This window comes from Lepidochelys kempii, chromosome 3 (assembly GCF_965140285.1).
Source record: "Lepidochelys kempii isolate rLepKem1 chromosome 3, rLepKem1.hap1, whole genome shotgun sequence".
Lineage (NCBI taxonomy): Eukaryota > Metazoa > Chordata > Testudines > Cheloniidae > Lepidochelys > Lepidochelys kempii.
The window spans coordinates 163563824-163675764 of NC_136382.1; the positions used below are offsets into that span (position 1 = coordinate 163563824).

General features: G+C 42.3%; 1 protein-coding gene across 1 annotated transcript; it reads right to left on the minus strand.

Moving 5' to 3' along the window:
* Positions 1 to 29491: 29491 nt before the first annotated feature.
* On the minus strand, positions 29492 to 103781 carry TGFB2 (transforming growth factor beta 2). Its single transcript, XM_073338869.2, has 7 exons — positions 102204 to 103781; positions 57196 to 57359; positions 39292 to 39424; positions 39065 to 39175; positions 37002 to 37179; positions 35825 to 35978; positions 29492 to 33294 (listed from the first exon to the last, which is right to left on the minus strand). The coding sequence occupies exons 1-7, from the start codon at positions 102544 to 102546 to the stop codon at positions 33136 to 33138; spliced, it is 1242 nt and encodes a 413-aa protein (XP_073194970.1). The 5' UTR covers positions 102547 to 103781; the 3' UTR covers positions 29492 to 33135.
* Positions 103782 to 111941: the final 8160 nt, after the last annotated feature.

Here is a 111941-nt window from a genome sequence, read left to right on the forward strand (position 1 = left end):
TCTGTCATCTTTCTAGCCCTCTTTAGAGCCTGACATTGTATACCTCCTCCAGTCACATTTTTTTAGTTCTGGTCTCATGTAGCATCTGAACATATATAAACACTTGCTGTGTCTCTAGTCTATATGGTCCTTTTCCTCTTTTTTTTTTTTTAATTTAGTTCAATTTCAACCAAATTTTGATCTAAAATTTTAGGAAACTTATTTTTCCCCCTCGTTTTCCATCTCATTTCAGACCTGAGTGGTGATCCTTATTAATGAGGTGCCTTTTTATAGCACAAATATTTTTTCAGTGTATCATTCAAAACAAAGTCAAGAATAACTTCCAGCGCTGGCCTGGTTGCAGAGGAACAGGACAGTATGTCTGTCAATCATGTTAGGGATCCAAGCTCTGGTTCAGAGGGACTTCTTTGCTCACCAGGGGCCCACTCCTATAAGGCAATTGTTCTCAACCAGGGGTAACACATTCCAGGGGGCACATCAGCTCATCTCGATATTTGCCGAGTTTTATAACAGGCTACATAAAAAGCACTAGTGAAGTCAGCACAAACTAAAAGTTCATACAGACAATGACTTGTTTATCCTGCTCTATATACGATACACTTAAATATAAGTATAATATTAAATTCCAATTTATTTATTTTATAATTACACAGTAAAAATGAGAAAGTCAGCAATGTTTCAGTCATAGCATGCTGTGACACTTTTGTATTTTTATGTCTGATTTTGCAAGCAAGTAGTTTTTACATGAGGTGAAACTTGGGATCCGCAAGACAGATTCCTGAAAGGGGTACAGTAGTCTGGAAAGGTTGAGAGCCACTGCTATAAGGGACTAAACAGGAGCTGGGGGTGCTTGGCAGCACATCATAGGTTCAGGATCCAGGTTATTACAGGTCTAGGAGTACTACAAAGGCAGCATACTCAGCCCCTGATGGTATCTTATTGGTCTCAGTTCAGATCACAGTGGAGAAGTGACCACATCACAAAAACCAAAACTTTGCAACTATGGCAGCACAGCAGCTAAGCAATGAATAGGCCTTGAAGTGAACAACTCTCTGACCCCTGAGGTGCGGACTCAGGTTTCAGCACATTGGTAGGTCAGTGTAAAAGTAGTTTGCTGTCTGTGTTTGATAGAAAAAAGAGAGAGGAGAGACAGCTCTAGAGCTCTAAGTTCACACACAAAAGATTTTTCAAAATGATATAAACAGAAATACTTTTCATTTGTTTAAACATCTCATTTTTCTTTTTAACAGCCTCTTAGGGGATTTGTGAAAATGTTTAGATGAAATATTGGGCGACAATTACTAGGTGGAGTAACCATCAAGTAGGAACAGGCAGCAGCTATTACAGCTTCTCTCTGCAACCCTAACTCATGTTGAATAATACTTACTCTCATGAGAGTCAGTCTCTTTGAAGCCAATGTGAATCCAAAGTACACTGAATATACTGAGGGCCAAGACGATGTGTTGTGTATAAGCATTGTGGAATCAGCATCCAGCACATGCACTCAAATGTACCTTCAATTTAAAGCCCCAAACAAATATAATTGGTTCACTTTAAACATCATTTGTGATGTTTGCAGACTTTGTTTGCCCGTCCTTTCTTAATGCACAGAAATTGTAAACATTTTCATAGATTTCAGGGGTGCTAATTAAAGCATTTAGCGCTTTACTGTTTGGGCAGTGTAAATCTGATGTAAAAGAAAATTAGAGCATTCACATACACAGATGCATGCTTGTTCATTGTAGCTATAAAATATAGCTGCAGGGACTGGCAAGACCACCAGCCTCTTACTCTTCAATACAAGCTATTCAACAAAAAAATTAGACAACGAATTCTAGTTTGGAAGGCTTTTTAATGGGGTTCATTTGTTTTCTCCTTCCAACACCACATTCGGCTACCTTTTCCCTGGTTTGTGATACTGGTCATTCAAAGGAGCTGCTGAAATGGATTAAAAGCTGATTTGAAACAAAATCTTTTTCTCAGTCTCCCTGGGTCACAGTCCACACACATTGCCTCCCCCCCCCCCATATCAGCACCTGTTGTGTGGTGAGCCAGGGTCTCTCTGTTACAGAATGAATCCATTTAAATATCAGTGACAAGGCTGTGGCCAGAAAGGAGATGGCATGTGGGGATATTTTATTTTCCAGCGTGGGCTGGTGTTCCAGTCTGAGATTTTAAAGAATACATAGTGGCTTATTATTTTTACTCCAGAGAAAGGAGCTTTTTGATCAGGGGAAGCTGAGTCACCCCTTGTTTAGTTTTATCATTTTGCTGGCAGTGAATGTTGACTCTTGATCTTTTACTGTCCTCTTATTTTGATTTTCTATTGAGGCCCATCCCAATGTATTTCCTTTAATCATGTCTCTTTGATATGCAGGGGAACTGAATACTTCTTCATTTGGCTTTACATGACGACATAGGCAAAAAGCAATACAAATCCCACGAGGTTCCCCTCCATTTGAAGTGGTTCACTTAGAGGATGCGAGTCAGTCCTAGAGCTTTTTCCAGGTTCTGAGTTAATTTTCAAGTTTTTTTTCCCACAGCCATCATAAGACAAATAGACCATGGGGTCAGGTAACGTAAGCAGCAGACGACAAAACTGTTGCCAAAAAAATGTAACCACCCAATAGCCTCGAAAGGAAAAAATTCATTAAAGTGACACTTGTTAATAGTATTGAATTCAAAACACTTGTTTTGACATCCAGATGTTGGAAAGTGCCATATCCTGATTAACAAAAATATTCTCTGGTCTTTCAGTTCTTCCTTCCTTATTTTGATTACAAGTCAAGTTTTGGAGAAATTCTTTCCCACTACTGTCCACTGATCACATCCCCAAAGTATTTCAAAATTTTAACTTGGTTCCTATAAGGAAAAAATGGAAAGCAGAACCACAAATATTTATGTTAATGTCACTGTTTATTATTGGAAGCTTAGTTCAGTGCTACAGCAGCATACCAGCAGATATGCAATCCAATTCCTCAAGGCATTCAACAACACACACACACACACAACTGTTATAACATGGAAATAAAGTGACAGTGTGCCAAACATAAAAAAATCTTCAAATACAATTTGTTTAAATGGAGAGTTTTGAAAAAGAATATAAATATTACAGTCTGAAAGAAAAAAAAAACAAGTCAGACATGCATCCAGTTCAGCCTTATAGGTCAACCATTCATTGGGAAAACAAATTAAAAAATGAAACCTGCAAGTTCTTAACAATGAAGCCTCAAAATGCCCCTATACAGTAGAAACATATTCTTCTTATTCCTCTTTTACAACTGGGTAATTATTTGTAACATGGGGGATAATCGCACTGATTTCCCTTGTAAAGCACTTTGAGATCAGCAGATGAAAGACACTACATGAGAACTAGCTATTAAAACAGCAACAGTAATAAGTAAATATAGCCATTATGTGCCTTATCCAAGGTCACACAGGAAATTTGTGGCAGTGTCAAGAATAGAACTCAAATCTCTTGAGTCCAGTTTTGTGCCTTAACCACTTCCCTATTTAATGGATGGTTACAATATACATATCCTGTATCACCAAAGCTGCTCAGTTTGCCAGCATCTGAATGTTTATTGCCTACTTCTGTGTCTTATTTTGTTCAATGGGAAACAGATCTAATCAACCATATTACAGATACTGGGCAAAATTATGCCCTGACCTAACTTGGCTGTGCGATGTGAGAGGAGGAAGCAATGACTTTCCCCTGCCCTGCAAACCAATATAAAGGCAGAAAGAATCACGGTCTCTTCGCTTGAAAGAGCACAGGGGCAGCTCTTCAGAGGGGAGACAGCAGGAGCTGAGAGTAGGCAGGGCTCTGGCTCTACCCCATCCTGGGCTCCATTCAGCAGAGGAGAACACTATTTAAAAGGAAGTAGTAAATTCCTCCCCAATCTTTCCCCCAGCAGGCACTGTGCCTCTGGAGGGTGCCTCAGTGGCAGAATGCCTGCTGGTCCCCTTTCTGGGATGGGATGCATCTGCTGTGCCCCCAACACAGAGCAGTGTATAAAATGCCAGGCTCAGTCCATCTGGAAAAGGGAACCGTTTTCCTGTGTGGGAAGGAAGACAGAGCTCTTCTACTAGGATGGAGTTTCAAAACATAACAAAAATAAAATATAACATTGTTCCAGAACTTCTAGATTCTCATTCTAAAGACTGGTTATAAAAATTCTTCCTGATCGGAACCTCTGCTCTGGTTACAGCTCACATCCCTTTTAAGACGTCTTGCTCTGCCATGAACTATTTGTATAAGAAAGCTTATGTTTGAACTGAATTGGCACAAATACTCACCCATTGGATATTCCTTTTCTGCAGTAATCTGATCTCTTTCAGTGCTTCACAAATCACACTATCCACTGAGGACAGAAGCCTGTGTTTTCTTATTCTCCAAAGAGAATAAAAAATCGTCAATAACCCTGACAGCTTCCTGTAGTGCAGCTCCCACAGCTTATTCCAGATGAGCTGAGCAGTAAATTTGCCATAAAAATGTTATGATGTATGTATCTCCCACAGTATTCAGAGATTAGTTAGTGAGTTATATACCTTCATCACTAACCGTCTGCAATTAGCTCACAGTCAGCTGGCCTACACCACTTTGAGACGTGATAATGGTAAAGGTAAACTGAAGAAATCAGACCAATAGTAGCAAAGCCCATGAAAATTTCTGTGTGAATGGCTATTTTGTAGTATCTTTCCAAAATAATCTTTAGGATCACATGACCTTGCACTTTTCTCTACCTAACTGAGCATGTCATGACTTATACTGGCACCTGTTTACACGGTTTCAGCCAGTTCCACATTGAAACTGAATTTACCTGGTGGAAAGGCGGGGGGGAGGGGGTCATTGAGTGGTTATAACAGGAGGCTGGAAGCCTCAGTTCTATTCCTAGCTATGCTACTGTGTGACCTTAAGTACTCAATTAACCCCTCTACATCACCCCTGCTTCCTCATCCTGGAAAATGGACACTAATCCTCTGCCCACAGCACCCCAATTACTATAATGGAATAATTATTGAAATGTACCATTATTATTGACCAGGGGGCTGCTGCTCCCTAGCTGTTGTAAATAGTCCTAACTCTATTGATTTGGGCAGTTGACACCAGCTGAAATTCTTCTCACTGAGTAGCTGCTGCTGGGGGTTTTTTTGTGGGTTTTTTTTTTGTTGTTGTTGTTTTTTTTTAGTCTATTATGTCATTGCTAGTTTTTAGACCTAGGGAAAAGAGAATTTCTCAAGAGTTCTGGAATTTCTCAAAAAATGGATGTTTCTCAACCCTCCCTCTCCTTCCCCTTCTGAAAAGGTTTTAGAAATGTGGAATGTTGTGGGAAATTACTCAAAATGTAATAAAAATGTACATGAAAAAAACCCTTCTCTAACTTACAATTTCCTTGGCTGGAGTGATGTCCCAGGGTTGGATCCAGCTCAGCAATGCTCTTTGGCCTTTCTCTAGCTTTCTCTTTCCAGGACCACGTCTCTCATTCATTCTTTGCTTCCAGAATCCTATCTTTCACCCACACACAGCACATAAATATACAGACACATTCAGTACACACACACCCTTTCAGTGGAGCAGGATGAACCCAAAGCCTCTCTTTTCCTTCTCTGTTTTAAAAGGCCCAGGCTGCCCTTAATCACAGCACCTTCATTCTCCCATCTTTGTTCTTCAGACAAGCATTGATAGATCAACACACAGTTTATTTGCTGGATCTGGCGCTCTTTTCCCTGGCATCCCTATCCTATGAATAGCAAGAAGGACACTGCCTGAAAGGAACTGTTGTTACAATTGTGTGGTATTTTACAAAGCTGCTTTGCAGTGAGTTCTCCCCTACCTGCCACACTATTAGAGCTGATCACCAAAACAAAACAACAGCTGATCACCAAAACAACCCTTGCCTTTTACAAAGTATGTCATTTTTCATAAATTTGTTGGCAACTTTATTTATCAAAATGTTCATTGAAAACATCATCATCACCACTGTTTCTCTTTTTTGTTTGTTTGCTTGATTACCAAAATCATTTTTCAGTAAACATTTACTGGAAATCCACTTTTTCCACAAGTGAAAAATGTCGGTAATCACTTTGAAAGTGGTCTTGATCATGTTTTCGATAAACATTTCTACTAAATAATATTGTGAATATATTCCAAGAAAAATAAAATATGCATCTGTTTCAAATCCCTTTGTAAGGAAAACAACTGCCACATTTCAAACTCTAGCCACTATCTAATCAAGGAGTCTCAAATGTACAGCGCTAGATTTAGCTACATCAGAGAGCAACTCTCTCTCCACTTTTCCCATCTCTCCCTCCCATTATCCCCTTTTGACACTGAATTATTATTTTCTCTTGCCTTCTCCACAGACAAGAGGAATCATTAGGAATTAACAGGTAAAGTGCAATGATTAATAAGAGCAGGATCAGGGGTAGAACACTCGTGTGTACTAGAAATAAAGTCAGTGGCATAACTCACATTGAGTTCAATGTACAGGCCTTGCAAGAGTATGTACACAAGCATCAGTTCAGCAGAGCATTTACTCAGCTTTAAGGATGTAAGTAGTTTCACTGAAGCTGATTAGACTACTTGCATGCTTCAAGTGCTTTGGTGGGCTAAGCCATAAATCAGGATACCTTAGGTAGTTACATACATTAAAAGAAAACACTGTGTACACCGAAAATAACTTTCCAAGCTTTCGAAATACTTGTTTCAGTTGCTCCTGAGCCAAATGGTGCACCCCTCACTGGGTGAAAGTCACCCTGCCTATAAGAACTATGCACCACTGAAGACCCTGCTGAACCCTAGTTTTGACAGTTTATGTGGGACTTAAGTAATGCACCGGTCCCATGCTGGCCTTTTGCACAGGAATGAATTTCACCCAGGGAGAGCTTCTGCTTTGCCAATACAGTGTTTCAAGGTGCAAATTCCACTCTGATGTTGTCTGAGTCCCAGGAAACAGAGCTCACTATCTGAGAAAGGCAAAAGGCACTCGAATGATAAGATATGGTACGTTCTATTGTTTATATTGATTAGCATTTTGGAAGATTGAAACACTGTGTCAATGAGCACAATCATTGCTAGAACCCCTCACAATGACTTTGAAAATCTCCAGCCTTCGTGAGAACAGAAAGGCGGCCCTAACAGCTCAGAACTAGAATAGTTTTTTTCCAGGTTGACAGCCAGCGCTGACCTATCCTGTTTTCCAGGACAGTTGTTCTTTGGATGAACGGCAGTGCCCCAGTGACAGTGGGGAGGATACAAGCAGCAGCACGGAGAGCGGGCTGTAGCATGTCTATTCTCTTCATCCATATCACGGCTCGGATGTATTTATAAAGGTATAACACTACAGTTTAAGAGCAAGACCAAAACACAACCAATCACACTGCTAGGCTGGAGCAAGCTGTCGCCAGACAAGCGGGAGCCAGCGAGAGCTTAGCTGAACATGGTGTGGGGAGAAAGCCCAGTTCTCAATACATGGGATCTGGCTAGAGTTCAGACAATTGGGTATAGCGTGCAGGCTTTGAGGGTCAAGGGTCACTTCCTCTGCTGCCTCCAGTATTCTTTGCAATGTTTTTAAATGGATGAATCCATCATAAAGGGACATGTGAATGGGGAAAAGCCATCCATCAGCACATAGTGTACAGTCAACAGCTTCTACAAGGGTTTATTTTTCACATGAAATGTGACAAAGAGACCAGGAAGAGACTGTATTCAGAGCTCATCAATACTGGGAGGGGGGTGTTTTGTTTTTTTCCCCCTCCTACTCTAAATCTGTGTGGAAATGCCCCATTGAATTAAATGTTCAGTTGGACGGGGTAGATTCCTAGATGGAGACTCACAGGAGGTATATTTTTCACTCTGGGACTGGATTGTCAATATAAGGGCCTGCCCCTAGGAGGAACTGAGTGCCCTCCATTCACACTAGACAAAAGTGTTCTCTCACTTACACTGGAGTAAACCCAGAGTAACTACATTAGCCAAGACGATTGACTATGGCTTAGGAACATTTGGCATAGCCGAGCCATGAAGGCGCCCTTTGCACTCCCCAATCCCAGGGCTTCTCTACATTAGCCTAATTCCTGGGCACAGGTTACAACAGCTGGGTATCAGTGCAGTGTAGGGGAAGCCCTTACTGTGGCAGCTTCATATCCAACGCTCTTCCTGTTTACAAGGAAGATCCAGTCAGGGCCAGATTCACCTGGTTTAGGGCCACTGTGTCCTGGTGCCAACGTGCAAAGCAACTGGAGTGTAGTTCAGGAGCATATGCATTGACTTCAGGGGAGTTAGTCCAGATTTACATGTGTAATTGAGAGCAGAAGTTAGCCCATGGACTTCAGGGGCATGGTAGGTGCTTGGACCCTGGCGGTAAACAGCACCTTACAAGGTCAGAACCCAAAAGCCCTGTGTCTACCTGTAACAGAATGAGGCTAGGATTTTGAAATAAGCTTAAGGCATCCAAATCCTATCACTTTCCAGCAGTTGCTGGAAGCCCTAAGGCACCTTTGAAATCCCAGCCTGGAGGAACATATGCAGACATTGTGGTGCAGTTCAACAGGTTGTCCTCAGAGTATGGAAATGAAACAAGACTGCTGCTTGGTATCATGCTACCATTGCTATGTTACGTTGCTTCTTATGTGCTGTGGTGCTCACATATTGTGCAAACACCACTTCTCAGAAATCCCTGGTTGGTAGCTCATGGAACTAAAATGCTTTTTTAAAATTCTTGTTGAGGTGAGGGGGCATCTATGAGATTTTTTTTCTCCTTAGCTTCGTTACAGCTCAGTCTACATGACCAAGGGTTTGCTGGTTTACTCTGATCCTGCCTGGGGTGTGATGAAGGTTCATCAAAGGCAAGGTATTACCACAGAACATTTCAGGTTTGACAAATCTTTTCTGACAAAACTCTCTTTCATTGGAAGATTCCCAACCAGCTCTAGTCAATAGGATATTTTCCTATGGGTCAAATCCCTGAAGCCCTAGAAAGAGCTGATGAATGTCCTGAATGCAGTCGTTCTAGCATGCATGCGAAGCAACAGGATTTGGGAAGGTCACACAGGGAGTGTGCAGCCCCTCCATGTCACAAAGCACTGTTCTTTAAGGACTTCCTGCATCTCAGAGTGCAGCAGGAAGGTTTGGGAGGCAATGGCTACATGAATCCACTGGACATTTCCCCACTGTGGAAGGGGAAAAGAATACATTCAGCAGCCAAAGGGGTCACTCCAGTTCTAAATGTGCAGCAGTGGCTGTGGGGTTGTTCCATGGCTGGAGGAGGATTCTATTCCCTCCTTCGCCAGAGACCCATGGCCAGTTTATCTGGACTTGCCCCTGGAGACGACCTTAGAGAATAGTTTGGTGGAGCTAAGCTGCTCATTGTTGACTGTGCTACCATGATGCTAATAATAAATAATAAACACAGAAGCCCCAGTCAGGGATCAGGGCTCAATTGTGCTAGGTGCTGTACATACATATAAAACAAACAAACAATCCCTGTCCCAAAGCCTTGGCAATCTAAGGATGGATTGGAAAGCATATTTACATTGACATGCTTTCATATTTGTGTAAACAGATGACTGCCCAGGAAGGTGTGATGCTTGCGCAAAGCTCCAAACCCTTTGCCCATGGAAGGACTGATCACATCCGATAATCTAATCACAGTTGAAATGTATGCAGGATCCTGATAAGCTGAACATGATCTGACATTGTAGTATGGGACAAGACACGAAGATATACTCAGAAATACTCCTGTACCCTGTACACAAGGGTGGCAACTCTCAAATGCTTGGCAAATCTAAAAAGATAGGTAAAACATATCTGATTATACAGGCATATTTTGGAAAAAGCAACTAACGGAATTGCTAAAATAGTCTGAGTGCCAATATTTAAAGTATACCCAGATTATTTTGCTTTCAACATTAATGACATTAGAGAAGCCAGCAACACCAATTAGCATTCATACCATAGCCTGACCAATCAGTGAACACTTTCCCTGCATGAAAAACAATGTTCTGTATGCAATAAAATGACTTTTAAAGTAAATGTAGGCAAAAATTACATTAATCTATTTGCATGTTCAAGATACTTGCTCCACGTGACACAACCAACTTAACAGTACAGGTTATTAGTACACTGGCACTTGAATTTTACAGAGGTTAGCAGGCAATCCCAAGAATAATTAACCAAAGATCTATTCTTCCACTCAGCTTTAAATTGTGACTATATTCCAAAGCTGAAAGTGTGGAAAAGCATTTAGATACGATCTGCAGAAAGAATTACAAGAAATCTCACTGCACACATAAGGAATATGTTGACAAGGAAGAATAGCTGACCATTAGTCTGAGTAAACTATTACATAACAGCTAAGCTATAATAAAACCCCCATTCCAAATCAAATAAGTCTCCCAGACTGCTTAAAAATGAGTCACCAACACCTTTATAAACATACAAAATACTTGACAAGGAAGTCTCTGATAATTTTTTAGTAATTATGTCTGTGAATTGTTCTCTGTTGACATCACTATTAGAAATAGTTTCCCATAAGTTTGCATTGCCTGTTAACATCTGCTCATTAATCACTAAATCTTTGAATATTTCCTTCATTACAAATTTATTAGAGAGTTTACATGATTCTGAAACTGGCTGTTCAGAGATTTTTAATTAGCACAAACAATGGTACAGGACAATATTTAGTATTTTCATGTTCTTTAGAGAGGGATGGGGTTTTTTGAGTAGATTCTACATGGTTTGAATAGCTTCATATCAGAACATGATTTCATAAAACAAACAAAGATGACAACTTCTGTTTGTCTCAGATATATGTAGGAAACAAAAAGCTATTGGATTTTTACTTTTTTTTGTTGAAAAACATTTTAAAGCCATATGTATAATTTATCTGTGTCTTGGATGAGATTTTCAAAGTTTTGCCCTAGTGTATGATTCAGAAGGAAATCCAGAGCCAAACTTGAACGTCGAACAGTGGTTTCTTAATATGGTCTGGCCAAACTGATGAAACTGATAAAGAAGTAAAATGAGCCAGACAATGAGTGCAATAAAGAGAATAATCAGGGCCTGAGAAAATCTCCTCATCATCGGAGATGTAGATTTGAAGAACGTGTGGCCTGTTACAGCACAATGTCTGGGAAGCAGGAAGGTCCTGCGTTCAAATGAAGACTCAAGTATCACCTCAGGCAAGTCACTTGACCTTTTGTGCCTCAGTCAGTCCAGCTGTAAGACTGGATTCCATTGAAAACCAGATGTTGCCTCTGAATTAAGCTATGCTGAATAAATAAGTCACAAGAAAAACAGTGTATTTGAAAAATGTTTTAGCCAGGGATTACCATAGGCTGCTACTAGCGACAGACCAATCAGGGTGGTTAGAGGCTGTGGTGGTTGTAGATATTTCAGCCACAGATGAAATATGTAAATTATTTTGCTTCCTATGTAAATATTAGAAGGGAAATAAATAATGAATTGCATGGTAATTTGAAGTAAAAAAAAAAGATGTATTGAAAAAATGCAAAGTAACACATGATGCAAGGTAGAAATAGAATAGGCCTTTAAATTAAGAAATTATTACAGTGACACTAGTCAGTTGCATTGACTAAGAGCTCTTCCAATACATAAGTAAATGAAACACTGTATAGTCTGTCCACAATATGCAGGACTAGAGTGACTCATTAACAATATAAATAAATTTTTTCAACACCCACCCACTGAAGACTCACACTGCACTGACCTGTCTGTAAAGAGGCAGATGCCAGCCTGTTCAGAAAGATCAAAAGGAATCACTGGAAAGAATCTGTGAGGAGCCATATGCAAAACAATACTAACCGTGCCAAGTGCTAGGACCACACCCTGGTGTGCCTTAATGCAATTAGAGTACATTGAAATCTCTGTAAAAGGCAGCTTGTATTATATGCTGATATTCCACTTGGCTTTGCATTTCATTGTCCAACTTCAGAGTTCACCTTAAAAGTTATGGGATGACAGCAGCCATTTTATGACTTTTTCTGCAGAGAAATGCAATAGGAGAATTTTGCTTTCCTGCAGGTAGGACTTTGGGTCTTTACACTTCAGTTTATGTTCTTTCTTTCTGTACAATCTGCTCAATCTCCCTGTGGTTCTAAACTCCACTGGTGGTATCATGGCGGAGTCACGGCCATCCTCATTACCACAATTCAGTTTGGCACTGAAATAGACACTCAAAATGATGCAGCAGCTACAAGTCAGTAACAAACTCTTGTAGAAAGATTTCAATCCATGACTTTATAGGTAAACTATTTAGATGAACAAATTGTACTATGAAGAGCCAGAGAGAATACCAAATATGTAACCATCAGGGTTTTAAAATAATGAGTGAAATCCTGGCCCTATAAAATCAAGGGCAAAACTACCATTGGCTTCAATAGGGCTAGAATTTTACCCCAATGTGTTATGTTGGCTACATAGTCCTCTGCTATAATGCAGCCTCATTGGGGGGGGGGGAAAGAGGGGGAGTGAGGGGGCAGGGTCAAGGACCTCCCTCCCTTTCCCCAACAAACTCCTTAGATAGACATGCTAGGAACACAGTACCAGGTTGGGGTAGGAGAAAGGATAGGGAAGGGGAAGGGTCACCTGACTGGTGCTTCTTCTGGGGAGCAATTTTGCAGGAAGGGATGGGAATAGATGGTACTGGCTGGCTGTAAGGTGGAGGGGGCATGCTGTGCCCTTTAAATAGCTCTAGAAGTTTATGCCCACCCTCTCCAGAGCAAGAGGCAATCTCCTCGAGAACTGAACCTCAGAAGAGTGGCTGTGAGGCACAGTAGGTGCCTGGCGCAGGGATGCTTATGCACCATCTTTTGCTGAGGGCTATGCCTCAGGGCTCAATCTTGCCCTGTGGATGGAACTCAGATAGAACACTTCCAGAAGGGACAAACTGCAGAGAGAAGAAAAAGCACTTAATGCCTGCTTCCGCTCCCCCTGAACTCAATGGGAGTTTTGTCACAAAGCAAAGGGGAACAGAATTGTACTTTTCAAGCACTGGCATTTACTCAAGACGAGATTCTGCCTCCCGAGCTCATGCTGAATAATACCTTACCCTTAGAGTAGCCCCTCTGAGTGCCCTTTATTCTCAGTCAGCTACTGCTTAATGTGAATCTGGCCTATGCAGTTTTCACCTTTCTTCCCCCCACCCCCACTTCACCTCTCCTTACTTTCAGAGAGGTTTTGGCACAGTGAGCAAAATAGCTGTGGCTCCATCCAGGATAGGTTGCTACCCCTTGGCTTAGGGCTGACTCTACTCTTTGCACCTCTTTTACACAAGCAGGTTTGGTTTGAAAGCCTTCTGTCAAAATGAAGAGGGCGGTTTGCCCCTTTTTATTTCCTGCAAAATGCTAGGAATGTTTGAAAGCTACAGTAACCAACGAAACAGAATAGGAAATGAGAGACATTCATCCCCTTAGAAACAGCTTTATTCCCCTCAGATTTCCAAAGAAGCATAGACATATTCTGCCTGTTTTGGCACCAAAAGATATTAAAACAACTTCTTCAAACATCAGGATTTTTTTCTGCCTTTTATAAGGGTTGCACACACTGGACATCAGAGCAAGAACACAGAGTTCAGCTTTAAAGATTCCAGCTATCAGCAGGAAACTAACACATGTAAAGTTCTCTCAGACTACACGGATTAATCAGAAAGAATATAAAGCCACATCTCCCTCCAAAACCTATTCTCTCAGGGTTAAAAAAAAAAAAAACACACCACACAAAGTCCACAATTCATAATAGCCTGTCTTCTAATAGCCACCTTCAAAGCTGTTGAAAACTACAGAGGAGCTCTAAGATGAGCATAAAGGCCACCTGTGCTCCCTTTTGTCAGGGATATTTACTTTTCAGCTTTGGAAAACAGAACTTTCATTATGACAGTGGTTTAGCAGATTAATTAAAGCAGTCACTAGGAGTCTGGTTCAAAGCCCTCTGAGGTCAATGGGCTTTGGATAGGGCCTAGCTCAGGGATAGTCAATAGGCAGACTGGGGGTCAAAGCCAGACCACCAGATGCTTTTGAACAGATTGCAAAATCTAGGAGCCGTATCTGGGGATTAGCGCTCAACCAGTCTGATGCCCCCTCCTTCAGTTCCTTGCCCATCTCTCTCCCTTTAGACTTGTCTGCTCCCTCTCCAAGGACTTTTAAGTCCTCCAGCCAAGTCATGGTAGTGCCCCTTTCTAGAGAAGCAAAGTCCCACTGAATGAACTGTTTCAGGCAGCCCTCTGATCCACTGCCCAGACTGCACTGTTTCCCCAGTGGAAGATAGGGGAACCCAGACCCACCTGCTACTCCAGGTTCCAGCCCAGGGACCCTATACCTCAGCAATCAGTCTACCCAATCCTAGACCCTACCACTGTTTCCCTAAATTCTTTCCTACCCTCCTTTCTCTGTCTTCTGGCCAAGCCCTGTAACTGCCTTTGTTCCCTGTGGCTACTTCATTCTTTCTCAGCTTCTTGCTATTCCAAGGTAACATCCCAGAATTTACTTCCCCGCCTCCTAACACCTCTTTATCCCTCCCCTCTAGGAAGTGACTGTAGAGGTCCACCCTCTAGACTTTTCTTCTGTGACACTTCATGGTTTTATACCAACTCAGCCTGCCCCCGGCCCAGCTGGGCTTCATCTTCAGTTAGAGCTTATCAGCCCTGATTCTCCTCCAGGTGTAGCCTGTCTTGGGGCTAATTGGCTCTTTCTACCTACTCAGGCTTTGTGTAAGGGTGGACACCTTATCACAGGGATGGATAACCTTGTGAGCAGCAGTAACAACTGTAATTACAATTTAGGCCCAAAACCTGTGTAAAATTAAGCCCAAGTTTTTGCAGCATCAGAGTTTTAGATTACAAACTCCTTGGGACAGGAACATGTATTTATAATTATCTGTAAAGCATCATGCACATGGTGCTAGAGAAATATAATAAAGATATTGTGTTAATGCCCTCAGCCAGGGGTTCTCAAACTTCATTGCACCGCGACCCCCTTCTGACAACAAAACTTACTTCACAATCCCAGAAGGGGAGACCGAAGCCTGAGCCTGCCCAAACCCCACTGCCCTGGGTGGGAGAGACCAAAGCCCAAGCCCCACCACTCTGGGAAGGGGGACTGAATCAGAAGCTCAAGGGCTTGAGCCCCAGGCAAGGGGCCTGCAACCTGAGCCCTGCCACGCAGGGCTGCAGCCCTCAGGCTTTGGTTTCGGCCCTTAGCAGTGGGGCTCAGGCTTCAGCCCTGGGCTCCAGCAAGTCTAAGCCAGCCCTGGCAACCGCATTCAAAGGGGGTCGTGATCCACTTTGGAGTCCTGACCTACAGTTTGAGAATCGCTGCTCTCAGCAAAAGTTAAAGCCCCAAGGGAGGGTGGCAGTGGTCGACACCATTTTCCAGCATCAGGGTGAATCCCTCTCCTAGAGCATGGGGGGTTTCAGCTTGTGAAAAAAGATGTACTTTACCCCACCCTCTGGCACTTTTTCTTAATTTAGCCCAATGTGGAGAATTTAGAACCAGTACTCAAGGTGAACAAAGCACAGTACTATCATCTGAGGTTGGAGGTTTAATGCAGTTTCACTTCTTTATATGTCGAAGAAGGTGGGCAACCATTTCCTGTACCTTGTGGAATGTGAAGAGATGGGATGAGGGTTTCTGTACAGAAGTGTGATGCAATACAAACTGGGACCGAATCCATAGCCCGCTGAAGCTGATGGAAAGACTCCCAATGAGTTTTGGATCTGGTCCTTGATGACTTGTAACTGAGCTCCCTGGAGAAGAAAGAACCTATCTTCAGCAGCCGAAAATGTAAAATAGTCTTGAGGTAAGTGCTGGCCTAAACAATGCTGAGACTTTGTTATTATTATTATTATTTATTATTATTGAAAGGGCCATTTTCACAGCAGCTAAGGCCAGCTACAAGTGATGACTCACTTGCACCACTGATCTACACAAATAGCATGTGCTAAGGTTACCATCTGGTATAACAATCTACATCACAAGGCTCCACATTTCCTGTTACCCAGGGTAAGTAAATTTCAAGCGTGAGGGAAAATTTTAGCAAGTACTGTACCTTTGCAGAGAGAATAATGTGTCTTACACAGAGGAGGGGAAAGAAAGGGAAATTATGAGGTAAATGTTATTCCCCTCCTTCTGCCCCCTCACCGCATAAGAAGAAAAACATATTAAGTTTGCAGTTCTCATTTCTATCGTATTTAAAAAGTCAAATCTATGTAATGAATACCTGCCTGGAGGGATTCCAACAGGATGCTGACAGGCTTTCTGGACACTGTTTGAAATGGATGATGAACATTTTATTCTCCCTTTTTAACGGTGGGATCGTATCATATACAACAATGATATAAGGAGCTTTAGACCCTGAAAAAATGTAATTATGTTCTACTCTCGCTCACGAGACTAGACGATGCCTCTCAGGCACAGCCTGCCCCCAGGGTGCTGAGGAGCCCCTCTGTAGCTGGGCCATCCTTTAAATGGGTGCAGCGTCTGCTCCTTGCACCACCCAAACACCTTGCACATCCTCAGTCTGACTCTGTATGTACATATCGGACGGCAGCTCTAGATGTGGGTGATAGACAGAGAGTTCTAAGTACATAGATGTAGCTATAGATGATACAGATAGGACATAATTCAGCATACCTCCATTCTCTTTAATAGCTCTGTGCTGATTAATAGTAGCAGAGGACCTGGGCCTATCTAGATCTGTGTCGCCAATATTACACACATCCAAGTAAACCGGTGCAGCTATAGATATAAAAGGCATAGTTTATAATTAAAGCCAACATGCAGGGCACTTTTGGGGTCACCCTGAATTCTGGCAAAGCGTGTCAATGTCCCACAAAACTGTCCTTTTGTTTCCTTCTGTGATACATTCCCCACTACCTCCCCTTTTGGGGTACAGAATCAGGGGCCACCAGTGGGTGGAGAGCTTTGAGTAGGCAGCTTTATGGGCTGTCTAGAAGTTACACCATTAAACCTCTCCCCACTCTCACCAAGGAACACTTCTGCATGTTAGGCCCAGCACTTGCCACCTCTAGCAGGAGCACCCGTGGTATCTGGCCAGCTTCTTTCAGCTAAAAGACAGGAACCAGCTCCTCACCTAATCAAACCAGTGTTTTCTACTGGAACAGTGCTTTGACATTTGGCAGGAGCTGGAGAGAAGACCTGGATTTGTGAAGAGAAGCAGAGAAAAGCCTCCCAGACAAAAGAGAGGTAAATAATAAAAATAAAAAAGAACAAGTTACTGAGTGCCAGACAAGGGACTCGGTGGTCTCAGGAGGTCAATGACATATTCCACTGTGTTGCAACAAGGGAGATAGCACAGCTCAATATAGACAAGCCTCTGCTGAGACCATAGAGGCTTCATCCTCCATTCACACCTTACCCAGGATCTGATGTTAAAAGAGAACTGTTGTTTGTTGATCTAAGGGCTTCCATGGCTGCTTCTGAAGTCTGGTGTGCATGATGGAAACAGCAGAATGAGGCCAGCAGCTGTGAGAAAGCAGCATTTCATCACAATCAGAGGTCTCTCATCTTAGCGCATTCTTCCGCGCTGTCCTTGGTATCTGAAACTGCACTTCGTCCTAGAGTGCTAGTTGCCTAGATGCTCCTCCTTCAAATTCCTCCTCCTCCAAACTCATTTCTGCATGCAGTCCCAAACCATTAGCCCGCCTCAGCAAAAATGCTGGCACCCAACCATGCTGTAAAGAGAGAAAATGAATGTATATAGGCAGATCCACAGTTGGTGTAAATTGTCATAGCTCCATTGAAGTTTCAATACTCCAAGGCGATTTCATTCCTGAAGTCAGTGGACAGTTTGCACCAGCCGGCATCTGCCCATTCCCAAGTTAGAAACTTGCTCTTAGTTTCCTCATGCAGTTTATTCTGTCCATCTATTTTGAAGTGAAAACTTCTTAAGGCGAGGAGCCTATCTTCCTCTGTGCTTTGTATAGTGCCAAGTACTTTGTCAATGCTTAGCAAATAATAAATAACTAATAGCCTCAGTGTGCCTCATGGGCTGATATTTAGAAGGTCATGGAATTGAAATCCTGTCTAACCTACTTGCTGGCCACTTTAATCAACTCTGTTGTAGAGTGCGTCTAACAATGTTAGGATCAGTCTGAAAATGTTATATATACATACACAGAGACAAACACAGCTGCTCTGTAACACTGGGGAGAGATTTCTCTCACTACCTACTACCTCACTACTCTCACTTCCCAGCTACTCAGGCCAGATGCTAGGTGCAAGATGTGGGCCTTAAAGAAAATAGTAAATCAGTGAGTGAATGTGGGAAAAGAATAGGCTAGTTCACTGATGGGCAACCTGCAGCCTATGGGCAGCACACAGCCTGTCAGGGTAATCCGCTGGCAGGCCGCAAGACAGTTTGTTTACCTTGACCATCCGCAGGCACGGCCGCCCCCAGCTCCCAGCGGCTGCAGTTCACCGTTCCCAGCCACTGGAAGCTGTGGGCGGTTATGCCTGCGGATAGTCAATGTAAACAAACTGTCTTGCAGCCTGTCAGTGGATTACCTTGATGGGCCGCAGGTTGCCCACCACTGGGCTAAATTGTAGAGGGCCAAACTATTTCCACCCTCTGAGTTAAGACAATTTTTAAGAAGATTTAAATGGGCTAGACCCAAGTACAGTAATCCCAGGAAGCAGCAAGATATGCAGAACGTTACACTGTTTTCCTGTGATATTTATCAGCTACTAACTTTATGCTGAAATACGAGAACAAGAGTATTGACCCAGAAGTTAACGTGGCCTGAAGCTAAGCCAAGGTCATTCTTATTTCTTGTGCTGCCTCAGTAAGGCCTAAATCAGCATTCATTTAGGTGATGGTGCAAATCAAGAGTTACTCCTTTGACATCACTGGAGTTACACTGGTTTAACTGATGGAGAAGCAGGCCCAAATCCTAGTTCCCAAAACATTTTGACATATCTTGTCCATTTTGAAAGTTCTTTACTTTTTGAGCTTTTGCTTTAAGTCACCGATACCCAAACTTTTATTTTTCAAGCATAACTTTAAAGGATGAGGCATTGGATGTGACAGCTTCCAAGAAGTTCATATTGTGTTTACCTATAGGAATACTACCAATGTTAGACCCAGATTTTGATCTTCTTTTGTCTTATATCTTTGTAACAGCCACATAATTCATTGTATGTGTTTCTTATTTCTTTATTGTATGTGTTTCTGATTTCTTTATTCCCTGCTGATTTTTCCTAAATTCTCCTCAGAACACAAGAACCATCTGAATGCCAGGAGCCCAGCACTTCTTAGCAGCCCTACAATAACAACACACCCTGCCTGAGCTCAACGCTCATAAGTCACTCTACAACAAACCCGCCATTGTGCAGAGCCCAAGAACCCATGAGCAACCTGATGACAAACCACCAGTGATAGAATGAAAAAAAACCCACTGAATTAAACAAAATTCAGTTTCAAACTTCTAAGCAATTATTTTATATTTAAAAACCAGGGTGTGGGGGGGAAGGGAATGCTCTGAAATTCTGTACATAAGTTCCGAAATATAATATTTCCCTGGCACATTTTTTATTATTTCTTAGCAAAATAAATAAATAAAATGAAATATACAACCGCCCCCAACTGTCTCACCATCTTCCAGGCTATGGCAAGACAAAGTATGACCAGACTCTCAGCACTGCTCCCAAATTCTATATATCACCAGTACATCAAGCACTTTTTTATTGTATATGTTCATGTAATATTTCAGTCAAGAGCCTTTGGGATGGAGGGGGCAAAGATCGTGTTCTTGTTTATTTTTGCTAAACTATCTTTCTGACTTGATTCATCCAGGTTTAGGGCCACAAAATTATTATTGTAGGGTCTGATCCTGTACCATGGGAGTTCACAGGAGTCTTATCACTCCCATTAGTAGGAGCATACCCATGGACCAAGATTTTCAAAGGTGACCAGTGATTTTGGGTGCCTCAGTTTTGGGTATTAAGTTTCTGCCGTTTCAAAGGCACCTGATTTTCAGAAAATGTTGACCTTCTCCCCCTGAAAAATCAGACTTTTTGAAAGTGTTTCAAGTTGGGTGCCCCAGAATCATGCATCAGTTTTGGAAATGTGAGCTTTAGGTCTTCAGGTCTTGCTAGACACTCTGACAGGTATGCTGGGAACCTCTAGATATTGAGTTGGTAAAAAACAGCATCACCAACACAGCTTTAGCATTTAAAATGCTTGTATAGACCGAATAAATATGCTACTGCTATCAATGTCATTTTGAATGAGAAAAAACAGGAGATTTTTCACATACAAATATACATTCCTAGATGGGAAAAATGGTAAAGCTCTCAAGTTGGCTTGTGAATAACCAGAATTATCCACAAATACACTCGACTAAAAAACAAATGAAGGAACAGAATCCTACAATTCTGCCAGTTATCTTATTCCTTTATGGTCACCAGTCCTATCTGTGATTCCAGACCCCTCCGTTTTCCGAGGTTTCTTGAAAAACACATCAGTCGCAATATGAAATCTTTGATTCCCACAGAGAATTACATTTCAGAATGATGCTCCATGCTAGTAATTTTTTTCCTGGCCTTCCACATATGGCACTATTTATCTTCAAAGTTTTCCTCTTTGGCTCGTAGGCTGGTTTGTAAACCAGATGATCTTGTGTGGCCTAATTGTAAAATGATTTGTTGTGTGATTCAGTAGCATTGTTTATTTGTACAGTGGTTTGATGGAATTTGTAAACTGCATAATATTGTTTTACAGTGTTTTCTGTTATGAAGGAGTCACATTTTGGTCTAGTATTTGCAGAGGCAATTATAATTAGATGTAGTTCTCAAGATATTTTGATCTCTTTTCTCTTCCTATATAAGATAGTGAGATTAAAGCAGAAAAGTTATTGTTTAAGCAGGGCACTGACACTGAGTTTGAAGACTGAGTGACAATAATACACCAGGTTTTATATTACAAAAATATTTATGATCAGACAAATAAGATGTAAAGCTGAATGGTGGAAATTTGATGGGTGTTCAGCATTCCTAACAGTCTCCATGTTTTACTATGTTTTGGAATAGAATTTTAGCTCCCCTTTCCACAAATATCTTTTGTATTATGACTTCAGAGATGTGTTATTTGCCATTCAGGGCAATGGTAGCTTTGTTCTATTTGTCCATTGAATATTGTTTCGTTATGAGTATAGCTGCCAGGCCTATAAAATGTTCTAAGGGCTTTCTGACCTTCCCACTTAGTTTCTGTCGTTAAAGATGCCTTCAGGAGTCTGTTTGGTGTTCTAATGGGCAGATTTCTGAAGGGGTGTCATGAATGTAAATCCATGAAAACTTGGATTCCAAAGCCTTGCTCAGGAGATTTGGTAATGGGCCTTTCACTTCTAGGCCACTGATTTGAATCTAATCCACTCCACTCAAAGTCATTGGATCTTATGGCTGTTTGCTGGTCTGTGTGAAGAAGTGGTGGTCTCAGTCCAATTCCTTGTGGACAAACGTCCACATCAAACACAGAATTTCCATCATTACAATTGGCAAGCTTGTGGACAATCGCAGCATATCAGCCATCAATTGAATAGACATAAGGTCTGGGTTACCCTCTTAGCCTTTGAAGTTTTCTCCCTGACGAGGATTCAGCCACATTGACAAAGTGTTGCATATGGGAGCTGGCTCTGCTGCTGACCACATGGTATGATTTCATTGGATGAAAGAGTGACATCTGTTTCCAGGACTGTTGGCTTTTTTGCTTTCACCCTCACTTCATTTTTCATATGAAAAAGGTAAAGCACTGTTAGCCACTGGACCCCACCAGCAGTATGTGGGATCCAGGGAATTCTCCACTGAAGATTAGTGTTGATCACAGAGCACACTGTCCCCTTTGAAATGTTATCCTTCTTGTGTATTCCTTTGCTGTGAAGTGTTTGTGGCGAGAGAAGGGTAGTGATAAAGGGCCAGACTAAGTGTACAGATGGGGAATTGCCACTGTGTGTGATACATGAACCTCCAGTGTCTGATGAGTGTATTATAACATAATTGGGTACAAGCAGTAGAATCACTGTCTCCCAGATTCATTCACTAATGATTCCAGCAGGAAATACAGATGTACTAGTGATTCATACAGAAAGGCTGCTAAAGAGTTTGGCTGACCTTTCATTTTTATTTAGGCATTAGCTGTTTTTCATCTCAGTGTACAAGCAGGTACTGTGAGAGATTATCTCTGGCAGAGTTTCAAAGGGATATATCAAGACGAAGAGATAGGAGTGCATTGTAACAGAGGAGAGTAACCCAAATTTATACTGTAGTTTTACCCAGACTATTCAATTAAGTTATTTCTCCACAACTCTCTGCCAGGTTATCCTAGCAGAAACAGGTCTTGTCATCCTTTACTGCCTTGACAAAAATATTTCTTGTTCTACATTTCTCTACAAATATGTTGTTTTAAAACATGGCATTTTTTATTCCTTGGCAATCTTTATAATGAAACTCATTTCATTAACAACAATCTGGCCCGATTTGGGATTCAAGAGACCTTGGTTCTATTCCTAGCTCTGCCACTCACCTACTGTGTGGAAGCGACTCTTTTCTGTGTCTCAGGTACCCCATCTGTAAAAGGGGGGAAGTAATCATAGAATCATAGAATACCAGGGTTGGAAGGGACCTCAGGAGGTCATCTAGTCCAACCCCCTGCTCAAAGCAGGACCAATTCCCAGTTAAATCATCCCAGCCAGGGCTTTGTCAAGCCTGACCTTAAAAACCTCTAAGGAAGGAGATTCTACCACCTCCCTAGGTAACGCATTCCAGTGTTTCACCACCCTCTTAGTGAAAAAGTTTTTCCTAATATCCAATCTAAACCTCCCCCACTGCAACTTGAGACCATTACTCCTCGTTCTGTCATCTGCTACCATTGAGAACAGTCTAGAGCCATCCTCTTTGGAACCCCCTTTCAGGTAGTTGAAAGCAGCTATCAAATCCCCCCTCATTCTTCTCTTCTGCAGGCTAAACAATCCCAGCTCCCTCAGCCTCTCCTCATAAGTCATGTGTTCCAGACCCCTAATCATTTTTGTTGCCCTTCGCTGGACTCTCTCCAATTTATCCACATCCTTCTTGTAGTGCGGGGCCCAAAACTGGACACAGTACTCCAGATGAGGCCTCACCAATGTCAAATAGAGGGGAACGATCACGTCCCTCGATCTGCTCGCTATGCCCCTACTTATACATCCCAAAATGCCATTGGCCTTCTTGGCAACAAGGGCACACTGCTGACTCATATCCAGCTTCTCGTCCACTGTCACCCCTAGGTCCTTTTCCGCAGAATGACCTTTGCAAAGCACTTTCAGAGCTAGAGATGAGAAAATGCTCCATAAGAGCTACTTATTGTTATTAGGAGCGGTCAGAGAGATGGGCCCAAGCCACAGAGTTTGGGTCCAGAGTTAGATCCAAACTTTCCTAAAGTTCAAGGTATGTTCGATTCTGAGGTTTTGATCTGGTGCAGGAGTGTTGTAAAACACTGGGCTTTATTTCCTGGCCTCACTCACGTGACATGGGTCAGAGTTAAAGTGCTTGCCCCTGTCACCGGCAGAAGCCAATGTCCACTGTTCTTTTTTGTTTTTTAAATCACATGCAGATAAAACAGGAACACATCCCAATCCCCACAAACTAACACAGCCAGTGACTAAAACATGCCATTAGAGAAGTCTAGGATGCAGGTCAGGGTAGATGCCCAGGACCCTCCTGACGGATGAGAGGATTATGCTTCCTGGTGTGGCTCAGCTAGTGGCAATGATTATCTCTGAGCCCCAAGAGCTTCTGATCGCATGGCAGCTTCTCAGAGCTATGCACACAAATGAAATGCACTAAGGAAATCAATGTCACTCCACTCCCGCAAAGCTTGCTGACTCAAACCCATTGTTAAGGAAAAGGTGATCATCTTCATGTGAGAGCTGAGCCCGAGCCAGAACGTTTCCCGAGAGTTCGGGGTGCTCCCATCTGGAGTCTGAGTTTGCCCACTAAGGAGTTATGGATCAACTGCTAAATTCACTTCCCCAAAGTTTGAGTCTGGGGGAGTCCCCATCCCACATGGCGGCAGCAGCAGTGCGGTAAAGAGGCTGGCCCTACCCCCTGAGCCTTATTTGGTTTGGGGGGGGGAGACAGAAGGAAGGAGCTGGCCTCTGCGCATCCCAGAGCCCTGATCAGTTGCCAGCCCATCTGCTGTTGGGTGATGGGGATGCCACTGCAGAGGAGGAGCTCAGCCTTGCACAAGAGAGCATAGGCCACTGGCCGCCTGATCGGCTCTGGGCCTGATGCTGCTGAAAAGGGGCTTGCAGGACAGGGCTGGGAGGAGACTGCATATTATGGCTTGCAGGCAGTGGGATACGTGGCTGCTGTGACAGTCTGAGCTCTTGGCAGAGCTAAGCCCAGAGAACAGCCTACACCAGGCCCACCCCAGTAGGTCTGGCTGCCTAAGAACAAATGGAGCCCATAGGTCAGGGTAATTAGGAGAAAGTACAATAATCTGGCCTGACACTGAAGGAGCCCTAGGGTGACTATATTTCCCAAAGGGAAAGCAGGACACCACGTGGGACTAACCTGAACCTTCCTCCCACCCCTGCGCAAGGTTGGTCTAAGCCACTCGCCCAAGCCCACCACCTACCACGCAGGGCTGGAGTCGCTACTCACCCAAGCCCTGCCTCCCCCCTGCACAGGGCTGGCATCGCTGCTCCCCCCCCCTCCATGTTCCGCCACACCCCACTTTTTGACAAAAATGGGCATTTGTCCCGTTTGCTCTTGCCAACTGATCAAGATGGCAAGAACAAATGGGACAAGTGCCCACTGTGGCCAAAAAAGTCAGGACGGCCGGGACAGGGCTTAAAAAAGAGACCTTCCCAGCCAAAACAGGACGTATGGTCATATTAAGCCCAGACACGATGAGCGCAGTTAGCTGGCAGCCAACACAGCTGCAGCGGTAATGCAGTGCAGCCAGCAGGGATGGGGTGACCGCAGGCAAGGGAAGCCTGTGTGTGAAGGGGGAACCAAAGACGATGGCATCACAACCAGTTCAGCCAATCGGGCTGAGATATCCAGCTCCCAAGAGGAAGCTCTGACCAGCATGTGGACTAAAAGGATAGGCCCCTGAACATGATGTGGAGACCAGGACCTGGCCTCTGTATACTTGTGCCAAATGCAAGTGTAATCCACTCATCAGTGTGTGTTACAAGTCCCCCTCTGTGCCCAGTCTGTAGAGGATATGAATCTGCTACAGCACCACTTAGAGAGCCCTGGCTGACCTGCTGAAGCTGTAGTAACTCATGCTTTTAGGTCTGAAGGTCCACAGGCCAATTCCCAGTGTGTTTGCCAAGCTGGCAGTACCATATAACCATTATCTGCTACCCCAAAGAGAAGAAGGTGCTCCTAATCTGGGGCTAAAAGAGACTGAGGCTGGAAGAGCAATTTAGTTGCTGGCGAAGCTCCTTTGTTACCTGTCTGGGATTTTGTGCTTAGTATATAGTGTATAATTGCTGTGGTTAATTAACCACATGTGAGTCTTGTTAATTGTTCCTTTTAATTACCCTCGGATTCTGTCCATGCACTAAGTGGCTGATAAAGATATTGAAATATTTCTGTGATTGCAGTTATTGCTAGGTAAATTCCTAGCTGCTGAAAGGTTTCTCTATGCCAAGACAAAGGAGTAGGAATTTAGGAATAGTAGGAACCAGTTGCAAGTTTGATAAATACTATAACAAAGACCAAAGCAAAAACAAATACAATTTACTTGTGTCTCTGTTCATCTTACAGTGCTTTATGTTCACACGATCCATCCTGTATCCACATACTCCTTGCACACATTCAGTGCTCTTGATTTATGTGCACCTGTCTCCTCATACGTGAATTGGCTTTAGTTCAGACCAGACATCTGCAATGATTAATCTCGTACATTGCACATATAGTACTTTGGGTTTGTTAAAAAATGCTCATTTATTATATTTTGAAAACTTATTTAACTTTTCTCACCAAACTGAGGGAAGCACCATATTTTATAACATATCTGTACACAGATACACAGATTTAAGAAGATTTGGGAGCTGAGTTACAGCTCCCAAATCTTCTTAAATTGATCCAGACCACCTCTAAGATAGCAGGTTACACACTGCAAATGGAATGCATAACTTGACCGTGAACTGCTGCATATTTTGTACTTCATATTTACATTTTTCCAAATGGGTGGGGGGGGGGGGTGGCGGGAGCCATTGTCTTCCAGATAAAGACACTTTCTGCTTTTGCTGGATGAGATAAATCTGTATATCCTTGGACTCTCTGCTGAGATTGGCAACAAGTTTACACCAGGCCACCAATTCATGTCACACAGGTTCCATCAGCTGGCAATGACATCGTCAGATCAGTACCATACTGCTGGAATTTTAGTCACTAGGTGACACAGAGTTCCCTGGAGGCCATCTTGATTTGTAGAGATTCAGTCCTGTAACTACTATTTTAGCAAATGGCAATTCAGATAATTAGATCCCTAAGTGAGATTTGGAGCTGGAGTGCTGGCAGTTATCCAAGCATTAAGAACTCATGGCACTATGGCCAAAGAGTCTAGGGGCTAAATTCACTCTAGTCACTCACTTAAGTGAGTGCGTAGGCCTTGGGTGAGTGTGAACCCTCTCCACAGGGGAAAATTTCATCCTGCTAATGTAAGTGGGTTCAACTAAAGTCGATGGAGCTGTCCTTGCATACTCCAGTAGTGAATTTGGCCATAAAAACTCTCGTTATAGATCAGCCTCAGAACCAAATTCCCCAAACTTTGGTAAGGTGTGGATCCAGATTTGAACATTATAGCTCAGCTCTAGGTCCCTGACCTCAGAATTTGAAAAAATTTGGACCCTCCTCTGAACTTTCTGGCCTGCACCCACCTCCAATTAGCTGCATGAAAATAGTATATAAGAACTATCTTCTGAATCCCACAGTGTGTTTCAAAACATAAAAAGCACATAAAGTTCTATTTGCCACTTGCATGTAGTTCCCTTTCTTATGACTAAACAATCCATCCAACTCACACCTAAAAAGTTTTATTGGGCTCAGCCTATAGCATGTGCAAACATTACAGAAACCCAGTGATCACTGACCCCTTCCCCACTCCTGCCAACATTTTGGTTTGGATTAAAACAACAAAAAAGGCAATGTTAGTTTCTTGGACCACCACAATATGTTTTAAGAAGGCTTTATGCCCATGGGGCTCAGTATTAGATTCCAGCAGGTTACTTCATTAAACGAGCATATCAAATTTGATTGGGAATTCTCATCAGCTTTCTGTTCCGTTTAATTTTATTTTTATACAGATGAAGAAATTACTGTTACACCCATACCCACTGACAAGCCAACTACATTACTTCACATCTACTTTATAACCACATATAATTACATAACCTCTTGGTTTATTTTCTCCCAGAACTCATGGCTCCTCATAGAATCTATTCTGTCTGATCTAAGAGGCAGATTTTGGCCTAAAAACTGGTTTTCAAGACAGTTACATGGTTTGGAGTTTTATTCCTATATTGAATATTCTATGTTTATTAACCACATTTTGATTCAAGCACTGTAGGACGAGTGTCTCTGATCAAGTCTGGGTAAGCTGTATTAGTAAAGGGAAAAGACAAGCCCAACACACAGAAATATTCTGCACAAATAGCCTACCTTTAATTATGCATAGCTGTTTGATTACATCTCTTTATGATGGGGCAGTTCTCATTTTTCAACCCCACATCATAAAATCTTTTCTCAGGACATTCTGTTCTATTTTGTTTCTTTCTAATTATACCCACCATAATTATTTTTCTAACTAAAAATCCCCATCAACCCTCCCCCATGAAACATTCTTCACTTGTAGAAATAGAGAAACCAGGACTTCAAAGTGTTTTGACAAACAGGTGCTCTGTAAGAATGTGTAAGGATTACTTTTGGTAAGAATGTGATTGGAAAGTCCTATCATTGGCACTTTTACATCAAAAGCAGCATCTTTCAGCAGACCTTCATATAAATGGAAATTAAAGGCCTAATAATTTTACATTACTGCAGTTTTATGCTAGTGTAACACCACTGAAATTAATGAAGATCAACCAGTGTAAAACTAGACTAACCCTGGTGAACTGGGCCCTAAGATTATTTTAATGTTCATTCCAAACCTAATTGTTTAAGAAGATATTGACAGTCCTCGGGGTCCTTTTGTTGTTATTAGCAAAATATGCTAAATAACCAGGTACAAACAGATGGGTCTTTTCTTCAGCACCAAGGCATGCATAGTATTTCTTGGATAGCCTCTTAACTCCCACTGAAATCAACAGGAATTGCACTTGCTTTGCACTCCTTGCGATCAGCTTCTATGTTTGAAAACACTTTTTAATATATAGTATTAATAAATTCATCTTAAAACATTGTGGTCTAGCCCTGTGACCATCCCTCATTTGAGTTACGTTTACTCATGTGACTAAGGCTACTGATGGTCCAGGGAGTAAAAGTTGTGGTATTGGGCCCCTTGATTCTTAATTGCTCAGATGACGTGACTGTAAATTGCAGAATGGGGTGGGAAAGACTCTTCTCATAACAAACTGTGGAATCAAATTACTTGTTGAGAGAAATAGAACCATGTAACTATTTCTCTGCTATGAACAAACCACTATAAACACAGTGGTTTGCAAGTAGAGTATAACACACACACTTAGCCAACACATGACAGAACAAAGAGCAGGCAGGATTGTGACCTCTTATGAGACTGTGTGGGAAAACTGCACGAGACAAGACCTCACAGTGACTATGTAGCTCATCAATGTCAATACTGTACAATTTCAATGAGTTCTATCTCGAGGTCTGAGCTGGGCAAGAGCCTTTGTTATGTGGATCAAGAACTGGACTCAGATCACCCACTCACTTCACCTAGCACAACTGAACAGACAGAAGTCAAAATTACTTTGTCACCACCAGGTTGACCTGGTCTGGATTCAAACCCCAGATCTAGCAGCGAAAGCCCGCCACGCAATTGGTAAGAGACTGAAGGCAGTCTCTGTAGAGAGGTTCTAGACTGATTATGCGTTGTACAGATCAGGGTCTGGCACCAGCGATGAGGAGGTGTAACAGAGGTTTACAATACCACTGCCTATGTTGTAACTATGAATACAGAAGACTTTAGTCTCCATGACTGTCAATCCAGAACACCTTTTGCTGGCACTATATTCAACTGGAACAATTTTCTGTCAATCAATATGCCTGTATTTATCCTGCAATGAAAGGGAAAAAAGCACTGCATGGATTATGTAATCTTTGCACTAAAACAGAGCAAAGAAGAGATCCATCCATACAGAGAACAGTTTTTGTTAGATTCAGGCCCCAGAATACAATCTGAAGAGCAAGTATGCAAAAATTACTTCCCACATTAGGCTGAGACATACAGTACTGAACTGAGGGATTTCTTATGTCAGAAGAAGACTGCCATACGAATGCGACATAAGCATATAATTGAAATAATTTATTTACCACTAGAGCACCACAAAAACAGACATACACTGTGTTAAAATACAAGGTAATGGGTCATCAAAATACAACACAGCTGTTCTTATGTTCCTTTTTTTTTTTTTTAAACCATGCTGTCCATACAACTGTATTGCTGCTAAACACACAAAAAATGCTGTCCTAACCCAACCAGCCAAGTGCTGAGATGTGTTCCTCAGCCCCACCCCTTCCCTTTGAGTCTGATCCTGTGAGGTCCTGAGTATCTCCTGCCCAGTGCTGAGTATCCTTAATTCCTCACTATCTTCACTGCAAGCTGAGAAGATCAGCACCTCACAGAGGGGCCCCATAGTATGCGCCTCTGCGCCTCTTTATTTCCACTTACACCTCTTTCTAAGGCTTTACACTGAACTTAAATGGTGCCAGGGCCTCCCTCTCCACAGGGGTGAGTTTCACCCCAAAGGAGCTCTGTCTGCCCTTTGTAGGATCAGGCCCAATATCCTTATTCACTAACGGGAACTATATGTCTAAAAATAAACCAAAAAAGAAAAGATTTAGGAGCTGTAAAATAGAACATTTCAAATACTATCAGTGCATTTCTGAGGAAAAGATACAAAACAAAACTTCATCCAATTTGGGAGAAATGACCTAATGCAATTATAAGGCATTATTCTCAGATTTTTTAAAACATACCCATCTCCCTGGCCCAAACTTTTGCCTGCATCCAGCACATAGTGAGTGTAGTTGTACACTAATAGCATCTCAGATTCCGCTATTTCAAATCATCAAGCTTCAATACCAGGTTTTTGCCACATTTCAATTGTGAATGGCAAGTTGGGTTTTTTTAAAATTGTCCAACCCTTGTCCCCTCCTCCCCACCCATAGAATTCAGATATTGAAGCTAATAAAACAGATGAGGGCTAAATGCTGCAAACGCCAGCAGTCACGGTGCTTTCTACCTCAAAGAGTTTTGTTTATTTCCACGGGTCTCTTCGGGATAGTAAACATGGCTCCTGCAAGTGTTTGTAGGATTGGACCCTTCATTTGTTAATTTCAATTTGCTAAATAAATAATAAATAATAATAATAAGAGAAGAACCACACACACATACAAACCCTCATATACCTCCTCTGCACTGAGACAATAGGCAGGGTCAGATTATTCACAGGGCTACATTTTGATCTCGGCAATGAGCGCAGGCTCCCAGTGAAGTTAATGGGAACTGTCTGTGCAAATCAAAGGAGCAGAATCCAGACCTTGAGCCTGATTCTCCACTATATTACTTCAGTTTTACAGCAGTGTTGCTCGGCTAAAGTCAATGGAGTTACACTATCCTAAATTCAAGTTAATACAGTGGAGGATCAGGCCCCTAATGTTTTGTTTTAAAGCTTCAGGGGTAAAATCTCAACCCCATTTCAGTCAATGGCAAAACTCCCATTAACTTAAATGGAGCCAGGATCTCACCCTAGGTCCTGTTCCTGTATTGTATTTGAGGGAATGTGCCCTTTACATCCAGTTGTCATATTTCCTTGCACAGTCTTCAAGCTTTGCCATTCAGAACAATTTATAATGTAAAATCAATTGAACTGTTCCTTTTCATGTTTTTACACCTCTTGGTTCTAGGTTAGGGATCTGTTGCTATTCATTTTTTTTTAAACAACGTGTACGATGTAGATCTTTTTTTACTCTCTCTAGAGTACTCTGCAGATTGTTAGGGCCCAAAGGAGTTTCCTAGAAGACTTATGTTCCTTTTTTTTAGAAAGAGGAAAAAGAAAAGGTGTTATCTGAAGAAAAAAAAAGATTAAACAAAGACACAGAGCCCGATCCTCCAAATCCTTCCACATGCAAACACTCTCACTAGGCCTCATCTGCTGCCACAGAAGTCAGTGGCAAAACTTCTGCTGACCTCTGTGGGAGAAGGATCACTCCCATAGACTAACTGCAGGTGAAAAATCATTGCTGTGACAAAGGCCAACACAAGGCCTCTAAAGTGATTAAGTCCCACTCAAGCCTTGTTTTTAGGGCTTCAGTGATACATGTGCTTTGTCTTGGCCCTCTGCACAGTAGTGAATTTCACTGTGTGTAAGGGTTTGTAGGACTGGGCCCTAGCCTCATATCACTTAGGCTGTAAAATCTTTTCTTGAAAATCTTGCTCTTTTATCCATCCGTTTGACTGTCTTTAGCCGAGAAAACGAAACAAAACTGGGTTTAAAACGCTAAGTCGCGTTGCGATTCACTGCTACAAACGTGGATGAACTAGGATGTGGGGGAGGGGAGGAGGAGACCATTTTAATCCATCCTTTTTGTAAAACAAAAAACAAATGGAGTCAGGTAGCTTATGTCATAATGATGAACAATATACAAAGCATATGTATAGCAAATTATTATAAAACATGTATTTGTAGTGCAAGTCAAAATATAGGGACTCTACTCATACTGGCCAGCTAGAGGGAAACACATGACTGAGTGATCAAAAAGAGCCCCAAATTCAAATTCAAACTCATGAGAGTTGACAGTATTACAAAATACAAAAATATGGTGAAAATTTACACATTACACATAAAGTACTTAATTTTTTTAATAGTTTACAATAGAGATCTACAGATATGTTTCCAATTAAGCTGGCTTTTACTACCCACCTATTGTAATACTATAGGTATGGTTACATATACCAAAAGAACAAAACATCCCATAGCATAGCTATACAGCAACATATTAAGGTCTGAAGATTAGACCAGTACATGTTAAATATTTCACTGGTTTACTAAACTGACATTTTAATCATTTACAGTAAAAAAAAAAAATCTTATAGACTTGTCTTTGAGACTGAAACAGAGCGTCCTTTATTAGTAAGTTTTTCAGTATTTAAAACAAGGGTTTGAGACTTTAAAAGAAGCCTCCCTAGGCTGCTGGCATGTAAAATAAGGCATTTTTAAGGCAGATTTTCTCAATAATGTAATAACTGACTTCTGTTTTAATTGAACTAAACTAACCATTATTTTCAGGATCGTTTGAGCTTGAGTTCCCCTAAGCATTCAACATATTTCTGGCAGTTTATTTGGTCTCCACTTTGTCCACATTTGTTTCTTTTTTTCCAATGGCGAAGAAATGTTCATGTGATAGTTTTTACATACAAATAAATAATGCACTGTTAACACTAAAACTAAAAAGAATGGGTAGGATGTCTATCGCATAACAATACAGAGAGATCAAGTAAGGCATGGGACAGATACAGCAACTCCACTTAATGGGATTTTCCTGTTTTTTCCTTTCACATAGTAACACTAACACATTCTTCCAGTGTTTATTTTTTAAAAGGTGTGGTTCTTTTTGTTTTTGTTTTTGTTGTTGTTTTTGTTTTTTGTTTGCTTCTTGTCTATCTCACTAACTGAGTAGGAGAAGTGTAGGATAAAGGCCTTCAATGTTTTGTTTCAGATGCCAGTTTTAAAAAAAACAAAACACACAAACTTTCAAACAGTTCGGACTAGTACCGCTTTTCTTCTTCTTTTTAGGTTTTTTTTTTATTATTTTTGTATTTTTTAACACTGATGAACTTAGATTTTCTTTTTTCTTTCTTAATCTCTTTTTCTTTCTTCCTTGGTTATTTTTACATATTTGTTTATTGCTGTTTCAGGGATATCTTTAGCTGCATTTGCAAGATTTTACAATCATGTTGGAAAGTTGTTCAATTTTGGGTGTTTTGCCAATGTAGTACAGGATGGTGAGGGGTTCTAAATCCTGGGACACGCAGCACGGAGAGGCAGATGCTTCTGGATTTATGGTGTTATACAAACTGAGTACCTTGAAGAAGAAAGAAAAAAAACTGGGATGAAAACATTTATCACTGTGTCCACAAATCAATGCCTATCTCCATCTCTAGCATCACTTGCTCCTATAGACTTTGAGCCAAAGTCCAGTGAAGTCAGTGGAAAGGCTCCCATTGACTTCTATACTCTTTGGATTAGGCCTATAGCCCTGGTCACACTTTACACTTTAACAATACATCTCATCCCATTTGTCTTCCTTGCCAAATACAACTTCATGCCTTCTACATCACTCACCCTGTGCCTATCATCAACAGATGCCAGTATACAGCAAGACAGCCTTTCCTGCTACAACAGACTTCTAAAAACCTGTTCCATAGCACTTTCCATCTAGAAATATCATTCCAAACTCTGTTCAGTTTTGTACTGTGTTGTGCCAGCTTGTAAACCATCAGGGGTATGTATGGCTTCTGGCACAGATAATTCACTGTACAACACTGTGTGTGACTGCAGGCTTCACAAATAACACATTTGGTGCTGATGTTCAGCATTCTTTTGCTTTGAGGCTCTCTTATACCCTTGAGGTGCTGTCCCGTTTATTTAGATTGTTAGCTTTTTGGGACAGAGGCCTTGTCCTCTTACTTGGCTGCAAAACACTAGGCAAAAAAATGATATAAGTAAATCATAATGTGTGTGCAAAACTTCCATTAATGGTAAATAAGCTTAGTCAGAGTTGAACGGAAAGGTTTTTTATCTGCCAAGAACTGAGCTGAGTTCACGCTCTACAATGTTTTAAAGTGACAGTGATACACAGTAATCAATTGCTGGAGGAGAAAGGCACAACACTAAACTTAGGTCTTGGCAGGTGAGTAAGAGAGGAAATTCTTTTAAAACTATTTTATTTGCACATACATTGACCTGATTTGTGCACAGATATGGGGGCTCGAGGGCACAATGGACTTATGGGTATTTTTCTAAGGCGACTACCTTGGAAATTCAGCCCTTTAAATCCAGATGTATTAGATGTACATTACATTCTGTTAACGGGGTAGGCACTGAAAGAGCCATATTTATGCTTTCAGATTTTAGTTGACTGTTAACTGATGTTGGTTTTGCAAGTGCATCAAAGGGAAAAGTGAACCCTTCATTGAGTTAGGCATCGCTTGGTTTTTCTCCCATGCTGCTATGTCCATTATTGCTGCTATGGATTAACTGTGACTTTGATCGCAAAACTCTTGCCTGGAACCAACTACGGCCAAGTTAGCCGCTTTCATGCCATAGGAGATGCACATGCAGAATGGTTTTCTCTAAGGGAAGTATGTAGGTTACCCACTCATGATACACAGGTATTTCCGAGGATGCCATTAATGTGTTAGTTAAACACTAAGTGACCTTTCCCCAGAGCTTCAGCACAGGGTTCGCAGCTGAGACAGAAGTCCCGTTCAGTGCAGCAACACTAACTACTTTATTAAGCAACCTCTGCCTTGTTGGGTACCTGTCCAAACCACATATTTGTGACCATGACAGTTATTCTTCCTTAAAAAACAAGTGCTGCTCCAAACTTTGCATACTACTGCTGTGTATCAGAGGGAATTTAGACTTCTCTCTTGCATCTGAGCCTGCTGACCCCACTGGACTACACTGATGCAGCCAGCCAGCCACGTATATGCAGTGAATTGTTTATATGCAGTGCATTGTTTATATTCAATATCAACACAGGCCTGGACTATAAGATTTTCTCATACTAGAGAAAACAAGATTACTGTTCAGTGTACTGAAATCCAATTGCTTGCTAATGCTAATCTCATATTTTAAAGAAGGCTTGAGGAATGGGAGCCATCATTCTTGGTTTGAATCCAGCTGCAGATTCCATGGCACAATGCTGAAGAGTCACTCATCTGGAGACAAGTTTAACTTTTCACATTTACTGAATCTTAACAGTAGACCAAAAGCTAGGGAATAAATCACATCTATTCAGTTTTTAGGAAACTTGTGAAAGGTGGCAGATCAACAGTGGTAACCAAATCCCTCCAGTTATCCAAACAATAGCTAAGGTCCAACCAGTGGCAGCGAACGCTTCCCCATGCGGATACCATGCTTTTGCAACTTTGTAGGTGGAAGAAAGGGAATCCTTAGTGGGAGCTCCATTTTCTCAGGTAGTCTAGCAAAACTAGAACATGTTAACCTCCAGAGACAGCAAGGCAAGGCCCAACTTCTCAGCTGGGCCAGTGGTGAAACTCAGGCACTCTCTCCTTGATGTTTATAACATGTGTGATGTATCCGTATGTCACAGTGATGGGCTCATTATTAAGATGAAATTCACTCCTTTTGCAGAGGGCCAGCAAAAGGTCACATAAGTCCCACTTAATCTCTAAATGGAGGCCTTGTACTGGTCCCCTCTACAGGGCTGAAATTCACCCTAAGAAAATCATTAAAATAATACATGTTTTGCACTATGAAAGCTTTTGGCATTTGGGGGCAAGGATGATATAATTCAACCCAAGATTTTTACATAGATGTTCTAATACAAGTCACATGAATCAAAGTTCTCAAAAGCTAGGACTTACTCTGCTGTGCTGAGTATCTGAGCTCCATAAATATGGACAGGCTCCTGCACAAAAATTAGCATGATACCCTTTAGGTTCATGAATCCATTTCCAGCCAAGATCCCTCTTGAAGTCAATATAAAGTTGACGCAGGCAACAATTATCCTGCACATTTCTGGAAATAAAAATACAGACAAATGCATTGGTCAGAACCACAATGTGTGTGTGTGGGGGGGGGTGAATCCATTTAATTGCTTTCTGCATAATGCTTTACAGGTGAGCTCAACCCTGACTCTCATACTAATTCACACTGTAAGATTCCATACAGTGCCCAAGCAATGATTTCAATTCCAAGTACTAAGGACCAAATCTGCGGTCTCACTGAAGTTAGACCCATAGATGCCTCACTCCTGATGTTAAGATACAGTTTGACAGGTTATCCCATGTACAGGGGAAGCACTAATCAGTCACTAGTCTACCAATGTTGAAGCAGAGGCATATATTTGAAAAACTAATCTATAGTTGTCTCCTGTGTGGAAACAACAGTGCCTGGGAGACTTAAGATTTTGTGGCTCTGCAATGGGGAAACATGCAGGGCGACTGACCAACCCCTATGGAATTATGTGACTCAGCTGTAATTCTTTAAACCATGGCATACTGGCAGAAGCTACACTCCTGGGATTCAAGAAGAAAAAGAAACAATTACTTAGAAACCAATAGTAGCTCAGAGTATACTGGAATGCAATGCGTAGCCACAATTATTTTTGCTCACATATACAACTGTTTGCCAGATTTAAGTTAGGAAGGACTGTTTCCCCCAGCTCGTACAGGTACAGACTCTGCCAGGGTGAACTTCCTCTGAGGAGGTCAGCGTCCTCATATGAACTATTTCCCGTGATTACATGACTGGTGTGGTTGGGGACTAGTACTGGTGGATCTTGATTTCCTGTTTTCTAAAGGTCATGAGCACTCTCAAGTCTCATTAACTTCTATGGGAATTGCAGGTGATCATCTCCTGTTAGGTTCAGATCCCATATGAACATGTCGGTTTTACTACAGACTGACCTAACTTGTCTGAGAGTTCTATGTTAACACTCAATAAAAAGAAATTTATCAGATCATGTTAGAAACAACCCAAGTTACACCTTTAGGCATGTAGGAGTAAATATAAGTAAACTGACTTTATACATATACTTACCTAAAACAATAGGCAGCATCTAAAGCACGCTTCTTCCGCCGACTGGGCTGTTGCGACTCAAGTCTGTAGGAGGGTAATAACATTAGCAGAAGATGTGGGGTCTTCCCACTGTATTTTTTCCTACTGGACCTGAAAGCTTTCCCATCACCACTGGAATATATGTAGGAGTCATCAATACCTTCAAAAAATACATTTTGGTGATAAACATTGTGTTGCTTTTTCTTCACAAATTATATAAACCATCTCTTTAAAAAAAATCTGTCTCTTAGAAAACCGGTGGTGAGGACATCAGCTAGGTGTGTCATGGGGGCAGGGAATCACAACCTGAGATCTCTGCATTAAGGTATATATAGCATCATATACCCTCATGTTTGACATATTGGCCTTCCCCCAATTTTAGTCTATCTAAATGGCTTTTTGAAGGCAATTAATAGATCTATCAAAATTAATGATGAAATAGACTGATTGGATCACCTATCCATGTGGGAAAGTCCAGTTTCTAGTCTACTAGTCTATGCTAGTTTTAAATGACCCGCATTTGCCACTTTGTGTGAGAGACCAATCCAATGGAATCTCACTTTTTTCAGATTTATAGCTTTTAAGGCCAGAAAGCATCATTAGATCATCTCTTGACATTTCACCTATACTTTTCTTTGCTTAATTTCATTTCATTATTCCTATTTTACCCCATTATGCCATCTGAGCAATTCCTCTTCCTTCTTCATATCTACATCTTTCAAATGCTTGTACACTGTTCTCCAATCTTCCATATTACTAACCAGTACATATTATTTTGTCCTGCTAATCTTTCTTCATAAATCAATCCTTCCAGCCCCTTAATCTGGTACATACATGGCAGTGGGGACTTTAAAATAATTTTACTGGAACTAGAGATCACTGATATTGGGATTAATTAAATTTTTTGGAAGCCATTGACAATGATCTTAGATCACTACTAGTCTTATTCAGTAGGACAAAGGACTTCAACAGATACAACATTGTAGGTCATGTATACAAATTTGGCACATACTGTATAGTTCTTCCCCAAATGATCTATGCTACAGTTAAGAGTTAATGCATATTGAAATGTTACAGCAGAGATATAACCAAGTGAAAACACCCAGGTGCAACTGGAGCCATTAGCATCCCCCAAAGATTTGGGAGTCCATTTGCAGGTACTCACTAACAGCGGGGCCTGATATGATTTTACATCAGCCGCAAAACAATTACCCTTCCAAAAATGGTATCTTGTGATCGGCCAAACAGTGTCTGGCACCAGGACATTCTTCGTGTTATGTGAATGGCTCTTCTGCCCTCCAAATTCAAAATGACATTACTCATTTGTTTGGGGAAATGGAAAGCAAAACACCTGACTACTGCCTTGTCTATACTAGAGAAATTTACCATGTTAAGAACTGCTTAGTCCCTCTTGCACACTTGTAAAACACATCCTGTTCACAGACAAAAGTGCTGCAAACAGTTTGCATGTGCTCTAAACACTGTCTGGATTAGACCTGCCTACACCAGTGCTAATCGATGGTTTAGTCTGCACTATTGTGGCTCTGCACCATTTTAGTGCCAGCGTGGACAGCAATAAAATAGTTCAGACTGAAATATTGTGTCGGCTCAGTTATGTGCACCAGTGCACTGGTGACTTCAAAATCTCCCAGAATCCACTGTTTTGGGAGCTGTGCCTTGAATTGTGAGATAGATACTGATAGGGCATTGAAGCTAAACTGGTTTGGAACAGGCTAGCGTGGATGCACTGAACCATTTGTGCTTATGGCAGTGCAATCTCCTTGATTCAGTTGTGGAACAGTTACATTTTATAGTGTTGACATGGCTTTACCCATGTGTCCTCAATCATCCCATTCACTCCCACCCCCCAACAAAGAGTCACAGCTCTCTAGTTCATCATCCTCAGGCCCCCAAATCAGTTGTATTTTATATTTTAAAGAGACCATATAAAGTTTGTTATTTCTATCTTTTAATCAGCAAACATCACTGCCCTTCGTACACCCCTACCTCCCCCCCCACCCCGTTTTTTGTTGTTGTTTTGTTACCTGCAAATCTTGCTTCTAGCTCTTCACTTTTATTTGGGATAATATAATTATTTGAAGGCACGAAGGTGCAGCATGGACAATGTAAACTTATCTTAAATCCAAAGTTCCTCTCTGCAAAACATGAAAGTGGGGGGATCATTTTTACATTTGCAGTGACCCTGAAATAATTCAGGTTATGGAGGAGGAGTTGGGGTGGGAAGGCAAGAGAGAAGAGCACTACTCATCACCTTTGTGATGGAGCCATTCGTGTACAGCTTCAGTGACATCAAAAGACAGCCATTCCCCTTCAGCTCTTGTTTTAACTACCTTGCTATCAATGTAGCGCTGTCCTGGTGAAGGTAGTTCTTTGGATTTAACAACCTGAAAGAAACAGTGAACAAGTCAAGACTGTCTGTAGATTACAGTTTTTCAGACTTATCAAAATGGACACTCTATAAGAGCTTCTAATAACAGAGTGGTATGCTAATAAATAATGTTACAGAAATCTACACATACACACGGTAGATAGACATTCAGGCATTTTGACACAAAAATGCATACTAAGCCGTGATGCAGGATAAGGCTCGATCAATGGGAGACTTGCTGTTGACTTCAGAGAGCACAAGATCAGGGATTAAGTCATCTGCATATTGTGGTAAAAGTGACATGAAAGATACTGGCAAATTAAGTCTTTTCCATCTATTATTCTGTTCCAGAACCAGTAGTGCATATAGTCCACCGCCAGTTACTCTATAGTTCTGTGCAGTCATAGGGACACTGGAGTTGCCAAGTTGCAGTTCATAACTCTCCCTAGTGCAATATATCTTACCTCTAATATACCTGATGCTTCAAAAAGGGGTGAGGAATCCCCATATTTGCACCTAGACTTACAAAGTATTTTCCTGGGTAGACATAGAGTAACCACTTAAGTAATCAGCTTATATCCTGAAACAAAAGCACTGTCTTCCATGTAGTTCTCCAAGGGAAATCTGGAGAAATGACAGCAACAAAATGCTGCCCTGCACTACAATGCTGCAGAAGTGGTGGAGCAATGGGAATAAACTCCAACATTCAAGTTCGTGAGGCTAGTCCAACATTAGCCATAATATATATGTTGGGTAAATTAACACATGCACACCACAGGCTAAAAGAAAGCCTGTTTGTGCTTTGTACATTGATGATACTGTTATATTGTTTAAGAACAGTTCATCTGAACATAAGTATTACCTTGTTAGAGCTACTAATGTCTAATACTACTCTGACTCAGGGTTACTGGCCACATGAATGCTCATTGTATTACAGACAACTGCAAGAAGATGTAGCTTACGCAGTTGTTTGTAGAGGATACAGCAAAATAAAGCAGTGTAAATCCTAGTTGAATATAGCCTTTTATTCTATTTATTTTGTATTGTTTAGGATGCTTTTTTTAACCCAAATTTTCATTCCAACTTAGTTTGTATTTTATGCCAACAGGTTTATCACAACCTAGTACTGAGCACACACTTCATTAGCAAAACCCTATTTCTACCTCTATAAGATACTGCAGCACCTTTCCAGATTCTCAAGTGCAACAAATTCTTCCCCTTATTTCCAAACAACTAAGCAATCACCGCACTGCATGCAATCACAGATTCCTTCCATATCTAGGAAGAAAAACTTGGACTTATGGCGTCTGTGAACTGCCCAGTTCCCCGCCATTACTACACTGATGCTTTTCTTTTTTTTTTATTCAGGAAGCTGGAACGTCATGCCATGTTAAGTACATTTTAATCAAGACCTAATGATAACATCAGTTTGCACCCATTGGTATGCCAGTTCATGGTTTTTTTCCCCACAGTCTGAATCCATCTCTAAAATGAATGATAGACAGACATGTTCATTTTTCCATCCTGTGTTCTCAACCCAAGTCAGCATTTTGTTGGTACATAATCAGCAAATGAGATGGTAAAATTCACCTGAAAATATCATGGACAACAGGAACGAAAATAGGCCATGTGATTGAAATAGGTTTTTCATCATGAAACAAAGGGAATTAGTCTAGTCTCAGATACTGCCCCAGATGCAGTATTTCTCCACTGACTTCGTTGGAGCCTCTGCATGCCACGGATCAGAGAATTGTATTTGGATCTCTCCTCTCAGAAAGCAGCCCTGGATTTGTCTCTTGACAAGAACAACAGAATGGTAAGTTCTTACTCCAAGGAAGGAGCCTTTCTTCCTCCCACAGACTCCTACTGCAGGACTGGGAGAGAAGGGGTACACAAGATGCTATTGGTCCAATCCTACAAGCTGCTGAGTCCCTCCCAGAAATGGGTGAACTCCTTCAGTGGGCACTGCGGGCATTCGGCACCTTTCAGAACTGGAGCCAATTTTTTCACAATGCATTCTTCAAACTAAGTGTTCACAAAACTCTACAGCAAGCGAATGAAGGCAGCAAAAAGGTTCCCATTCCTCACCTGTGCCTGAGGGGGCTGAGGGAATCAGTATTTACAGCTGCGAAAATCCAATGGCAGCACAGATATAACTTTGGGTTCCCTTGGAATTATATTGGGTCACTTCAAGTGTTCCTAAGAAGACAACACAGCGGCCATGCTGCATGGATGGATGGATGGACGCATGCTTCTCAGGAGAGAGCTGAAGAGGACCCAGCACTTCTGCTCATCTCCGCCCTTCTGTGCAGTCACACCTCACAGCAGGTTTGACTCTTCATATCATGATATGTCTCTAAAGTGCAAAACGTGCAAAAAGCCATTTGCTAATGCAAGTAGATTTGATATGGTTGGCCTGAGACAAGTTAAGAATCTTCAGGTGGGCCCTGAGAGAGTAGAGGGGACTGGCCAAGGGAGGGAACCAGTCCCCAAAGAGCATGTCTTCCTACCCCCTTTCTTCCCCTCTCCCCCATGACAGCCTGCTGGCAAGTGGAACACTATCTGTATTCACCAGGCATGAGAGACAGAGCGTATTTCACTCACCCTGCACATACGGTAGTGCATTGAAAGCCAGTCTTGCTATCAGAACTGAAAGTATTATGAGAAATGTGTAGAAACAGTAGAATGGGAATAATTCAGTGTGAAGGTTACGTGATCATCATTACATTATTGGATCGGGAGACTTATCTCCTCCTTCCATTCACAGCATCTGCAGGAAGAGCAGAAAGCTATGGCACCTCAGGCCGGGTTATTAATTCGCAAGCTAAGCAGTGCTCAGCTAACCTATGTTATCAGTATTGCTAGTTAAGCAGTCAGACTTGAGCAGTACTTGGATGGGAGGCCTCCAAGCACTATGGGTGCTGCTTTAAGTGATATTGGTGAATCAGCAGGAGTGTTTCTGTCTTCCCTCTAGGTTGAATCAGCACCCCCATATGGTGTTAGGAAGATACATAAAATCAGTGCCCTGACTGCTGCTGATCAAGAAAGACCCCATGACATTTTTCCCCCAGGGGTAAGGGCACACTAGCCCCACTGTGCCAGCCAAATACCAGTATGGATCGTTACAATCTACTGACCAAAATTCCTCCTGCACTTTCAGTCAGATAAAGTATTCTTCACTTCCTTTCCTACACTGCAGCATAGTATTGTTGTGCACTGTGAAGCAGCCACCCAGTAGGAGACAAAGTGACTCCTCTTTCTAGATAGTGCTTGGGAATCCTTACAGGAAAAAGGTGTTCTATAAATGAACAGAGATTATAACACTCCACATCCTCTCTCCTATCTTACCCTGTTGTCCTTCTCTCATACTTTTTGCTGTGCACTTTATTTCTGGTCATACCCCACAATGGCAACAACCTTTCCACTTCCCATACACTAGGACCTGCCATCTCTATCACATACTCTTTAAAGCCCATTCCTTTTGGGAAGCTTTTCTTTTTATGCCGCTCTCCCCTCTGACAATGTTTCAGCACCTTCTCTGACCTGAAATATTGTCTTGTGACTTTCATGTGCATGAGTTAGATCAGGGGTGGGCAAACTTTTGGGCCTGAGGGCCACATCTGGGTGGGGAAATTGCTTGCAGGGCTCGGGAAGGGGGTTGGGGTGCAGGGGCAGAGTGCGGGAGGGGGTGTGGTGTGCAGGAAGGGGCTCAGGGCAAGGGGTTGGGGCAGAGGAGGGCATGAGGGGGCTCACAGAAGGGGGTTAGGGTGCAGGAGGGGTGTGGAGTGCAGGACGGGGCTCAGGTCAGGGGTGCAGGCTAGGTGTGGGGTGCAGGAGGGGGCTCGGGCAGGGGGTTGGGGTGCGGAGGAGTGCGGGATGCGGCAAGGGGCTCAGGGCAAGGAGTTGGGGGGTGGGGGTGCAGGAGGGGTTCAGGCTCTGGCCTGGCACCGCTTACCTAGAGTGGCTCCGGGGCGGCAGCAGCAAGCACCGGGGCCAGGACAGGATCCCTGCCTGCCTGCCTTGGCCCCGCCACTCCGGGAAGCAGCTGGCACAACATCCCTGCGCGGCCCCGGGGGGGTGGGGGGGAGTGCAAAGGGCTCCACATGTTCCCCTCGCCTGTGGGTACCTCCCCCAAAGCGCCCATTGGCCACGGTAACCCGTTCCTGGCCAATGGGAGCTTTGGGAGACGTACCCACAGGCAAGAGCAGTATGCGGAGCTCTCTGCTGCCCCACCCCCAGGGGCTGCAGGGACGTGGCCTATTCCCAGAGTGGCGCGGCGAGGGGTCCAAAGCCCCGAGGGGCCGGATCTGGCCCACGGGCTGTAGTTTACCCACCCCTGAGTTAGACTATGGAGTCTTTGGGGCAGGGACCCTGCCTGTTTAAATTATCTGCAAAGCACCATGTACTTCCACATACGAATGGAGGATAGAAGAAAATAGTGGAGTAAGAAAGGAAAGACATCAATGACTCTGGAGGTGCGGAGAGGGGCACTAAGGTAAAATCCCCACTGGATAAATCAATCACTTCACATGTCCCTCTAGAATCTCCTCTAATCCCTCCCTTTGACCAGCTACAAAGAGTCTGATCTTCATTTGGATCCCAACCTGGCTTTTTGTGCAATATCACCTGCGTGTGAAGGTGACAGATTCAACCACGTGCAGGCTTAGGGGGCAGAATTTACATGTACCAAACCCCATCGCGCACATGTACCGGCGATATATGCACACAGGGGTCAGCGCCAATGTTCAAAAGCATCCATGCACCGGTCTGTGTACACACGGCTTTAGCGGTGTATGAGCGAAGCCGCCTTTGAAAATCAGGCCCCAGCTAGGCAAAAGGTGAGTGAAAGTTGTGTGAAATACCTGCAGCTTATAAAGATAAATGTGTGAATGATCTTGTGTGTGTTTAAAGTGCTTTTGTGGTCTAGCTTCCACGTGGGCTCGCACAATCATAATTTTAAAAAGGGTTACTGCACAGTAATACAGCATGCAAGTGCATATGGTCACGTGATGAAAAGATTACCCAGGTAAGAGGACTGTATCCAGTAAAGTTCTGGATAATTACACATAGTATCACTTTTATTTGGCAGTAATGCTTTGACGTCTGAGAGCAATTTCTTGTTTTTTCCCTGCTCTCCTATTGCGTACGGTACCCCTCTGTAAAGGCAATGGCTGGGAGAAATGTCTTCGTTAATCTCGCCAAGATCCCCATTACTGTTGTATCCGAGCGCCTTGTAATCTGTAATGTATTTATCCTTAAGGGATGGGATTATTCTAGACCAGAGGTTCCCAGACTTGGGCCATTCCTTCACGGGCTCGTTTTCTATGGCACTGCTAAAAAAAATGGCACTGCTAAATATTCTGGACCAAGTTTCTTTTTACAGACTCATAAATTGAAGGCACCTTAACAAAACTCCCAGGTGTCTCTTGCCCTGTTGCCTATGCTTTATATCAGGTATGATCATGTACTATCATGTACCCTGTGAAAGAAACACACACACTGTAGTTCATTTGGAGAAGCTAATGAAGCAGTGTAGACAGAAACATGCGTAAGACCTCGTCTACCTGCAAATGTTTAATGAACCCTAACTCACACTGATGAGCACTCGCAGGACTAGTCACAGGGATTTCAAAGGGGCTACTCACAGGAATAAATCCTCATGGATGCAAAAAAGGGTTCCACAGTCTCATAAACTCATAGCTATTAAGATCAGAAGGGACCATTATGATCATCTAGTCTGACCTCCTGCACAGTGCAGGCCACAGAATCTCACCCACCCACTCCTGTAACAAACCTCTAACCTATATCTGAGCTGTTGAAGTCCTCCAATCGTGGTTTAAAGACTTCAAGGTGCACAGAATCCTCCAGCAAGTGACCCGTGCCCCATGCTACAGAGGAAGGCGAAAAACCCCCAGGGCCTCTTCCAATCTTCCCTGGAGGAAAATTCCTTCCCGATTCCAAATATGGCGATCAGCTGAACCCTGAGCATGTGGGCAAGATTCACCAGCCAGATACCCAGGAAAGAATTCTCTGTAGTAACTCAGATCCCACCCCATCTAACATCCCATCACAGGCCAGTGGGCCTATTTACCATGAATAGTTAAAGATCAATTAATTGCCAAAATCATGTTATCTCATCATACCATCTCCTCCTTTGCAGATTACAGTAGGGCATCTTTGCAGAATACACCCAAGGCACTGTAAACAAATGGGGCATTCACAATTATGCTGCTTATTGCCTACAAGACCCCAAAGTATTATATCTTATGCTGAAATTTTATAGTGGTGGTAGCATAAGGACCAAAAACCCCTCTCTCTGCCATTCCCCATTCTGTTCTTGCTCTCACCAAACATGCTGCTCTTTACTAATTCTATAAAGGGACTCACTATAAAGTTTGAACAGTTATGAATTAACCCTGAAGCTCAAAGGGGTGCATTCACTGCTTAGCAAGGAGGGACATATGTAGGCATCTCCCCATCCATTGTGAAGACAGTAGGCTTTTCTGAGACTGGAATTACGAAGAGTAGGGTCACTATATTCAATGATGAAGAGGGTTCAAATTTCATCACAGGTAGATGTTAGAGGAAACTACAAATGCATTTCTAGTACAGGATGTAGTCTCAGTTGCTGTTGCCACTCGTTCCGCTTTGTTTTTAATAGACACTACAGTGCCTTAGCTTTTAAAAAGACATTTAAAAAAAAAAACTAGGAGAACAAGACAATTAGCTGAAATCATTAAAATCTTGGAAGATAAACCTGCTTAGTGCATGTATGAGTCTACTCACTCCCAAGAAAGTACTGCATTTTTTCAGTCAATAACTAGGCAAAACATATCAGCTGCCAGTGTAAAAACTGAAGACAAGGATTGTCTTATTCTGTGTTTTGTAAAGCACTGTGTACATTTACACTGCTATTTATACAATAATAAATAATAATGGAGAGTTTCTGAAACTAGTAGAAACACAGCTCTTTTTTCAAGATAGACCAGATCTTAAGATGGGGTAAAGCAGTGTGGCTCTGTTTCACTTCAGTGGAGTTATGCTGATTTCCACCAGCTGAGGATCTGAATGTCTAACTTTTTAAACAGTGCAAATACAGAAATGCTGTTTTAATCTTTTCATTGGCCTTTTCACACAACAAGTGGCGAAAACAGGGGATGAATGAATAACTTCTAAAACAATAACAAAATAATAAAACAGCATATTCCCTTCCCCACACACAGACAAAAGTAAGAATCCCACAGAGAGACAGATGGAACCTCTCTTCAAATAACTAGAAACTCTCTTCAAATAATTAGAAATTCTCTTCAAATAACTAGAACTCCAAAGCAACTTTCTTAGAGTAAATATAGTTCAGCTGCAAACTAGAACCTGATCCTGCAAACACTCACTCACCTGAATAACTGTACATACATAGATAACCCTATTAAATTCAGTTGGACTATTCAACTGCATAGTTATCCAGAGGCATAAGGGCTTCCAGAATCTGGTCTATAGTGTAATCCAGGTATGGTGGCTTGGCCAACAGCTGCTGGTACTCAGCTACTACATTAAAAAAATGAAAGAACAGAAAAAACTATAAACAAGTGTTCCAGGAACCTTGTAATTTATTACTAGGTAATTTTGGCTAATCCATCACCTCCTTAAAAAAAACAAACAAAAAACCCAACTGCGGTTTAGCAATGACTATATGCAAATGCAGACTGATACTGTGCTTTTGTACATCAATTAAAGCCTAGAAAACTCTGGTCACACATCAAAGGCCAAGCTTTAACAATAATGAGGGTATTTTATACCTGGGGCTGGGTATTACAGTCACTAAGTATTAGGAAAAATTTTGGGGAATTTACTCTTCCTTTAAAAAAATTGCTGAACAATTTTCAAAACACAAAAATCAAATGGCAACCTTAAAATAACTATCTTGTCTGCTATGTTAACACCTTAAATAGGGTTGCAACTATAATCAATTAAGATGGGTTTTAGCTCTTTTTTGAACTAGCAATGAGGGTATTCTCTTGAAAAAACCTGTCAATAATCTGTTTCCCCTCTCCTGATCTCCTCCTTCCAAATACTGTTGGCTCACTTATAAATTCCATCCTTTCATCCTCTCCTCTGCTGCTTCAGACATCTCAGACTGTTTTGTATGACAGCATCTCGGCAGACTCACTAATTCTTCCCTTACTCATCAGTCAATATCCTTTACTATATGGTCTTTTGTCAATAATGTAAATAACCTTCTTTCAAATATTTATCCCTTGTACTGTACAGCCCTAAACAATGACAAATTATGTACTGATATTGGTCAACAGAGGAGCATGAGAGATCAGATCACTGTGCATAATACCATGGCTGTAAATAGTCACTCAGGATAACTGCTTTTACAGTTTACACTGTGTCCCCAGGTAAGATGCCAACAGTCACCAGATGCTATCTCATCCTGTACAATATACGTGAAAAGGTTTCCAAGTTCTGACATATGCAGCTTTTGGTTCCTCTGAAGTGTGTGCCACTTGCTCTAGTGAGTAAGAGACTCATTCCCTGTCAGATCCCAGATTTCACTGATATTCTCAGACAGTCCTCTTTGACTTCACCCAGCTCTTTCTAAGGAGTAAGGTTGAGAAAACAACCTCCACGTTAGTCCTCAATTTCTCCTCACTCTACTGCCGAATTCAGGAACTGGGATCAAAATCTTGCACTCTAGCAAGAAAAATTTATATGTTTATTGCAAACCACTTTCATCTCTGATTGCTCTTCTCCTCTTCTTTAATGATTCTGTGTGAAAGTTCATGTGGTCAATTAGCTGTGAAAAGCTTTTGCAGCACATTTCACAAGATCCCCCCACTATCTGATAAAACTGATCGAAATGTATTTGCTTGTTTAGTGGTTCTCACCATCGGCACAAGAAATCAACCATTTATTTTCTATAAGATTTGCTGCATCAATTTTCAAGATTTTTCTGGAACAGGTTTTGCAAAATATTCAGAATCAGCATCTGCTCTCTGATCCATACAACCCTATGCAATATTATAGGCCTACAGGGGTCTATGGCCCTGATCCAAAACCTCACTTGAAGTCTACGAGGGTCTTTCCACTGACTTAGTGGGTGCTGGACAGGCTCTAACTGAGGGCAGAATCTGGTCCTTAGAAACTAACACACGAGGTGCAGAGTTCTTGCCAAAATCCAAAAGTACAAAGTACTTGCCAAAATGTTTTTTAAATCTATAGCGCTCTGATACATTTGCTTGGAACTTGCCAGACACGTTCTTCATGCAAGCTTCCAATAAAGAGAACATATTGCACACAGACCCAAATCCTGTTTATATCTACAGGCAATGCAGCTGCACTGAGCACAATAACTACCTAGCTACATCGGCCTGCTAGCTGCTTTGAAGGTATGGAGGAGGGATGGGGGAGTGTTAAAGCAGATCAAAAAGGAAGCTGACCACCAGTTCAGGTGGTCATCATGGACAGGTCTCTAAATGTGATGATACAGCACTGCATCATCTTGTGGTGATGGGATGGGCCATGCCGAAGGCATCCCTATCCTCCAAGGAAGGCCCTAGCCAGCCAAATGAACGTTATGCATGAGTGGGTACAATGTGTGGTGCTGGGGAGACATCCCTGGTTTTCCTCAACCTCTTTTCTACAAATGCATGTTTTATACTTAACCAGGAGGGAAGACTCTGCATTGTGTAAGCAACAAACAGGAAAGGATGACCGGGAATCCTTCTTCTGGAAGATTTTGAAATACTCAATGCAATTTCCTGCAGTTTAGAAGAAGATTTTAAGATAGCTCAGAAGCCAGATCAAAATGAAGCAAAACAAAAAAATCCTGTACATTTATCTAGCCATTTAACAGTAACTTGCCAGAGGCAAGTTATGTTTTATTCAAGTACCAACAACTAGGAGCCAAAGCCAACAAAGCGAGAATGGGTTTTCCACTCTCCTATCCCTACCCTCAGAGTTCTGTGCGATCATGTGCTCATCTCCCATCTAAAATTAGGTCTTTCCTGCTCCTCCTATAGTCATGTCCCCTGACATCTATAGCTCACATTCATGTACATTTTATTTCCATACTTTAGCACCATACTTACTATCCAATTTCAAATGTTTTGACTTACTACATCTCCCAAGATCCTGTCCGGCTCCATAAGTCACTCCTCTTTGTTCCTTTCCATCTCTCGGTTTGCCTTGTTTTCCTTAAACTCCAGTTTCCCCTTATGATTAACTTCCCTCCCATCCAAACCTTTACTCTGTCCCACTCCAGTTTTCTTTCAACTCTTCCTGCCAGGCACCAGCTCTTTCCACTGCAACTTCTTCAGATTTCCCTGCCTAGGGAGTTCTTATTTCATGGGAGAAGGGGATCTGTGTTCCTGCACACCAGCGAAAGAAGGGGGTACCTTTCTCTCTTCTTTTAGCAGAGAAGGGGTCCCTGTGCTCTGCTTCACTCTTCCCTTATTTTTGCTCATGCCTGGGTCCCTTTTTACAAATTATTCTAGCTCCCAAGACAGAGCTGTGTGGCAGAAGCCCTTTCTCTGTAGAGTGGCAAAGGAGTCCTGTATGAATAGTAATCAGAGCAAAGTGTCAGCTCCTTTTGCCAAGGGACCTCCACACTCTTGTCAGTGCCCAGAAGACACTGTAATACCATGGTGGTCATTCTTCTGACCCAGGATTTATTAAACTGTCTTTCTAACTCAGTCATCTCTGCTCCTTAATCAGCCAAAAGGATGACTTTCAACAGCTCAAGGTTCTTTATCACTCCTGAAATTCTGCCCAAAATGGAAGCTGAAGCTTCTCCCACCACCACACCCCCAGCTCCTGCTAGTTTGGGGGTAGGAACCCAGCCCAACCCTGTATCCTACAGGGTATTAACTGCTATATGCTATAAATACTAAATACTATACTGCACCCCTGTATTCAGTTGCTCTGACACTCTTTTGCTTTAATAAGGTATACTTGCCACTAACTGTAAATAATCTCTGTCAGTCAATGGTCTACATTTCCATGTGCAATGAAGTATAGCTGTGAATATGTATTCACCTGTGTGAATTTCTAATAGGATACAGATTGGTTCCCAGACCCTGTCCCCAACAGTTGCTGCAATCCAGCCAGGAGACAGCGGCACTTCAGTCGGTGAAGCAAGTTTCCAAAAGCACAATATATAAAGTTTTTAAAAAATTAGACTCTGCCTAATCAACTGATATGCATTATTAGCCAGAGGTACTCTATATAAGGACTGGTGTGTGCTAGGCTTCGCACGACAAGTTGTATTTGGAACAAAAGGGAATTATAGTACAAACAGAAAACAGTTAGGCAGAAATAGACCCTGACATACACTTTATACTGACCCGCCACGCCTCACCAATTCATTTTTTCCTTTTGCAGGGAACAAAACCGTTATGCCTACATATTCTACAAAGTTTACAGTTTCACAGCATACAGTGTATTTATAGTGAAGGCTAAATATCAGATTGCACAAGTATAATTTCTGGAAAATATCACATAAATTGTGATAACTATCAAAATAAGCTGCTTTATATACAGTCCATCGCAAAACCAGCCAAGTGAAGTCAAATGCCTCAGGTGAGGTTTATAATACAGATAGGTTGTCCTGCTTCAGATTCCCAAATCCAGTTTCTCTGACCAGCATTTCCCATAGCATGAAAAAAGCATTACTTTAGCAAGCCCATTGAATCAATTGGAATTCTCATTCAAAAGAGAAATGAGGCCCCCCAGTTCTGTTCTCAATTACAGTAGGGTTAATCTGGGGTTGCTCCACTGAAGTAAATGTAATTACTTCAAATTTACGTGAGTGTAACTTGGCCCAAGCTTTTAGTATCTCGTTCTAACTGTACTCCCTAACTGAAAACAAGACAAACCACTGTCTGAATTGTAAGTGTGGTATTTGGAACACTGGCTGTGGCTTACATTTAAATCTGACTTATAATGGGGTGATACATTCCATGGCCTCATCATTCTATACCTCAAAAGGGGGCCCTTAAAATATTTTAGGTAACTTTGTCTGAAGTGTAGACTCTACTGTTCAGCTTTTAGGGGCTTATCCAATGCCACTGGAGTCTTGGATTGGGCCCTGAGACACAAAGGGTAAAATGCTGCTCCCAGTTTCTTCAAATTCTTCATTGTAACCTGATGTCCCCCTTGGGCTCTACCCTGGTGCTGTGTGCTTATTTCAGCTTGACTATTTCTTCCTCTAATGTTTCATGTGGTGCATTCCTCTCTTCTACCAGCCTATCAGGTACCCATATATATAGCAGCCTTAGATAGCAGCCACAGTAAGACCAGCGTTTCAACTGCATGCTTCCCGATGCTTTATGATGTGTTACCAAAACATGGCGCCGGTTCCACGGGAAGTCATTTTAACATGTTATTGTTTGACAGTCTGTACCTAATAAAGCTACCTTAAAAACAATGCCTCTCAGAACAACTAGAGTGGATAGAGTCTGCCCTGCTGCGCTTTTCACTTCTCCAGCTTTGCTAAGATACCTATTTATTTTTGGAATGCTTATTCATAAAAGTTGGGCCTTTTCAGAAGAGTGCACAGGCTTTATTCATAAATAGAGAAGCACCTTAATAAAAGAAAGATGTGCTGAAGTCTTCAAAGCAGACAAGAGCACTGATGAACAAAGACATTCCCATAACATCCGAGCTTTATCTGATCAACTTCTAATAAAGCCGGCATTTGGCATAAATCTTTAAAAACATAGCAAGGGCCACTGGAGAATGCTAGGACTTGTTTATTTAATCTTATTCCTCCTCCAAAAGTACTTTAGCCTCCTAATATTCTCTAAAGTCTTCATGTACATCCAAAAGTGCATCGCGTGAATGCTCTCGAGTTGATGGTTAGGGAGGGAGCAGGAAAGATCATTCTCTGGTGTTTGTGGCTGTGCTGTTTTATTTCTTTCCAGCTTCCCACTCTCCAGAGTGCTGATGTTCAGCAGCCACTGTGAACTGATTAAAGGGAGGGTTCAGGGAGGAAAAGGGACAGAAATTATAGCTCTTTTGACAAGTTTAAATATCTGTGGGTCCATCCACCTGTTACAGGCTTGCAAAGATAGTAGCATCTGTGTAATACAGAAGAAATTTGGTTCCTGCTCCTGAGAGAGAGCCTTCCTTTGATGACAAGGATGAAATAGTTAGCACCTGTATAGCACGTCATATCTGCACAGGGCTTTTCACTGATCCTCAGAATGCCACTGTGCGGTAAGTAAGTGTTATTATTCCCCTTTGACAGATGGGGAAACAAAGTCAATCAGAGTTACTATAAGTGCATGTCTTGGACCAGCTTGTGGAGTCATGTCATTACCTCAAAAATAAACTTTCATTTTAAGTTTTTAGCCATTGTGGCTGTAAAGAAAATCTTGAATATATGCCCCTGATGTAACCAATGCAGTCATGTCCGCCTGAGTCCACAGGGAGACAGAAACAATAGCTTTGAGAAGTGTAAATTCCCTGTGCATCTCAATGGGTGTTAACTCTGAGATCTATTATGTGACAGGAGGAGAGGATTGTAGAAGGCCTGGGCCAACCTCTCAAACAGCATACTCTGGCTACTGGAGTAAATATAAGGAGGCCTCCTTGCTGCCAACCCTGCCTCTCTGGGGGTGGGGAAGGGGTGGCAGAAGGGTCCCCTTAAGGGAAGAAAGGCCCTTGTTACTGCTGCTGGAGTAAGAATGGGGCTCCATGCCACTACCCCACCTCTCTGGGAAAGAAGACACTGGCACCATTACATCAAATAGAGGGCTGAAGACCTGGGTGATTTGTGTTTTGGTGCATCTAGGTCCTTGATTGCCTTAATAGAGTCCTGAAGTTAGTGCCTTTATTGGGCCTTAGCAAAAAGCAGTGCACTCATTTTCTGATGAGGCCTCAAAGGAATGGGTGAGTACTGTCAATAGAAGATCTTAGGGAAGCAAAGATGCTGCCTTCTATCTTTTTCAGCTTGAAGGGGTGGTTCTGTAAGGTGAGGGACCCAGGTACCTGGAGAACTAGCGGGAGAAGGCAAGGAAAGTTTATCTTTGTGATAGCTGTCACATGCTACTTTCCTAGTTTTAATCTTTCCCACCTTTATATTTTTGACTGCAACTGTTCCCAAGGTAAGACTATGACACTAACTCCAAATACTAGGACCCAGTCCTTCCATGCATGCTCCATTCACTTCTGTCTAACCAGGTCAGAAAGAACACCAACTGGTCCCAGCCCCGGTGCACACGCTCAAATCATAGCCTCTCTGACTATGAGGTGAAATCTGCTACATGGCAAAGTTAACCAGGTCTCTTTGTTTCCATGGAGCTCTCCACCCCTCATGTCATCCTTGCACATACCATACTGGGGAACACCTCCTTCCCCTTGAAGTGGCTCCAGCCCCTCCCAACCCCCCTGAATTCAGCTCCAAAGAGGTAGGTAGGGGACTCCCATGCACTCTCATTCCTTGAAAGTGGTGGGCGTGGAAGTACTTTTTAAAACTAATGAATAGGATCTCATTAATGCAATGCAACTCTGACACACAATGCAAATCCCCACCCCTGAACTCAGTGGGAGTGGGAAGCTAACAATCAAATTATATATCCCCCATGTGGTATGCAACGCCACATTGTCCCTTCCAGGCTCACTAGTGCTGGCAGGCCTAGCACAAGCTGTCCCTCCACATATCCCACAGCAAAGCAGGAAGTGAGGGTTGTATTTATGCATGAAAGGGGAATATGGGATGTGCAGGCTGACTCTACTAGCAGCCCTGCTGCTCTTGTGTGAGACTCGCTGTCCATGCATGGGACTGTGTACTAGAAGCAGTGACAGGGGCTGGCTGTGAATGTCTCTGCAGACGGTAACTTTCTTTTATTATTCCTCTCTCTTTCCTGCCTCTATCAAACCAGAAGACTTAAGAACCTGCCTCAGCACTCCCTGCTTTACCTCCCATATGCAGGTTCTATTCAAGCTCTCCTCCATTCACAAGACATCTGTCTTTTTTTTTTTATCCCCTTTTCCCCCCACCCCTTGATTTTCCCTTCCTCTCCAGTTCCAACTCTCCATGTTGGACAACAATTCATCTTTGAGCCAACTGAGGCACTTCAAAGAACTGGTCTTCTGAAGACCCTACCAAGTTCCCCTTCTTTTGCTGCCTCCTATTGGGCCTGCAGGTCTTGGAGTGGTCAGAAAGAGAATTTAGCAATACTTAGAGATGGTGGGCCTCATGTAGGCAGAGCCACTAGTGAAGGTACCTTATAGCACAGATTTGCCATTACAGAGCTGGCTGAATGATTGGGGTCAACCCTTTTACTGAGAGCTGTATATAAGGATGTAAGATTGGTAACTAGGCCGCAGTGAAAAGGAAAATAAAAACCACAAGAGGAGGGAACTGGCGATAAGAATGTCCCAGAGTTTCAGGAGCCTTTAAGAAGTGAATCAGAGTGTCTCACTTCAGTACTCAGTGGACAGGTGGCCATACGAACGCATCACTCCAATAGGTGTGCTGCAGAGGAAATGTTGCAATTTCAGTTTATCACACTGGGGACCTAAAACTGTATTATAGTCCCAGGCTTGGTGTCTTTAATCAGTAAGTAAGAGCAAAATAATAAGCACAACCTATTCTTCTCATACAAGAACACACACAGCTAGCTGGCTTTAGCCTTCTGTTTCTTTGGGGAAGTCTGATTTGATTGCACTCCCATCTAAATTTACTGCTGATATAAAACCTTCCCTCATTACCCCCTGCCCAAAACAAAAAAAGTAGGCAGCCCTCACCAATAACTGTATATATAAGGCCAAAGTACGTGCCTTTTCCCAGGTGTCTATACTTTACCTAGGGCACAAGCTTGCTCAATTCAAGCCCAAACCCCCAATAATGAGCTTCAGCTGGCCCTCATTACCAGTCAGGTACTCAGTTAAGAAAAGGCACTTTTTTAACCCTCCTGTCCCTCACTGCCCAAATGAAGAAATTCAATGGGTTTTTAACTCAGGCTGCCTCAAATACACACCTTTTAGGATGCTGATTAGCTACCACAGAAGCACTGTGACAGTAACTCCTGTTGATGGGAGCCAGGTGCCTAAATACCATTGAGGAGTTGGGCCCTTAGAGGAAGTCTCAGTAGGGAGACCAGGTGAGTACACAGACTGAATTACCCTCAGGTAGGGAGATGCACATTGGTGTGGTAGCATAGCGAGCTTGCAACGTCACTCCCCTATGATCTATCTATCTTGTTTATAAATAGAGGGTTTCGGTCAAAGACTCTTCATCAAAGACTCACTTTAATTTTTTCTTTTAATGCATGTTACTGAAACTTCAAAATCATATCATATATTTGAACTTATCTTCCACTCCATCACGGCTATCAAATAAAGCTAGGTTCCAGTCTACAACCAGCTGCAGTTCTGAACTCCGGCACTCCTGCTGCTGATTTCTAAGAGGATTCTGAGACCCTTTGCTTTGTGAGCTGGGCACCTGAAACAGAATTCCACATATCCCTGGCCTAAATGATGACTGCAGTGCATACTCTCATGGCAGCTTCTCAGGGATGATGGCAGCAGAGCTCCAATTTCAAGAAAGCAGCACAAACTCTTAAAGCAAATGGTAATACCCCTATGCCACTGAGCTGTACTTTACTCCACAAGCAGTCTCACTGAAGTCAATGGTACTGCCCAGAGTCTCTCCTGTGGACTTTACTGGGGTTTAACAGGTTTGATCCAAGGCAGAATGCCTAGCAGAGAAGCACTGCTACACTAGTGTCATGTGGTTCCTGTAATACCCATATGATAACCAACATACTCCTTTGGTGAGAACTCCTGGGAGCTGAGCTCATAAGTCACCATACCACATTAGCTGAAGTGCCTGCTGAACTTTCAGAGTAACCAACAAAAAACCATTTTATTAAAATATAAACAAATCTCACCAGGACCTATGGAAGAGAGGCGAGAGCATGTAACTCTCTGTCTCTGCTTCCTCCTTTCCCTTTGATCTATGTGGCTGTCCTATAGAAACCACCCGAGTACCACGAATAAAGCCTGAAATTGTAATCTTGCTTTGAAATGCTATAACGACTTTTGGTAAGGAAGAGTAAACAGGCTCTGATCCAGTTCAGCTGGAGATTAGGCCTGATAACAACAGCCCCATTTCTCACATGTAAACTAGTGATTAGATCAAGAGATGGAGAATTAGGATCCTGGATTCTGTTCCTTGCTCTTGCCACTGACTCAGTGTGTTATTTGGGGCAGGTCATGCAGGGTCAAGTTTCATAAGCACCCTCCAATGTTGCATTCCCAACTTTAGACATCTGAGGTCTAATTTGCAAAGGTGCTGAGCACATTACAGCTCCCCCTGTCTTCAACTGAAGTTGCTAGCTACCTAAATTTGGGGATGCTTTTGAAAATTGGGTCTTACCTCTTTCTGTCTCATTTTGTTCCATCTGTTTAATTGGGGATAATAAATTTTGTTTACTTCAGAAAGGTGCTGTAAGACCTAATTCGTGAATTAGTATTTGTAGAGGACTTTGAGATTTTGCAATGAAAGGAGATGTAGAAGTGCAAAGTATTATTATCATTTATTAATTTACTAGCCTGAACTGTGAAGACACTTGAAATTAGTTTTTCAGTTTAAGATTTTGAACACATGAAGCCTGATTCTCTCCTTGCTTACATAAGTGTAAACTGGGAGTCACTCCACTGAAATCAATGGAGTCACTTGAGGGTGAACCAAAATAAGACAGCAGAGAATCAGGCTCATGGAATGTTATCATAAGGACTTAGTACAATCATCCACAGTAACAGTCAGAGCTTTACCTGATACAGTTCTATTCGTTGTTCAGATACCCGTGCCTTTGAATTCTGCAAACGAAAAACTCTAAACTCTGCCTTCACCAAGTTGGAAGCATTTTTCTCCATCGCTGAGACGTCAAATCTTACGATTCTGTAGTAAAGGCTGTAATAGTTTGGTGGGATGGCATCTGCAAGAAGTTAGTGTAATCTTTTAAAACGATAAAATACATTGTTCTTTCAAAGACCGCAACATAAGATAGCTTCAAGAAACAGTAAGGGAAATGTGTGCAGCATGATTCAGTTTCCAACGGCCAATTTAATATCATTAACAATTTAACCAGAAAAATAAACACATGTGTTTAACTAGGGGAATAGCAGATTAATAGCGATTAACAAACCATTTCAAACTCTATTTCAGGGCATGCATTTAACCCTGTTCTTTGAAAGTAACAGTGGAAAATCCTGGATGCTTATAAATTGGAGCAAGTTCATGACAGTTGATATCTGGAGAATGACTTCAGACTTGCATAGGCTTAATTGTATTTTCCAAGAAAACAGAACTTAATGGCAAGCACTTTGCCCCGTGTAGGTTTCATTATTTCAAAGCCGACAGTAAAAATGCCCAGCCCTGTACAATGTGTTTTCTGTTTTAAATATTTTGATTGTATTAAAGTGCAAAAAAATAATTAGAAGGGAAAGGGAATAGACAAGCATGTACAAAACAGAGAACTACATATCCAGTGACCAACTATAAACAATACATGATCATGTATATTAAAATGAACTGCTGTGCACTGAAGAGGATCAGGCAAAAGCACAGGCACTATTTTAACATTTGGAAAAGCTGAACCAAAATCTTAAAAGACAGCGTTACAAAAATCATCAGTTTAAATTTCAAAAGGCTTCCGCTCCTAAAGCTTATCTGATGTTAACATGGCAAGCACTTACACCCAATGCCATGTAACATAATGGGTTCAGTGATCCTCATAAGCTGTTCTACCTAATTATGTCCACGAGCACAAACAACAAACCATGTATAGTGCTACTCCTGGGGGAATTCTGCACCACTGCATGTGTGCAGAATTTATGTCCCCCACAGATTTCTTTGCTTCCCCGCAGAAAAATGACTTTCTGACAGGGAAGCAAAGGGAAGCCACAAAAGCAGTGTTGCAACCCTCCCAGCAGTATGTTTCAGGTGCTCAGGGCAGCCACCAGAAAGGTAGATCACTGTGGGGCAAGGGGAAGGACTGGGGAAGACCCGGCTGGTGGCTTCTATCCTGCACCAGGCTCAGCTGCTAGTCCCGGCTGGGCTGGAAGGACGAGACTTCCTCTTCCCCTGCACGGCATCTGGGGCTGAGTCAGACCCACCCCCAGATTTCTCCCCCAACTGCAGGAAGCTCTGCAAACTGCCCCCCGCACCCCACTTCCTGCACCCATCGCTCCTCAGCTACAGGGGGAGGGATCCCTGTACAGGGAGCTGCTCTCCCATCCACCCAAACCCCTTGCATCCAGACCCCCTCATACCCACACCCTTCCACTGAGCCTCACCCCCACCCATGAGCCCCACTCCCCCAGCATCTGGACCCCCCCATTGAGCCCCTCATACACAGACACCCCTGCCAAGTTCAGTCCCCCCTACACCCAGACCCTCCCCCTGCTGGTCCCCAACCATCTTCACCTGGACCCCCTGCAGAGTTCCATTACTGCTGCACCTAGAACTTTCCCCCTCCCTGCCCCAAGCCCCTGTGCATCTAGACTCCCCACACACACTCAGATCCCCCACTGAGCTGCCTACACCCAGACTGCCTCACACAGAACCCTCTCAACCCACACCTGGATCCCCCACACTAAGCCCCTCCACACTTGAATCCTGGCTTGCTGAGCCTGCCTGCCCACACCTGGCATGGAGAGGCAGGGCCCTGGAGTGTTTCTGGGGCAGGCCCGATCCTTGTGCTGTGTCAGGGTTGGGTGCAGCCTCACTGTTAAGTCCATGTCCCAGTGGGGAGCTGCACAGTGATCTCCCACCTCTGTGCAGCCACTAGCCTGTGCTCTCTAAAGCCATGCTGGAGCCTCTACATTTATTTGACAAAGAACATTTGCATAATTTTAAAATACTGTGTGCAGAATATTTATTTTTTTGGTGCAGAATTTTTAATTTTTTGGCACAGGAGTAGTAGTGTTGCTGAAAACGCACTGCAAGTGTGACATTCTCCACATCCTGCTGTTTGGCAAGAGGTCCTCCAATTGCAGAGTGGGTACAGTGAGCCAAATTCAGAGATGAGTCCAAGTGAATCTAGGGGCCTCATACAACTCCCACTAAAGCTAAGGGGAAGTCTAACTTTTCTTTTACATTTTTTTAAATTGAAAACTGTATAGAAGAGAAATAAAGATGAAAAACACATAATGGTGGTGGTGGGGAAAGCATTACAAATTGACAAAGTGGGCCAAATCCTCTGTCCATGTAACTCCATGCGCTTCATCAAGGTTATGCCAGCAGAAAATTTGGGCCACCATCTTTAAAACACAACATTCTCCCCACCTCAATACACTTGTCATGAAGTGGAAGCAGTTGGCACATGGCACATTATAGGATTGGGCCTCTGGACAGTTAAAAACCCAAGTGTGACTCTCGAGCTTTCTCAAACGTCCTGGAGAAGACTCTTGCTCAAACCCTTTTCTGTAGTATACTGACTCGCGGGCATTAATCCATTCTCATACTGATGGAATGGAGTTCTTTCTTCTGTGATGCATTATACAATTCCTAGCTGTAGCAAAGGCAACTCCAATAAGTTTGAGTCTATTTCTAAGCCACTAGTTGTAGAGGATGATTGGGACAGATCATTAATAATGGAAACCCACAAACAAAGAACATGTTGCATGTTTACAATGTCTTTAAGGTATTTTTCCACAGCTATCTGAACTTTTGAACAACCCCACAGTTCTAGATAATTTTCAAAAAGGCACCAGCCTCACATTTATGTTTAGTACACCTGTCACTGTTCATTGCATCTATTTTATGCATTCTGGATTTGAATACGGTAAAGAACAAATACAAGGCAAGTACCAATGCAGTAAAGAGAAGGGCACCATCAGCAAAGAGTGAAATCATATATTTCTACTGTCCTTATGCCCTTTACAAGGGCAGCTCCTCTAGATATATGGCTCAAAATCTCATTAAAACCTGGAAAATGGATAATCTTAAAAAGTAATTCTTAATAAGAGGAAAACTTCAGATGACAAAGAACTGATCTAGACCATAGTTTGGCTTCTCTATACATAGTAGATAACCAATTCTCAGAATACATACCAAAGCCCACATAAAAGGGATTCCCAAAATAAAGTTCCACTCAACGTGGTCAAATGCCTCTCTCACAGCTAGTGCATTGACTTACCAGTCTTTCTTACTGATCCCATCAATTAAAAAATCTTCTCAAATTAGCAAATATACCAAATCCTAAAACAAACCCCAAATGATTACTATGCTGGGCAACAACCTTGCCACCCTGCTGGCTAAAATGTCTGCTATAATCTTACCATCGGAATTCAAGGAGAATTTGGTCTATAAAGCCTCGCTAACAGGAAGTCCTTATCTTGAGTAATACAATGGTCATGGGCCTAGGGTGACCCGATTTTATAGGAACAGTCCTGATATTTGGGACTTTTTCTTATATAGGCACCTATTATCCCTCACTCCCATCCTGATATTTCACATTTGCTATTTGGTCACCCTATGTGGGCCTCTCTCAAAGTACTAGGGAACTGCCTTCTTCTAAAAGCTTCCCTTTAAATATCAAACAAAATTTAGTCTCAATACTTTTGAGAAATTCTATCAGAAAGGTTTCAGAGTAGCAGCCGTGTTAGTCTGTATCTGCAAAAAGAAAAGGAGTACTTGTGGCACCTTAGAGACTAACAAATTTATTTGAGCATAAGCTTTCGTGAGCTACAGGTTCCGATAAGTGAGCTGTAGCTCACAAAAGCTTATGCTCAAATAAATTTGTTAGTCTCTAAGGTGCCACAAGTACTCCTTTTCTTTCTATCAGAAAGGTGTCTGAACCGGGGGGGGGGGTATATGCCCATTTAGAGCAGAAATAGGTTTCTTGATTTCTTTTTCTCTTATAGGGAACTCCAAGATTACTACCTGTCCCTTGTTCAAATCTTGTCCTACTAGGAAAAGAAAATATTTAATAGAACCCTCAGATTTCACATCATGGGAGGAATATAATTTTGCCTAATAATGCCTAAATATATGATTGATTCTTTAGGATTAATTGTAAATTGTACTTCCTTGTCAATTATTTGAGGTATTGGCCTACAGTTTTATTCCCTGTGGATAAACCAAGTTAGGAAAGGGCTACTCCTCCCATACACACAGGCAAATGCACACAAATACACAAACACACACATCCTGTTCATATGCTTTTATTTGAGGTACATAAGATTCTATTCATCCCTCTGTGTCAGAATTAAATTAAGTTCTACTGTATGTCCACATATGTCTTCCTCTATTTCTACTGAACAAGATCTAGCAAGGGTATCCTCCAGGTTGCTCAATGTTGTTTATAGAAATTATACTTCCTTCTCCCTTTTCTGTTTTTTGTTTTAGATACAGACTATTATTAATCCATGAATGCATTCTTGAAGGATCTGCCAGTAATTTCTTTGACACACCTCCACAATATATTTTTTCTGATCAAACAAAATCAATATTTTTATCTATTTATTTAAACATTTTTCCATTGCCAAATAAAATCTAATTCAATCTCCATTACACAAAAGGTGTGGGGATATCAACGATTTGAAAATAACTGAGGACGGGTTACTTAACTTACAAAATCTTTACAAATAACTGCAGAATTGGGGCTTCAGAAATCTATCCATCCTATTGTATCATCATTAAGTCTGTGTATTGTAGCCGTCTTTAAGATAGTAGAAAGACTCACATTGACTTTAAAAAACGTTGGATTTGGCCCCAAGTGACTCTAAAATGCTGTAATTTGTACCTTCTTCTGACCCCTCCTTAGCATACAAATTGTGTCAAATTAGGCACAGTTGGACTCCCTTCAACTCCCCTTTGACTCTGGCCCAAGAATTTCAATGCATTTACACCAGGGATGAGTCTGTCCCGTTTAGTTTCCAAGCACAGTTTCATTGTTAGAGAGCAGAAGCCTTAAATATTCTTTGAAAGAGCATCACAAATGAGTGGAACTAATTCAATATGTTTCCTGTTGTTAGGAAATGTAAACAACTTTTCTTTTCTCATTGGTAGAAACCATAAGGACTGACTTCACACATCCACCCACACTGGAAAGGCTGAGAGCTTCAATCTAATCCTTCCATCAAGGGCTGGTAATAAATGCTTCAAAGATTTATTTTTATTCCCTTTTGTGTTTATTAAACTTTGGAGGGTTTTCTTTGCTTTTTATTTTCCCCTCCTGTCTTCTTCTTTCTGGTGCTCTGCCCGTTCTTCATTATGACAGTTACAAAACATGGTGTCCCCTTTTTCCCCCCCTCTGTCTCTCCTTTTTATTCTTCTTAACTGAATTATATGAATGGCCATGTAGTAGGCTTTGAAGAAGCATATGCAAATATTTATAAGAGGAGTTTGATTGTTATTAAATGCAGTTGTTATGCTTTCTATGCTCTGGCAGAGATCCCAAACCCTCTGACTATTAGAACCATTTAGGCTGTTTAGATTGCAACTCACTGACAGCAATAGCCTACTTTAAAAAAAAAAGGCAGCAGTCACTTTTGCATAACATGACATTGTTTCTTCCACCTCCTGTTTAGATTTCATTCTTGGCCCTACATATGGATTCTTGTCCAGAGCAGCAGCCCCCCCCCCCCCCTTAACAACAATGGCATGTGACAACTGAAGCTGTATGTACTGGGAGGTGGAGGGAAAGGCAACTTGTAAGCTATCACTGAATATCTTTCCAGCAGGATCCTATCCTTGCTGTCAGGCGCCCTCTTCCAGTGAAAAGCCCTCCAAGGAATGAGACAGTTGTCTAACACATCTGGATTCCAAAACCTCACGGCTAATTATTCTGCTCACCCCTTGTGACTCCAACATGACTGTAGAATTCTGCGGGAAGCAGAGTCTCCCGAATGCAATCAGTTGCCTATACACAGATGAGCCAAATCATGCCTATGGCCTTCATTCACGTTTTCAGGGGTCCAACATTCAAGTATTCAGAGGCCCAAATGGACAGCTCAGATGTACACCCCAAGGTAAGCTTTTCCCTCTGTGATAAAGACTTCTGAAGACATCCATCTGCTATTCCAACGCCTTGGACCTAGATGGATCATACTGTGGCTGCAATGTGGAGTTCGATGCAGATATCTACTGAGATATAATTCCCAACTTCCTGCAGTGATGCCACAAAGTCAGAAAGTCAGCTCTGCTCTGGCTCCCTATCTGGATCTGCTTTAACATCCCAATTTTTAATCTTCCAAGTTGTCAATGGGTTATTACCTGACTCCTTCAGCTACCACTTCTCTATCCACAGTCCCCTGCTAAAACTAACATCCAACAGGGACACTGATGGAGCAAAGGGTGACATTCTTGGGAGTGTACAGCAGGGAATCTTCAGCTGAGGGCTCCTGGCAATGGAATTCCCTTCCACTACAGATCAGGATACATTTATGTCTTCCCTCTTTCAGAGCATAATGCAAGACATATCTATTTGTAGCTTCTGTTATTGAGGGAGGCCCAGATTTGTAAAGGCGTTTAAGTATTGCTGCACTCCACAGTGCAATCCATCACTTATTTAGGAATCTAAGTCTCATTTTCAAAAGGGATGTAGGCACTCACAAGCCTAAATATCATTGATTGTCAATGGGATTTGGTTCCTAAGTGCCTAAATGCCTTTTGAAAATGAGACTTTTTAAGGCTCCTATGTCAGTTAGAAGTTGCAATGCCGAGTGCAGCAATGCCTAAACATCTTTTAAAATCTGTTCTGGAGGGCCAAAGCAAAATGGTAGGTAGCTTGATCTATTCCACAGAATAATACCTAATAATAAATCCTAATCACAGTGGGCAGAGGGGAGGGAAAGGAAGTGGAGTACAAGGTTCACAATCTCATACCCCTGGTACTTCTTTGAATTTGTGTGTTTGGTATCTACATATCATGGCAATGGACATAATATATTTGGATAGACAGTGAGACACAAAAAGAAAGTAAGCGATATTTCCTTAGCATAAGGGCAGTAAGAAAAAGAATACGTTTGGGACCCAACTGCTGACTACTCTTCTGAAACTGTGGGAGAAGTGAGGATTGATGACAACAGAAATCAAATCAGTTGCTGTACCACAGATACTGGCTGCTAGAATTGTCAACACAGCAGAATGGTAAAAAACCAATATGCCACCATGAAGAACATGGATTGTCAAGTCCAAATCCTTGCTATGAAAAAAAAACAAACCCCAAACCCTAGCCCGAGACAGGACTCCTACTCTAGTTACCCAAAAAGCTGGCTTTTCCCCATCAGTTGTATTTACACAAACCAATGCTGATGAGGTCTCTTTACTTAATTAACTTCTTTCCATATTAGCTCATGAACTTTCAAGAGTCATTATGGTCAATGCATACCCAGAAGGGAATCTATCTGTGTAATTTTCTCTTTATATTTTCACGAACTGCCTATCAGGACTCAATGTACATCACAGGCCCTGTTCAGCTGATAGCTAATAGACTATCGTCTATGCTGAAATTATACAAGTATTACAGCAGGAAGAGGCGAGTTCTGTCCATGCTGTGCCTATGAAGCTCCACATAGCCACGCAGTGCACAGCCAACTACAGCCATACAGTTCTAGGAGGGCATGGATGTACAAGATGATAATTATCCAACTTTGTGCTTAATGTTCCACTGTTGAACTGCTGTTCCTCTGTAAAAATCTACAATACAATAAGAAAATAATATGTTTATCTGCTTGGAAAGTTGGCCACAGTTAGAAAAAGATGTAATTTTCTAACAGAGATGATGCATAACTGTTGATAGTGGGAGGACACAATTTAAAGGTTCCCCTGCCCCCCTCCCCTAATCCGGTCAAGTCACACACCCAGGCAGGCCTCCCCCTTACCCTCAGTCTCCCCTCCCGGAAAGCAGCAGCCCGTCCCTGCAGCGCCCAGCTGTTGCTCCAGCCTCTCCCCGCAGGGTGAAGCTTGCAGCACAGCTTGCCTCTGCGGTCACTTGACTGGCTCAGTTCCACCAGCTGCCGTGCAGGGCAAGGGCCCAGCAGCACCACCTGACTGAGCAAGGCAGGCTCTGAGTCAACAGGAAATCCAAGCACGGGAGTGGGGCAGCAATGGCCGTGCCGTGAGCCCCTGGAGCCCGGGTGGTTTCCTTCCAGCTGTGGTTTCCAAGACACCGCCCCCACACATACACCCCAGAAGGGCGTCCCCATCAGCCACCCCATGGCCCTGGTTAAATCGCCCACAGGTCCCAGTGCGAGACCCAAACAAGTACTGGGAGATCTGCCCAGCAGTGACCCTGCAGCCGGCCTGGCAGAAATGTGCGGTGGGGGGGGGGGTCACATGACCCTGTCTCCCCTCCCCAGCCATGTGTTGCCTCTGATTGTGCATGTTCTCCCTTCCACTCCCATTCCCATGAAGCTACGAATCTTTGCAGTCTCAACTTAAAACATAATTCAATCTGGAAAACAAACAAACAAGGCAGTAAATGGCTATACACCCCCACCACCTATGCAGCACTCTCGCATGCTGCTCTGCAGACCCTTCAAGTTCTTTACCCAAATCTGAGCTAGCAGAGCATGACTCCGCAGCTTAATGCTGCTACTCTGTGCAATTCCACCCCATACCACCAATACCGGCTGCAAACCGGCTACTCTACTGAACACAATCAGTTCTGGTTCTTCCCTCTCCTGCTTTCATTTACTGTGTGCTACCAAGTGGAGAAGGGCTGCTGTGCAAGACAGCAAGAGCGAATGTATGTCCGTCTTCTGGGCTACATGGCAGTAACAGTTAGCCACTCTGCCAAAACACATCCAGTCCCTGCAGCTGAGGAGACCAGGAGAAAGGATATCAGCTACTTCACTCCCTCAAAATGTGAGGGAGGATGATGAAACTTAACACCAAAGAGTAAAGTTACAGGGACACGTAGGTGCACTCCTGGTTTATCTGAAAAGATGACCTGCGTCTGGTGATGGCCGAAGGCCTCAGATATAGTTGACATTATCATCCCTTTATCAGGCACATACAGCCTCTGCTTTCTGATAGACTGTAGTTGCAATGAAACAGTGAGTTAATTCAGGCTTGGAACCCACCCTGATGCAAAGAGACCCAGGGTCCATTTGCAAACTGTGAAACTAATGCTAACATATTTTTGACAGACATGGATTAACTTCTTCTGGTGCTTTAAGCCAAGACGAGAAAGATGAGATTTTCTGGATGCTCAGCACCCATAATTTGGGATAGATTTTCAAAGTTGCTCAGCTCTCACAGACATACCTAAATAAAGGTCAGATTTTCCAAAGACTATAGTGACCAGTAGTTGCTACGGTGACACTTGTGTCCTGATTTTCAAAAGCACTCAGCACGTGCTATGCTCTTTTGAAAATCTGGCATGTATTCTGCGGCTGAAATGGGAACAGAATGCTCCTGAATATCTGGCCCCAATTGTGGGTGGTGAGACCTACTGAAAATCTGACCTAAATCTTCTCCAATCCCTGGTTCCCTTCTCCAAAAGGCATAAAGCAAAAAACTTTCTCCCAGTCCCTGCTAGTTGCCTAGGATAATGGTGTCAAACGTGATAAACAGACCAACTACAAAAAAGTGCAAACAATTGTTGGACACAAGTGTCTGCGTGATCAGAAAGCCACACAGTGGGCTATAAAGTAACACACTGGGCATGGCCTAAATGAAAAGGCAAAAATGTTATGAAAAAACATCTGTGTATCCTTTCTTTGCCTCTCTCTTTCTCTTGATATTGCCTATTATTTGCCGTTAACAAACCCAACATTAATCTGTCACTGGATGCTGTACAACATCATGGGCACCCATTCCTTCTTCCTTTCCTGCAGATGAATGAACTATTAAAAAAACAAAACCAAACGCTAAGTGCTGTCAAAGTAGAGACAGCAAGAGCTAAATAGTTTCGAGAAAGAGATACTACGCATGCCTGCTTCATTCCAGCCCACACACACTGCCACCCGCTGCAGGAGAATTTTACCAAAATAGAAAGCGATAGTGAAAGAGTCTGGATGGCTGATGGGTGAGGTGAGAGGAAAAGGCCTTTATAAAGAAGGGTGACCATATTTAATGTCAGTGGATAACAAAAGCTGGGTTTTTTCAACAGCTACTATTCCCTTTCAAAAGAAGGCCTGCTGTAAAATAATTACCTGTATGTCAGTGTGCTCTTACTAACCCATGCTTCCTGCATTGCACGACACATGCCAATGACATTATGTGGGATCTAAGAGGCTCCCATAAAGAGAAACAGGCCACAGAACAAATTAGAACACACTTATTTTTGGAGACAGAGAGACCTTGTTGAATTTAGCCTAAACAAAGTGTTGCAGGGTCACCCATTTGCAAAACAGCATGGGGGATCTGATTGCGACTCACGGCTAGGAGGAAAGTGAGAATAAAACCTTAAAATATATACACACCATCACAAAGTCTTTCCACGCACAAAAATCCCATTGATTGGAAAGGGAGTTATATATGTGTGCATCTAACATCTGCTTAGATTGAAAAGAAAATGACCATGGAAATCTAGTGGTAGAGACGGGAGACCAAAGACTAGATACTGTGCAATCAGACGTACATGTTTAAATATATATTTGATTAAATTACCACATGGATTGCGAGGGCCTTTTATTTGTCGTACTTCATAGTCAGACACTGCTATTCAGTCAAACACAAAGCGTGATCCTGGCCCTTTAAAATTCCTCCTGTCTTGAGAGTGCATTCCACTGAATAAGACTGAGTTCCTATAAGAATGACACTTCTCCCCCCTCACAAGAGAAGTGGAATTGTAAAGGGCCAGGACTGTACAGAAGAGCAGTTCCACTATAGATGAAACATCTACGACTATCTGGGGAAACATTTTAGGGTGGTAGGACTAAGCACAAAGACCTGAATCAAAATCCTGATCAAAATATCTCTGAACTATAGAGGTGTTCGAAAGCTATATTCAAATTGTTGAAACCTCTGACTAGAGTAAGAAAGGGGTAGTTGTCTGTGGCCTCCGCTAGAAAAACTCTCTCTCTCTTTCTTCATGGCTGTGCTAGACTATTATATTTGCTGCGTGAGTGCTGTATAACATTACATCTCTAGGATTATAAAATAATAAATGAAGTTACATATTCCTGCCCAGAGCAAGAGAATCCAGATGGGACAAAGCAATCAGTGCTGATGGCACAGTGACAGACCAAAGAAAGACTTAGTATAACCAGTGTTGAATGCTTCACTTTCTTATAAATGAATATGGAACCCTTCCCAGATTATGAATCTGCCCCTCTAAATTACACTTTGCAGGATGAAGCAGAACAAGCAGCACTGGAGTGGGGAAGACTAGTAATTATTCCTTCTCTCTGTCTCTCTCTGGAAGATCAGACACTCACCCCTTTGCAAACATAAAAAAAAAAAAATCAGGCCAGCCAGCAACCTGCACGTAAACACCTGCAAGTTTTTCACAGATGTGTTCTCCTTTACTGTATGCATTCTGCTGCTGCCTCTAGGATTGCTTGGAAATGAATCTATTGAAAAGAAATTCCATGGCACACATTCACTTGTCTCATTCCTTCCCTCTGTTTTATTTATATCTTTTTGTGCTGCTGTGTTGCTTTTCCTCTCCCATGCTGAAACACAGGGGCTGAGCACTGATGATAACACTTGGTGCGTACCAAGAGAGCTATTTTCAGGTCATAATTTGGGCTGCTGAACAATGGTCTTGGACTACTTAAAAGGGGTAGCCAAGTTCCCCAAGAGTACTTTGGTGGTACCAGTTGGCTTTCCATCCTGGACCATCTTTAAGACATACACAAATTAAAATGATTAAAAGCTATGAAACTGAACCTCATTTACACTAACGCCTCTTTACACCACTCTGCTGGTGTAAAGGGGCCTTTAAAAGAATGTAAATGAGAATCAAGCACTTTAGCTAATTTTTAAATGAGTAATTGATACACATGGCTCAAGGCTTAATGGTGGCTATGCATCAGAATGGTCTACAATTATGACACAAAGGCAAAAAGACCTGTACAATTCTATAGCTAAATGTACAGTGAAGCTTTGCTTGCTCTACCCTAGAGTCTCATGCCATTACTGCAGTCACATGGTCTCGTGATTTTCTACTTCTGGTGAGAACTGGCAGAACCGAGCTGGAAAATCAACATTGCTATCTTTAGTATGCTAGCTCGAACCTTTCCACTAGCGCAAGTCTTTCCACCAGGGCTGGCAGCCACACTTTAAAGCTCTGGGGTAAAATTCTGGCCCGACTGAAGTCAATCCCCTTGACTTCAATAGGGCCAGGACTTCACCCTGCATGCACAGCAGTCTAGTGTAACAATGGAAGAAGGTTTTTTTCGGCACAAGACGACAGTCTTCACGCTCTCTGCCTCATGTTCTCTCCTGCGTAAGGTTGCCAACAAACGGTCCTTCAGCTTTCGCCAGCTATTTTCTGAACATCTGAGGAAGGAGAACCCTTCCAAATCACCATCGGTATCCTTTGAATGAAATCCCAGGTTATCGTGTATCACCGCTGAAATCAAATATGTAAATAGATATGTGTTGTGTTTGGAAAATTCTCAGGTATGCACTTTGCTATTCTGCTTATACTGGAATGTAAGAAAAATACCCAAAGTGTCTTTCATCTCTTTCCATGGAGTGCTGCTCCTTTTTCAGCGAGGATTTATAAGCAAGAATCACATGCACTACCTCCCATCTCCATTTAAGAAACTGATCGTGGAACACAAGCTGAACCTCTTAACTGACAAAGTGGAGGCCCTCTGAATTTGTTGTGCTGGGTAAGCTGAGCATGCTGATGCCTATAACATATCAGATTCATCTCCTGCAATGTTTGCAAGATTGACCACAGGTTACTTCATAACAAAGGCCTTTTCTTCCTTTCTTTCCCGCACATTTTTTCTTGGTTGCAGACTACTTAAATGAAGTTTTCAGAAGGGATCTGTAACAAGAGACATCCCCATTGGCAGAGTGAACATGCAGATACAATGAAAAGCCTGGCTACTTTACTTGTAAACCATAGTGCTTTATACGCAGACTTCTTGAGGGCAGTAGTGAAAATAAAATAAAAATTATACTAAAAAAAACCCCAAGAATGTTTTTTATGAAAGACAGTGTTTTTCATTCTCTTATCAACAGGAGATTAAGTATTGGGCTGGGTTTGGTGTGTGTTTATTATTTTTAAATCTGTCCTCCTTTTGGCACCTGCCTCATAAATTTCATTTATACTGACAGCAGGATTAAACCTGGCTTTGGGATGTTATCTCAGTGCCAATTTACTAATGAGCCATATTTTTAAAAAAATATTGTCCAGACATAGTTTTACTGAATCCATCAGACTTATTGCAAACGTTACTTCTGTTACAAATCTATTCTTCTCTTCAGCATATGAGACTCTTGGCATAGCTACGTTAATGCACCTGCTGTGCAGATCCCTCTTTTCACGGCTCTAAGATTTCTCAAGGTATTGGAACTGAGGCGTAAGGTCAGAGAGAGGCACATGGGAATCATGGAATCTGAATAACTTCAAGGGGAACCTGCCGCAGATGGACAGGATGCACCTGCACTTGGAGACAGGGGTCTGATGCCAATATGGCTGCTCAGGCCAGCTCTGAGGCAGCAAGAATGCAGTTTTCAATACACTGCGCCAAGTGCAAAAAGATTTGTCACCATTGTTTGTTAACAAACTAAATACTATAAATATAAGTCAGAAAAAGACAGTAACCTTATTTCAGCTATGTTTAAAGCCCTGAGTGGGCATACTGGACAGCTGGTGATATTTCTCAGTGACTTCAATGGACTCCTTAGTATTTGACATTTTCAGAAATGGCCTGAATATTTCTAGGTGGGTCTATGGGGCCACTTTTCTATCCTCTTTCCCTACCCCCTGCCAAATATAAATAACTCCTCTCCACTGTGATCACAGCACCATTCTCAGGGCCAGGTTGAGGAGTTTAGGGTGGGTCAAAATGGGAACCTCATTTTCTGTCTGGAACCTCAAACTTAACAGGTTCATTTTATGTAAAAAGGGTCTGGAGCAAAACTTTATGCTGTCTTCCACTGCAGAAGTGGAGGCCAGCTGCTTGTGCTAGGGTTGTAATATTTGGAAATGTTTAATTTCAAGGGGATATTCTCCAAATGAGACTGGAGTCTGGGGCTCTAGGCCTCAGTCCCTGTGCGGGGGAGTGTGTGCGATCTGGAGAGTTCTAGCACATGCATAACAGTGCTCTACAAACATCAGTTCACTATTTAATCCCAGAAACTGGGACTGGGCGACAGGGCAAGGATCACTTGATGATCACCTGTTCTGTTCATTCCCTCTGGAGCACCTGGCATTGGCCACTGTCGAAAGACAGGAGACCGGGCTAGATGGACCTTTGGTCTGACCCAGTATGGCTGTTCTTATCACCTTAGGGTTGCCAACTCTCCAGGAATTAAAGATTAATCTTTAATTAAAGTTTATGCCATGTGATGAAACCTCCAGGAATACATCCAACCAAAACTGGCAACACTACATATGTTAAGTAGGTATGGAGATATGTATTATTGCTTCCATCTTACCTATGGATACACAGAAACAAAGAGTGGTTAAGTGATTCGACTAGCCCCCAGAAATAATTCACTGTCTGTCAGATTAGAATGCAGGAATCCTCAGGTCTCAGTCCCAGGCTAAGTCCATTTAATAATATAGCCTTCCATGCTGGGTACTTGGGAAGCCAGCTAGCAGGCTGAGAGGAGGCCTGTTGCTGCCTTGTCAGCAGCAGCAGCCCATGAGGCATTACCCCCCTCAGCCACAAATTGGTTTGCAGTCCCCTTGATTTGGAGGGGTTCAGGCTGTGTGGTTTTTGGGGTACCAGAGGCCAGTCCTGGGTGACTGTAAAAGGGACTGTGAGTAACCCATGATCTTTGGAGTAGAGCACAGGCACAAACTTTCAACACCAAAAACTGTCTTAGTACACTTTCAAGGCTATCCCCCGCACAGATTTACTCTTCTTTTAATGTAAACTGAGACTGGCCTTGATATTTCTATGTCCCTAAAATCAGGCCTGGCCCAAAAAACTGGTTCTGTAAACCTTACAACTCCCACAATACACACAGCCATCATAAATTCTCCTAGCAGCTGAGTTAAGCTTTTCAATGTTAAATTACCAGGACAATGTTTTACCTCTCTGAACACATAACTGCATTTTAATCGTCTGTGGGAAAGGACTTGTAACTGCAAGTGCTGTTGTACAACCCAGTACAATGGTTGGAACCCCCCAAGGTTACCTCCCGGTTATACACTGACACCATGACTCAGTGCTAACAGACTATTCGTACGATACAAAAACATGCCACTGCTGAAGCAAGCTGCGCTGAGGAGGGGGGGGGGGGGAAGGAGAATTGGAAACATTCTGAATTACTTAAAGAACTACTAAGTAAGCTTTCCCTAAATCCAATTTTCTACAACAGTGTCACAACAACCACAAAGCCGTCATACATGACAAACTTAGTGGTGTTGAAATCAAGGAAATGGCAGTGAAAATACATTCTCAGGCTATTTCACAATTCAGTTTGAGCTGTTCAGACTGTTGTGTTTATGTGTCTCTATCTTAGAGCGGGGGAATCCAACTGCAATCATTTTGCTCGTTTCACAGCATTGTTGTTTTCATGTAAAACATTTTCTTTTCCCTTTATTAATCTGCAGAGAGTTTCAACCAATTGGAAAAGAAGATGTGTGGGATAAATGATAAAATCAGTCTGAATCTTCTATAGTGCAGTGGTATAAAAAGTCTGTGGCTCTGATTCAGGAAAGCACTTAAGCCTGTGCTTAATTTTAAACTTATATCCCACTCAAGTCAGTTTAAGAGCTTTCCTGAACAGGCATGGACTTAAGCATGTGCTTAAGAGCTCTCCAGAGTTACATTCTGTAACTGTAAGAGCAAAGGGTGTGAATTTTGTGTTGGATAGATAGCCCTAATGACTGAATCCCTCTATTTATCTATGATGGTGGCAATGTGAGTTCCCCCTAGTGCCCCGCCATTGTACTTGATTCCTGTCTTGAAGAGACCACCTCCGAGAGTAAGCGTGTAGTTCAATTTCATAACCATTCCATTCTTGCCCTCCCATCTGAGGCTCCCATTCAGGGCTGACAATTAGTGTCAGCCGTGGATGGGGAATCTGTGAAGCAGATATTTACTGGAGTGAGATTCACCTGGACTGGATGTCAGTCTAGACAGAGCCACCCAGGCCCACAAAAGCATCTAACTTTGAAATATGAAGTTGGGCTTTTAAAACTCAACAGGCAAGTGTTGCTTTAATTATCAAGAGAGCTAGCTTATATGGACAATTCTCTGCATAGAGTGAGCACTACACCCATTAGTGATTTACTGTTGAATTGCTGCCATCTGAATGAATCATGATCCTTCGGTGTTGTCCCTTCCAAGCTATCCCTTCATCTCTCAGTCTACTTGTATGGCTCCCACCAGGAGAGATGCTGAGTGCCGCCCAAACATGACTCTCCATCACTTTTGCTCCTGCATATCAGTTGGAACTCTCCCATAATTTTCTTCCTTCAAGCCACTGAGTCATTTCCCATCTTTAATTATTCCCTTAAAACTTCCTTTCTCTTTAAGCTCACAAATTATTCTTTCAGTGAAGCATTTTGCAATGCCCTCCATGAAAGAAAACACTGTTTTGTTTTTTTTAAGGCCTAATTTTGCTGTCATGTTCTGTATAGTACAATTCTGTACCTGTCAGAGGAGAACAGATGCCTATATTGATAGTTAAGGTAAGATTGTCAAGTTTCAGCATCTTTTGGAATCGAAAGGCAGCCAAATTAAATGCATAATTGTAAGACGTGAAGTTAAGTAGGCTTCTGCAATTGAAAGTTGCTGATGAAAGCAGTTCCCAGTGCTGTGGTTTTAATTATTACATAAAATGAATGGAAAATAGGATTAAGGATTTTGCACAATTGCAACTCATTGTATTAGGAATTGGAGCGTTTTTTTCAGCTGGAGAGGCATGAAAAAAAACCAACAGAATGAAGTCCAATTGGCTCCAGCTTCTTTTTAATATTTCAGTTTACTAGACAACATTTGAAATCATTCTTCACTGGCATGTAGAGGGAATTACTGGGACACAAATTATGTAGGTGATTTTGCAAATCAATCCTGTTTCTTCTCAGACTCTGGATTTTATTATTTGCTCAGCAGAAAAATGTTTATGGGACCCTGTCTCTGCAACCCTTTAGCTTTATCTCATTTACTAGCTCTGTTTATAAACAAGAAGTTTTCCAGCATTGATGAAAAATTGACCGAAATCCCCTCTGACTGAGAGAAGTCTCATGGCAAGACAAATTCTGGCTTGGTAAAGCTATGTAGGGATGAAAGTCTTAAAATGGCTATTGTGTCATCGTAATAACCAGTCCACATGTGCAAATGCAATAAAACCCAAAGCTTGCTAAGATGTTAGCCACCTCCAACAAAGCCTAGAGAGCTTTACATCCACAGCTAGAGTGGTTCTTTCAATTCCCCCCCCCCCTTTTTTTTTTTTTTTTGCTTTTTTGCACAGTGATTTTAGCCTGAATAAACTGCCCAGTGAGTGACTCTGTTCTTTACAATGTCTTCACCTAAGTCAATTACCCAATAAGAATTTAGCAAGCTGTACCAGTTCATTCAAGTTTTCCCTCCTCAAGCTCAAATTCTCCCTACCTCCCCTTCCTCCACAGGCCTGCTCTTCATCTCCAGCTGAAGTGAAATCTGGTAAATATTACACTTACAAGGTAACTGGTTTGGAATGTAAAGAATCTCAAGCACAGCAGTCTCTCTCCTTGGCACCTAAATGTATATGCTTTGTTGCCTAGTGCCAAACTGCATTCAACTGGCTTTATGCAATTCAAATAAAGGTATTAAAATCCTGTGATATATAAACAGTCAGATTGTTTACCAATCAAAGTGACAGTTAAAAGAAATGCCTTCCTAAGGGAAACAGACAAGTGTTACTTGCCTTTTTAGTTAGAAACCTTAAAGAGTGCCGGGTCTTGAATAAATCTTTCAACTTTGGGTAGAGGAACAAAATGTTTACATTTTTTGGTATGATCTTCATAAATATAGAACAATGGAAGGAAGATTCAGGGACGATTTGTTATGCTCTTCACCTCCCAGAGAATCTTTCCCCACATCATCACACATAGCCATGGTCATCAGCAAGTGGAGGACTTCCTGACATTTACAACAAAGCTCATTGGGCAGTATTTTAAACCAAGTAAAAGCTTTTCCTGCATGTAGGATTTTTAAATCATTTGACCACCGTTCTGCTAGTACAGAATTAGCCATAGATGTCTGCAAAGTGTGGTACCTATGAGTTAGGAGAGCCAAGTTGGAGACATTTGCTTACAGTATAGCCCGGCAGCTGAAAATGCCTATCTGGATGCATTAAACAGGCCTCTGCCTGCTGCCTAGGAGACAATGTTGATGCTAACGGGTGAAAATATAATCACATTGCAGTATGCAGATTCAAATGTCTTCTCTTTATAAGCAAGCATTACTGAGTGGCCAAAATGAATATCATGGCAACTACCTTCTGTATCACACAGTATGGACTGGCTGTCAAAAAGCACATGGCTGTCAAAAGGCACATTTCTTATCTGCTAATTTAGGACGAAGTCTTGAGAGGTACTAAGCAAATGCAGCTCCCATGAGCTTCAGCTGGAATTGCAGGTGCTCCAAAAGCGTTCCCAACCCCTCTGAAATTTGGCCTTTCAATTCTTAGCATTTTCACTTTCTAGTCCGCATGCTTGGGTTAAGATTCCTTACATCCAACACAAAGAAATAGAAAACAGATAGGATTTCCAGCTCATAGCACATCACTGAATGCTTTAGTTGGACGTATTCCACATGCTCCTCGAATACTGAAAGGTTGAAGAAATGATTTAGATGGGGTGAGGAGAAATCTGGAATTGGACAGAACTCAAACAACAGGTAAGAAATACACCATCCTTTCTTATTCTGCCATATCCGTCAACAGCCTCAGGACTTTCTGACTGGTATGGTACACTAACCTAACTATAAGAGGATTATCTTTTTATTATGACCTATAGAACCTCCCCACTAAATACTCCTGAGGGAATTCTATGCCAAAAAATTAAAAATCCCCCCACCAAAACTGCACCTGTGGTCTACCCCTTCCCCCACTAAATGGTTCCCCTGGAGAAAACTGGAACACTGTATCCTGCTGGTAGCGTTTGCTTGTGGAACAGAAGGAGACTCAAATAAGGGACTTATACTATTATCTGAGTTTAGAAGTCTCTGGTATTTCCACTCGAAAGGCAACGATGACAGAAATGGAATGTATCCCCACTACTACACTCACTGAAGAAACTATGTTAATATAAGATTTTACACATCCAGCTATAGCGGGAATGGATTATGTGGTAGCCACAAAAAATTCTAATAATGTTAAAACTTTAGAGCTTTCTAAACATACTTTAAACCTACCCTTACCTCAAAAAACTTACTATGAAAGCACCTCTTCTTATCATCTGCTCATTTGAGACTGAAAAGGGGAAGGAGGAGTGTCTCTTTATCAAGGTTGAAAGAAGAAGAGACCACCCTGTAGAGATGCATGTGTGAGAAGCAGACTTACTGTATGTATTGTTCTGTCTAATGGAATACTAAATAGGAATCTTTTCACCATTAGGCTTGAATGTCCAAAGAGGTCACATGTAGCATAAGGTTCTCGAAGCAATTACAGATGGGCTGCCATGTATCTAAGAAGTCTGAGACAGAATCATGCTGTGACCTGCTGTGACCATCAGTATGAAACAGTGCAAAAGGATTTCTGGGTACTCCTTGTACTATAGGGAAGAATTTTAAAACAGCTGAAGGGAGCAATGTACTGTACTAAGTATTTCTAGCCTACACAATTAGAGTAGTCTGTCTGTTAGCTTTTTCCATGGTGTCTACTGTGAGCAGGCTTCTGTCAAAAGATGGAAAAGCAAGTCTGCTTCCAGACAGTCACTGCAAAACCCACCAGGATTTTGACAAAGGTATAAGACAAACACAAGGCCAGTCAGCCTGTACTAAGAGCTTCAATTCAGGGAAATATGGGAACACCTTTAGTTGACTGCTCTGCTTCGTTCTACCCTCACCTGCAGCAGTAGATCCACAATAGTGTTGCCCAGGTATAAGTGAGCACAGAATTCAGCACCTAATATACAAAATGGAAACAAATGAGATCACTTTGAATCAAAAAAAGGGAAAAATCCTACATTTATGTAATAGTTCCATGACTAATGGCAGGATCTAACAATTGTTCCTCAGGCGTTATTGTTTCAGATTTCTTGGTATTCCAAAGTATCCTTGGAAATGCTGTAAGCATTCGTATAAATAAATGATTTACAGTTATTTTTTGGTTTCCACTAAAACAACATATCTTTTACATATTTTGATCTAAGCAATTCCTCAGATTCAGAAATGGCTAACTGTGTCCAGAAATCTAAGAAATGGATCGCTGACATGAACAAAAGTTTTAATGTATTCTCCCATTGCAATGAACATGAGATTTATATTGAAACAGAAGATCATTTGGTTGGCAACCGTCTAGCTGTCCTTTACCAGGAAGGCCTTTTGTGTACAATAGAGAACTTTCCCATACAATTTAAAATGGGAAGAAGTTAGTAAAAAAGGGCATATTGCCCAAAAACTTGGATTCAAAGTTTTCAAATTACAATACAGTTGTTATTTCTATTACAAAACTTGGCTAGTCACTATTTTTTGTTGGAAAAAAATAGATCATTTTTCTAAAACTAGCATAATCTACTGTGCCCTAGACAGTCTTCTCAGCCTTAAAATGGACTTATTTCAAATACTGGTTATTGTAGATCTAGACAGATGCCTTGCCTGGAGCAAAATCATATACAGACTGAAAAAGGATTAAGTATTTGATACAATCAATGTGCACTTATGATATTTTAACCCTTCAGTGGCTGGAATGGAAGAAGTGCAAAACCAAACAAAATCACTGAGCAGCACAAATTACTGCAGCACTACAAACCAAACACAAGGTAGTAGAGTGCCAGTGTGGAGGCAGGGCATAACAGCAGCTCAGCTGTTATTCTGCAATATGGCTCTCCCTGGTGATAAGGAAGTAACTCAAGGATAATCACATGAGTTAACTCAGGAGTGAAGACACAAGTCTTGTCTGTATTGCATCTGGTATTTTCAAAATCGATTGAGCTTCCTATTTAATAAGACAAGCTTTGGTTTTCCTGGATGCGACTGCACCAGCTAAATAGAGCTAGTTGGATCTAACTGAAGGACATGACAAACGTCTTTGATTGAGACAGACTCATTTTCCATCAGTCACAGCGATGGCAGCTACCTGCATCATGTTCATCAGCAAAGTATTAGTTTCAAAGAGCACGTTCTGCTAAATTGTCAAGGGGTTGGTTCCTTTTTTTCCCCTCGGTAAGTTTCAGATTTTCTTTTAAGTCAGCTCTTCCACATACCAAAAGAGGTGTCAAAAACTCTGAAAGCATGACAGAAAACCTGCACTTCAAAATGACCCTACAATGCTGAAAGCTATGGAGCTGTATCAGTACCAGTGCGTATGACTGAAAGCTACAAACCACATTAGCAGGTACTCAGAATTCCACAGATACTGAAATGATGTCCAAGCTTACCAACAGATCAAAGTAAAAAGGCCCTATTTCTACAAGTTTTGATCGCTGCTTTTAGTCCATTAACTGTCCCTGAAGTTTCACCTGTTTTGTTTCTTAGACTGTTCTTTTCCTAACAATAACACCCAAATAAACGATCCTTGAAGCAACACTTGCTTCATTTTTGTAGGAGCTCCCTTCCCGTTCTCCTGGACAAACATAAATGGTTGCGGTGAAGTGGGGAAACAGGAGACAGACAGACAGAAAGAATCCAAAACTAACCCAGACTGTGAACTGAGTTGTAGTCTACAGATTGCTTCATATAATAGGATGATTCAGTAAATACAGATTTACAGCAGTGTGAGAAACAGTACCTTTAAAGATCAAAACAGACTAACAAGGCATCTGCTCTTGCAAAGAACAGACTATGGAGCGGATTACTTATGAACACACTAGTATAAAGCAACAGAGCAACCAAGAGGGCCTTTCAGAACAAGTTGCTGGTTTTGCGTTGTATACACATTATAGATATATTTTATTGATTACAGTTGTTATCAGTAGGATAGTGCAGGTATTTAACTGATTAAAGCTAAAGAAGCATAACTTTAAGTAATCTTCCTGATTTAATTTAGTCAGATGATTCTGTTTCAAGTTACACAGGATGTTAAGGGCTATTAAGTACAGTATATAGTGTTTAAATTGGCAAGGGATTTACAGAAAATAGGGAACACCCTTCTGCAAACTAGGATGTGAAACATGGAACTGACCCAGAAATTAGGAAACCAAGTAGCTATACTCCCTTTGGGCAAACAGTCCTGAATTTGTAAACTGTGAAATGGAATGTTTTTATTGAGAAGCATCATGCATATTTACATGTGTTTCAGCGGTGCCCATACCTTGCCCAACTGGAGGTTGCTCTGGTAAGCTGCAAACTCCCTACACTGAGGGTGGTTGCAGCATTGGACAGCAGAATTCCAACACGTGCATTTGGTAGCGGAATGCACTTTACCCAGCTTGATACATATGACAGGAATCACATAACACTGCAGAATGACACTTACATACAGCCAATTAAGACACCTCATCTAATGCCACTGGGATTCTTGAAATACAGCACATGAAGAAGATTTTTTTCAGTATGCATAAACATTTCAAGAGGTTCTCCCATGTGCCCCTGCATATAAAAAGCTTTATGGACACCTAGAGAGAGTAAAAACAGAGTAATTAACTATGAAGTTTAAACTGAAGGTTAATATGTCTGGGGAGAAATAACCCAAAATACTGGTGTTCTGCTGGAGGGAGAGTCCTGGGAAGTAGTGAGAGATAGAGTTGACAATGGATATAGCAGATTAGAGATGAATTCCCAATCTGACATGGCAGCAGAAAAAAAACATGTGCTTTTGGACTGCATGCCCAGAGGCATCCCATCACAGAGCAGGGAGGCTGTTTCAAGTCTACATGCAGGGCAAGTCTACATGCAAGTGCTACACCGGCACAGCAGCCCTGATGCAGCTGCGCCGTGGTAGCGTGTCTGGTGAAGATGCGCTGTGCCGATGGCAGAGCGCTCTCCCATTGGCATGATTATTCCACCTCCGCGAGAGGCGGAAGCTATGTCAGCGGGAGAGCGTTGACACAGCAGCGGTGTGGACAACGCTTAGGTTGCTGCAACTTGTGTCGCCCGGGGGGTGGCGTTTTCACACCCCCGAGTGACGTAAGTGACATCAACTAAAGCGGTAGTGTAGACCAGCCCTATGTGAATCAACTGTGGCCACATCAAGAATATTGCATTCGGTTCCTCCGGGCATCTCTTATGAGAAAGATACTGGCTAACTGGAGAGAATTCAGAGAAAAGCAACACAATGATTAGAGGGCAGGAGGAGCTGGCTAATGAGGAAAAATGACAAGAGCTACATATGCAAAGAGGGTGACAGTAACTGTTGACAAACCTCTGAAGCATCTAAACACCAAGAAAAGAGAGCTTATTTAGGGCAGTACTACCATTACCCTGGAAAATATCTTGTTAGTTAGAATAATTTCTGGCACTGTCATGTGAATGCTAACAAGGTGCCAAAAACATTATCAGGTGTTTTTAAGCACTCAGATACAATGGTGGTAAGTACAGAATAGACAGACAGATCAGTTAGGCAGAAGAAAGAGAAGCTAAAAGCATCGGGTTAAGGTTGGGTTAGGCTGAATATCAGGAAAACCTGGTATCTCCAGACAGCGAGATATTGGGTACAATTTTCAAAAGCACTTAAGTGATATAGAAGCCTAAGTCCTATTAACTTTCAATGAGTGCTTAAGTCACTTTTGAAAATGGGACTTAAGTTCCTAAGTCACCAAGCTGCTTTTGAAAATTTTAATCATAGTCCCTCAGAAAAAGTTAGCCTATCGGTTCAGACAGTTACCACCAGACTGGACTGAAGTGAACACACACCAGCATTGGCAGGGAGATGGCCGACCTGTCCTATTAGATCTTTTCCATCCCTAACTTCTCTGATCTATATGTTCTGTTACATATATATATTTGAACTCTGCTCTGCTTTAAAAAACAAGAAGGATATTCAGTGCCTTCTAGAAGCAAAGTGATGAACAACTTGCACCTACATCACTCAACACTCCCACCCCCACAAAAGTTTAACATTTTGTAGTCTCCCTGCCCCATCTTGGTCCTGATTAAAGGATATATTATGAACAGCAGGAAACAGAAGACAATCAGCAAATAATATTTTATAGAAGTCTCTCAGTCTGAGAAGTCAAACCAGACACAGAAGATAGTGTACGACGGAACTTAAGAAAGTCGGTCCTTGTATTGACATGTCTAGGACTATAAAAGGTGCTTATACATTTTATTTAGATCATTCTTTCCTAAGAAAGCAATTTGCTGTTTATAAGCATTCCAAGAAAACTATACAAACCAGTCCAAAAAAAAAAAAAAAACCTATTAAATGGGCTCTTTTCATGATTTATCTGTAAATTTTGGTTGCCACCTACATCTCAAACCTTTCAAGTAAATCAATGCACATTTTTGTCAGAAGTGGCCAAATCATCTCCTGCTTGCATGTTACTCAATGCTAAGAGAATTATTGACAGGCATTCCTGATTTGCCAGGAGGAACTATATGTCCTTTGTAAAGAAAGATATGATCTTAGTAATAGAGAAAGAAAAAGGAAATAAAACCGCCATTAAGGTGAAAAAGTGAAGGCAAACTAAACAGGGCCCAAATCAGGCAGTAGTAACGTGCTCAGAGAAGGGGCGCAAAAGAATGCCCATGCCCCTTCCTGTGGGTGATGCAATGTTAATATTTCAGGCCTTACGGGATCATGGTTAGTTCAAGGCCAGTCCTGATATTCTGTTAGAGACTATTGAGTCAACAGCTGGCACTCTGAACAGCTGCTGAATTCAGCATCATCTCCTTGAAACAGGATCAAAGCAACGCTGTTGCTGTTTCCATAAGAGTAAGTTGGGCCCTTGGATTCAAAGGAAAGTTACACACACTTATCTGAAGGAAGAATTTGGCCCACAGTTAGATGTTAACACTGTCTTTATAAATCCCTGTCCTCCAGGGATTAGGACTATGTCACGAACATGTGGCTTCAGAATTAAATATGACGTGCCTATGCCATTTTACACCAGTTGAGGATCTGCATGCAATTCATTTAAAAAACAAAATATAAATTTATAGTTAATATCAATTAACACTAACAGATTAGATACACAATAGATGCTTAGGAAAATGCCAGTTCTATATATGCTTCCTTGCCTAAACCATTCCAAATATATAGCATCATTCTCCCCTATCATCCACCTGAAGAGTGTGGGAGGCTAGATAATGCCTAGGTTCAGCAGTGACAGGTGCATTAGATGGAGACAAAGAGATGGAGGCTGAGACGAAGGGAAGCACAGAAGAGGTGAAGGAGGGAGACCCATTAGCAAAGTAATATACTCATGGCACCAAATGTAGAGCACAAGTGAGATGGTGTTTTGGAAATCATAACAAAATAATCTGAATAATAATAAAAATAATAACTTGAATGATGGTGGTGCTTCCAGACCTGCACCCCATTGGGCGAGGCACTGTGCAAACATAACTGAAATAGTCCTTGTCCAAAGAACAAATCTGAGAAGATGGCATTTTCCATCTCTGCTAAACCCTACTGACAGCCATTGCACATTGATTGAATAAGGTCAGGAAGAGGATACTACTTGGCTTTGATTTATTGAAGACGAATGAAAATTAATTACTTTAGAAACTCTTTTGGTCATTTTGAGGTCAGAAGTAGGGGAAAAAAGGAATGCTCTGAGTTTAATGTCTTCTTATTTACCAACCCAATCGTTCCAAAATAGCTTCCGTTTTTTGAGAGGACATTTGTCAGATCCTTAGCCCTTAACAAAGAGGAAACAACTATAAAATCATAAGGCAGGCAGTCAGAGCAGAGATCTATTGCTCCCACTTTCTCGTAATTTCCCATGTGCATTTATAGAGTGCTTTGAGATCCTTGGATGAAAGATACTAAAGAACTGCTAAGTGTTGTACTACAGACAGCCATTTAAAACACACCCACACAAAAATGACAAGGGTTGAAAATCAGACGCTCTACATGCTCAGCAACTTCTTCCAAGTCACTGTTTGCTACATATTTCTATTAGGGGGAATTCTGATACCGGTCTTCCTCTTCCATGCAGACACAGATGGGCCAAGAGGCAGCAGAATCATAGAATCATAGAATATCAGGGTTGGAAGGGACCTCAGGAGGTCATCTAGTCCAACCCCCTGCTCAAAGCAGGACCGATCCCCAATTTTTGCCCCAGATCCCTAAATGGCCCCCTCAAGGGTTGAACTCACAGCCCTGGGTTTAACAGGCCAATGCTCAAACCACTGAGCTGTCCTTCCCCCTACAATGGAGTTCACCTGTATGTAGGGACAGCAGGCCGAGAGCCCATGTGCAGCGGCTGTTCTTTGGAAGACAGGAGAGCAGGCACAGCCAGGGAATCTGCACCAACCAGACCTTCCTGTCTTGGAGCATATGCAGCCACTGTGGATAAGCCTGAAACTGTAGTTGTTCGACACACCTAACTAACTCCCAGTCACGGTGAATGACAGGGCTATAACAATGTGCTATTAAATAGTGAAATAAGTAGGTAATAAATGAAAGATGGCAATATTTCTTTGAAGCATCCACAGTGTACTGGATAAATAATCCATTTAAAATACAATTTTCTAGTATTGTACTAGAGCTAGTTCTCTAATCAACAACAGCAGCTCCTCAGGTTAAAAATGACATGCCTTGCTAACAAAATATGCTTTCTCTCTCTCTCTATATATATATATTTACCTGGGAAACCATGATATATATTCTTGTTATTTGGATGAATAATGTAGTATCTTTATATATAACTTCTATTAATGCAGAGAATTAAAGAACTCCAGTATAAATAAAATAGAAAAACTATTTTGCAATGATGTAAATTTTGTGATAAAAGCAACCCAGTGCCAAATTCTGGCTGACATCCCATCCTCAAGCCCAGAATTTACCACCCTCCCCTCACTAGGCTGAGTAGTACTTTACTCCATGAGTAATCCTATTGCGTTTCATTGGAATTACTCATAGAATAAGGTTATACTCAACACAAGTAGGGTGGCAGAGTTTTAGTAAGTTCATTATACTGTGTGTTTTTTGGAGTCATTGGAGGTATTTCATCCTTAATTTTGAACTTCCTGCTTTTGCTGGTGTGCAGTAAAAGCCTAAAGCGAAACAGTCTAACAGTTTGAGCCAGAAGTTTGACCTACATTGCAACTGCTATTGTCTGATGGGGAAATATACTCTAGATTCTAAATTCTCTTTGCAAACCTCACACTCGGTTGACAAGAAATAACAATTACTAGAAGCTATCTGGCCACTGTTAAAGAAGTAGTAAAAAGCAGGCCCTGCAAAAAGCAGTAACACTGAATGATAAGTGACATTTCTAATGCATAATTCCCTCTTTCTACTGTAGGACTGGTCTCTAGATAAGTCCAGGTACATTGGACTAGTACAGCTGCAGGATGATGAATACTATCAGCACAAAGAAATCTTTGAGCTGGTATGAAAGTCTACAGTTTAGAGCCGACTCGTTTCTTCTTCAGCATAACTGTTTATATCATGGAGCATCCATGGCTCATCAATTTAAACTGCTAGCCTATCAGGGCAGGAATTGTTTCTTACTATGAATATGAGAGTGCCTAGCACAACAGAGGCCTGATCTCAGTTGGGGCTTCTGTACTGCAAATATTAAGGTATCCTTCACTTTGCCTCCTAAAGCCTCTCTTGGATAGTATTGATAGCAACAGATGGATGCAGCATATTTCTTCCAAGGAGTTGGCTGCATTTAGGTTTGGAGTGAAATGATCCCCGTAAATACATGGCCAAATTCTGGTTGGCATGTGGTTCCGTGCACCAGAAAATCCTCAGCCAGCAGCTGCAATACGGAGTGGAAAGTGGTTCCTCCCATTTTGGCCCCTCCACAGCATCAAAGAAGAGTGAATCTGCAGGGCCTCTGTGACAAGAACTATGGAGCAGGGGATGCATATGTAACATCAACAGACCCTCATCGGCAGGTGGAATCGAACCTGGAACCTCTGGAGCTAAATGCATGAGCTTCTACTGCATGATCTAAAAGCCCCACATGGCCCTTAGCTCAGGCTGTAGCAGACTCATTAATCTTTAAGTGGTCTCGGTGCCACTTGCTGGGACAGAGCACCACACCCAGGAGATGTGTGGGTTACACATACTCCCTGATCTGGCAATAGCTGATAGACATAATCTGCAGAGGGAGGCTGTACCTATCTATATTAGTGTCTGCTGTTTGTGTGGTTTTTGGAGGGGTGGTTATATAACCACTGTCACTGGGGTATCTTTAAAAAGTTAAGAACAATAAAAGTCCAGAATATAAAGGGTTTTGTCTCCATTTTTCTGGAGCACAGTGTTACTGCTTGTGTAGAGGTTTGGATTATTTTCTCTGGGGCACTATTAAGAATAGCAATTCCTTATCAAAAAAAGTGTACCTTGATCTAAGCACTGTCTGGTTTGTACTTTGTCTGACCTCTTCTGCCAAGAAGTTTCACAACCAAAGCCCTGCCACCAAGAATGCTTTGTTGCCATTTGCTGACTGTTGGAATCTGGGCCTATCCAGTTACGTGGTCCCTGTAAAGTGAGGGTAGATGTCTTGGTATCTCCTAGAGGGTAAGGCAGTCTCTAAAACAAAACAGATTTCAGCCTATTAAGTGCCTTCTAGATTAGAACCAGGCTTTTGAGCTTTACACTGAAGCAAATGGGGGAGCCAGTGAAATTGGCAAAGCACAGATGTGATGTGTTTGCACTGGGTATTTCTACCAGTAAGACATGCTCTACCAGCTTTGGCCTTTTTGAAGCAGTTGCGTCCAACCTAAGTAGAGTGAGTTGCAATATTCCAACCTGGGCATGTTAAAAGCCTGGATCACTTTGGCTAGGTCCTCACCCGAAAGGAGTGAACATGGCTGACTGGTCAAGTGAAGGTCAAAGAAGGTGTTTCTTGGCACTGCGGCAAGCTGCATGTCGAGGGGGAGTAAGGCTTCTAGCAAGACCCTGAGGCTTTGCACCACCATGACAATCTGTGATGTTCTGGATCACTGATGATTTCAGTGTACTGGTTAGTTCCTTAAAAGTATTTTCCACTCCCTACCAGCGCTGGTTCTGTATTTCCTAAATTGAGTTTGAGCTACCGACTCTTCATCCTTTTGCTGATTTCATAGAGACATTGGTGCACCCTAGTGACTGCAGAGGCTGAGTCATTGGAGAAGACATGCAGATGAGTTGGGTGACAGCTAAGTCTATGAGGAGTACTTGTGGCATCTCAAGATCTCTCTGAGTGGTCTCAGGAAGAAGTTAACGACGAAGGGAGCAATTATTGAGACACAGAGGTCTAGCTGTATCAGCAGACAGATAATAGGCCTGGAGAAGATTCTCCATCAGGGCCATTTTTGTATTATGCCCTGATCTGAAACCTGATTACGATGAATCACGGAGTCTAGCAGAAGATAGATGCTGCTGGATGCCCCCATCTTCTCAGTAATTACGTTAGCAGCAGAATGGTCCTAGCTACAGTGCGGGTACGCACTAGTGGTTTTTTGCACTCTGTACCTGTTTAGTGGGTGGAACACAACACGTGATACTGACCCTGTCCTGTGTGAGGGAGACTAACCCATGTAAACCTGACATAGGTCAGGTGAGTGACATTAGGAAACAAAGTTCTGTTGTCTCTTACCAGCAGTCCTGCAAGTCACACTTTTATTACTCTGTACCTTATTAATCAGTACTCTGTAAATATATCAGATTTGTAAAGTTGTTACTGCTATAATATGCTTGCAATTTGCAAAGGACTATAAGAATCCTGAAGCATCATCAATATCCAATACACTATTTCCAGCAGAAGGGTTCACTCTGAGCATTGATACTTTTGCACTGCAAACCAGTGATGGGCCCAAACCAGAACAGATCCACATTTCCCCTGAATTTTGGAAAAAAGCTGATGTGAATCTGAGCCTTAGGGCTTGTCCCTGCCTCTAAATATGCTGAAATGGAGAGGAGAACACAGGCCCTATTCTCCCTAGAACAATTCTGAGTAGGTGTGTATTTGAGAACAGAGGCAGTTCATGCAAGGTGACAGTGAGGATGGCTCCAGCTGCTTAGAATAGCCCATTTTCCCTTACCAAGTGTTCAAAATCACAATCAGCATGCAGTAACTCGTTCTTACACTAGCTGCCTTCCCTCCAGCACAGACTCACTTGTCTTTTTACTCAATTACTATCTAGCAGAGTAGGTTGTTTTTCTTTAAACAAAGGGCCCTGTGGCCTATCTATCCTGCCTGGAACGTTTAAAAATAGTCAGCAAATGTCTGCATTGGTTTGTAGAGAGGAGATGAAAGTAAGTCCCACGGTTTAGATCCTGTTCCTCTAGCCCCACCTCTGCCAGGAAGCGCTCCTGTTCCTTTGGCAAGCCCTGAAGTTGGCTTCTGACACTGAGCCCAGGGCCCAGAGAACAGAATTTCTAAACTATTCCCTGGCTGTAGAAGGAAATGAAAGCAAGTCATTTTCAAGAAAAGCAGGTTGAGCAGTCCAACCTTTTGCTCTAGAGACAAAAAAAAACAAAAACAGGAAATATACAGAGAGAAAAAGTGCAGTCAGGAAGGGAGGGGAAAGAAAGTAAAAAGAAAATTGGACATTTTGATTCATATTGCAATCAAGTGAAGTTCACAGATTCTAATCTCAGCCAATACAATTTAAAATAGTTAAGATAAAGATACTCCAGCTAATGGATAATAGATGAATGGCAGAGACAGAAGAAACAGCAAGTTTTTAACTAAATTGGAATTCTGATGTCTTTTCTGTCTCACATCAATAATTAAAGTGAAAGCAATGCTTGCAAATTAGAACTGGAAATGCACAGAATGATTTTGCATTGTCAACCAGGAAGAAACCTCAGAAGAAACTACGGGATAATATTAATGATATAAACACCTGGAGTGGTGAGATTACTCTTTATAAAATTTCAGAGTGGCCCTAAGCTGTGACTAACAGACCTTTCAAGTCTAATGCCTTCAAGTACAAATTTAGTAACCACTAAATTTCAAGTAGGCACTTGTCTATTATTTTATGCTAGTGTAATAAGCAGCCATTTGATCTGTCAGTGAAAAAAATGTTTGCAGCGTTGTTGTAGCCATGTTGGTCCCCAGATACAAGCGAGACAAGGTAGGTGAGCTAATAAGTTTTATTGGACCAACTTCTGTTGGTGAAAGAGACAAGCTTTTGAGTCCAACAGAGGTCTTCTTCAGGTCAAATAATGAGCAAACAATGATCAGATCAGGCCAGTATGCAGCTAGGATTCATGAAGCACAGGTCTTATGGTTATTTGTGATGTCCAAGCAGCCATGAGTGGGGAGGGTATTCTGGGTGTGGGTTTCTTTCCATCCTGGTAGAATGGCTACTGGGAGATACAGAGCCAGCCTCCAAGCTGCTGAATCAGCACAGGATAGCCCGGGCGAGGCGCAGGGATGTGACTTACGTGGTCACTTGCATGACTTGGCCTAAGGTCAAACCTGAGGAAGAACCAACACGTAGTAACTAGAAACAAAACTAAATCTCAACTTTTAGCCAACGTTAAATATTTTTTACATTGTTAGTATGAGACACTCAGGCCAAACCTGCCCTTCATTGGCAAGTTCTATAAATATGAATACACAATATAGCCTGCAATCTTAAAAGCACCCACATGTATTGAGTGCCTAACTCTTTTAGGCACCTTTGAAAATCCTAGCCATAAACAATACTCTGAAAACCTATAGATTTTAAAAAGGAATAAGACCCTAACTACAGGATTTTGAAACCAACCTGTAGAATTCTAACCATGTAGCAATTGATGCTGCAGTCATTATACGGACCAAAGTCCCACTGGAGTTAATGGAAGTTTTCCCTGCTCCCAGACTGAACCCTGAGCCCATAACCAGGAGTCAAATTTGATTCACCCTGCCACATGTTTCTTTCATTCTGCACTGCAAATATACTGGAGGGCAGCATGTCTCTGATCACATCTATGCTTTAACAACAGTTTTGGATACCAACACTGGGTCCCTCCATATAGTATTACACTGGACACACCACTAACAACTGTTCTGTAAGGAACAATGTTACATTGGCAGGCAGATGAGCAAGATGAGCTAATGATTTTCAAAATTAGCCTCCATAATGATACCCACTAATGATAAGCCAACAGAACTCAGGCTCTGAAGTGCCTAAGTCGCTTTTGAAACCGGGATTTAGGCTCCTAAGTCATTTGGACCCTTCCATATTTTACCCAGGGAAAATAGGATAAGCCCAATAAATTCATAATTACCGTGGTATATGCTAGGCTCTAAACCTAAGTCAATGCATTTAACCCTACTGGATCCTAGGTTAACACACAGCCTCTCCCCAACTACAACAAGTCAAGTTATCAGTTAGTTATTAGTTAAAAATGAAGCCAGATCTGGAAATGTATGCTCTGAGCAGAATCTCTTGTCTCTGCTCCTCTCACACACATCAAGTGGCATTATGGCTCCATTAGTAAGCAAGCCTTTGAAGCAGAAGATTGTAGGTTTGATTGTCATGTACACCCAGGCCCCTGCACACCACTGGGGCAAGGCAAAGGAGTAAATGAGAATCAGGCTCTTTGGCTTTAATTCCTACTCCAAAATATTTGGGCACATACTCCAGGCTGACCCTGATCAGGCACAGGAAGTACTGCAATAATGGAGCTTTCCTTTGGACAAGGGGGTATACCAAGCCCCTTCTTTTTTGCCTCTGATGGCTGCTGAGCTCTCACTGATTTTATTTGTGTTTTTAAAAGCGCAGGATAAACTCCTAGAAAAGCAGGTTGCTCAGGGGATTGCTATTTACAAAGGGGGCCTAAGGGACCAAATCTCATTGCATTTTGATGGGAACTAGATAGCTAACTCCCTTAGGCTCCTTTGAAAATCCCATCCACAGTGACTGCTCCATTTGCCGAATCAGTCATTCAACAACCTCTGATCTCCATGACTCCAGTGACAATCTGGATTAACTTCAGTGATTTCAATGGACTTACCCCAAGTTTTCATCTGTGTAACTGAGATCAGAATGTACCTCCAAATATTTAACTCATCACTTTGTGAGGCACTTTGAGACACATCAAGCAAGAGAGGCACTATCTAAAACCACATTCACTTCCAGCCCATTAGCACAGTTCCTGTTCCCAAACTCCTTTGCTTTCCAGCTTGTAGATTCAGCATATATCATTGCAGCTAGTTGACTCAAAACCTGCTGCTTTTAGCAGTCGCTCTGCTGGTTCCAGCTCCATTCAGGATGGACTTTAAGATTTTGCAGATAACATACAAGGACCTTGTTGGCTTAGGCCAGGCCTTTCTTTCTAATCTGTTGCTTGGTGGGTTACCAGATTCTTATTTTCAGCCTTTAGAATCTTTCTTGCTATGTCTATTAAGGTTTGATTTTTATACTTGTCTGTAGAGAGACTGTTAGATATGAAGCCCTTAGCTTCTAGACTAGAACTGGATTTAGGGAGGATGATAGTAACTTATTACAGCATGTTTATCTGCAAGGTCTTCATGGTCAGATTGTCATTTCTTTTAGGGAGGGGGCTGTGGAATACCTGAGAGGTACAGGACATGAACTTATGTCTATTACTCTGTATTCTATAATCATCTGCTCTTGCCATATTGCTGCCATATGTTGCTACCAGATGACATCTGCTATCAAATGCTGCTACCAATAAGCTACAATGTAGTTTATTTTTAAAGCTTTTTACAAAGCCTTATACCGAAGAATATCTCTGAGGGCAATTTATCAAAGGCAAAGAGCCACATTACAAAAATATGTCCAAAAATACCTTGCAAATGTGGTTATTTTTTTAAACCAAGGGTAAAGCATCATAGGCCTGATGCAAAGTTTTTTGTAGTCAATGGAAAGACTCCCACTGAGTTCAGTGGGCTTTGGATCAGGCCCTAAATCAGTAGTACAGACTCTCAACAGTCATGTAGAAGCAGAAAGTTCAGGGACTTAGCTGCAACACATGTGCAGCTGGTCTTGTGGTAAGTGTGGATTAGACAGAACTCTCTCCAGCCCTACCATAACACATGGCCTACCACCAAGAGGAAGAGAATTTTCCCAGTAAAGTGGATCAAGACAGGACCTCAGTTTGGAAGGGTGGAATGTTCCCTTAGACACATGATACTTGTGACTCAGCCATTGGCAATCTATTTAAAGATCCTTTTTTCCGCATCTTTTTAGGGTTTTCTGTTCACAAGAAAGGAGGGGTGTGTGAAAATTCCAACTGACTCGCTCCCAGACATAAAGATGGATCCAACCTGCCATGTTTGGATTCAGATTCAACTTTTGAGAGAGCTTGGACACAGGGTTTTAGTACAAGCCCATTGTAAAGACATCTAACTGCGAGTTTAGATATCCAGCTGCCCAAAACGTAGATCCTGAATACAAGCCTCTTGGTTGGTAACACCACCAGATCAGTGGATTTCTTCAAGAAAGGTGGCACTTATTCCCAGGCTGACATGCCTAGTGCTCTTCATGCTGTTTGGTGCAATATTCTGTCACTCTATATTACATCAATATTCAACAGGAAGGACAAAGAAAATGTGCAAGCATCTCTCTGCATATCTCAATGCTGAGATGCGGCTACTCTGTATCTGAAGGGCACATCACAAAGAACTTGAGCTCAGGGAAGGGAAACAATGGTGCAAGCCACCTATACCCCTACTCTGCTAGGAGTCTGGAGCCAGAACAGCAGCTCACAAACTGGGCAGGATCAGCCGGTAAGCGGGTGGGACCAGAGCACCCAGGACATGCACTGATCCCACACATCTCCTAGGCAACAGCCACTAGCAGAGCTCCTACGCAGCCCCTATTTAAAAGTGCCCATCCCGATAAAGGATGGCAGTAATGTAGCTGCCTTTCTTTCCTCAAGGGTGAATGCCTCCTGTTGAAGCTGCTCCAGCCGGCATGTGGTCAAGGGGTGCAAATTGCCCCCTTCAGATGTGGGAATGAAGTTGCTAAAGATTTCACTGTCTATATTTTCATTAAATATGAGGTTGCGCAGGGTTAGCTGGAGTTGACTCCAGTATGAAGAAGCTCATAAATGGGGAAGTCTGCAATTAAGATCCAAGAGGAAAAGCTGGTGCTATGTTCACTATGCTCACAGGAGTGTTTCTCAGCTTTGTTGGTCTGCCCCATTCTTATGGGCAAGTAGGGTTTGAAAACGGACAAGCAAGTTCCTATATTCGCTAATTTCCTGCGGTGACTTAGATTCCTCTCTCACCATTCCAGGCTTGCCAGCCACTTCTGGCCAGTATTTCAACTCCTCTGTACCTAAAGAGGGGGAACTTGCGCCTTAATATTTACATGGCACTTTGAAGACTTAAACTGCTATAAAATTGCTACGTATTACTCTTCCTATTAGAACTCTTGACAATTTCAGCTAGTCCTTAGTGCCTGTTTTTCCAGAGCACAAAAACACCAATCCGTACAGCACATTGGGCAGCGTCTGCTCAGGAGCAGCCAAGCTTTGAAATAACAAGGGCTATTGCATCTCAAACCTGACCTGCATTAGCAGACATGTGCAGACTGGAGAGCTTAAAACAGCATCTGCTTACTGAATGTTGGGCTCATTATTATTGTTTAACACTCATATGGCAGGATTGGGCCCACTGTGCCAGGAGCTGTACAAACAAACAACAAGACACAGGGCTATCAGTTTTTCAACTTCATGAGCACAAAGTTCACTCCCAATTTTTTTTAAAGGAAAACCCCCCACATTTTGATTCCTTAGTCATCTCTATGATTTGACCAACACTCTGCTTTAGTTGAGCTAGCTACTGAATTGCAAAGGCCCAACGTAAACAAAAACAAATAAGAAAAGGAAACTTCAGCAGCGCTTAGCTTGCCTTTTAAAATTCAAGACGGGGTTTGAATGAGACGAAGCCAGTGAAAACACAAACACTGGCCAAATGAGGAAAAATAATGAATTTATACAAGTGAAAAATTGAAATGGAAAGAATGACAGATCAACTGCTGCACTCGGTGTGCACATAATAATCACTGATAGACCTTCCCCAGGAAGTGTTGAAATTACCATCACTGAAATGAGTCCAGCAGTTTAAAATTAAATTATCTTTCCCAGAACATTCCAATTTGGGCTTTGGCAACAACAGCTGTTTTAATGCTCTTAAATATATTTATATATATTTTTAAAAAGTGTAGTATCCTCTTTCAAGCAAGACCTCCCTCTTAGTTTTTGCAAAGTCAGACTGGACTTGTGGTCATTTTGCAGGGTCCTTTTTTCAAAGCCAATGTTCGAATTCACAGTCATCAGATTAAGCAACAAACAGGGATTCTTACAACAGCCCTGAGTTATGAATGAATGGTTATTTGTGAACTAGCCTGTCAAGACAGATGCAGTATTTGTCAGAATAGTGTGGGTTAGATATGGTGGGAAGGAGCCAAACAAACAGAGCCAAGGTCAAAGTCATAACATTTTCTTTCTCTCTCTTTTTTTTTCCCCTGTTTTTTTTCCCCCGTTTTGTTTTGTTTGCTACAGTGTTTGCTGAAATATAATGCACTAGTGAATATTTTCACTCAGCCTGCCCTATATTTTTGTCTGAAAAGCAATATCTTCTCCATGCAAGGAAAGCAAATGAATTTATAAATAAATGAGTAATAGTTTTTATAATACAAGGAAAATATAACATGTTGGGCCTGATGCAAAGCTCACTGAAGTCAATGGAAAGATTCCTATTGATTTCAATGACTTTGGGGTCATAGGGAACTTGGATATGTGGTGCAATCTTGTCCAGATTAAAACTATTATTGTTATTTATTTGTATTGCAGTACTGACTGGGAGGCCGTCATGGACCAGGACCCATTGTGCTAAGTTCTCTACAAACACAGAGCAAAGAGACAGACCCTGCCCCAAAGAGCTCAGCCTGGTGGCAAAACTTCCATTGACTTCAGAGGGAGTAAGATGAGGTCTGTAGTGAAAATCCAGAATAGTTTCAATGCACCTCACTGTGCATCATGAAACCACAGTTATAGGAAATTTCTGTTTCTAGGGTCATACCTTCCCCTCTTGCAGGAAAAGGTGTATGATGGGAAAAGATGTTCTGAAAATCCCACCAGTTCAAACTCACAGGGTTGCTACTGAGCTTTCTTCCCTAGGGTGGGAACATGGGATAGTATCCATAGGATGGTATTCAGGGTGCAAACTTCACACTGCCTGGGAATTCACAGGGAAATCCAGGTGCCATACTCCCTGGGCCTCGGGGTATGACAGAGTCCATCTGCACTGCTTGCCAGACCCTTCCCCTAAGGTATATTATATGGCTCATGCAACAGCCACAGGCTTCTTCCCCTGAGGGAAGTCAATACTGTACTTCAACAAGCAGTGAGAAAGCACAAGCAGATTTCCACTTGGAACTCCACTGGGTTTGGAGGCCATCGTACTGCAAAGAGAAGGTGCTTCCCAGCTCAGAACCAACTTGCAGAGCTCCTGTTGTATGTAACAAAAAAAACTCAACAATTACCCAGAGGTATACACCTAGTCATTCAGATCCAAAAGCCCAGCACACTGTCATATGAGCTAAAGGAGAACTCCTGTAGTAATTAGTAATAGCACAGTCCCTTCTCCTCTCTGTCAGCCACTAGAGGGCATCATCATTCACTCATTCATTCACACAGAGCCTGCAGCTTACATTGGGAGGAGGGGGGATATGATGCCTGGAGTTGAATGTGCTCTCCACCCCCTTGTGCAGAGTTGTGGCCTTTGAACCCTTTCCCCCTCTCCTTTACTCCCTTCTGTACCATTCAGCTGTATTTTTGTACTTCTGGGTTTTCCCTCACAGTTATTATAGAACAGCAAGGACGGTGTAGACAGTTTTGAAGGAGTTGTTTCAAGAGGAAATGTAGCTGCTGTAGCCAGACCATTCCAGGAAACCAGTTGATAGTAATGTTGCTGTTAGGTACCTACTTGTGGATATCATAGATTTAAAAAGAAACAAACAACAGTTTGCGGTTGTAGGCAGGATGCAAACATACTCTATCCAAAATGACAGAAGCAAACTTTTTAGTCTAAACAAATCTGTTCAGCATCCATAACATATTATTAAATTAAAATAATACCTGGAGAACATATAATTCCCAGGCTAAAAGCTGCCCATTTAAATGTATAGCATATGGTTTCACAATGGGAATGGAAACATTTGTGCATCTTCACTAATGACTTGTTTTGTCAAGATGCACTGGGAGTTTCCTCTTAATCTGTAATGTGGAAGCATTTCTAGCATAGAGACACTTGCATAACAAAGAAAGCAAGCTGGCCAACTGGAAGAGACTCTTCAGAATAACAAAGATAATGAACAGAGAACTTTTTTTTTTTTTTTTTTCCTGAAAAAGACTTTTCTCGTCTTGCCTCTGCTACTGGTCCTGATGTTTAGCAATACGTTTTCTAAGCGCTGTGAGGGATTTTAGCTGCATGGCTCCAAAATTCTGTTCATACCTCTGCTAATGTCCTATAAAATCAGGTCCCAGTTCAGCAAGCTACTTAAGCTTTAATTGTTAATGGAACTATTCACATCCTTAAAGCTGCACACTTGTTTCTTGCTGAATAGGGACCTCACTGAAGAACAAATCCTAGTGTCCTTGTTTAGCTTTTGCTCAGTTCTTATACATGCAAGAGTCCCAAATTTAACGCGATAACATCAACCTATGAAAATATTTTACCTATTGTCCTTACAAGTGATACCTAAAATTACTAGGACTGACAAGGGTTAGTGAAAGCAAATAGTTTGTCTTAGTTTTTTTCAGTTTATTTACATTGTGTGTTTGACAGCACTTTGAGATAGTCAGTTCTGCTTTCTTCCCTCTGTAGCCATTTGCACCTTGATCCTATAACAGGCTGAAGCCAAAGGGACTTCATGTGGGTATAGGGTTCCATCTATATAGTCACTTACAGGATTCGCAAAAAGAAAAAGGAGTACTTGTGGCACCTTAGAGACTAACCAATTTATTTGAGCATGAGCTTTCGTGAGCTACAGCTCACTTCATCGGATGCATACCGTGGAAACTGCAGCAGACTTTATATACACACAGAGAATATGAAACAATACCTCCTCCCACCCCACTGTCCTGCTGGTAATAGCTTATCTAAAGTGATCATCAGGTGGGCCATTTCCAGCACAAATCCAGGTTTTCTCACCCTCCACCCCCCCACACAAATTCACTCTCCTGCTGGTGATAGCCCATCCAAAGTGACATTAACTTGGATTTAAACTTGGAGAGTGGTCAGTTTGGATGAGCTATTACCAGCAGGAGAGTGAGTTTGTGTGTGTATGGGGGTGGGAGGGATGTGAGAAAACCTGGATTTGTGCAGGAAATAGCCCAACTTGATTATCATGCACATTGTGTAAAGAGTTGTCATTTTGGATGGGCTATCACCAGCAGGAGAGTGAATTTGTGTGGGGGGGTGGAGGGTGAGAAAACCTGGATTTGTGCTGGAAATGGCCCACCTGATGATCACTTTAGATAAGCTATTACCAGCAGGACAGTGGGGTGGGAGGAGGTATTGTTTCATATTCTCTGTGTATATATAAAGTCTGCTGCAGTTTCCACGGTATGCATCCGATGAAGTGAGCTGTAGCTCACGAAAGCTCATGCTCAAATAAATTGGTTAGTCTCCAAGGTGCCACAAGTACTCCTTTTCTTTTTGCGAATACAGACTAACACGGCTGTTACTCTGAAACTTACAGGATTTGCACTTTAGTCAGTCAGTTTCCTCCTTTATTTATGTGGGTCTTTCACACAGAAGCAGAAGACAGAAAAACATCTAAAAATGGTCACCTGTGACTGTAAAACCCCAAACTGGCAGAGGAGTAGGGACTGGGTGGAGTACCAGACAATCTACATTTTAAAAAATGTGACTAGATTCCAAGATGATGTATCTATTTAAGACAGATATCAATGGGAGTTTTGTTTGAGTAGGCACTGAGACAGGGCTTCAGGATTTTGGTCCTAGGGTTTTGTGTTTTTTTGTTCTGGATGGTCTTCTGAACCCCTCCAAGAGCCTAAGGTATTCCTTGCATATTTCTTTCCCTTAGTCTCCCTCTCCTCAAATCACACAGTAACAGAATTTACCATGCCAGATCAGATTACTGAGCTCCCAAATCTGGTACTCTACTATTGGCTGTGGCCAATACCTGATGGTTCAGAAGAAAGTGAAAAACACCCAGAATGCACTTTGCCATTTGTATGATGAGGGTACATGTGGGAGGACTGATTCCTTCCTGACTTCAGTGGTGATCATCTTATGTAGAGAAGCAAGACATTTGACTACCCCCCTCAGTATGTAGAATTACAAATGATACCATTGTTCATAATATTATCGCGCCCCTTTTAAAATCCATCAGCAACTTCTTGGCTCTAAAGAGCAGAGGAAGACTCATGAATGATACTCATGTTTAAGCCACATGGCATCATTCCCACCACCTTCCCTCTACCCTACTGGAAGCCTCCTCCAGTGCTCCAAATTCCTTATGAGCAGTAAGAGGCTATGAGGAAATCAAACTCCAGGGAGGTGCTGAGCACCACAGCTAGGCCACTGGGTCAACACAGTGGGGAGGTTTAAAAGAATATACTCCTTTTGAGAATGCTTCCATATTTTTAACAAAATAAAAAATCCTGAAAGATTAAGTTCTGGGCTCTGCTAAATGCAAAACACACATGAGCTGCACATGAGTAGCTGTTAACATTTGGTAATGATGCAATCAGTGAAGGGGAGGCATATAGCATAGACACCGCTGTACTAGTAACTCAATTATTCTGAAGACAAGAAGTCCACATGCATATAATTACTGGTAAATCAACTCCTTGTTCATAAAACAGAAGCATGGCCTTGTACCCAGCCAGTTTATAGGTGGTTTTTTTTTTTCCCATTGGTCAAATACTCAGCAGAATGACAGTCTATGTAACGCAATATTCATGCAATAGAGTTCATTCAAAGATAGGTTATATCAATAACTTCCATAAAATGCATGTATAGACAAGAGCTTGGCTTCATGGGGGGAGGAGGGGGACTTGTATAATATTAGTATAACGTTAATGTGAAACAACTATCAAGAAAAGAAATCATAATTTTTCAGGGTTTTGGATATTTTTAGTCCCACCTCCTTCAAAGATGATAGAATACTCAAAGTGATCACTTACTCTCATAAGGCCCAATCCCCATCAGTTTTTACTGACTGTAATGGGAGTTTTAGATGAATAAGGAATACAGAATTGGGCCTTTATATGTTTACCACAAATAAGCTTTCCAAATCCCTGAACACATGTCTCATTAATTATATGTATGTATAATAAATGTCCCAGATGTCAGATTATTATTATTTGCAATCTGTAACTGTACTGATATTACATTTCTGCAGATTAACAGTGCAATGTTTGCCATCACTAAATTGAAATAAACATTCAATTTAAATATCAGAACCTGTCTAGTCAGCAATTTTATCCCAGAGACAAAATTATCTTCTAAAATGCTCCTGCCAAGGAAGGTTAAATACCTAAATATGACCTCATTTTAATAAAACCAGGACTTTGGAACTTGAAAGATAATGGTTTCTAGGCACAGAGTTTTCAAGCGTTCTATCATCTACTGTCTTTAGATTTCACATTCAATCTCCTTTTACAGATCTCTGTAAAACAACTCAATTACTGACTGTTTGGACTTTTATTACCTAACCCAAAACAAGATACATAGGGATTGCTGCAGAAACCAAAGCTCAGCTGCTTTTTGAGTTTGCAAAACTAGTGGCACAAAAATAATATCAAGAAGCTTTGGAATCTATTGTCTACATGGGTCTATTATTCTTTGACTCTCTGAATTTCCACATATATTCTGACTACAAGTGTCTTTAACCTCAAATGGACTGTCAAGCAGACACCAGATGCCCCCTTATTCCCTCAGTGCAAACTATCAGTAAACCTTAGCATAACTTTACTTTGAGCCTTAAACTAACAGCATGTGAAAAGATTAATATGAATAAATTCAAAACTAATCAGATCCCTTCTTTAAATGTTGACACAGTATTATTTATATCCCATAAATACCTTCTTGACTAAAATTCATCCCAGGAGATTGGCATCTTGCCAGTTCTATTCATATTTACGGTATTTATATAGTACAGTTGGCCAAGGATAATATTTAAGACAAAATATGCCTTAGGGTATATACAATATCTCTTATAGTTTTCCTTTTACATCTCCTCATTGCTAAAAATATTTAGTCTGAACTGTATAAAATGCCTCACAAAGACCTATCAGCAATCTGCAGTGATATATAGCTGACTATGAGTATAATTAGAGCATATTTGTAATACTTGGTCTGTAGTCAGTTACTGAACGCTAACAACTTTGTGGTTAAAAACTCAACCACTGATCTTTCCCATGCCTTCATCTCAGCAGCTTTTGACCTTCAATGCATTCATATTGATCTCCTTCTCCTTCCTCATCACTGTCCCAGCGGGATCAGGAACTGCAGAGTTATGACAATTATTCAGTGAAGTCTAGGAGAAAGTGCAGCCAATGCTGCACTTTCAATTTGTTTGTTTAAAATATGGTGGAGCAATTCCTTCCTTTCTGTCTTTTTTGGAAAGGTTCGCTCAATCCAGTATAACTAGAGAGCAGTGGAAAAACAGTTAACCTACTTACTATGATGTTAACCACGGCACTTGCACAGTAGTATTGGATCTGTTGCTAAATGGCCTTCTGATCCCAAACTTCTGATGCACTCTGTTGGTAGATACCTGAAGTCTATTTTATGCTGCCAAAACCCTTACTAATACTTTAGCACTGTTCCGACTTTTGACAATATTTTAAAAATAGACCCTCTTTTGTCAACTTTGATGTCACACACTTCAGATATTTTAATTTTCTGACAAGTATACGGCTGGATTTGATAATAGTAACTCTTTGTGTGATTTTCTTTGGGGGGAAAAGGGGGCAGATCTGTGGTCAGGATCAATGCACCTTGCCTTCAAAAACCCTCTATTACACGTTCATACCCGTATATCAAGGAGTTGCTACTACTTCCTATGGCCTTTGTTAGTAAATACTTGCTACCAGGCTCAGGGCATGAGGTGTTGGGTCTCAAAACAAAGTTCTGACTTTCACCAAAATACCAGCAAGGATGGTATGGCAGTGAGGGTGTGAGTGTGTTTTGAAGGAAAACTGCCATGATTTCTACGTTCGGTCTCAATGTTATTGCTACAAATTACACTGAAGCTTTTGCGCATACCCACTTGGCTCCAATATACATAAAAAAATCTTCCTTCCCCCAGGGTAACAAGGGTGGAGTATATTTATCCTAGCTGTTATTGTAATTACAATAATAAAATGGCTTTGACTGCGAGGATGTCCTGTACCTGATGGTGTCATTTAACAGTAAAAGAAGAAAAAGGCAGCTGCAAAGAGTGGGGTGCGGACACTTTGGCTGGCATCATGGGACTATCGCATGCAAGACACAGCAAGCTATAAAGCTACAACTTGTTAAAACTAAAAATAAATAAAAGAAAATGCAATTAGAAACTCTAGGATAAAGTTACCAAGATGGCTACATTATCTATTTAAGCAAGAGGTATGTACTTTTCAAAAACAGACAGCAAATATATAGGGCATCAAGTGGAGGGTGGGGGAAGAGGGAGGGAAATGAACAGATTAGGCACTGGAGTTTCGGATACACTGATGGTGAAGTTATGTTTTTCTCTCTCTGGTATTTAACCTTCCTTGGCATGAGCAGCTAGTTTGGTTTTTTTAAGGACTTTTATGCTTTTCTGCACACCCACCGCCGCCGCTACCAAAAGAAAGAGGCATGTTATGATGATTTGTATTCATTATAGGTGGGATCTGATGAGATACCAGCACATAACATTTTTCCCTTTTATTGTTCAGAATGAGATGTGTATCATCAGTGTCATTCAAAAAAACAGCAAAGGGCAGAAAAATGAGAGGGGTTGCAGGAACCTGGCACTAAACAGAAGGGAGAACTTCTTTGTACCTAAATTAAAGGCACCATGAATTGGAAGGGTGGCTATTAAACTGCAAACAGAAGGGAGAGGTCTCTGCAGTTGTCCTTTCTTAGGGTACCAATTTAAGAAGAGATCTTGAGAATGATGTTCTGGGGATTGGGGAGTTGGCAAGGATGGGGAAAGAAGCCTCGGATTCTTTTTTTTAAACACCTTTTTTGAAAAACGCAGGGATAGACTGAGGCAAATTGAGGGGAAGAACAGCTGTGGAAAGAGGGTCGTTTTAGAGAGGGAAGGGTGTGGGGGTGCAGCACGCCCACGTCCTAGGGGCACACACAGTGACGTGTGTGATGAGTTTGAGGGAGAGGGTGAGAGGAGATCAAACACAGCAGATCTGCAAGCAACCGACCCACCCTTCCCCCCAAAAAAAGTATGAAAAACGAACTAAGAAGATGAGTGAAATGAACAGATAAGGGGGCTTATGGTACATTGGGCAGGTATTTCAGGGCACTGCCAAGGCTGGGGCGGGGGGTGAAATCACACACACACAGAGGACTTACTTTCGGGGTAAAAAGGCAGCATGTCTATTTTGTAAACCTCTTTGGCATAATACTCCTCATCGCTCCTCTCCCTTTCGCAAGTGGCGGCTCTGTGGTTGGCTTTCTCCTGCAGCAGGTCCCTGGTGCTGTTGTAGATGGAGATGACCTCCGGGGGCACCTCCTCGGGCTCGGGGTACTCTTCAGGGGGGCTGGTGAGCTTCAGCTTGCTCAGGATCTGTCCTCGGATCGCCTCGATCCTCTTGCGCATAAACTGATCCATGTCTAGGGTACTGCAGGTAGACAGGCTGAGCGCCACCGTGGCCAGATCCAGGGTGAGCACCACGCTCAGGAGATAGCGGTGCATTTTCGGGTTTAAACCCAGCGTCCCAAAAAGAGTGACTTGGAAAAGAAGGGGATGGGGGGAGGGGTGCAAAGGAGGGGGAGCAGCTGCGGTTGGAAACGCAACCGGGTTGCCAGGAAAAGGCAACGGGGGTGCAAATGGAAAACGCCCCCGGGTTACACAGGCGAGTTGCAAAGAAAGCAGGTCGCTACCTCTGCATCAGCCTCCAAACTGAACAAACATGGGGGGGGGGGTGGATTTTAACCAGCCCCCACCGCGGCGAGAGCCACTAGAGGAGAGTTTCCCTAGCGAGCCGGTGTGGCGGGGCTGGCCAGGGAGCAGCGCTCCTGAAGCCGGAGGGCGAGCGGGTGGCAGCCGGGCGCTCAGCTCCGGGCTCCTGCTCTGGGCTCCTCCAGCGCCACGCGCGGGACGGGACGGGACGGGAGAGGGGCGATGTCAGGGGCGGGCTGGCGGCGCGCGCTGAGCTGAGCTGAGCTGCTGGCCCCGCGCTGCGGAGCTGCAACAACACACGCAGCAGCTGCGAGCAGAGCGAGCCGCCCCGCAGGCGAGAGGGCGCCCACGTGTGTGTGTGTGCGCGCGCGGGGAGAGTCCGGGACGCCCCGGGGCTGGGTGCGGGGGGGGGCTCTGCTCTGCTCTGCTCTTCGCTCCTTCGTGCGGCGCTGATCCTGCCGCCGGCACCCCGGGCTGCATGCACCGACCAGCCCCCCCTCTCTTGCGGTGCAGCTTCCCCGGCGCCCTCCTCTTCCTCCAAAGAAAGCCAACCCAAGCCACAGTCAACAAGCCGGCGCTGCTGTTGCTGCGGCGGCGGCGGCGGCGGCAGCGGCAGCCTCCTGTGGGTCGCGAGCCCGGGCGTTCAAAAGGTGCTTTGCCCCTTTCTCCCTCGGGGGCACCTCTCCCCCCTGGCTTGGTTTCAGAGCTTGCCACGCACGGCCCGATCCGCGCAGCTCCTGCTTTACTTTATCTGCAGCCCCGTTAGTCTCTCTCTCTCTCTCTCTCTGTGTCCTCCTGCCTCCCTCCCTCGCTGAGCCCCGTTGCTTTCCTTGCGAAGAGGGAAACTTTGCCAGCAGATAACATCACGCTCTTGCGGGGAGAGGGAGATTTATAAGGTCTCCCTGCACCACGTGTTTGCCTCCCAACAAAATGACGTGGTGGGATTGCATGGAAGAGGATTCCTCTCGCGTTTCCCTCACCCCGGCTCCTTAGTCCCTCTGTGCAGCAGGCAGGGGCCCCGCCAGCCAGCATTAGCGGTGCATACGCTTCAAGGTGCCGCACCGCGCGGGGTCGGAGAGAAGGGGAGGGGGGACGCGAGCTGAAAAGCCAAAGCAACTCTTGCCAGGCTTGCTTGGGGTTTACTGTTTCTTGAGCCTGTTATTAACGTCATGGAGCCAAAGCGCACCGCGGCTTGCAACTGTGTTGCAGGGAATTGACTGGCACCCGCGATAGGGGTCACTGTCATGCCTGCCCCACCTTTTGTGGAGCTCTGTGAGGTATTTCTATTAGAAAAGTATGTGCAAATAATTATGGTTCATTATTAGATTAGGCAGCAAATTTGGCCCATTGTTTCAATAGTCAACAGAAGGTATTCTGGCTTTGCTCAATCCACTCGCCTGTACTTAACTTCTACTTCCATACACATTTTGTGGCCTTGTTCTCATCATTCTCTCCTCTGAAGTGTTACCTGGTTATCATTATACTCATTAGGACTGTGATGATGATTCTCTCCTGCCTTCTCCTAGGTGTCCTTTGTGCACATTGTCATTTGTACTAGGCCACTCAGTCGCTCACTCCAGGAGCTTTTTAATTTCTGTCTCTCTAATTTGATCTCTCAGTTACTTCTTATATCCACCACAGTCTCCTAGATGTTATATATAGAATGACCTGTTGGGTTTACCTTGTCCATCTTTGTGCCAATGCATGATCATTCCTTCTTTGTACATAGGGAATTGCTAGTGGTTTGACTTAAATGCATTCTGCCCATACCGCATTCTGGCCCTGCTCTTGAAAAATTATTCTACAGTCAAATAGATCTCATTCTTAACTTCATCCCCTATGTCTTTTCTTTTTCTGTCACAGTCCATTTATCACATCTGTACATCAGCATGAATGAACTTCATGAAATGATCAAGTAGCCTTTGTTCCTTTAACACCCGCCATTATATCCCTACATTCCCTTAAGCATTAAGTTGTCATAATTTTTCACTGGATGTGTTAAGAGAGAGAGAATCATTTGGGAGCCTCTACTAAGTCATCTAGCCCACGCTCTTCCATAGTGACCAGATTGTTTCTAAACCTCCTGTTATGGTATAAGATAGGGGTGTAGGAGCATTCAGTGCAGCATGATGACATAAGGGGCATAAAGGGTTAGGACCACAGCTATACTATTCCTAATTATGTTAGAAAAAATGTACAGAGGAAGCGAGATAGGACGGCTCAAATATCCCAAAAGATATAGGCCCAGATCCTTAGATGGTATAAATCAACACAGAACCACTGAAGTCAAAAGAGTTATACCAATTTATACCAGCTGATGATCTAGCCTTAGAAGTACTGTTTCTAGGAAGTATTACAAAGATTTCTAAAAAAGAAAAGGAACGGAACGGTATGCATCCGATGAAGTGAGCTGTAGCTCACGAAAGCTCATGCTCAAATAAATTGGTTAGTCTCTAAGGTGCCACAAGTACTCCTTTTCTTTTTGCGAATACAGACTAACACGGTTGTTACTCTGAAACCAAAGATTTCTAAGACTTGCTAGTCACTTGAAAGTGGTAGCCCTTAGATTAAGGGCAAGATTTTACTTCTCAGTATGTCTGCAAGGAAAACAGCTTCCTTACAGCAGTTATAATGGGGGGGGGGAGATAAAAGGGCCTAGCAGTACTGAACTACTGCATGTTGTTCACAATGGCAGGGCTCCACTGTAGGGAAAGCAGTGTTGCGAGCGCACTGCTGAGGATATAAGCAAAGACGAGCCTTCCTACTGGATAAAGGACATGAGAATACTGTATATTTGAAAGGTCATTTCTTTCATCGTTTGAAAGTAAACACGTTTAAAAATAAGCAGAGATGGATGGCACTGCAGCCACACAACTGACATTGCACCAGTCCTGAATATCGCATTTAATGGCACCTGTCCATTTAAACCTGTTTGAATTCCTACAGAGAGCTGAATAAAAGTTTTCCTCTCACATCACCACCTTTTGATTGTTTTCTGTGTCAATGTCTTACTCTTCTTGACCTGAAAGGTACAGCTCCAGTGATAATGATTTGGGAAATAATATGGTTTCCAATATCAGGCAAAATGAAATTGAATTAGTGGATTCATTTGATCTTATTTCTGTAAGATTCCTGTTTAAAAACAAAACGCCATTTCCTCAGCTAGTATAAATTGATATAACTCCATTGACTTCACTCACCAACTAAAGATCTGGCCCTGCCACCCGTTGGATCTAAGATGTGAATGTTTCTGAACATAAGTTTGTGAAATTAATGTAGTTCCTCCCAAACCTGTACCTGAAACCATGAAGAAATATACTGTAATACATCCAGGGCCACATAAGAATTTACAGTTGTTACTACGCTGTACCTCATGCCAATCCACAACTTCACAGCGACAACACAGCTAGAACACAGATCCTCCTACTCAAGCACTAGCCCACAGCATGTGAGCATTTAGACACTCTTCACTAGCTGTCCGCAATGATAAGCAGAGCTGGGCAGAGAAAGGTAATTCTCCTTCAGGATTTTGATATTTTGAAACTTGCTTTTTAGGAAGTTAGGAATAAAAAACAAAAATTTCAAAATTCTCTGTGGACCCTAGGGTCTCTGACTCTGAGGCAATCTGTTTGGGGGGCTGCTCCAGAGCCGAAGACCCTTCCAGGTGAGCTGGGGAGTGAGGCAAATGAGCTGGCAGGAAAGCGCGCAGGTTTCAAAACCTGGCTGGTTTTCAGCTAAATGTCAGCGAAATTGAATGGTCTCCAGGAAATGTTTTGATTTTGCCAAATCAGCAAATTCCAAAAGAAGAATGTTGTGCCAGAACTTTTCCGATCAACTCTCGTTACAAGTCTTATAACCTACAACAGAGCAGTTCTTATGCTGTCCAGTAGAGAGGCCAATAGTGGTTCACACACACAAAACTACCAGTTCATTACACACTTTCTTAGTTTGACAAATCTCAACCTCAAGTGTCTGGCATTCACTATAGTTCAGCTCTCAGTTTGACATCAGTGTAACAAATCTGTTGCTACCTAAGGCTTCTTGGTATCACTATGGTGCAAATTATTGAAGCTCTCAGGAGCAGCCGGGATAGAATGTAGACTCCTGTTCCAAAAGCATAGATGGATCCCTACCACTTGATCTAAGCCCCTACCACCTGTAACATAGGGCCTGATATACACAGCTCAGCCATTGTGATTCTCCCTAGTAGAGAACATTCTAGCCAGTTCATTACAATATATACCAAAATACACAAGCACCAGGTTTCCATTTGAAAATTTGGAATTCTCTCTCTCATAACACATTGCCTACTTTCTATGTGCACCCAAAACTCTTGCTCCCACATATTTTCTTGTGGATATACAAGCAATGCAGAATTGGACCCCAAAGAAATTATGGCCCAACCTCTGTTTATCATGGACATGTGACCAATTGCATTGAGTAAGGCAATCAAGATTTGGCCCTGTAACTTTTGCCATTTTAATGTGCATGGTCCAATGCAATTCTGCTAGATAAAGTGCCATAAACTAAACATACTTTCAGAATTAAACAACCACATGCCTTTCAATACAGGTAATTCAGTTTTTGAGTTATAACTTTATTTTCACTCTGCACATATCTAATAGGCTAAACTATCATAATTAACCCTTGCATTTTATTTTGGGAAGGTATCCCTTGTATGTATTACATTCTAAAGAGTGAATTAGAGTGAAAAACTACTGTGGAAAACATTTACTAAATACAAATGCAGTTAAATTTCATTTGATCTATATATTTTTTTAAATGGACCCCATCCTGCATTTCTTGGGCACCCAAATGTGAGTAAAGAAAGCACAGAGAAAGAACAGGACTTATCTGTTCTTGTGCTTTCAATTCAGTACAATGCTGTCTTTTTATATGTTGATTTTTTTTTAATAAACAGTAACTGTTTATTACAAAAACAGGGACACCTGGAAAGTTACTTCACACACTGAACTTAAGGCTTTCATGTTTCCTGTTAACTTAAAAATTATGTGGTCTGGATTTTACAATTTGTGGTTTCTTTTTTAGATTGTTTTGGTTATACACAAATGTGCTGTGCAAAATACAATGGCAATAATCTTTCTCAAACTGCTGACGACCAGGTCATTAAGTAAGGTGGCTGGCCACATTTCATAAACTAGAGAACATTGTTGGAGAAGGAATAACTTTTAAAATTTAAGAGGCACATTTCATAAGCTTCACATTGATGACGAGCGTCTGACAATTGCACAATTAATTCTTTGTGGCATACACAGAACTTTGCAGCAGTTACTCTGCTCATGTTGAATCTTAGCTGTTCTGACGCAGTCTGCCAGTCAAGAAACTTGCGAATTCTCCTTTCTATAAAAACAAGCACACACAACCGTTCAATTTCTAGAGCAGAGGTAGCACCTTATAACGGTGAGATGAAGAGATGACAAATAGAGGAAAACCGTACGTAATAAAACACTTGATTTTACCATTTGGTGTAGCTGAAGGCACCAGTCCTCTACACTTCTGTATTGTGCTTTTCATTAGTGAGCATAGTGATTCCTATGTGTACTTGACACCAAAATCCTATTGAGCTTACTTCTGCAAGTGGCCCCATTGCCACCAGGATGTGTCTCTTATTTCATACAGGACTCTGTCCTGCAGCCCTTACGTTTCAAAAACATTGACTACTTTTTATCTCTGGATGTTCGACATAAAATTAAAATGATCTTATGTTAACATAGTGATTTTTGTTTTAGAGGCCCAAAGTTCTTTGCATACTTTACAAAGTGAAGGTCTGATCCTGCAACCTTTCCTCACAAGTAGTCCCAGCTCATGCAAACAGACCTCTTGGCTTCATTAGGAGTGTTCATGTGAGAAAGAACAACAGAATTCGGTCCAAATAACTTTTTCCACTTATACAGTGCCAGCACCTCTGAGTTGAAAGACGGGAACTGTTCTCCAGTGCACACCACCACTACACAACAATTTAAGACAGGAAACAAAGAACAATACCACAAGCAACTGAAGGTATAGTGCAAATTTAGAATGGACTATGACCAGGATACCAGCATTAAGACACCTAAGGCCAGATCAACCACAGATTTCCCTAACTGGAGGAGTATGCAGTCCCCGGTAGGTGCTGAGCTGACATAGCTATCTCTTGGACCACTCCTCCCGGCAGCTCTAGCTGTTGGAGGAATTCTGGGAGCAGAGATGGGGGTATGGCCACAATACTCTAGTTTAGGAACTGTTACTAGCTGACATAGATTAGACCCTGACAATCTGGAAGCCACAACAGCACCTTTGTGGAACAACCCTCCACTACTCAGTGCAGACTGGATGCTGCAGAAAATCGGGGGCACTAGTATTATGAAAATTGTAAGGGAATTTATAAAGACCATAGTGGTCAGGACCTCTAATCTAAACTATTATAAATTCATAGATCACTGCGTTATATGGAGTGCATATGTATTTCTTTCATAATATTTCAAGGCCTGAAAGGTTATTGCATGTTATTTTAGAATTGTATATAGACAGTGTTGATTGTGCGCCAATAAATAAGACAAATGATAATCGTAGAAATTGTTAGTAGTTCTAGCAGAACATCTATATGACAATATTCAGGAAATTCAATTGTACAACTTCAGTGAAAACATGCTTCCAGGCTGTACTTGTGGTGGTTTTTTAAGAAGAGGATTGTTTATAAAGCAATATTAAGTAAGTGGCAGCAGCCTCAAAAATGGGCCTGTAGTAATGTAATATCTTAAGCCACGTATTGCAGCTGCACAGGAACAGAGTTATTCTTTAGTTCACGAAGACTGTAGGGTTCTTGCTTCTCCGGCAGCCCGTTGGTGCAGCTTGCACAAAGAAAAGCGTTAAATAAAACAAAGTGGATTCCTAAGAGTGTAACATCTTCAAAGTGGCTCATTTTCAAGGGCAGCGGAGAAGAAAAACTCTAGACAGTTAGACTTTGATTTACTATTTTAGACCGTCCCAGTAGAAAGTCCACGCTGATCTACTTTGGGGAGTAGGAAGTGGGGAGAGGGGTGGAACAACTTCTAGTTTTTTCCCTGTGGCCAGAGATTGATATCCTCTTCAAATGTTTGGGGTTTTTTTTAAACATTTTCAAGTCCACTGTCCATGGACCACTTAAATCAACTGGCGCTCTGCACAAGAAGAGCTTGCAGGATTGTGTCCCTGTAGAATGAGCTGATGTAAATGAGGAAACTGCAGTCATTCATCAAACTGAAGAGACAGCCCTAGACCAAGTAGGATCAGATTTGCCTCTGTACAGAGTGCCTACAAAAAGCCTATGCCTTTAGCCATCCTAAGTGCTTTTAAGTGTTATGTAAGCCTTGAGTGGTTGCTCTGCACAGGAGTGAATTTCACCCCAGGGAGCAAATATACCCATAATAAAGTGTAATAAACTTTGTGTCTCACTGTTTTTCCTGGCTTTCACCGTGACAATGAGCATCCTTGGTCTACTGTCATAACCCAGCTTCATTCAGTGCATAAGGCTGTTCCCTATGAAAGCAGCTAGTTGTCAAGCCACATCAAAGAATCAACACTAATGTTTCTAAATAGCGCAGAAAAACGTTGCATATTCCCAGAATGTTTACACTGAGAATCAGAACTGGATTATTTCATTCATACATTAGTCATTCTAGTTTGCTTTGGTATGGGTTTTGTTTGATTGGTTTAGTGAATGCAGTGAGAGGAACTGACATCCTTTGAAGTTGGAATCCTGCATTTGTCTACAGCATGATACTGCTAACACAGCTCATCCCCTGACTAGAACGGGTAAGAGGGCAGCTCAGTATCTATGCCACTTCAGTGGCCTCAGCTGAGACTGCCCTCAAGAGCATCAACCATGCTGGCATTTTTCTGCAGTGGGTACAGTAGCACGTCAGAGTTGCAGATACCTTGGGAATGGAGGTTGTCTGTAACTCTGAAATGTTCCGTAACTCTGAAGACGACGTTATGGACTTCAGTGCTGGGGGCGGGTGGGGGAGGTCATTGAGACTGCAGGCGCAAGGTGGGGGTGGGGGTCAGGGCGGAGTTGGGGCCCACAGAAGCACCAGAGCTCAGCACTTTAGACCTGCAGGGAGCACTGGGGCTGGGGGCTTCAGCCCCATGGCTCCACACCCAGCTTCAGCCTTGCAGGGGGTGCCGAGACTCAGGGCTTCAGTCCTGGGTGGGGAGTCACCAAGGCTCAAGGCTCCACTCCTGGTTTCGGGGGGGGGGGTTGCATTAGGGCTCAGGGTTTTAGCTATGTGGGGAGCATTGGGGCTGAAACTGGCACTCCCCTCTTAGCTAAAGTCCCGAGCCCCAGTGCCCTCCCCCGCAGGGCTGAACACCAGGAGCAGAGCCATGGGGCTGAAGCCCCAAGCCCCAGCGCTCCCCCCAGTCTAAACCCCTGCGCCCCAGTGCTCCTGAAGACCAGAAAATCCAAGCCCCCTTACCCTGTAGTTGCAGCCCCAACCCACCATGCCTGAAGCCCTGAGCCTTGGGCCTGAAGGCTTGAGGTAGTACAGCATTTGCTGGTGGGGGGGTTTTTTTGTCTCCACTGCTGCCTCATTGAGGACTTCCAGTTCCACAGGGTGTCTGGCTGACCGGTAAGTCCGTAACTCTGGTGTTCATATCTTTGAACTGTACATTCCCACTACAGATCAGTCTGAGTCCAAACTGATTTCACATCGGCTACTGAATAGCCACTTTTGGTCACTACTCCACCTGTGCTAGTGATCTAGAGGTATAGGGCTCTGATCGCTAGTCTGCTACGCCATCCAGGCCCTCTGCTCACCTCCAGTATGCCTCCCTCAGAATCTGCAGTAGTTTTACTACATTTACTAAGAGTTGTAGGACCTACACCACGAACAGGCTCAGACAGCAGCTTTGGATCTGGTTGCTCCATGGGTCTTTTAGCTGAGGCCTAGTATCTCAGCGTCAGATGTACCCTCTACCTGGACCATATCTTACACTTGCGTGGGGTGGGGATAGACTCTGACATTGGAGGCTTTTTCCAGTCATGCATAGATGATCCTGCTTGCCTTTCTATAAACTCTCTCAAACTGGATTTCTTTGGCATGCAGTTTTGGAGGCTTCCTATAAAGCACTTCCAGTCAGCTGTTCCATTTATTCACTTAGAGCCAATCCCTTGACCCTGTAAGGTCTATAAAGGCAATTCTATAGCA

What these genes read in the sequence shown, in the direction of transcription:
- TGFB2 (XM_073338869.2), bottom strand. Translation starts at nt 102,546, where the DNA reads ATGCACCGCTATCTCCTGAGCGTGGTGCTCACCCTGGATCTGGCCACG. An exon ending in CGAATGGCTCCATCACAAAG is followed by an intron (nt 39,176 to 39,291) that starts GTGATGAGTAGT and finishes CATGTTTTGCAG; the next exon opens with AGAGGAACTTTGGATTTAAG. An exon ending in CAGATACTCAGCACAGCAGA is followed by an intron (nt 33,295 to 35,824) that starts GTAAGTCCTAGC and finishes TTCTTCTTCAAG; the next exon opens with GTACTCAGTTTGTATAACAC.